Consider the following 144,179-nt stretch of genomic DNA (forward strand, 5'->3'; position numbering starts at 1 on the left):
ATAGCGTAGTCTTCAAGAGTGCTCCAGATCCTACGCCCCAGGTACGCTAATGGCGTATCTCTCTGACCTTGGCCATTTCTTCATCACGCTAATAGCGTAGGACACGCTAATAGCGTGGGACCTTGAACTTTGACGTTTCTTGCTCCTTGCTTGTATTTTCCTGCACAAAAAGGGTTGAATAAGGCTCAAAAGCATAAATGACATATTTACACAATAATTGGAGTTTTCCATAAAGAATCTTGCAAAACAAGTCACTAAAATGCCTAAACTCCCATATGAAATATATCACTTTTAAACACTTATCAAACTCTCCCCAACTTGGCTTTTTGTTTGTCCTCAAACAAATCAATTAAAAAGGAAACTAACAAGGCTTTGGACAAGGTTTTCAACATGTTGTCAAACAATTCAAAACAAAAATAAACAATGGTGATTCAAATATGATTGCGTGGACAAGCATGAAGTCCTCCGCTACTCTAGGTTCAAACTAAGAATGCAAAAAATGTCCTAAGCACAAACTATACATCATAAACTTCAAAACATAAACATATCTATCTATGAACCACACCTAACACACTTCTTTGAAAGTAAATGCAATATAATGATAACAATGAATGAGGTAATGAACACACATCCAACAATCATGCTAACATCCTATTTAAGTTAGGTGTCCATCCAAATATCGTCTCAAAAAGCATAAAAGCATGGATCAAAAGGTCTTGCAAGGGTTATAACTTGGCCGGGCTACAAAAGAAATGTCATATGTGGGGCAATTGATCAGAAAGCCTATCAAAGAGGAACATTTTTTTGTATCACAACTTGAAATCCATATACTTCCCTACCAAGAATTACAACCTTTGGTGATTAACAATCAAACTTATAACCTTGACAACTTATTCTATTTTTGATTTTTCTTTATCTTTTTCTTCTTTTTCTTTTCTTTTCTTTTCTTTTTTCAAATGTACAACTTTTTCTTTGATTCAATGTTGTCAGGTTATTTTGCAACTTCACCAGAACTTAACATATAATGCCTCCTTTTTCTCCCCAACTTGAATACAACAAAACTCTAATTGAATGTTCCCCTATCCTAAGGCAAGGGACAAAGTACAAAAAGGTTAAGGGTTCAACAAAGTAACATTATCAAAGTCCTATAAGATTCAACCATGAACTGGATTTTTGAAAAATTTCAGGCAAATTCAACAAGCATTGTGCTTATGAATATTGACAGTTCATGTTTGAGGACTTGATTCATTTGGCTCAGATTGGGGTATCAGATACTCACTCTTCTCACAGGTAGGCTTTATGTGGTCAAGTAGGTTACTCTCGATTCAAAAAGTGCCTTGATCCTTTCCATGCTTTCAAACAGTTCAAAATAATTATCAGATTTAACATAACTAAAACAAGTTAGACGGTGATTATCGGTCTCCAGCATATATACAACAGATTGAAGCTACCTCACATTTATGCTAAGTACTAAGTGGTTCAAAGATATTTATGTTTATGAAAAGACTTAAATGATATATATTTTGTGCAAAGTACAAGTTTCAAATTCTTATTAAAAACCTAGAATAACAGGAAACCAATACCTTAGCCTTACGCTTTCTCACAAGTAATATCATTATCACTCACCTGCTTTTGCTCAAACATGGCTCCATGGAGCACTTTAAAATTTATTGTTCATGAGCAATTTTCTTTTGAGAGACACAAGCAAGATGCAAACAAAAATTTCATCCAAAGCATAAGTTATTAAACCAAAAAGCTAAGTTATTAAACCAAATATAAAGTAACAAAGTAACAAATCAACCACTAAAACCACAGTGCTTGAAGAGTACAAAATACAACCAAATAAACAACTGTTCCAACATGAAATAAAAACAAAGAGTTAGAAAGCAAAAAGAAAAACATCACTCAAAAAAACAAAATATCACTGATCATCCTCTCCAGCATCATCCATATCAAGATCCTGGTACACATCATCATCACCCACAACTCCAGCATCATCAGGTGTCACCTCATCATCAACAACATCAGCCACCCCCACATAAGGACTTGGCCTGCCCTCAGGCCAATGAACATAGCTCTGGTACTGGTCAGGTGTCATCACCGGGTAATCAGCATTTCCCGGATACATGTGAGCATTGTAGAGGTCCTGGTGTATGCCCATGTTGCTCCTCCAAATTGCCTCATTCTGATCCATTAAGAAGCTATTCTGGTCCCTCACGTACTGGTTATGCATCTGCTGCTCCAGCATAAAGGTCTGCAAACCTGAAAAGTCAAAAGAACCAGCACCCTCAGATGGGCCACCTTCATCATCCGAGAAATGGTATTGGGCTGCCCTCTGCTCTGATTTCTCCCAGGTGCGAATAGAAGTGTCAGTAATGACCCCTTCAATATCTTCATCAAAGGGTCCAGTAATGGCCACTCCATTGGCCTTAAGCAATCCCATAATCAAACCCGGGTAGAACAATGCCACCTTCTTAGCACCTGTGGCAACTTTTAAAGCCACAGCCTTCATCTCATTGGCTATGATGCGAGCAATATCAACAGGCACTTCTTTCATAATGCACCAGATGAGCGGCAGAACAGCTTTTGGGCCATCGGATGTATGGGCTCTAGGAAGGGCATTGTGGACAAGGAATTGGAAAACTAAGCGGGCAGTGGCGGTCATCTCCTTGGTTAGTGCATGCCTAATCTCTCCCTTGTCATTCTTTACAAAGAGCCTACCCTTGTTCATGATATCACGCTCAATTTGCTGAAATTTCCAATTTCCTTGAGCGTTTCTCTTAGCATAGGTACACAAGGTGGGCATTGTGGGGTCAGGTGATGGCTCAAGGTTTAAGGCATTGTCAAGGAAATCATTGATTGCATCCCTATCAAATGGGATTTGCTTTCCTCGGACATAAGAAGTCCAAGAGAAAGTCTCAGCAAGGGTAGTGGGTGAGGCATCAGGGACAGCATTACAATAGAACTCCTTGATTAGGTCGGTGTTAATCTTAGTTGCGGGCACAAGGAGTTTGGTCCATTTGCGACCAGTAAAAATATGGAGCATATCAGCATGCTCACCACTAGGGTGAATGTCAAAGGTTTTCTCGTGCCAGGTTTTGTACTGTGCCATCTTCTTAAACCTGGCAGAGTGGGCAGGGGTGGGGAAACGGTTTGGGATTGCAGGTGCAGCAGAGGTAGAGGCACCTTTGCCTCTAGGACGTTTAGTCCCGGTAGTTTTTTCAACATTTTTCGGTGCCATCTGCAACAAAACCAGGAAACACCAACATATTGCATAGAAAATATTAGCACAAAGTAGAATTGGTTATTTAAAAACATCAAAAAAATTTAAAATCTGGGCAAGTATGAAGATCTACGCTATTAGCGCCTGCCACGCTAATAGCGAAATTTTTTCGTTCCTGCAATTTTTCAAATTTTCAAAATCTTTGTTCCTGCAATTTCTCAGCACAACCCAGCATATTTCAACCCTAGGTTTCATCCTATGTCTCAAGAACACATTAGAATCATGAAAAGGAATCAAAATCACAACATTGGCATACAAATCATTCAAAACCCTTATTTTTCAAATTTACAAAATGGGTCAAAATCAAAAGATGAATGTTTGTTGCATGTGGGTTATGATTATTGTTCCTTTTCCAACTATTATCAATGAAGAACAATCTCTATTCACAAATCAAAACTCTAACCCTAACCTAACCATCTCTAATCATGTCAAAAACATAGATTTTTTTAAATTCAAGAACAAAGATAGGAAGAGAAGATCAAACCTTGTTAATGAAGAGAGAAGCAACACAAATGCAAGAAGAAATGATGCAAAAATTGATGCTTGAAACCAATTGAAAAGTGGGTTTGTGAATTAGGGTTGTATGTGAGAGAGAAGTTGTTTTGTGTGTGAGAGTAAGAAAAGGGGCAAATGAAACCGTAAAAGGAATAAGGGGAGTGGGTTGTGGGAAGTTAAGGGGAGTTACTCCCCTTGGGCCCACAAAAATTTTTCCCTCACGCCAAACTCACGCTAATAGCGTGGCTCTCTGGAGCTCTCACGCTAATAGCGAAAAATACGCTAATAGCGTGAAGCTTCAGGATCAGTTTTTCAAAGTTTTTCATTTCTGCTTGTAAATGCTTATGTACTACTACTACTATATGCAATAAACATAAAAATACTTACAAAACTGGGTGTGCCTCCCAGCAAGAGCTTGTTTTACGTCCTTAGCTTGACGCATTTTGAAGAAATCATGGCTCGATTAGTGAAATCGTCGTCAAACACCGATCAATTTCACCACCGAAGTAGGGCTTAAGCCTTTGCCCATTAACAGTCCAGTTGGCTTTGGTGACTGGGTCCTCAAGTTCAACAGCTCCGTACGGTTTGACCTCTTTAACCATGAAAGGTCCGGACCACTTAGACTTCAATTTGCCCGGAAACAACCTCAGTCTTGAATTGAAAAGTAATACCATTTGTCCCGGCATGAATTGTCTCAGAATGATCTTCTTGTCATGATACTTCTTGGTCCTTTCTTTGTAGAGCTTTGAAGATTCATAAGCTTGATTTCGTAATTCTTCAAGCTCATGCATTTGAACTTTTCTTCTTTCACCGGCCTTCTCTTGATCAAAGTTTAGGAACTTCAATGCCCAAAATGCTTTATGTTCGAGCTCGACCGGTAAGTGACAAGATTTGCCATAGACCATTTGGAAAGGAGTGAGGCCTATAGGAGACTTGTATGCAGTCCTATATGCCCACAAAGCTTCATCAAGTTTAGCCGACCAATCCTTCCGAGATGTAGAGACCGTCTTCTCAAGTATGCGTTTGACCTCCCGATTAGAAACTTCGGCTTGTCCATTCGTTTGCGGATGATACGGTGATGCTACTTTGTGCTTGACTCCATAATGATCTAAGGCCTTGGCAAGTTGTGTGTTGCAAAAGTGTGACCCCCATCACTAATAAGAACTCTTGGTGTACCAAAGCGGGTGAAAATATTCTTTTTTAGGAACTTCACTACCGTCTTGCTATCGGCTTTAGGCGATGCTACGGCTTCCACCCACTTTGAAACATAATCAACAGCTACCAAGATGTACTCATTTGAATATGATGAAGGAAAAGGGCCAACAAAATCTATCCCCCAACAATCAAACACTTCCACTTCAAGGATGAGTTGTAGAGGCATCTCATTTCTTTTTGACATTGATCCGGTTCTTTGGCATTCATCACAATACTTGCAATGTAAATTGGCATCTTTGAATAAAGTTGGCCAATAGAACCCGGATTGAAGTACCTTTGCGGCTGTTCTCTCCCCGTTGAAGTGACCTCCATAGGGCGAATTATGACATTGCCATGGGATCTTCTTTGCCTCTTCATCATCCACACACCTACGCAAGAGATTGTCCGCTCCAATTTTGAACAAATAAGGCTCATCCCACACAAAGTGGTTAGCATCATGGAGGAACTTCTTGCGTTGTTGCCATTCAAAATCTTCCGGAATGAACCCGGTTGCTTTGTAGTTCACCAAGTCGGCAAACCACGGTCTCACATTAATTGCTAGCAACCGTTCATCTGGAAATTCTTCACGAACCTCCGGTTCATTCTTGGTTACCTCATTGTTTGTCAACCTTGAAAGGTGATCAGCTACAAGATTCTCCGTGCCTTTCTTATCCTTGATCTCTAAGTCAAACTCTTGAAGCAACAACATCCAACGGATGAGCCTTGGCTTTGAGTCGGACTTAGTAAGGAGATACTTGATAGCTGCATGGTCAGTGTAAACAACAATTTTGGAACCAACAAAGTAAGAACGAAATTTCTCCATTGCATAAACTATTGCAAGTAACTCTTTTTCAGTTGTGGCATAATTGATTTGTGCCTCATTTAAAACCTTACTTGCATAGTGAATAGCATGAAAAATTTTATCCTTACGTTGACCCAAGACCGCACCAACAGCAAAATCACTTGCATCACACATTAATTCAAAATTTAAATCCCAATTAGGAGCAATGATTATTGGTGCGGTGGTCAACTTTTCTTTTAAAGATTCAAATGCATCAAGACATTCATTATCAAAAACAAAAGACTTATCTTTGTTGAGCAAGTTGCTCATAGGCTTTGCGATCTTTGAGAAGTCTTTGATGAACCTCCGGTAGAACCCGGCATGACCAAGAAAACTCCGAACACCTTTGACATTCACCGGTGGTGGAAGCTTTCCTATGACATCGACCTTTGCTTGGTCTACCTCAATACCCTTAGCAGAAATCTTATGACCAAGGACAATACCCTCGGTAACCATGAAGTGACATTTCTCCCAATTGAGCACCAAGCTAGTTTCAATACACCGCTTCAGCACGGTATCCAAGCTATTCAAACACAAATCAAATGACGAACCGAAAACTGAGAAATCATCCATGAACACCTCCATGCATTTACCAATAAGTTTGGAGAAGATTGCTTGAACACACCGTTGAAAAGTTGCGGGTGCATTACACAAGCCAAATGGCATTCTTCGATAAGCAAAAATACCAAAGGGGCAAGTGAAAGCCGTCTTCTCGTGATCATCTGGGTTCATGGCGATTTGATTGTAACCGGAGTAACCATCTAGGAAGCAATAAAAGGATTGACCGGAGAGTCTTTCAAGCATTTGATCCATGAAGGGCAAGGGGAAATGATCCTTCCTTGTTGCTTGATTGAGTCTTCTATAATCTATACACATTCTCCATCCGGTGACGGTCCTAGTTGGGATCAACTCATCTTTATCATTAGTGATCACCGTCATTCCTCCTTTCTTGGGAACTACTTGAACCGGGCTTACCCAAGCACTATCCGAGATAGGATAGATCATGCCGGCTTCAAGTAACTTCACTACTTCCTTTCGCACCACCTCTTTCATGTTTGGATTTAAGCGGCGTTGTGGTTGTGCTGCCGGCTTGAAGTTTTCCTCCATCATAATCTTGTGCATACAATAAGATGGACTTATCCCTTTCAAGTCGGATAACTTCCACCCTATCGCTTCCTTGTTGGCCTTGAGAACCTCTACCAACTTTGTTTCTTCATCGATGGACAAGGAGCTACTAATGATCACCGGTTTTGTACCATCTTTCTCAAGAAAAACATATTTCAAATTAGATGGTAAAACATTTAATTCTACCTTGGTGTCATCAACTTTTGCTTCTTCCTTGGATTCTTCTTTCAAATCTTCAAGTATAGCTTGATTAGGAAGAACCTCCTTCAAGGAATCTAGCTCCTTCAAACACTCTTCAATGGCACTTGCTTCGTCTTCATCAATAGCATTGAGTGCGTCCACCAAAGCACTCTCAAGGGATGTTCTATTGTGTAATTGCTTCCGAGTAGTCAAGATGACTTCTTCGGTTGCATCCATTTTGAAACACGCACCCTTGTCTTTCGAGTACTTCAAAGCTTCTCGGATGTTGAAGGTAACCTTTTCATCATTTACCTTGACCTTCATGATATTGTCATCAAGATCAATCATCATCCGAGCCGTTTGCATGAAATTCCTTCCCATTAAGATAGGCACATCCTCATCTTCTTCGACATCCATAACCACAAAGTCAGCCGGAAAAATAAATTTGTCCACTTTTACAAGAACATCTTCGGCCATACCTAGTGGTTTTGCAAAGGATTTGTCGGCCAATTGCAACATCATCCTAGTCCGCTTTATACAAAGGTCACCAACTCTTTTGGCAACGGACAAAGGCATGAGATTGATGCTTGATCCAAGATCAAGTAGTGCTTTACCTACAGGTGTTGTGCCAATAGCTACCGGTAGAGTGACTCTTCCCGGATCTTGCTCTTTCTTAGGCAACGTTCTTTGAATAATAGCACTACAATTGGCATCGATTTGGATCGTCTCTTCATCGTTGATTCTTCTTTTCTTGGAAAGGATATCTTTCATGAACTTCGCATAGACCGGCATTTGCTCCAAGGCTTCTGAGAATGGTATATCAATTTGCAACTTCTTGAAGAGTTCAAGAAACCTTGCGTATTGCCGCTCTTTGTCTTTCTTCGATGGAGCATGTGGGTATGGTAAGCGTTGAGCCACCACTTGCTTCTCAACTACTTGTTTCTTCCTTTTATCTTTCCCCACATCTTTATTCTTCCTCTCCATCTCCTCTTGTACCTCTAGATCTCTTTTTTGATTTTTTTCTTTTTCAACTAATGCTTCTTTATTCTTTATATACACTTCCTCCTCTATCTCTACACTATCCTCCTCGAACTTCTCTTTGTCCTCCTCATTGACAACTTCATCATCCTTCTCTTCAACAACAATATCATCACCTACCCCTTTACCTACTACTCTCCCACTCCTTGTAGCTATAGCTTTTGACTGCTATGCCTTGTGGTGCTCCTTAGGATTTGGTTGAGTGTTTGCGGTGAAAGTTCCCACTTGCGGAGGACCTTGAGCCATTTGTTGTGCTAACTGACCAACTTGCGTCTCAAGGCCTTTGATCGACGCGTCGGTGTTTTTCTGGTTAGCCATGGACATTTGCATGAATTGCTTCAAGACCTCCTCTGTACTTTGGGAATTGTTAGGTTGTTGGGGGTTATTTGGTGGTGGGAATTGGTATTGATTATTGAAGGGTTGTTGGAATTGGGGGAAAGGTTGTTGGTAGAAATTTGATTGAGGATATTGGTAGTTATTGTTGTAAGGTGCTCTCCACGGTCTCTGAAAGTTTTGATTGGCCAGATATCTTCCTTGAGAGTTGGAAGTACCCGGATTTTGGGATTGTTGTGAGGTTCCGGCATGTTGTGGTTGGTTAGGCCTTTGTTGGTTTCCCACATAGTTGACCTCTTCCTCTTCAAAAGAACCGGGTTCGGGACAATAGCCGGTTGGATGATCCCCCGTACAAAGTCCACAAGTATTGACTTGAGCGGTTCCTCCTTCTTGCTTGAGAGATTCAAGAATTTTTTTTGGCATAGCTCTCATCTCCTTTTGCATAGCTTCTATTTGTTGAGTGAGAAGCTTATTTTGAGCTAAGACCGCATCATTTGCTTCTAGTTCAAGGATACCGGTTTTCCTTTGTTGAGGACTCCGGTTGTGAGAAGATTTTCTTGTGTTGATGGCCATTTGGTTAATGATTTTGACAGCATCAGCTGGATTTTTCATAGCAATAGAACCTCCAGCACTTGCATCTAGCATCGTCTTGGACATGTCTTGAAGCCCTTGACGAAAAAGATATAGTTGCATTTGGCTATCAAAACCATGCTTTGGGCAATTCCTTAGCAATGATTTATAGCGCTCCCAAGCTTCACAAAGAGACTCACTTTGGCCTTGAGCAAAAGTTGTAATTGAAGTTTTAGCCTCAAGATGCCTATCCTCCGGAAAGAACCTTTCTTGAAATGCTTTCTCTAGCTCACCCCAATTTTCCATCAAAGAAGTTGGTTGATCAAGATACCACTCCTTAGCCTTCCCGATCAAAGAATGAGGGAACAATTGCACAAACACACCCTCTTCCTCATCTTCCTTTGCACCAAGTGTACCGGCAGTAACATAGAAGTTGGTTAAATGCCTATATGGATCCTCATGATCCATTCCGGTAAACTGGTTATGAGTTATCAAGTTTATCAACCCCGACTTCAGCTCAATTGATTTGGCATTACGATTGCCAAGATTAGCTAGCCTCCTCGGACTAATCCACATAGGTAGAGCATCATTATCATTTTCTTGAGCCATGACTACTTCTGGTTCACTCTTCGGAGATGAATGTGGTGAAGAATGTGAAGAATCACCAAGTGAAATAGTATGCACCGAACCTGACGGAGAAGGAATAAAAAGTAAAGATTCCGGCTGAGCCAGCCTGGCTAATCTCTTAGCTTCCTTTGCTTGAGCTCTAAGTAACCTAGCAGTTTTCTCAATCTCAGGATCAAATTGTAGGTCTTCGCTAGCAACGGTACCTCGCATAAACAAAGTTCACCAAGACTATACCAAGTGGTTAGCACAAAAAAAAAATGAATGATATATGTGTATATGTATATGCATGAAAGAATTTTGTGCAAAATTGACTTAACATGACAAAATTGTTTCCATACTTATAATATAACAATACGCTACTCCCCGGCAACGGCGCCATTTTGATGTAAGATTTTTCCTACATGTCATATAACTATGTACACGTGAGTATATATAGGATCGTTTCCACAGGGAGTTACGTTTATTATAAGCATTTTCGCAATAGTTCACATTAAGGGTTTGAATATAATTTGTTTGTTTGTAACACTATATCCATAGATTACAAAAGTAAAAACGAGAGGGTATCGAACTATTTCGCTTGCGGTATAAGATAACGAGCAAGCATAACAGCAGCAATCTCTCAATCGATTAACAGATTCTAGCTTTATAACCAATATTATTACAATCATTTCTACAATATCCTTCGTGTCCAAAGCGACATCGTTATTTCCAAGTTAGCGTTTAAACATTCGTGTCCAAATTCCTTAAACGATAACAAAGTCGATCGGATAACTTAATCGACCGTGTCCAGCCTGATTAAGTATCCGAAAGCATTAAAAGCTTGATTAAAAGTAATTATCAAAGGTTTTCAAACTTGTCAAGAGTGATATAACGTAAGATAGATTGTTATTCTAGTTCTAGATTCAAGAGTTTGTGTCCAAATCATCTTGAATCTCTTTGAAAGCATTAAAAGCAAGAATAACAACAATATTGAATCATTAAGCTAGAACCTTATATATTAAAAGATCAAAAGATTACATAATAGCTTGATAGTTACCTCAATACTACAAAGAAGGTGATAGTTACACATAGACATGTAAACTAATGCAAGGAATGAAGGAAAGATGAAGATTCCATGCCAAGATCCTTGATGTCTCAATGAATCTAGGGTTGAATCTACTCCTTAATCACTTGCTTTGTGTTTCTCTCTATGAAATAGCTCTAACCTCTCTCTAGAAATGTATAAAATGTTTCAATGGAATAGTGAATACCTAAAAGAGAGGTAAAAATGCTATTTAAATGGCCTGTGTTTTTGCACCTGCGCTAATAGCGCAACTCACGCTAATAGCGTGGTAAGGCGGCCTATAATCTGGCCAATAGGAGTGTGCCACGTGGGCCTTGCCCTGCTGCTACGCTCCAGCCACGCCATTAGCGTAGCTCTCTGGAGTATTTACGCTAATAGCGTAGATTACGCCAATAGCGTAGTTCTTCATGGTCTGCTACGCTCCAGGTACGCATATGGCGTAGCTCTCTGGACAATGTACGCTATTAGCTCAGTATACGCTAATAGCGTAGTCTTCAAGAGTGCTCCAGATCCTACGCCCCAGGTACACTAATGGCGTATCTCTCTGACCTTGGCCATTTCTTCATCACGCTAATAGCGTAGGACACGCTAATAGCGTGGGACCTTGAACTTTGACGTTTCTTGCTCCTTGCTTGTATTTTCCTGCACAAAAAGGGTAGAATAAGGCTCAAAAGCATAAATGACATATTTACACAATAATTGGAGTTTTCCATAAAGAATCTTGCAAAACAAGTCACTAAAATGCCTAAACTCCCATATGAAATATATCACTTTTAAACACTTATCAATACTCTTGAATATTGTTGCAATACATGAAATAAGAGTTGGTCGATGTGTTGGTTTTGGCAACAAGAGAAAACATATGCGTGAGCTTTAAAACTCAATTTATATCATATAGGGTTTCCCTTAATTTTTCTTAAACTAACATCAATCATGTCACCATTTTAATTAATCGTAAAAATGAAGATGATTTTGATTGTGGGCTGCAAGTTCTTAAGAGTAGCATCATTCATCATCGATGTTTTGAATAATTTTCAGTTGTCAGTCAATAAATAGTATCCATCAAGATGGCGTACCGCGGAAATATCATTGATTCTTGGTTCACATGGTGTGCCCTAGTCTCGAACGAGTATTTCAAGATACAAGAACAAATCCGTAACCAAATGACTTCTAGGAAAACAGGCAAATTACCATTGATTCTATTAAGAAATAATTGAATCCAGATAACTTTCATCCACGACATATTTCTATGCTTTGACATGCCTCAATTCTCCACGGTGGACCTTCGCTAAAAGTCGTGCGAAATATAATACAGTTATATATATATATTGTAGGGGTGGGGTTGAAAAAAAATGATCAATTCTTTTTTGGTAGGTTCAAATAAAGGACCAAGGAGAGGTATAAATGTGGAAGGATATGAAGGGATGTGTTTTCGTCCCTTTCATGGCTTTAATCTCGTCATGATACGAAAACAAGGTTAGAAGCTTGCAATCAAACACATAATGTTATAGTTATTACTCATGTCTTCAAAAGCTAAATACTTTTAAAGAGAAGATTTTATGGGGCCCGCTTGAGTCATAATCCCAGTTATATTTGGTGTAGCATTAATCACGCTTTAGAAGTTGTTGTTAGATTGAGATCTAGGTAGAAAGTGGAAGATGGGAAGTTAGTGAGAGTGTAGCCATACCCTTGGTACCCTTATGTCTAATCAATGACAACTATGCATTTTGAGCATATGTTGGTGGAAGATCTCATAGACCACGATAATGAGGTGTGGAAGTATGAAAATGTTCAATGCACTAGTTTATGTCTTTTATTTTGTGATTTTTTTATGAATCAATGTGTGATAAGATTTCATTGATTGTAACCACGCAGAATTAGTATAGTTAGCATTGGATCTATGGTAGAAAATTTTTGATGCGAAGGCTTTATTGCATCATGAAGGATTCTTAACCATTGTATGGTTGACATCGAGTTTGTGGAAGATTGTCACTTAAATTAATGTTTATTTCGATGACAAGCGATTAATTTGGCAATAAAGATTGGTTTAGGTTGTAATGAGTTGATTTATTAATAAGGCTGTGAGTTCAACTTGTGCGGTCAATGTGAATATATATTTAGTGGGTGATCTATAAGTAAATACCACTCTAAACATTGTTTGAGTTTTGAGGTCCGCTCTGACCCTGATGAGCCCCGAGAGCCAACTCACCTAAACTTTACTCTTAAAAAAAAAGATTTGAGTTGTTAAGTGAAAATCCATCTATAGGATTGGTACCTCATCATAGGTCCTTTTGTTGCACCTCTTCCATCCCATTTAATTTGTAAAAAAAAATAAAAAAATCATCTATTTAGTGTCACATTATTAACTCAATTACTGTCAACCTCGTTCCTGACATTTTACGCGCCTTAGACAAAGCGCGGGGAAAGAACTTCCTTACATAATACATCATATTTTTTTAATAAACGATGAATGAGACGTGCAATAGTTATGACAGTTGACATCTCAACTACCTACACCTCAAGTCTCCATAATACGATATATTTTTTTAAACTCGGGCCATAATACGTTGTTTCAAGATCTCAACTATGTTGATACCCAAAATATTGTGTGTCAAATGCACGTTATCCTATATATATATATATATATATATATATATATATATATATTAATAAAAACTAAAATAATAAAAAAAATTGTGTGTATGGGTGGTGTAGGGGGACCAAACCCAACCCAACAAAGCTAAGTAAGATGATAAGTAGCGAAGATTACTCTTAATATCAACTTTTTTTTCCAACTATTTTAATAAGAGACACTTTTTTACTCTCGAAAGAGATATTAATCTCGTTGTTTGAATATTCAACTAGATATTTTGTCATAGGAAAACCCAATATGACCTCTTCATCATGAGGAAAGATATGACCTTAATAATGCTGCATGCTAAAACCTTGAAAAGGTAGTATCCTTAAGTTAACCATTGATGTTTGTGTTAGAAAATCCTATAACCATGAGGTCTCTAGGAAGTAACTCAAAGTTTCAACATTCTATTAGGTGCAAACCTCTATTTCAACCTATTCAAATTCCTTAACCAATCTTTTACCTCTAAGATCTAAAAACCTTTTTTATTACTTTGTCTATTTACCAAACTTTAATTTGATTATTAAAACGTTAAATTATTTATTTTATTTTCACTCAAACAAGTTGTTTGTTTGGATAGAAGTTGAAGTAACAACTCTACAATCCCTATGGATACAAACTCTTTGTACTATAACTTGAGGTATTATATATTTTGCACTTATCTCTGTGTGTATTATATTTCACACTCCGTTACTTTTCTTGATTGTCTAACCCTTCTTGCATTGACATGGTGTTCTAATACCATCAATAAATTTCTTATCATTAAACTTTAGCTCAACTCACCAATTTCTCATTTTCCTCACGATTTCTAGTTCATTACTTAAGAAAGGAAAAACAAATAAAATATAGTGAAATGCAACTAAAAATTAATGAAAATACTAATTTATTAAATAAAATAAGGCCATAAACATATGTAAATTTTAGACCTATCCCCATGATTGAACTATTTGTTGTCCTCAAGCAATTGCTTATGTAGGAAGATTTAGGAAACGAACACCAAAATCAAGGGATCACCAACCTAGACCTCACATGATCACTCATTTGTAAGTTGCGTGATTTGATTCCACATAATTTTTCATCAAAAACTATGTTCTACCATAAGCTTTACCATAAACATTTATCTCCATTACATCTCTTGTGAAAGCAAGCGTGCTTCAAAAGATGGTTTTCAAGGGTTGTAATGTGGAAAAAATTGTAAGATAGGATAAGACAAAAAAATCATAGAATTTTCAAACGGGTTGAAATAAATTTTTTCCTTCTTTTCTTTATTTTTCAACCAAATTGAATAACAATTTAAAATTTGAACCAAGCATCCTTTGCATTTTTTACTTTATGGTGTGTATAACCACTTGAGGTTTTATGTCTATTTTCATCACTTGCATTTTCTTCTAATCATACAATTTTTTTTTTCAATCCCTTTTCTTTTTCTTTAGATTGTTTCATTTTTTTCTTTATTTTCTTTTTGAGCTCAAGAGACATATTTTTCTTCATTTCATGTTTAGTGGCTTTTTCCATATTATAATTAAAGGTATTGAAAATTGATCAAATTTCATGACAAAAATGAGGGACCAATTTATTTTTTATTTTAAAGCTCAATGAAAGAGATTGAACCTGAATACTAACACGATTATTGTAAGTAAGGGTGTTCACACATATGGATGATCGATTTGTTCAACTCGTTGACCCAAATCAATTCAATCCATATTACATATGAAACCGTTCAATTCAGAGCCAATCTAAACCAACCTATTCAATTTTGAAGTTGTTGTTTGGTTCAGACAACGAGTTTATGATTTCAAATTCGTGAATCTGCAAATTCAACCTATTCAAAATGAATATGATTTTTTTATCAAAGTATTTCAATTTAATTCAATTGTAAAAAAACTGTCGAATTTAGTCTGAACGTTGAATTTTTTATGAAAATAATATTATTAATTATGTTTTCTTTGAATTTTTTAAATATTTTCCATTGACTCATGACCCAACTCAAACCATCTTGTTCGTCGTTGGTTGGTTTGAGTTTGACAAAAATAAATGTGGGTTTTTGACTCAACCAAAATGAAAGAAATTCAATTGAGTTGAAAAACAAGTGTGGTCAAATCTTGACTCAATCTCGCATGTAAACATCCATATTGGTATCTACCTAAGAATTTCTCGTGCGTGGTGCATTTTTAACTTGTGCACGTTAAAAGAACATTTGTATTTAACCAAACCTGGTTTTATAGACATTTTTTTTAAATATGGAAATTTTATGTATGTTGTACTTGTCGCAAACTATTTGTAAAAGAATCATTTCTATGGAGAGATATTTTTTTTTGGGGATAAGCATAACTAATTTCTCAATATAATATTAAATTTATTAATTTATTGGATGTAAATTGTTTAATTCAACATTTTGAGTAAACTAACTAGAGTAATATTTTGACAATAGCTGATGTTATGACAGAAGCATCATGCATAACATTGTTCTCAGTAGTAAGTGGTGATTTCCCTGAGAATTGACTCTCACAATCGTCAGCCTCATCAGTAGCATCATTTGCAAGTTCTTCTGCAAGTTTAGGGTTTCCTTTTTGCAAAGCTGAAATGGCATTAGGAACATTATATATTATAATTGTATTGTATTCAATAGCACATGTTTTAAGTGCAAGTTCTTGACGAGGAGTACTCCCTGGAATAAGTTGAAGGATTTTTTTTTAAGGTAGTGTTTGCTTTGGTGTTTATGACATTAACCATGATTAGCGCTAAACCATTGACATCTGCAGTAGGTGCTTTAGGGTTAGCCTTCAAGTATTGAATGCAAAGTGCATAATTTGGAGTCTTCTTGCAAGTTTGTTGTATTAGATCAGCATTGTTTGGTTGGATATTTTTGGACTGAGTTACAATAAGAGTATTGCACAAGATGAGAATTAATATTGTCAATGGTTTCACCATTTTCATGTTTTTTAAACAGGAAAAAATAGGAAATAACACAAGTTTAGAAGATAAAGAGAGGATTGATTGGGAATGGAGCCGAAAATTTCTACTATGAATTGAAATATGGTGTGTCCTTTTATACTAATTGGCTTATTTTTTCATCATTAATGAGGTTGAAATTATGAATTTTAGTCAACTCTTCTCATTGACAAATCCATAGTATTTTAATGACACGTCCATATTATCTGGTCAACACTTCAACTACATTTTTAATATTTGTGTAGAAATGACTGAGTGACATATATTTTGAAATAGATGGTTTATTAACTAGCAAAAATACAGAGATTAATGTATCGGTTTAACCATATCACTTAATTGTATATCTAATTTATCGCATTTTGTTCTATTTTTTTTTCTGCATACCACAAAAAAAAAAAATTACCAATAAGATCTAAATAAGTTGTATTTTATAATGATCGGTTTTGTTTCTATTGTAGTGAGATTGTTACTATTGCAATGAGATTTAACTTATATTTTTGTAATTAAAGAATTAAATAGTATTATAATACTATTATTCTAACCCCACCCCACCCCCCCCCCCCCCCCCCCCCTCCCGCGCTTTTCTAAACCCGTTTTTTTACCATGTATGACATTGTCAGTGGAGTGATGAGTGGTCGTTGTCTCCCTGCACCACCCTACTCTAAGATCTCTAAGGTTAGGTTTTCGTGTCCCGGGCAAATTGTTGGTGAAATATTTGGTTGTTGAATCCCTATAGGGTGGTGGTTAACATGTTAGCCGTTTCATAGATGTCAATTCTTATCGAAAAAAAGAATAATGAATAAAAAATTATAGTTGGATTTCCTAAAAAAAATTATAGTTGGATGTTGACGCATATAGTTAGACCTTTTCTCATGAATTCATATTCGGAATTCTGCAAGTGGTAGGTTATACTGTAGATTTTAATACAAATTCTTGTTGAGGTTGGTTGACTGTGTCATCCATGATCTTTTTTTCATAACTTAAATTCTGAAAAAAATATCATTAACTAAAATTGTGTGTGCAAGAAAATTGTGAAGGGATAAAAATATGCGACCTTTTCTATGAAAGACGAAAAACAAAATTTGATAATAATGTATGAACAAAAAACTTTTTTTAGAGGTATTTAGGGAAAAAAAATTATTTAGCTCTATAGTTTATTTGATTTTAAAAACTTACTAATAGGACAGTATTTAGAAAATTTAAACAAAATGTTAGGGCTCGTTTGAGAGAGAGAGAGATAGAGAGAGAGAGAGAGAGAGAGAGAGAGAGAGAGAGAGAGAGAGAGCAACAAAGCAAAAGCAAAGGTGAAGAGCGGCGATGGTGGATTTGGATCAAGGTTGAATCAAGTTCTGTATAACGATGACAATACCTATAGGTCGAGATTTTTTTTACTTTTATTTTGAATTTTCGAAACTTAAAAAATCATTTAATTCATCTCATGGTGAAAAATTATAATATTTTTTTCATAAAAAATTATTAATTATGCAAAGAAACTTTTTGTGATGTTCTAAACATGCCAATAAAATTATTCAAAAAAATAAATTTAAGGATAATTAAACAACGAAAGGAGTTGAAAGTCTTGGGTTCAAACTAAAACGAAAGAGAAAAATAAATCTAACAACTCATTAACATTTGTCATCAAGAAAGAAGATAATTAAACAATTCTGAAAAATATCATGAACTAAAATTGCATGTGCAAGAAACTTTTGTCAGGATGAAAAATATGTCACCTTTTTTGTGGAAGACGAAAAACAAAAATTTATAATAATGATTTAAGAACAATTTTTTTTTGCAAAAGTTGATAATAAAGATCATGATGGTTTGGGGGTTAGGAGGTTAAATGAGTTTAATTTAGCCTTGCTTGATAATTGGTGTTGGAGGATGTCGGATGATACATGTAGTTTATGGTATAGGGTGTTATGTGCGCGTTATGGGCAGGAAGAGGGACGCTTATGTGTTGAGAGGGGTGATGGGTCGATGTGGTGGCATACTATGAGAAATATTAGAGAGGGAGTAGGACACGTTGATGGAGGGTGACTGAGAGATAATATTAGTCGGAAGGTGGGTAACGAGTATTTTACTTTGTTTTGGTTAGATCTCTGGTTGGATGGTACATCCATGAAGGATAGTTTTAAAAGAATTTATGAGTTACCTGACAGTAAGTTGGTGATTGTGGAGGATATGTTTTCTATGAGGTGGGGTGTGAATGGTGAGGCTTGGAAGTGTCGTAGGAGGTTATTCGCTTGGGAGGAAGAGTTGGTGTGGGAGTGTGTTGGTCGTCCAACTTCAGTGGTTTTGCAGGCTGGATCAGCTGATCATTGGAGTTGACATTTGCATTCATCCCATTGTTATTTTGTTAGTAGTGCTTACAACAAACTGACAGAGGTGGACATCAACCAACACCAAAATCATCATAAATGTGTCCTGAGGTGCAACCCTCTTAAGATATCTATTTTTGTTTGGAGGCTTTTGCGTAGTAAAGTGCCGATAAAGGAAATTTATTGCAAAGGCGCATCGTAGAAGCTACTGAGCAGGGATGCACAACGAATTGTGGTGAGAACGTGGATATTGACCATCTTTTTGTTAAATGTGATTTTTATGGTAGACTTTGGTATTTTATTTCTGGTTGCCTTGCTTTTTCTATTGTTTATAATGGCAGGGTCCTAGTGCATATATACCAGTTTGGTACTTAGAGGGTTTTCGCATGGGGTTCAATGCTTCATAAACGTTATTTGACTTTCTATTGCTTGGACCATTTGGAAGGACCGTAACATACATATTTTTCATCAAAAGGAGAAAAACTTGTAGGCTCTTTGTGAAAGGGTAAAGTTTCAGTCATATTGGTGGTTTAAGTCAAAATATGTTTTATTCGATTTCGACTACCAATTATAGAGGCTAAATCCCATTTTCTGTTCAACTAGAGTTACCTAACTTGTTTTGTTTTTGCTCTCTTCCTAGCATTCACTATGTTGTACTCTATTCTTTGTGACATCTTTCGGTACACCTTGAATTGAGGGAGTTTGATTTAGTTTTTTAATATATTGGTTTCCTTTTGGTCTTTTGAAGAAAAAAAACATTTTACAAAATTTGATAATTATTATTAGGAACACAAATATTTTTTTATAGGTATTTAGGAAGGAAAAAAAAACTTAATTCACTCAGTAATAATTTATTTATTTTCAAAAAATAAAAAGTAGTAAAATTATTTAGAAAATTTCAACAAAATGTTAGGGCTGGTTTGATAGAGCAGTAGGAAGGAAGAATCAATTGAGAGAGAGAGAGAGAGAGAGAAATGAGCAACGAAGCAAAAGCAAAGGTGAAAAGCGGCGAAGGTGGATTTGGATCAAGGTTGAATCAAATTCTATATAGCGGTGAGAAGAAGCATGTTTTCACTGGCTTAGTTCTCATCACTGCCGTTTTTTCTGTACCATGGTTTCTTATGAACAGAGGTTCGTATTTGTTTCAACTTTCAGCTTTTTTATTATTATTATTATTATTATTATTATTATTATTGTCAATTTTTTGAAATTGGTTTCGAAGTTCTTATCTTTGGTTTTACATCAATAATGGGTTGTTTCTTTCTTTCACTTATGTTTGCAACATTTCAGTATATCAGTGATTGTGTTATGTGTAGAATTCATCATTATTAACTAGTAAACCACCAAATTGGTAGTTGTTCTAAAATAAGTCTTTTGAGATTATGAATATTTCAAAAAGGTATGTTACTGAGTCAAATTTTACTCGCGACGAAATTGATAGTAAGTGGTTAAATATAAGGACCAAATTGATAGGAAGTTATTAAACCATTGGGACTTAATAAACTCAGGGGTTGGCCTGGTGGTGAAGGCTTGGAACCTAGGAGTGTGCTCCTCTCTAGGTCTCAAAGTTCAAATCCTCTAGCTGCCTATGATTTACGTGTTGGGTCGGTATATACAGAGCTTTGCTCTGACTTCAATTGTGCCCTCGCTAGTGGACGGTGGGATTGACCCCCAGATTAGTCGATCCTTGAGCTGGATACCGAGTTTCCAAAAAAATAAAGGGACTTAATTGATAGTAAGTGGTTATATATAGGGGTCAACTTAATTAAGTGTTTAGAGGATCATAACTCACAAGCGTTCATCATAGAATTGCTTTGTATATTACTATAACAAAAGATATAAAAAGTTAGAATGTTTTCATCTAAGCTTTAAGTTATTTTCATAAACATTAACTATCCTAGAGAGCTTAGAAAATAAGCTTAAAACAGCTTATGGACATGTCATAAGCTGTTTCTAGAAGTTCTCCCAAACTGTTTCACAAGTGTTTATGCCAGTAGATAAGCTCAAATAAGCCAATTCAATAAGGCTCTTAGTTTTTATCAGGTAATTTCATCAATCTCTTCAAGATAGTGTATAACTAGAAACTTGACTAAGTGTTAATGAAGTTCTTCAGGAAATCCCAGTTTGGCTCTTCCTTTGCTCGATACCTTTCACCAGTTTTCCAGTTGAGGTTTTTGATGGTATTGTATTGCTCAAGTGCTTACCCTCTCGCCTAAAAAATCCTAGCTTGGCAGAAAGCCTCAAAAATCACTTTTAATCCAAGAAAAGCAAATATCTTTGGCTGTTCAAAGTCAAAATTGTTTTTCCTCCAAAAAATGTTGCTGAAAAATTGGGTTGAGCATAACAAATAACAATTGCCAAGCCTTTTTCAATGTGTGTGTTGGTTCAAGGATAAGCACTATTATTGCTAAATCTCTCTTACTGGTTTGACCTATAGTTTTACTTGGTCTCGTTCTGCCTCTAACTACTGAAGCGTCATTCATTATGTCAACCCTCTTTATCAGTGCTTCAACATGTCTTCTTTATGCATGCACTGAGCTGAGGGTTCCATATTAAATTTATTTTAATCTGGATTTTACCATTAACATTTCCAGACACAAATCACTTCAAAATTACTTTTAACCAAAACCAACTTTGCTAAATCTAAATCATATTTAAATTCAAGTTTGTAAACACTCACTCACCCATGCACTAAGACCTGTTGTAAGGAAAAAGAAGATGGGATAAAAAGGAGGACATGCATCCTAGTTTAAAAGATTGTATTTCCTATGATTAGCTCCTCTCTCTATCTCACCTTTTTTCAGTCACAATATTAATTTGTCTGTCGAAAGATGCCACACTCTATGGGGGAAAATTAAAGTTCAATTCCTTGAGAAAGCAATTGTTACGAGGGTCTCCTAAATGCATCAATGCATGAAAACAGAGAAAGGAAAAAAAAACTTGAGGGGAAACCCTGGTCAAAGATCCCAAAAAAGTGGAACACATCGACACTCTATGACATGACTGTAGAACTGTCCTGTCCAATATGAATTTCACCCATACTGTTAGTGTATGTTTCTATCATTTAAAATCTAGACTTCTTAAATATTTCCTCTTTCCTTCATCTGTGTTTGGGCAAGTGTGATCAATGGTTTGGATGAACTTGATTTTGTAAAATTGAATTGGTTAAATCTGAGTTTGAAATGAAGTGATTTGGACAGTATAGGAAACAATAGGAAGGATGACACATTTGGTTAGGAAATAATTAGTAACAGAATTATATATTGGCGATGATTTGGGATTTAATGGCAGTTAGGATTTAATGGAAATAATTAGTAACAAAATTATATATTGGCGATTATTTGGGATTTAATGGCAGTTAGGATTTAATGGAAATCATTAGTAACAGAATTATATATTGGCGATTATTTGGGATTTAATGGCAGTTAGGATTTGAAAAGAGCTTCTACAATTATTATTAGTACTCAATCTGTCTCATATTAAGTGTATTTTAAGGTTACGCAGAATTCTTAAGAAAATCATTCAGTGTACTAATTTCTATGTAAAAATTAGCTCCATTGACTACAATACCTTTATTAATAAAGTAGTTAGTGGAGTGGAGTGGAGTAGACGAACCTAGATACAATAAACGAAGGTGTCAATGGAAAAAGACAATTAATTCCTCGGTAGTATTCTAAAATGACATAATTATGAGACAAACAAATATTTCAAATATGAGACAGATTGAGTTGTATATTTGATAGAGTGAGTTGTATATTTGATAGTAGGGTCAGAAAGTAAGCAGAGAGGTTGTTCCTGTTCTGTACTTTGGACAGAGAATACTCTCTGTACAGCTGCATTGTTGTTCTATCATTATTCGATCCTATTATTTGTCTATTTAAATTGGTGTTCTATAATCCTATTTGGTGTGCTATAAACCGAGATTTGGAGACAATGAATTTTGAATCAAAATATCCAAACATCAAGCAAACTTAACGTAATTTTGAATTTCCAAACGGGTATCCATTTATACATTTCATTTAGTTACTTAATCTGTGGAGCTTATGTTTCCTTGCAGGATCAAAACACCAATCTCATCAAGATTACTTGGAAAAAGCTGATAAAGCAAGGAGCGAAAGACTCTCATCAAGTCCCGCTTCTTCCAAATGATCTCGAAAAGCATTTTATTAAAGAGCACAGTATTCCAGTAACTCTAGATTTAAAAGGCATTAGATATTTTACTGGATGTCCCATTCTTTCGAGTTTTTTCGGTGGGATGGAGGTCCATTTTTCTCAAGTTGTTGTACTTTGCTTCTAAATCAATCTTTTATGAAAAACTAAACGATGTTAGATAGTTTGATATAATAAAATTTGCCTATATGATAAAAATTGTTCCATATGATTTGGCTGTTTAAAGCATAGTAATAGGACAAGGAAACTTCTCACTTTTATGTGTGTGAATGTGCAACTTGTCTATCATATGCAATTATGCATTAGTGATCATTTTCGTGTAATGTATGTAGTAGAACTTACTCTGTTTCTGTCATGGTTGTTGTCTTGTTGAAAATGGTGATATAGTTGGTCTCAAGCTGGATAAGAGAACACTTCATATCAAGCATCAACAGGTAATAATGCTATATAAATTTAATCAAATCTTTATATCATTGAATAATGATATATTGCTGTTTGTAGGGCATACAGAAGATCTATAGTAGTGTTACTTAATTTTAGATGGAGTTCCCTTTGCAACTGTGCATTGTTGATAAAAGTAGAAACATGAACTTGAAGTGCCCTGTTTAGTAGTTAGGCTTTAGAAGTTTAGAGTGGCAGAGACTTAGGGAGGCTCTTTTCAGTGGCAGAACTTGAATGAGACCAGAGTTGCAGATCATGTTAGAAAGTACAAACATGGCCTGAATTTGTTGTTTGGTGACAATTGATTAACCATGGTGAACAGTAACACAACACAAATTCAGCCTTAAAAACCATCACAGGCACTAGTAAGTAATGCATCAATTGAGCTATTTAGCTTTAGAATAGGGATTGACCGGAAAGAAAGAAAAAAAAGCTATTGTATTGGGAAAGAGAGCTGCTACTTGGAGCTCGGCTCTCTTCCACACACCAGCTTACAGACCGTCGTCTCTCCGTCATGGCAGCATCTAAAACTTTCACCGCCCTTACACCCGTGCCTTTAGCACCAAGCTTCGCAATCTCCCTTCCACCCTCCGCTGTAATCCACTACTACATTTAGAATTTAAATCCTTCACCTCGGCCCAACCATACTACTACAGCCTCCAATGATTAACACACAACTCCTACTTGAGTGCCCACCCCTCACTGCCATAGTTTCTCCTCCGGTGGAGCACCCCAACCTTACCCACCACCCCTACATGTTACTCTCATTGTTGCTCCCACACTTCCAGAAACGAGTCTGAATCACTCTTTTCCGAAGCCACTGGCATTTTGTGACTTGGTCTCTCCCCTGCTACATAGTTTGAGTCAATATGTATGTGTTTGACGGTGTTTTGCATACAATACTAATCTTGATGGCTACCAACTTTAACTTCCTCTCCGCTCCACCCTACAAACGACTTTCATGTGTATAGTTAGATTAGTGACACTGAAGACCGTTTATAGTTAACTTATGCCTGCACAAGCCAAAATAATTCATAACCAGATGCTAATGAAGAATGTGGATGTTTTTTTTGTTTCTTTCTTGGCCATTGACAATGATCGTGGACGAAATTGGTTTGGTTGTTTATATTTAGATATTGGCTTGGTAATGCTCTATTAGCTTTGCATTTTCTATGTTGTGCTTCTTTTTTTTTTTAATAAACCAACAAAATGCATTGACATAAAAACTATTTACTGCACAAGATGTGATGCAGATGTCATCAACAACCAAAACAAAAACCAAGCTTGCAAACAATAGAGCCTAACCAAACAAAATAAAAATCAAACTACCAATATTCCTTAACACTCATGAGGATGTTGTGTACTTGGCTTGTTTAGTTATTTGTGTTGGTTTTAAATATATGGAGAATATCCCAACACAAATTCATTCAATTTGGATCAACAGTCTTATTTTAGTTTCTTATATTTGATAATGACCAATCTTAATGCTGATGAAGTTTACCTTAAAAATAAAATAAAATAAAACTTAAAAATAAAACAAAATAAGGGTCAGCGTACTTAAATTAAAGACTAATATTATTATGCTTTATTATGATTAGTCTTTACGATAGCTTATAAAAGAAATAAACAAAAATTTCAAAGGGAATGATATTTGAACAACTATTTGCTAACAACTTTTATGACAACCTCCTTATTCTCTATGAGTAATGATATTTTGACATCTATTTGATGACAACTTTGTTGACAACCTTGTTTTTCTCACTTCTTATTGGTCAAAAACAATGGAGAGAGAAAAAGGAAGAGAGAGGATAACAACATCATGTGAGTATGAGAGAGAAAGTTGTCCAAAAGTTGTCAAAAAGTGGTTGTCAAAATATCATTTCTCATTCTCTATTCTTATTGGTCAAAAACAATAGAGAGGAAAAAAAGAAGAGAAAGAGTAAAAATATAGAGAAATGATATTTGTATAACCACTTTTTGACAACTTTTGAAACAACCATCTCTCTCATACTTACATGTGTTTTTATTCTCTCTCTTCTTCTTTCTCTCTCTATTGTTTTTATCCGATAAGAATAGAGAAAAAGTGGTTGTCACAAAAGTTGTTTAAGATTGATTGTACAAATATCATTTCTCAAAAATATAATGTGAATATGAGAGAGAAAATTGTCTAAAAGTTGTCAAAAAAAAATGTTGTACAAATATCATTTCTCTGATTTTTATTTGCAGGAGACACTTTAATATTAGTGAAGCAAACAAGGGACATAATATAAAATTGATTTTATCACATGATTACATGCGATGACCTTTTTTTTTTTTTGAAGAATACATGCGATGACCTTATAATGATATAAAATTGGTTTTCTACACAACTAATAAAAACCAGCTTTCACATTTTGTCTTCTACCAAATTATCAAATAATGCTATTAAAAAATAATAATCATTTCAAGTAATTTCACTTCATTACTCCACTTTCATAGTTTCCTTTACTTTTTGAAATCAAAGAGTGTACTGTTAAACTAGAGGTCAATTTTCCTATGCTTTCAAAAATTTCAAAGGAAATGATCACTCAATTTCTTCAAGGAAATGATCAATCAATTTTTTAAGGAAATGATCAATATTCCTATGATTTCATTTCATGTATAGTTTATTGAAGCATCAAGGAACATCATCACAATCAATTTAGGTTATTATGACATTACAACCAATGACTTTGATATCAGCCTCTTGTTTATAAGATTCCATTTGGATAAAGATTAGAAAAAACAGTGTACACTGTTTGTGTAAGAAAATTTTATTTGCATTGAACAATAATAAAAAAAAGCCAAATATCCTCAACTTCAATTATGTTGAGGAGATATGACATACATTCATTGGACTATATGTACAAAGAGCACCAACCAAATTTGGATGGGGGACAAGTAGTAGGTAATATACATATGATTGAAAGACTAATTATTATTAATAATTTACAATTCATAAACTTTTTTAAATGTAAGGATTAATATGAGAAGAGTAGTCACGGATTCCTGCTCCTTCCCAACCCATCCATTCTTCCCAATAGCCCCAATCTGGATCATTCATTCCTCTAAATGACTCATCATTGTCTTCATTATATGTGGTCGTCTCATAAGTTTCTTTCACATTTTCTCTCAAATTGGACATCACAACCTACATTCACCAATATAAGCAACACATAAATTTCAATTAGATAATGGTCATATAAAAGATAAAATCAAACAAATCATTAAACTATGGTCCCATAAGAAGATAAAAACAAATTGCTTTTGTTACTTCTCATCTATGGTTTCATTGGTACTTCATTTCATTCATACAATAATGTCACAATTCAATAGTTTGTTTATCAAGTTATAAATCTTGGTGTCAATCACGCCAAAACCATAAACAATAAAAAAAAAAACTGGAATTGGATTCATATAAATGTGTGACACGATTATTGATCTTTGGTTGTTTTATTTTAAATCAATGGTGAAGTTTACTCCAAAATTATTTAGTAAAGATCTTGTGAACCAATTGATCTAAAATCTACAATATCAATCAATATCCTATATTTAAGGATCTAAAAATAGTAATCAACCCAAACAATTATAACAATAAATTAACTATGCAATGAAAATTAAAGGATAGCTTAGAGAAATTTTAGGAAAACTTACATCATAAGCCTCATTGATTAAGTGAAACTGCACCCCACAATCTCTTCCTTTACACACATCTGGATGGTACTGAAACACAAACAAAAACCCAAATATTCAATATTAATACATTAATACATGAAGAAAGAAAGAAAAAAACTAAAACAAATTCAATTAACCAAAATCAAGATTACAAATCCAAAATCATCAATCAAATTAGTGACAAAAACAAAAGAAAGAATCAAACCTGCAAAGCAAGTTGTCTAAAAGCCTTTCTAACATCAGATTCAGAAGCACCAGGTTGAATTCTCAAAGTCTTATAAGGATCCATCACAGAAGAAGATTTAGATTTAGAGCAACAAACCCTAACTTTATTCATCTTATTTTGTTTCTTTTCCTTTCTTCCAATCCATGAAACACAAGATCCATTACCACCAATAACACCAACAGCAGTAGTAGCAGCCATTCTTAAAATCACAAATTCTCAATAGCCCAAAAAACTCTTTGTTATAAAGATCCAAACTTTTTTATATCCAACTCAAAATCTCAATGACCCAGAATTTTTTTTTGTTAAAAAGATCCAAACTTTGAAATATTTAACACAAATTAACAATGACCCAGAAGAGTTTTGTCTTAAAGGACCAAACTTTAAGATAAGAACACAAATTCACAATGACCCAGAATAGGTTTGGTTACAAAGAACCAAACTTTGAGGTGGTTTTATTAAGGAAAGAAGATATTGTTTTTAGAATTGGAACAATGGGCACGGCAAGTTGATTTTGATTTTGATGTGGAATCTGTCCAAACACTAATAAATAATGATTTTGATTTTTTTTAAAAATAGGTTGAAGAACAAAATAGAGTGGATCAAATCAAAGAAACAATGTATGATTGAAGAGATTGAAGAAAGGGATTTGTATTTATAGAAATAGGAAAATAATTTACTAAATAAAAAATTAGTTATTATGTGTGAAATCGGTTCTTATCCATTGATTGATGCAAACGTGACGTGGAATCTCGAGTTAGTGGAAAGAATCGTTATTTGGGTATTTGGGTTTTATCTTATTGCTTTGGTGGCATTTATGGTGGGAGAACTCTTTAATTTTTCCATGATGGGAAAAGCTCTAATCCACCATTGATATATTATTAAAATATTTTATGGCTATGATTGAAGAATGGGTACCTTTAGAACCAAACTTTGTGCTTATTTATACACTTATCCCTACAACTTAGGCAATTTTATTTTGTGCCAAATATACTTGTGATAAAATGCCCAACATATGTACATTACGATTTCAACATTTCTCTCGAAAAGATATATCTTATAAATATGATTGAATTTTTCGACATACCTATTTTATAAAAGAAAATGCCTAATCCATAAAATAAAATAAAAAAAGCCTAAGAATATGATTGCGTTTTTTCAGATGCCCTGCCCTTATCTAGTCTAAACCAATAACAAATGAGTTTTATCGATCTAAATTTAATAATTAGTTTGTAGAAATAAATTTAATAGTGTTAGTAAATAATTAAGTAACCACGAAATTTTAGTAGATTAATAATTCATAATACTGTATCTAAAATTTCAATACGAAGTGATAAATTGATTTCCAATGTCCTCGTGAGCTTAGCTCAGTTGGTATGGGCAATGCATAAAATATGTAAGGTCCGGGGTTCAAACCTCAGTCACCACAAAAAAGGTTCAAACCTCAGTCACCACAAAAAAAAATTGATTTGCAATATTTCCTTTTCATAGTTTTTCACCATGCAATAGTTATATTTGAGGCACATTAGATAATTCTTCAACTTAATATTTAAAAATTGGTTCACTATATTGTTCGAATCTAGTCCATTCATTAGAGTCAATTGTTGTTTTTTTAACAACAAATGTTAATAACTAGTTTGTTAGATTACTTCTTTATCCGGGATTGAGCTCATGACTTCAAGCTCATTTTTAGGTCAAACTAATTGAGATACCCACCTCATACTCAATTTATGTTGATAAACTATTTTGACATTTTAAAAAAATATTCAGTTCACTTTTAAAGTAACATAATATTTAGCCTTAAAAAAAATAACGTAATATTTAGAGAAGGTTTTTTGCTAAAAAGAATATTTAGAGAAGGTTTTGCATATATTTAATTAAATAATGAACTTTTTAAAATGTGTATATGTTTATTTAAAAAGTTTAAGCGCAATTCATATTTAATGCAATAATTGGATAATACATTCATATTTAGTTTTGTGGGGTACAAGTGTAAAAATGAAAAAACTGGCATAACTGGCTATGACAAGTCAATGTGGCTTTCCCACCATGGGAAAATTAACAAGCTTTCCCACCATAACCTGCACCTATTGCTTTTAGTTAGGTTTTACTTGGTCTAAATTTGGAGACTGTACTTTTGGATTTATTTGGATTTAGATTTGGTTTATTTTTAGGGATATGGATTATGTTATGGAATATCCTTTTCTTACTATTTGTGTAGTCAAATGTAGTGAATATCTTGAAATCGTCCGATCATAATCGGACGGATCAGAACTTAAGAAATTTAATTAATTTTTATATTATGATTGTCGAAAAAATTATATAATATCAAATTTTAAAGTTAAAATATGGATCGTGTGATCTTAATTATATGATCTCCAATTTATCGACGGCATGACCACATCAAGATGTGATAGGACACAAACTTGTTCGTTTTCGAATTTTGATTCTTGGTCCTTCAACTTTTCTCATTTTCATCAGAAAGCACCAAATCTCATAATTTGATTGATATGAGCTAAAAACTATCTCACCTCTCTCTACCCAGTTTTTATCCTCTACACCTTCCTCCTCCACCCGCAATCCAATCCCTTTCCTATTTGATGTAGCCTAGACGATGGTGGTGTCATCAGTCCTCACAACGACACTTCCTTCTTTCATCCGGTTATTAATGACTTTGTTTGAGTGTAAAGAAGAAAGTGAAAAAGGAAAAAAAATTCAATTTTTTTTTGTATCTTTAAGGTCTTTTTTAGGTAGCAATTTTTCTAATTCTATTTAAAAATTCTTTATTTAATATTTAGACTACATTCATCATGTCATCGTGAACTTAGCTTAATTGATAGAGAAAAAATTGTATATAAACAAGGTTTATGTTCAAACTTTGATCACCACCAAAAAAGACTATTTTCATCGTCATATTTAAATAGACATGAACTCTCTATTTAATTGTCAAATTAAAATAAAGGTCCAACAAAACCTTTTATTTATTTAACGTGGGGTTGCCTTCCCTTGGCAGTTTGGTGAAGTAGTCAATGTCGCCGGTGAGTAAACAATTCAAACAACGACGGCAGAGGAGGGCTATTGTATAGTTTGGTTGGTGAGGCAAGGAGAAATATACTGTGTGTAGGATCCACCATATGATTGTGAGGACTATATAAATCTATGTATAGCAAATATATTATCCATGGTCAGACGACGAACGAAAGAGACAATACCTTAAATACCTACCTAATTATAGTGGTTTATTACGAAAATGTTGCTACAAGATTAAAAAGCTCTCTCAATTTTATGACATTAGAGAAAACACAAATTATTAGTGGTCCCTATCAAAGTGCTTTTGTGGCCAACAAAATTATTACTCACAGTAACTTTTTGAGGGAAAAATTATTACTCACAGTACTATTATTGCTTTTGGAAATTTTAAATTTATGAAAGAAAGAAAGGAAAAAAGTTTTGTTGGTTTTAATTAGGACATGTCTAAAGCTTATGATAATTTTGAATGACCTTTCATTTGAAAGACAACATAGTAATAGAAATGTAAAAGTTAGCTATATCCTCCAGTTAGATTAATTAAAAGTTAGTTAATCTAACCGTCTATATAAATTTTAATGATAATGTTCCACTTGATGTAACAATTCTTAATAGAACTTACATATAAGAGAAAATTGTGTGTAAAAAAGTGAAATGAAAATAATACTGATTTTGAGAGTTTTGTTGAAGAAAAATGCTAAAAAATGCTTTAAGAGCACTTGATAAAAAGTTTATAAAAAAAATCTACCTAAAACTTATCGTTTGTTTTCTTTTTATTTTTCTTAAGACATTTGTTTTTTTTTTTTTTATGATCTTTGTTAAATTTAAACTAATATAGCCAATTAAATTAACTACTCCTAACTAATGTAACTAATATACAACAACATAACTCCTAATTAATCTAACTAATATATATCTAACTTTACATCTCTAATATATCGTGGAGAGTGATATTGGCTCTTTAGAAGAATTCTATCTTTCGTTATATTCAGTCCATACATAATCGAGGAATTGTTAGGTTTTAAGTCCAATGTTTATTTCTATTAATTTATGTCATACTTTTTTTTGAAAGAATTTATGTCATACTATTAGGACTAATAATCAAATGGCTCGTTGTCTTGCTGAATATGCAATTCTGAATGAGGAAAACATGTTTTGTATCTAATTTAACTCCTTTGGCTTCTTAATCTTTCAATATATTCGTTATTTTATTAATTTATTTAAAAAAAAAACACGTTTTTTTCTATAAAATAAAAATAAAAATTCAAATGATTTCTCACATAAAAACTCTCACCTACACTATTGACTTATATTCTTAAATGCATACACACATGATACACATGTATTTATTTTCTTTCTTTGTCGACAAGATACACATGGAGGTTGTATTTTGGCAGAAAAACTTCTCAAAAAGAAAAAATGAGCCCGAGCCTGTAGAATTTTTTTATGCAAAAACAAAACGATAACATTCATTTGATTTAATTTAGTACATAGAATACAATATATAAACTCACAAGATCCAAATTAATAACATACAAAATCCTTAAAAAAAAAAAGAAGTTAATATCATTATTTGTTTTTTTTTGGAAGAAGTATCATTATTTGTTTTAATCATCTAACTTTCAAGAAAAATGAATATTAGTAATTCAAAATTTGGCCAAAGTATAGTACAATTCAATCCAAAAATTGTTTTAGTTAGAATTTCATCTTGAATTTGGAACAATTGAGTTCCATCACTTCACTCATTTATGCAATAAATCTTAACACATATTATAATTTCCATCACTTTTTTTTGGAAGAAGTATCTTTATTTGAGAATTGAGATGAGGATATGGGAAGTTCTACGTGTTGAGTTTTGATACCACGAAAGTAAAATGAAAGGTTAAAAAATTTCAAATCATGATCTCACACGTGTGATAAAAGTGGTAAACGGTAGCGATAAGAACGTAACAAAAGTGGATAAGGGGGCCTCATGCATCGACACGTGGTTCTCATGCAACCCTAATAACGTCAATAAATAGTAACAAAAAGATCAGAGGGCCCACATTGCTTATGAGCCTACTTGGCTATTTTGTGTCTATTCAGATTTCAGACTGTTCTTATCTGTTTTCTTTTTTACAGAATTATATGATCTATAATAATTCAAAAAGTAATTTGTTTTTAACATTATTGTACTTTTTTTTGTTAAATATGTTTTTTATCCATATAAATATGTTAATTTTTGTTTTAGTCTCTCTAAAAAATTTCTTCAATTTTTAGTTTCTAAAAAAAATTTCAACTTCACTTTTGATCCCTCCTTTAAAGTAAACTCGTATGTATAATTCATATTTTTTTAATTAAATTTTGCCGAAAAATTCATAATATTATAAGAATCTCTCAAAAAAATTAGAATTTTTTAACAAAACATGAATTTGTGTTTGTTCAAAAATTTGAATTTTTTAATACAATATTCTACACATTTATGCATAATTTCATTAAAAAAATACAAAAATCAACTTAATAATAGGGACCAAAAGTAATGATCGAAAAAAATTTATAGGGCTAAAAGTTGAAGAAAAATTTTAGAGGGATTAAAACGAAAAGTTTGTATATTTATAGAGACCTAAAACATATTTGACCCTACTTTTTTTTTTTACGAGAATTATTATTCCTCTAAAGAGCTAAACGAAAAAACTTACGAGAGAAAAGTCACATGTTGGAATCCACATCCGACATATCAAATATAGAGACCAAAAACATATTTGATCCAACTTTTTTTTTTTACGAGAATTATTCTTCCTCTAAAGAGCTAAATGAAAAAACTTATGAGAGAAAAGTCACATGTTGGAATCCACATCCGACATATCAAATATCTTTATAAGATGTTTACAATGTCTTTACAACACGATTATAATTGGACGACAATTTATACTTTAAATTAAGTTATTCATTTTAGAGGAACCATATCTCATTTATATCACCAAATAGATAAGTCAATTTAAAACACTTTTAACTTAAAATTCATTGATCAAGTTTACTTCTAAAAAAGAACTTAAAATTCAATGATCAAGTTCTAAAATTTTACCTTTTTTGTTACAGAAGTCATAAAATTTTACTCAAAGATTACTACAAGGAGTAAAATCATGGATAGCCTTGCGGTAGTTTTGCGATAAAGAATCTCTATGAAGTAGAGATAAGGATGGTGGCCAATAATTTAGAGCATAGATGTTAGACCCCCCATTTTCGAAAGAAATAGAAATATCCATTCCTAAAATTTTTAAAATACAAATGCACACATATTTATAAACAGTGACATACATATCCTATTCCTTTTTCTTTTTTTTTTTTTGAGGGAATACATATCCTATTCCTATTGATGTATCCTAAAAACTCCATCCATTATGGAAATGATCTTTACTCTATAATTTATGGCCTTGACGTGCGTTTGGCATTTTGCCTGGTTTGAATCATATGGGCAACTTGCATGCTTTAATCAATCGGTGTCGGGGCAAAGATATTTGTAGCCCTAATGCAAATGTTAGAGACTATAAATACATTTTAACCTTACAATATACTACTAAATCAGGAAAGGAAAAAAAAAGTTATTAGAAAAAGAAACGAAGCCTGAGAAAGTTTACTATTGAACAATTTATTTACGTCGGTTTCAGATAGCAAACTCATAGTGAAAAAAGCACTAAACTGAGTCAAAGGCTTCTTTAGCGAAGAGTTTCGAATATTGAAACAAGTTTGCAACATAACCATCCTTGGCAAGAAAGAAGGTGCAGTAATAAATTGCCTCTTTGGTTGTTGAGTCTTAAAGCGTGTGTTTACATTCACATTATACGCGATTATATCAAACCAACAAACTGAAGAAAGCACGGTGCAGAAAGACACTGAAAACAACTTCACACAAATTTCGTCGTTCAACTTAATTCAAAACAAAATCACAATTAAATAGACCAAGGAAGTCGATGTCTCAACAATGGTGAGGAACAAATAATGAAGATAACTTAACACAATTTTCTGCGTTTGACTTAATTCAAAATCAAGATTGAGGACAAATGAATCTCTTCTCAGCATGTTTAAAAGATCAAGGAAGTTGACGTGTCAACAATGGTGAGGATCATATAATGAAGATAACTTCACATTAAAACAAAATTTATTAGTTGAAGACCATTGTCATATTTCAGATTCTATGTTTATTAGTTATCAACTTCAATAGAACCGAGCAGTAAATTAACAAGCAAGTATCATCTCCATGAGAGAAAAACTAATAATCACATGAGCATCAACAAACTGGTTGGGGGTCTAGTGTGCAGAAACAAAAGAAATTACCTGTCATTTCCATAACATTGCACCGAATTCTTAAGAAACTTCTAAAAATTGTGGATATAATGAATATGACTCCGGAGACAGGTTCTTACTTTTCTTTCAGTTAACAATCATGTTGTCATTGGTATGATACCAAAAAAGTCTTTTAAACATCCATGTAACTGTGTCTACACCAGTATTGCTTGCTGAACGTTTTTTTCCATTCATATTCAAGTCACCAAGCTTATGTACAAAGCCAAGAACCCCATGAACTAGCAGTTTGTCACAAATTTACAATCCTCTATTGAGGATTAACGACAGGAATCTGAAATCTGGAAATATAGTAGCCATGAACCACCTCCCCTCACTAGTGCTTCAACATGCAGTCAGAAATTGACGACCATCTGCCTGAGTCTGAAATTCTCTCACTTCAATTCTACTTAATCTAACTTTCTGTCAGCTTCAGACTGTTGTGCCGGAGGATTAGGGAGCAGATGACTCAGGCTGGTCTGTGACAGAAGCATCTGAAGTCAGAGGATTTTTGAACTGAATCAAGATCATGGTCATGTTATCACATCCCTCACCACCAGCTGTTGGTGCCAAGCACCTATCGAATACTTTCTCACAAACCACAGAAAGTTTATTCTCCTGCATAATCATGATTTGATGTAAATGTTACAACCAGATTTTATAATTGGAGCCATGTGAATGCTACATTCAAGATATGTCTATCTGTACAGTAAACAAGGTGATAATCGAAAACTTACCGTCTTTAACTGGCCATGTATAAAGTCCACAAGCTGCTGGCTGGACATGCAATCCCTAGACACATAAAGAAGTTATACAGAAGTAAATTAAAGTGAGAACTGAGAATACAGAATAAAAAGGGAACATTTGTCATCTATATGAGTAACATACCATATCCCATCACAAGCTATCACAAGAAACTCATCATCTTCGCAAAGCTCAACCTATCGCACATAAATAAAATAAGTAAATAAATTCAAATTAGAGCGAGGAAAATAGAGAACAAAACTATCAAGGAGCATATGACCTTTAGGGTCCGTTTGGTTCAATGGATGGGAGGGGAGGGGAGGGATTTTAATGGAGGGGAGGGGAAGGGAGGGGAAGGGAGATATTTTAGTTAAATATATGTTTGGTTCAAAAGAGGGAAGGGGAGGGGAAGGGAGAGATTTTAATTAAAAACATGTTTGGTTCACAAGGGGAGGGGAGGGATTTTAAATTTAATTCACCTTTTTGCCCGTAAAAAAGAATAATTTTAAGTTTTAACATAAATTTATGGATAGTTTTGTCAATGTAATAATGGCATTAATTGCACACCTTCCCTCCCCTCCAGAAAACTCCAATTTGGGGGAAGCAATAAATGAGTCTATGAGGGGTTTTGCTCCCCTCCCCTTCTAAAAATTTAAGCAAACATGTCAAATAAAAATTATTATCTCCCCTCCCCTCCCCACCAAAAAACTCAAACCAAACGGACCCTAAACGATGCCCAAATAGTATAAATCAAGTTATAATATTTCCAACAGAAATAATTTTTTATCAATATAGCAAATAAAACAGAGGAAAAACAGCTACAAGTCTTATCTTTTTTGTAGAGCATAATACACAAAGCAATACTTACTGAAGTTACGTCAGGATCAGCAGTCACAACCTGCTTTTCAGCAGGCAAATACTTATTCTGCTTGAATTCCATATCTCCTGTGATAGAAAGAGAACTATATCACAAACACTTGCAACGGGTGAAGGAAATGCAAAATCTCAAGACATCAACTATAAATATTCTAGAACACCAAATGCATACATTTTTCTTTGCTTTAAGAATTATAAAGCCCAGAAAAAATTACCAATTGCTCTAGCCAAATTCAAACTTCCATTGACTCGTCCAACTTGGATGAAACCGCCAGCTTTTAGAATCCTGTCTTTCTCAACCTCAAGATCAGGCTTGTGATCTTTAGACAAATTGTGTGCCTGCAGTATAACTTCATTAAATAGGAGTGCAAACAAATCTTGCTCAAGTATAGCTCTAACATGCAGACAAAGCATCAACTCACAGAAACTAAATTATGAAATTCACGACAGGGTGGGGGTGGGGAGTTTAGACTTTGGGAAAATCTAGATTTCAAAATTATTTTACGATAAATGATACAATCAAGCATAGTTGTCAATATTGGATAGCAGAGCGGCTGACCCCAAAACAGGGATAGCGTGTTGTGGGTTGGCTGCTATTTGAAAAGCCTGAGGTATTAAAGTCCCATCCCATGTATTTTTTAAAGTACCGTGTTTTTTATGTTGCCTTGATGTTTATATTGCTGCAGATTGGGACTTAAAGGCTCAGATAGTCTTTAGATGTAGTCTTGCGCTTTCAAACTGGAGCACCGCCTCTACCTACCAACAAGTTCCTGTTGCACACACAAGCAGATCTAGCTGGAAAACAAAGATATTTGTCGCTGGAAAGTTTAGATATGACCATAAATAATGACAAATCCTTTCTTTCTTCGACTTTTTTGTCCTCAAATTTGGTGCAGGTCTGGCGCACCGTGATCTGCATGAAAAGCTCCGTGACTCAATTCTGAGTCGCACCGCCACGTATGGGTGCGGCGACACCGCCACTCCACCGCAAAATGGTGAATTGACAACATAGGCATATATGGCCACAAGCATGTGCAAGTTTATATATACTGAGTTATAAATACAAGTTTATCTAAACTGAATTATATATATGAGTTCAAAAACTGTAGTATGAAATTGTGCCCTTCAGCATCATGTAACTGCACACTCATTATCAGCTGCACCACGCCTTTAATATAAAGGTCTATACTGCATTCCTTCTAAAATTAGAGAAGATTGCAAAACTGAAAGAGGATGTGGAAGTACCTGGCCTTTCCTTGATAACACACATCTAGAATCACCAGCATTTGCAACAACAAGTTTGTTTCCTCTGATGACAGCCACACACGCCGTGCTTCCACAGTTTGGCCCACTGAAATCAGAATGGGGTCCCTAATTCACAATATAACACTTCCTCAGTTCAAAATAAAACCTTATACAGTAGGGTGTTCAAAGGAAACATGCTCCAGTCCACATCAAACCCTAAAACGTGTACTTGTAATCACTTAATCATAAAGGACTATCAGTCAAATTGTCATAAATCGTAACATTTTCCGAGTTGACTTTTAATTAAGGTTTACATTTATTGATGCATGAGTTTATCATGACAAACAAGTGCCGTGAATGTAGACAATTCAGAAAACACGTGAAATAAGGATGAGATATTAACCTTACAATTTGCACAGCTAAATAAAACAAAAACACAATTGTATAAGTATTGAATGCTTAGAAGTTTATTTCTATTAACAGAAATCAAGAATCATAATTTGACATAAAGAAAATGGATAGAATCATAAAAGTAATAATTTAAAGTGTACACATTATTGTTATTTGACAAACAGCAATAAGGTGAGTAACATATAAAACTGGAAACCCAGTGCCATTATAAACACCAAAAGAAATGACATAGTACACAGCACAATATTAATATTATCATTTACAATGGTGGGGTGGAATCTGCAATCAATAACTCAGCATGCAACAAGAAAATATCCGTGGTGGTCAAACTTATGAGTTAACTAAGTAGAATCATGAGTTTACAATTCTAGGTAAAGAAATTGAGTTAATTTGCTTGTAAAGTCGTTTCTGCATAAATTCAGGCAGATTTGAGTAGACAAGTACAAACTAGGTCAGACTTGCTAGTTTATTTCATCATCAACCATTTGTTCCTACACACCTTGGTCCAGCAATTCTGAACTTGCAATATTCTCATTAGCCCGCAATATTGGGTCTTTGAAACTGGAGGGTGATGGCCCTGGGTACAACACGATTTCCATTCTAAATCAAGGAAGAATACTCCTGGAAATAGGTCTGATATTGGGGGTGGAAAGTAAGCATCTCTGAAACAAATTATTTTAATATTTTTTATTAGATAAACTAACAAGTTTACATTGAGTCTTGAGTTTGACATCCTTGGTTGAACTTCCAACGGACACGAGCAAAGTAACAGCAAAAGGTTTTAGATAGTAGCTACTGAAAAATATTGTTTGGAAATTATGCATATAACCCATTCAACACCAATAGATAACGAGTATGCATCTAGAACAATAAAATAAGTTAGAAAAACAAGCAGAGGTGATACAAGAACAAACTGTGTTCCTTAGTGGTTACCTCCTCAAAAGCCCACTCATCGGCACGTTCATTGGCTTCACTACTCCTGGGAGACCATATAAACCCCTCAAGCATACCAGACAACTTTTCCATTTTATCTCCCAAGACTGCCAATTCTCTCCACCCTCTTTGTCCGCGCATCATCTCATCCATTCTGCCTCAATATGAAGAAAAGTATATACATAAAAAGGGCATAATTTGGACAGAATGTCTATACTCCATATATTAATCTCCATAATAGGTCAGATCTTTAAAGCTCCAAATGTGCAAATGATGTTAACCATGAAGGTAAATAAATATAAGTAAAAAAAATATTCCATACGAAAGACTCAGTTCAGGTGGTACACTTCTAAAGTTGTAACAATCCTAAAACTCCTAAAATGCATAGACATGTGTCATCTTAAATCCCTTATAAGTTGGATCGAAATATGGTTTATGATAGAACTTTATGGCGTTATTTGATCGATGTAGCCGACCCCGCTTAGTGGGATAAGGCTTGGTTGTTGTTGTTGCTGTAGTTAAACCCCTTAAATAATGTTCTTTATTATTATTTCGAAATGTAATATTTGAGTAAAAAAAAAATAGGATACCCGAAAATGAAGACACATAAAAAAGGATAAATTCTAACTCGAGCAATAGGGGATATAGAGAGTAGGAAAAGTGTTTCGAAACTACTTGTTACTGCCTACAACCACTTAGTTTCCGGGTAATTTGTATCCAAGAGACAAGGATGCTAAATATCCCCTGGTGGTAAAATATTTTGTGCAACAGTTTGACATGTAGTACCACAGGTTTGTGGCTAGGCCCAGCTAGTTTCTAGAGACGGACACCAACCCTATTATCTCGTCCCCTGGCTTTTACTGGCACCCAGTAAGATAAATGAAAGTTCAGAAGGACAAGAAACAAAATTACCTTAGGAAAGATTTCTGTAAAGATGTGGCTATATCTCCAGCTAAATAAGCTTCATGCCTAAGCACCTGCTGGTGTAGAAACTTGGCACAGAATTTTGAAACAGCTTTACCTGCAAATCAGTGAAGCCATATTGACAAATATAAAACTAGATGTTAAATATTGGTATATATGTCAGCCCCATCACTATACTTTGAAATGATATAAAATTTATAGACATTTCAAATTCAAAGTCCTCAAGTGAATTATAATCAATGCTTAGTCTTGAATGGGCTAATAGTATATAAATGCAAAATACAGCCAAAGTACACAGACAAAAAAGGAAAGTACTTCCCCCAGTTTCCTTTAACATGGCTACTAGATGAAAATACAGATATTGCAAACAAAAATTCTATGGGATAAAAAAGCATTTTAGATGTGAAGAAGATCCAAAAAGCATTCCTATCCAACTCCAAATGAATCTAAGAAAAAATAGGCCCAGTTTAGATTATTTATAACTTATGAGAGCAATTTAATTAAGATAAGTAGTTGATTCCTGACGTATGGAAACTCTCTTATAAGTTTATTAGGTGGCTAAGAAAAAGTTGGATGAGACCTTTCAAAAAAGTTGGGGTGAAAAAATTGATTTCGACTCATGAGAGAAGTTTGATCCATTTAGCTTCTTGATTCATTTTATTTTCTTCTCTTACATAATGATTGTTGAGATGTTTATCCAAGCTAGTACATACTGTGCTAAAAATGTCAAACCTATAGGAGTTTGTTTTTGTAAATGATGAAAATATATTGGATTCTTGGTGAATTATTGCAACCAAAAATATAATTACAAAGAAATTATCGTTAACAAGAAAAGATGAAATCTGAAGTAGTATTTTACGTTAATGACAACTTTGAAATAATTGTAACTTTGAAAGAAATTGTAATTGTAATTTACGTTCAAAATGAAAGCAACAAGCTAGAGACAATATCAAACTTTTTTTTTTTGCTAAGACAATATCAAACATTTAAATCACCCGGTTTTCTGAGTAATAAATAATTTCCTTATTAACAGTTTACAAGTGCAACTCCAATGATGAGATCCCAGTGCAATATAATTAATTTAAATGTTAGAAAAGAAAATCTCATTCCCTTGCTGTATTTGAAAATGAGCATGGATGGGAAAAAACAACATTATGAAAACATAAAGACAAGATACAAACCTCCATGGCCATCATAAACACCAAAGTAAGACGTAGACTCGTCCAAATACGGATGAGCTGCATGCTGGGAAGTCATATAGAAGAATAGAATAATTAAAACTCATATCTACTAGATTTTATATAATAATGGGCTACTCAAGTACAAGAGAAGGTAGACCAAACATGAAGCATCTGTATCATATACATGCTATCATCATTTCCAAAAAGAATTTCTCAACACTAGAAGAGGACAATTCGCTCTCGAATAAATTGAAATTTTACTATTTACATTTGTGAATTCGCAACAATAGACGACTGAAATAAGTTTTTTATTATACACACATAATGATACCTTTATGCTTCTCGTTGTAGTATATGTTTTTTATTATACACACATAATGATACCTTCATGCTCCTCATTGTAGTATATTAATGATGAAAGCAGTACTCTATAAGTTTCTTTAAACAGAAGATGAAGATACGACTCCATTTACAACATTCTTAATCAATTGTGCTAATAACAAAATCAGTCACTATACGTTGATATACATGTCAATCTATAGGATTTTCCAGCGATGTCAATCGCAGATCACAAAAAATAGCGATTTGTTCAAATTCAGCTACACAACAGTGTTATAGGCCTATAGCAACACTATTTGACCACATTTTGTACTAAACAGTGTATTGTGGAACTTTCAAATTCCGCTTTGCTATAGTACCACTATTTAACAACGCAAAGATTTTTCTCACAAGTCAAATAATACCACTAACAAACCCACTTTACTTTTTCAGAATAACTTCCCACATAAACGGCCAAATAACCGTGATTAACAAGCATCACACGACATGCTGCATCAAGAAACACCAAAATGCGTAGCTGTTGAAAGCAGCGTACAAAACAAGTAAACAAAAATATAAGAACCAAAAGAAAAGAATAGTTACAGCATCTTCCATAGAAGCACGCCAACCCTGCATGGAAGACAAACCATAGCGAAGCATGCCATTCTCACCATCTTCAGAGGCCTTCTCTGTTTTCGGAGTACTCAGATATATCCCCATCTCAAACTGCAATCACAACACACAAAAAACCAACACTGAATCACAAAATCACTACGCATCAATCACATCAAATCAGTGAAGGAAACACACTCTTCAATTTCTAATAAATGCTTATTTGGCAATCCATTAGATACACCTCAAATGTGTGTTTGAGTTCATTCAATACATTGAATCGTGTATGTTTGGTTCCACTTTTGGAGCAAACAAAATTGATTCTAGTGAAGCAGAATTGATTTTGACATATTTGATTGCACTCGAACAGAATTGATTTTACTTCTAGAACATAATTCTATCTCGAAGCTAGAAATTGGAGTTTTTTTTATTCTAGAATTGATTTTTACATTAATGTATCTAAACATAATAACTTACCTTCAGCTCAATTTTAGTCATAATCAATTTAAGTATTTTACTGAATCAATTTTTGTCACAGTAAAACCAAACAAACACCCACATCGAACGAATTTCCAATCACGATATAACTCATTCCATAAAGGAAACAAAAAAAGTCAAATCTAGAGTTTAATGACGATGACTAACGATATAAATTAGTTTTTTTTACTGTCGACATCATCAAATCGCCACATAAGTCGAATTTATAACCGTTGTTTAGAAATAATAACTACCATATATATTCTTCTAGGTCGTCAGTGCAAAAATTACACCGACAGTGGATCATCTCCAATTTTCTCATCAATAAAATATTTAACAAGCTATGCAATGCAATCCAAAATGAAACAGAAAACATAACAGATGGAGAAACGATAACAGATGCATCGAAATCAAATTCAACAAGAGAAGTTAGAATGAAACATGAAATTAATGTGATCTAATCAACTGAAAACAATGAAAATCAACAATTATTAATAATTAAAAATAAATTAGACACAGAACAACGATGAATGAATGAATGAAGAGTAATAAAATAGAGGAAATTAGGGTTCGATGGAAGAAGACTCACTCGTGAGAGAGAGAGAAAGCGATGATTATTGATTGATATGTTTGTGTGTAAAGAAAGAAAGAAAATATCGTTTTGCAGTTACAGTTACCTCTGATGTAGGAAAGGCTTTTATCTGTTAAACTAGATGCTGCCACGCGCCTCTCGTGTTTGTTACTACCCTCTTCTCTTTTTCTCTCTCTCTTTGCTTAAATAAGCAAATGGTCCCTCTAAGTTAGCGCATTTTTGGTTTTAGTCTCTGTAAGTTTTTTTTGTTGCGAGACAAACCCTGTATTTACCAAACGTTTTGGATATAGTCCCTGCCGTTCAATTCCGTGAAAAAAACGATGAGTTGGTTAACGGAGCAATACGTGGCACTTCGTGAGTTGGCACTAGTTGATGATTGGGGTTAGTATATGGACTAAAACCAAAAACGCAATTTAACATAGGGACTAATTTAAAAAAAACGTAATTTTCAATTTTTGAATTTCAAAAACTTAAAATCCCTTCTTCCTCCTCTCTCTCTCTCTCTCTCTCTCCCCCTCTCTCTCTCTCTCTCTCTTCGGTCTTTCTTCCTTCTTCCTCTCACTCACTCTCTGTCTCTCTTCTTTCCTTCTTCTTCCTCTATTTGGACGCGAATCATTCAACAATGTCTTCTCATTCCATTTATCAATCATCATCTAATGAGTTGCCTATTTGTGGTTGCAACAAAACCATCAGGATGTTCATGTCCAATTCAATTGAAAACCCTAAAAGGAGATTTTGGAAATGCCCAACATATAATGTGAGTTTGCCGTTGTAATACTTGGTTTTTTTCTTATTTTCACACATTTTAATTTGCTGCATATGTTTGTTTTCATCTCAGGCTGCTAATAGTTGTAAGTTGTACATATGAGATGATGAGATTGAAGGACATCCTCCAAATGTCCGTCCTGTACCAGTACAAGCAACTGAAGCATCATCATCTGCCTTGAAGAAGCTTCCTTGTGACTGCAACTGTGAAGAAGTAATGAAAGATTTTATCCCGCTGATGAAAGAGATGGGAATCAACAAAAATGAGAAGTTGAAGAAGAAGCTTGAACAATCAAGGAAGAAGAGCAACCTGTTTATGATTTTGTTGATCTTATCTTGGGTATTTTTTGCTTTGTTTGTAATGAATTTAAGCTGAATGGTTAAGTTGTCAAAACTATGTTCAAGTTGTGTATTTTGGTTTGTAATGGTTTGGTTTATTTCCTTTGGAGTTTGATTGTAATTGAAACATGGTTTTAGTGGTTTAATTGAAACATGGGTTTTAGTTGTTTAATTTTGTCTCAGAACAGATTTCATATTCATCAAATGATTCCTTATCCACTCACACATTGTTAGCACAGGTTTGTCCCTAGCTACTAATATTGTGCTATTAAAAGCTTCAAAAATGTTGTTCATTAGCACATCACACTTAGGATAAAAAGAAAATGCATGCTTACACCAAGATTTGGTTGGGAATTTCATAAGCCAGTCCCAGGCACCCTCATTGACAGCTTTTAACTCTTTCATCTTGGCCCCCCACTCTTGAAAATAAGTAGCCTTAGCAGCTCCCATCATAAGGTCTCTAATTAGTGTACCTCCTCTAAATTTCTTCTTGAAATTGGCATATAAATGCCTCAAGCACGGTCTATGTTCCACACTCTCAAACAATTCATCAAATACAGCCATCAAACCATATGATTCATAAATGAAACAAGGAACAAAGTAAGTAAAAATACATGAAATTAAGAATGGAAACAAAATTAATAAAGGAACAAATTAAATCAAAATAAACAATTACCTTCTGTTGGTCAGAGATGAAAACCCATTTCTTGTCTAGACCAATATCATCCAATAATAAGGTTAAAAACCACCTCCAAGACTCTTTTGTTTCAGTTTCACAAACCCCAAAAGCTAGTGGATAATATTGATCATTTGGGTCCCTAGCTACAACAATTAAAAGTGTACCTCCATATTTGGTCTTCAAATGGCATCCATCTACACCTATGAAAGGTCTACAGGCAGTAGTAAACCCTTTTTTGATACCATCAAAATTGAAATAAAAGGATGAGAACCATGGTTGTAGTTGTGGACCAAGTCTTTCCATGTTGATCTTGCATGTGTTTCCTCGATTAACCCTCTGCAATTCAGCTGAGTACTTCCACAGCAGGTTGTACTGTTTTGCAGCATCACCCTCAATTTTCTCCTTTGCAATTGCTTTGGCCCTCCATGCTATGTTCATGGTTATACCCACAGCGTGTGTGGTAGCCATATAAGTTACAATACTTTGCAGAGTCAGATCATTCTTATCACTTGTTGACATCTTCTTGAACACAGCTTTTGATACCCACTTTAAAGTTGCAGATCTATTCAAAGTTACCCTGCAACACGTGTGCTTTCCATGCCACCTTTTCACTCTAAAAGTGTGCTTATCCCCCACTTTACTTACAAGGGCCCAAAAACCACATTTGACCTTGCATTCTACCCTTACTCTCTCTATCATTTTTAATAAATTTTATTTCCCACCCATTTAAAACTGACCACTCAATAATAGCCTCCTTAAATTGAGCCAATGACTTAAACTCCAACTCCACTTTAAACTTATAATTCTTTGATAACTCCTCCATATTAAACTGGTCATATCTTGGTTCCTTTTCATCACCTGATTCATCAGGGTCACTACTATCAAGTTCCTCACTAACATACCCAACATCCAAATCATCTACTACAGATGATGATGAACCAGGAACACAACTCAACACATTCATCCTTCTACTGTTAGCAACCACTGCATTGGTCCTTGTAGGAGGAGGAGGAGGAGGTAGAGGAGGGTCCTCACCATCAACTCCAAACCCATCATCCAAACCCAGTGATCTTTTCTCCTCACTATCATCAAGTCTTGCACCAGCATGTTCATCTTCACTACTCTCAATTTCATCACCAGAGACTTCATCTCCAACATCATCTTTTCCTCTAGAAACTTCATCTCCACCATTAACAAATCCTCCAGAAACATCAACTGCAGCATCATCAACACCTCCAGAAACATTACTAGGACCTCCTCCAACATTGGCTCCTACATTCCCTATCACTGAATGCTCAACATATATGTGAGCCTCGCGCTTGTTTTGGATAACATAGTCAGCAATCCTGTCAGTGTCATTGTCATCAATAATCCTAACATACTTGTCCTCCTCATTGATATACCACCATAACCGATATTTAAAATGATCATCATATCCAAACTGCTTCAAAATACCAGTGGCTTCAAAATAGCTCCACCTATCTTTATCAATATCATTAAACGGATTATCTTTCCCCCCTTTGTAATACAAAAGAAAATCCCTTACAAACACACCCCCATGGTGAAAAACAACGGACACAGACATCCCTGAAAAAGTTCATTAGGACTAAACTAGTTAACAACACAGACATCTGAACAGACAAGAACAATATTTAAACTACAGCAAAACAACAAAAAACAACGGCGATTCATATATATCAGATACTACAAACACTAAACCAAGAAAAAACCAAAAACAGAGTGTGAAAAAGCTTGTTTACCTTCAAAGATCAAAACACAACCGTTTAATCTTCTTCTTCAACTGTCTAATGCCTTTGATCACCGTCGTATTCACAAATGTTAAGGTTTCTCTGTCGTTTTTCGCCTTCGATCACCGCCAAAACCGCTTCTTCTCTCACCAGAACTTACTTGCTGCCTTTCTAACTTCAGAAAATGAAACCCTAAAACACAGGGACGAAAATGAAAATGTAAGGCATTTTTTCAATATAAAGGGGGGAAACCACACACTAATGTCATCTCATCAACTAATACCTAGTCATCAGATGCCATGTATTACTCCGTTAGCCAGCTCATCGTTTTTTTCACGGAATTGAACGGCAAGGACTAGATCCAAAACGTTTGGTAAATACAGGGTTTGTCTCGCAACAAAAAAGCTTACAGGGACTAAAACCAAAAATGCGCCAACTTACAGGGACCTTTTACTTATTTAAGCCTTTTTTTTTCAACTAAAATTAGGGTTAATGTTACTATCGCTACTAATGACATCTTCAAATTAAACTCGAAACCAATCTGTGTTGTGATATTAGTTTCCGCTATATTTGGTTTTTTGAGACTTAAGTTTAAAGCTGAAAGTAGTATCAAACCAACCCAACTCACTCTTAGACTCGGCTTAAAACCAAAAATGAAGGCATTCCTCAACCTTAGGTCACTCTTCTACGTCGTTTCTCACAGCACCAGTGGTAACCCTACGTTCATCATCTTCATCATACCACATCATATTCGTCGGTCTACTTTTTTCTCTTTCATTTTCACCATCTTTTTTTTTCTTAACTCTTGATTTTTGATCTTCATCTTCATTTTTTTTATCCATGTTCTGACTTCTAATGTGATTGTCATTTCTTTTTTCGTGTTAGGGTTGACATCTTCATCTTCGATTTGTTGTTTAAACGGTTAGTTTTTTGTGCTATGGTTATGATTTTCAGTACATATTTGAATTTTATTTTTTGTTATATAGTTTTGACATTTGATATATGAGCTGATGTGGTTTTTTCTCTTCTTTTTTTCCCGAATGAGAAACTTGAATCCTGTAGTATATTTCTTCTTTAAAAATATTCTATCGATATTTTATTACTTTGTATTTAGAGTTTTGGTTTTAAATATAATTTCTAATATTTTTTTCTTTTGTATTATTCTCAACGTGTTATGCAATATTTTGATCTACCCAAATTGGAACCATTGTTTTTGAATGGTTGGTTTATTTATTTTTTATTTTGGGATTTATATTTACTAATTAAATTTTAAGTTTTTGATTATTTATCTATTATTTTTTTGTCAAGTATTTTAGTGATTAAAATTCACTTTTAAGGTTGTCGCGTCATTTTTTTTAGAGATCAAGGCTATTTGTTTAGCATTTGACTCACTTTTTTATTTCACGACTTTGAAAAAATTTATTTAAATTGGGGGGTCCGGGGGTTGGTTATATTTAGGGAAGGTATTAGCACCCTAAATATTCGTAGTACTCTACGAGAACCTTTTGGTTTTATTTAATATTTTGTGCTATAAACTTGCTTGCTATTTTTTTTTTAAAAAAATGAAACTTTGAAATGATTAAAAAAAAAGAAAGACCTAATTATCTACATTTTATTGATTTGGAAGGACGAGTGTCCTCTGCCTACGTACCCGTGAGGGATCAAAACCTCGTAGTTCGGGGTTAAGAAAATGACGTTTGATTTGTTTTGGTGTTTTTTATTAATTTTGAAAAAAGGTTTTAAAATAAAAGCCAAGTGGCAAATAAGAATTGGTTTGTATTTTTTATATTGAAAGAAAAATAGACTCAAAGTATGATTAAAGTTGATTTGATATTTGATTAAGAAAAAAAATAAAAAGGACGATCACTTGATTGAAAATCAAGGTTTATTATGAAAATATTTTTGTGATTTTTTGGTTATTTGCATGTTTTTGTTATTTTTTGAATATTGACTAGAATATAAAATAAACTAACGCAGCAATAAAAATAAAAGCGTGAGAATTTTGTAGTGACTTTTGATCACCACAAAATCTCCTAACCTAATCTAATTTTTTTGTATTTTTCGATATATAAAAGCAGTAAAGAAATAAAAGACACACACACACACACACACTTTTCTTGATTTATATTTTACATTGGACCTAATTACATTCTATAACATATGCAATAAAAATAAATGACGAAAAAAATAAATATGCAAAGAATAACTAATAAAGATGCAGCACTGAAACTAAAAAGGAATAAAATTAAAATGCGAAAAGAAAAGAAATGCAAAAACGAAATTAAAATGCATGAGAAAATAAAAATAAGATGCTAGAAAGAATAACAATGCATGCAAGAAATAAAAACAGGGGGTCCAATCATGAAGGTGGGGATGCAGAATAAAGAGGCAGATAATAAGAGTGTAGGCACGTTGGGGCTTAAGAGATCTAATCTGAGCCATTTGATCAAAATCGGGCAGCTTAGATCAGATCACAGATCAGGGCATCCGGGGCCCTTGGATCAAAATCAATGGAATCAAAGGGCGCATGTGCATGATAGCACATGTACCGTCCCACACTGGATTAGGCACAATTATAAGTGGGTTTACACAGCCGCCCCACTCATTTTCTTTCCCCTTTTCTCTTTCTTCTTTCTCTCGTTCGTATCTTCTCTTCTCTCCATCTTCTTCATTTTTTTTTATATTTTTTGCTACACAGAGAAAAAAAAAAAAGGAACTACATATATATATAAAAGAAAAAAGTGACGAGAGGGGGGTATACCCCTTAATTTTGATCCGGATCCACCTTTGTTCTGGACGTGTGTAACTAAGAAGGTTTGTTTTATGGGTTATGGATTTGAGGCTTGGATTTGGTGGTGATGTATGGGTTTTGATGGTTGTTGTGATAGTTGATGTTGTTGAGATCGGATTGATGTTGGTATTGTCACTGGACGTGTTTGAGAATTCGCTTCTATTGCAGGTTTGGGATCGAAAAAATTGGGTTAGAGTTGTGATGGATTTTGGCTGTGAAAAATTGTTGTTGTACGATGAACTTGTTGTGATTGATTGCAGGTTTTGATGAAAATTGTATGTGTAGGTTCTGTCGAAGATTGCAGGCTGTTTGGGTGTAAATTTTGTGTGACACTGCAGGTTTCGATTGAGAATTGGCTCCCTTGGGTGAATTGTTCGTGTCCGTGTTTGAAAATTGGTTCCTCTTTTTAAGGCCAAAGCTGATTATTGAAAAAGGAAGCTTGATTGAATGCAATTAAACAGACTTGAATGGAAATGAAGGAAGAGACGCGTTTCGCTTGAGAAAGGAAACAAAGTTCTGACCTTGAAACTGTCTCTGCCACTGATTGTGGCGCAGCTTGGAGACAAAGTAACGGACCTCGGACAACTTTTTTTTGACTCGTTGAAAATAATTTAAGACTAAATAAGAATAAAACAAACTTAATAAAATAAAAATTAAAGACAAATTAAAAAACGAAAAAAACTAAAATAGGATTAGAATTAAAAGAAATTTTTTTTTTAATAAAAGATGGAAATTTGAAAAAAATAAAAGTAGGATAAAATAAAAATAATAATAATAATAACAGAGAGACGAGGGCCCGACTCGAACCAAAAAAATGAGGTATTTTAAAATACCTCCCTGCCGAAATTTTCTTGAAAGGTCAGAGAGTATTTCGGGTCAGAGACTGTATGAATGTAAGGCCTTAGGTCAAAAATTGGGGTATGACAAAGGTGAATAAATGGGGTGTCCGAAGTTCGAACCTCGACTTCTGCAATAAACAACCTCAGTTAAAGGGCATGTTAACCTAGTTAAGCCGCTAACCCATCAAACACTCAATCCGAACCCAAATTTGGTTGAAATTGGGCATATTTTATCACCCACAATTCGGGCTGGATTGAGGTTTTGGGGCCAAACCTGCCCGCTTGTCCAGCCCTAACTTTAGTAAGAATTTTCTGATATAAAATCTCATCTGAACCATGACCACACCTCATGTTTTCTAAGACATCCGCATAATCATTAGTTTCATGAAACGAATGACAAATTCCAAATCCAATTACATTAATCAAAAATGTGTTGCACCAAAATTGATTCATCTGAAGCCACGCTATCAGGACCGCGAATATGACCCTCAACCATTTTTGCATCAAGATGAAGTTCAGTCATTCTTGTATCCTTTACTATGAGCAAACTTCAAACCTTTAAGTTCAATCATTCTTGTATCCTATTTGTCATTGACCATTTGCTCCTCGAACCAATTCGCCACAACCCACCCATTTCTTCCTTACTAGAACCATTTGTGCTAAGTTGCACCCAACCAATGGGAGGAAGCCCATCTTGCACCTCCCTAACCTACATATGCAATACTTGATTAAGAGTTCTCGCATGTAAGTTGTTTCCATCTAGCGCTTTACCTCCAGCCATAAATGCCTTGGTGTAATAGTGCTACATTTATGAGCATCTTTTTTTCTCCATTTCATAATGTATGACAACCTATTGCCAAGAACTTAGACCAAGGATGATTCATTCCCAAATGATTATCTAAATTGAAATTGATCCCTTATTGTATATTCACAAAAACAAAATTGCTACTAATGTTCTATATGAGCCACATTAGTCCACACAACTCAAATGTGCATCGTAGTCTCGAAAACATGGCCATGGTGTATGCAATATGGATACCCTAACCTCATTATATTCCCCCTCTCATTGGTCATCAACCTATCATGCAAAATTAACCAAGTGAGATAAGATGCTTCATGCACTTTTGAACCATTAGTTTCAAAGTCTAATTCCACCAATCTACAACATATGTCATATTAAAATTACACACCAACATGTAAGAGGATGCCACGTAATACTATTCAAATGTTCCACTAGGCCACATACACTTGTCAACACCTTCTATAGAATTCGAATTATGAAGAGTCATAATTCACATAATTATTTCATAAGGCAACCAATCCTCCAACAAATCCAATTTCAACATTATTCAAATTCACCGGATCTGTCACTTTATAGTTTTTATTGCCTTATGGACAACCATATCCATCTCAACAATTTGCAAACCATGCTCATGAAAGTATCAAAAACATGAGAACTAGGATTTGAATGTTGTTGACCATTTTACTAATATTTTTTTTTGAAAGAATTTACTAATAATTTATTTTAAGTTAAAAATGTGTTCATTATCAAAGCTTTCCACTTCAGTATACTTCATTGTCATCAAAATATCAATGTAAATGAATCGTCAATAAAAACCAATTTACTTCTTACAACTCAACCTAACATTAATCTAATGCATGCACATTCAGCTCATTACCTATAAGTATAACCCACATATCACGTGAACTAATTTTCCAAAGTTTGTCAAATTATTCCATAAACTCGAATCAGATACTTTATTAACAATAAAAAGAAAATCATATTTATCTCATCCTCACCATACTTGTCTATCATCACATCATACCATAGATATCAATAACCCGTTTCATATTCATAATATATCTACTCACCATGATGATTTTTGAATAAACAACCAAAGCCAATATTAGCTGGATTTTGAAGGAAACTTTTATCAACATTAGTTTTAATCAGTCCAAGCTCAAGGAACCCTAAATCAATAACATGAGTGATGAAACATTAATAATCGTGTAAAATAAATCAAGGACAAAATTTATATGCATTTTCTTGGATGTTTTTCGTGTTGCTCTTAATTTAAAGGGGGTTGCTAATTTACACTTGCATAAAAATATCAGAGTAAATTAGCAAGCTACACCAACTTTATTTTGACAAAAAAAAGTTCACTATTTTAAGTCACTTGAAATTAAATAGAGCATGTATGACACTCCTTGTTTTCTTCTTAACTTCCACTTCTAATGAGAAGTAGGGCCAAAGCCAAACACAATTTTAATAAAGCTCTTTCTAAAAGAAGTACCTTATTTGGAGAAGAAAACTTTCAAAATAAGGTGTTGAAATAAATTTCAAATCAACTTACAAGGGCACTTTGCAGAATTGGTTCACCATTCAATTCCACATTGAACGTTTTTAAATTTGTTTTATTATTGAGTTTTGCTAATTTGTGCCCTAAGGGAAATATCAAGTATTTTGGTTTTAACCTCTTTAAAAATATTTTTTGTTTTGTTTTAGTTCTTGCAAATATCTAATTTTTTTACTTTTAGTCCTTGTTATTTTATTTTAATCATTGTAAAATTGATTCATATTGAATTTTGATCCTTGTAATATGTAGAATATTTGATTTTAATCCCTTAAAATAAGAACTAAAATGAATATTATAAAAACCAATTTTAATATGAATAGATTTTACCAAGACTAAAATAAAACACCATAGATCTCAACAAAAAATTATATATTTACAAGGACTGAAATCATTTTTTTTCAGAGACTAAAATCAAAATGCTTGATATCTGCGGAGACTATTCACTGTTATATATTTAAGTCAAAATAGAAAATATAACTAAGTTTTATCTTAAAATTAAAACCATAAATTGTGTGCAAACTTTAAATTTATTTGATTTTGATCTTACATATAATACAAACTTTGGAGATGACAAACTTTAAAAATATATCTCATTGACAACTTGTGTTGTCTAATTACTCACTTGAGAAATGTGTAAGATTTATAAAGTCTTATTTTTGGAAAAAAAAATTGTGTTTATCTCTTTCTATCTATGATAATGCAAAAGATAAATCAAGTCTTTAGAATATTTATTATATAGCTTCAATTGGATATGGTATTCTTTGTTCATTATTGTTTCAAATCGATAAGAACAAAGTAACCAAAAAAATCGATAAGAACAAATGGAACAAATAATATTGTAAAGCGGAAGTTTATAAATCATATTTTAAATGCTCATTCTTGACCATATTAAACAAGCCCTAAAGGATTGCTCAAATAATGATTTGTATTGATCATTTATGAAATAGTTCACGAAGAACTGCATGATTAATGAAGTAATGCTCTTGAAGATCTGTGTATTGTTATATGGAGGAACACAGTTACAGATTAAGATTGCATTCTTATAAAATTTTATTGAATTTTAAGATATTAATCTAAATGGATATCATATTGAAAGAAAAATGAAGATGTTAAATATCTATATGTTACAAAATATGCGATGAAAAAAAAATTAGTGTAGTGGAAAAGTTTTTTTTTCCTCTGATTTGTACTACACTTATATTAGTGCAATTGAAGCGCGCACATAAGAGTAAACCAGAAGTTTGCATATGATATTAAGTTTTTAGTTGGCAAGGCTGGTTGGGTTATCCCGAATCTAATATGATGCAAAAAATAGCAAACAATTTCTATGGATATTTATTGAAGAACCAAAAGATTCTTCAACAAAAAAAAATATTTGTATATTATTGGTTCTCAAAGAAAGTTGACAATTTGATAGAACCTATATAAGGTGATATTTGTAATCAATATCGATCATGTAAATCACTTAGATATTTTATGCATGAACTAAATGACCACATGTATATTTGTTGTCAACTCATAACTAGAAGTTTGTGAGATTGTTTTCTCAAAGTTGATTGAGAGTTTAATTTATGAACTTTACATACAACGTTTAATAAGTATCAATTATCATTTGAAATTTATATTGAACAACTTGTAGCATATGCTCATAAAAATGGACTTGAAGATCCATTCTTTAGACATCTAAAGTTAATTGTATAATTGATACTTATGAGACCATACCTTATAAACTCTATTTTGGTTATGAGAACATGCCTTATAAACTTTATTTTGGGAATCAAGAATCTTGTATGTTGAGTTATTGGTTTGCATCAAGCCAACACATTAATTTATGTAAGTCCTCCCCTTAATTTATCATTGATTTTAGATTAACAATTTAATATTTCTCATCTAGGTAAATTTTTGGATGTGTTGTGTATACCATAATTCCTCCAATATAATGCACTTAGATAGATCTCGAAAGAATATTGAAAAAATATATGGCTAAAATATGGTTTTGGTCCCTGCAAATATGCCTCATTTTGGTTTAAGTCCCTGTAATTTTTTTTTTGTTGTTTTTGGTCTCTGACCCCACTTTTGTGATGATTTGCACACGTGGCACATGATGACCTAACTCATTTATTAGAAAAATAGTCCCTCTAAAATCTTTTGATTTTTAAAAAGGTCCCTGCAAAATATTTTACTTTTGAAAATAGTCCTGGAGGGACTATTTTCAAAAACAAAATATTTTGCAGGGACCAAAAACAACAAAAAAAAATTACAGGGACTAAAACCAAAACGAAGCATATTTGCAGGGACCAAAACCATATTTTAACCAAAATATATTTGATATGATTATTCATCTATTATAAATTGTATTGAGTCAACTTGTTATAGCCCAGTAGGCTGATTATCAATTGATGAATTAGTTTTTCCAATATTAGGGGAGAGAATAAGCAGCTGAAAATATGAACCTGAAGTTCAACTGAATTATTTAAAAGTATTGTCTCATCCTGATCTTCAAGATATAATTCATTTGCAAAGTTAAACAATTAAAATAGCAGCTGCTAATGCTCCAAAGAAAATAGGTGTCCTTGTCGGATAATCAGATATTGCAAATGAGTCTCAACCGTGTCGGAAGCATGGCAAACCAATCGGTTCCAAATATAAAAAATCCTCAAATAATAAAAGGAGTCAAAATGAAAGATAACCCAAATGAAGATATAAAAACTCTAAAAGAGTCGTATGACATAATTGATCTTTAAGTTCCAGAAGAATTGACCAGTTACCTGAAATTTACGAAAAAGAAAGAGATCTCAATAAACTATGTCACGAATTGAATGAGATGGAACCAAAATCAAAGTCAACGTTGACGATGTTTTTCTATAGCGCTATATGTGATAAGTTATAACGAGGATCATGAATTGAAAATCTATAAAAGATTATAGATAAAGAAAATATCTACAAATGGAAATAGCCAATTCCAGTGAAATCAAACTCACTTTGCAAAGCTAAACTTTTTGGACTTGTGGTCTGCACACTTGAAGATGTGAAGTTAATTAGATATATAAGATTTTTCGCGCAAAAGAGAATTACATTGATAAAATACATACATGTAGAGTTTGATATGTTCACAAGAAGTGAGTTGATATTTGTCTAACGTTTATGTTTATGAGACATATTCATTTGAAGTGAATTCAAGAACTTTTCTTGCTTCGTTAAATTTAGTAGCACATGAAAGACTCAATTGTTATAAAGATGTGTTTCAATATTTTTGTATGACTCAAGTGATAGTGATAAGTATATGAAACTCTCTGAAGGAGTTAATTTTCGTGAGATATTGAAGAAATGACATCATATGTCTATTTTAAAGATTTGAAATGAATTTGTTATAATCATTTTAATGATGATGGTATAAATATTATTGAACTCCTGAAGAGATTTTAACATCTATCGATGATAGAAATATTTGAAATTAAATATGTTGCATGTGCAAAGTTTGTTTGGATTTAGATTTATTATTTAAATGAGATTTTGTGCATCAAAAAACTTATATATCACATGTATTTGATATGGACAAATCTAGTTGATTGTATACTAGAATGATTGTGATGTTACTTGATATTAGTATAAATCATGTCCTCAAGAAAATGATAAACAACTTAAATTGGTCCTGAAGTATCATATCTTAGTTCAAACGAGGACATTAATGTATTTTGTTATATGTATTGTGATATTTTGTTTTTGTCACTATTAGTAAATACAGGCATCGGAACAAAGTCAAGTATGTATTTTGTGTCTTAAAGAAACAACATAATCAAGAAAGTGAAGAATGCTCTTTTATTAAGGATGATGATTTTACAAATACAAGAAAATTGTGGATTTCTTAAAGGGGTTCTTGTAACGAATCAATATGAAGAAACTTCTCAAGTACTGCGAATTTGAAGAAGACTATGAAGATAAATCAGATATTTCATCAAAGCCGCTACAAGTAAAATTTCCGAGCAACTAGAACAAATATTATTTGACTTTCTTCGTCTCATATATGATTGTCTTTATGAGGGAGAGACATAAAAGTGTTCTGCACTCTTTTTCCTTTAACCATGGTTTTATCCCATTGGGTTTTCTTGGTAAAGTTTTTAACGAGGCAGATTATCACACTTAAAAGGGTATTGTACTCTTTTTTCTTCACTAAATTTTTTTCCCACTGGGTTTTATTTTAGTAAGGTTTTAATGAGGCATATCCTCAATGGACATCCAAGGGGGAGTGTTATAAATATTAATAGTGGATGTCCAAATAGCAAATAGGTTAATGGGTCATACCACTAGGTTATTGAGCTTCGTTCATAAGCAGCTTCATTTCTCTACAAATAGAGCTAATTGTAACATTCAGAGATACACCATGAATAAGAATACTTTTCCCTATTATCTCTTCTTCTCCTTCTCTCTATTATTATCTCTATTTACGTATATTCATAACAAATTGTTTATACTTTTCTAATCTTTTAATTAGCTGGAAACTAAATTAAAACCATCAATCATGTCATGTGCAAGTCTAAAATAAGTGTATGCAAGATACACGCAATCATTTTCTAATATTTTAATTTGCTGGAAACTACAAAAACGTGTGGTCCCATCATAATAATATTGTTAATAAAGTCACAAGGACATTATTCAAGGATCTTTTAAAATAAATTTGTCTTTCCCTCAAAAACAAAAAATTGTCTTAAAAATATTAGACTAACATATATAAAAGTAACAAATACACAAAATTTACATAAATATTAGTAAGCATTTATTAGTATTTTTCTTATAATATTACCTTGTGTTTGGAGTGTGTTCCCTCTCCTTAAATACTCACACACACACAAGCCCAAACCACCCCAAAAGAACACACCTCTCAACTCTAAGCTTTTCTCCTGCTCCTCCCCATCATCTTCTCAACCTCAAGGTAACCATGTTTTTTCTGTATTATTTTCATCTTTCCTAATCTCATTGATTTCACTTTCCATTTCAATATTTATAATTTTTTTTAACTATTTATGCAAATAAATAAGCTTTTAAGTATATTCATAAATTTGCAAATGTAGTTTATGAAAAAACAATTTATAAAGATACAATTTTCGTTGATAAGAATTTATAAATTAACATCTCTATTTTTCAAGGTGGAGTGGGTTTGTAACGCACACGATACTTTTCCAATGCCAAAGCAAACCTTACTAGTCAAAGAAAAATTTAAAAGTAGTTAGTGAATGTTTAAGTGACAAGTTGGTGAAACCCATTTGGGTTGGTCTGGTGGTATTGACTTGGGACATGTGATGTTAATTTTGATGGGATAATTTAACTTAAAAAAAAAAAACAGTGACAAGTTGGTGATTGTTTTAACAAAAGAAATAAAATTAAATGAATTTTACACAATCATCCATATTTAAAACTAGTTTAGAATAGTGGAAATTGGTTTCTTTGTCCAAATTATGAAAAATTTACGAAAATTAAAGAAACATGTTTTTGTGAAAAATTTACGAAAATTAAAGAAACATGTTTTTAATATTTTGTTTAAAAACTTGTTCAAAAAAAATTGTTTAAAAAATAAAATAAACTGAGTTTACAAATTGATCATTTGCCTAGAAACATGTTTTTAATATTTTGTTTAAAAACTTGTTCAAAAAAATTGTTTAAAAAATAAAATAAATTGAGTTTACAAATTGATCATTTGCCTAAAACAAATTTTAAATAGATAGATTTAATTTTGTGGTCAAAAGTAAGTGGATATAGTTTCCTAATTTACTCCTTAATATTTTTAGATAAATTTAAATTAACAGTCCCTAAATTTAAAATACAATTTCTTTTCAAAATAAATCTGGAAAGAATTATACATTTATTTAACAACATAAAAGATACATGACTTAAATATGTAAATGATCTGTAAGTATCTAGTATTTTGATTTTAGTCTCTCTATTTTTATTTTTTAGTCCTGGAAAATATTCATTTTTTTTGTACTTTTGGTGCTTGTTATTTTATTTTAGTCTTTGTGAAATTGATTTATATTGGATTTAGTCGTTGTAATATATAGAATTTAGTCCCTCAAATGAGGACTAAAGCGAATATTCTAAACACTAATTTCAATATGAATAAATTTTTCCTGGATTTAAATAAAAACCACGTACCAAAACAAAAAAATTCTATATTCGCAAGGACTAAAACTAATTTTTTTAATTTGTCAAAAAAAAACTAATTTTTTTAAAGAAACTAAAATCAAAATGTTTGATATTTACAAGAACCATTTTATATTTAAATTTAAATCAAAATACATAAAAAAAATATACTTGAGTTTTATCCTAAAATTAAAACCATCAATCATGTGCAAGATATACGCAATTATTTTGTATTTTTTTTTTGTCGAGATCATTTTTTAATCTTTTAATTAGCTGGAAAGTAAATCAAGACCATCAATCGTTTTTTTTTGAAAGACCATCAATCATGTCATGTGCAAAAGATATACGACCTCTAAAATAAGAGTCTACAAGATATACACGATCATTTTCTAATCTTTTTTAATTAGCTGGAAATTACTAATTGTGTCATTGTGGGGTAGCACTTTGGTGCCATTAATGACACCGTGCCATTAAATCTGGGCCACACAAACACATTGTCATTGCATTTGGGCCACACAATACATCTATCTTGGTGCCATTAATGACCCAGATTTAATGGCACGGTGCCATTAATGACACCAAAGTGCTACCCGTCATTGTGTGTCCCCTGTTCCATTATAATATTGATAATGTTAATAAATGTCCTATGATATGACATTGTTCAAGGATCCTTTAAAAATAATTTTTCTCTTAAAATATAAGTAAAAGTAATACAATACAAATTTTTATGTAAAAATTAGTATTGTTTTTAATTGTTCAAACAATATTCTAAGAGCATTTTCTATATAAAAAAAAATATTCTAAGCGCATTTGTTAGTATTTTTTTTTGGGTACAAAGCGCATTTATTAGTATTATCCTTATAAACAATGTTTTAAGAGCATTTGTTATCATTTTCCTTATTATAATGTTACCTTGTGTATAGAGTTTGAGTTGGTGAAAACTAAAAGTTAGTGTGTTCCTTATCCACTCATAATTGTAAAACTAAAAGTTAGTGTGACTATCGATGCAATGTTATGCTATGTTTGTTTCCTCTAGAATGGTGGGGGTGTGTACCCAGCGCTCAAGTCATTATTGAGTTTTAGAATGTGGATTAGGAGAATAGAGATAATCTAACCTTAGAGACTGCTAAGAGTCCCCTTTATATAGTGTGGAGGCACATGAGCCGTTGTAAGGCACACATGAGGCTCGACGGTTACAAATTCATGGGAATCGTAACCATCGAGCGCCTATGGAAATGGGCCTATGACCCTTTCTCGGTCTAGAACATATACTAACATGTTAATGGAGACAAATGCATGAGTATCATAATATAACAAGTATAAAGAAGTTAGTTGTTATGGAAAATTATATATTAACGCATTGAAAAGTGATATTTTTACATTTTTAATAGATTAATTTTTTCAGGGTATTTGTTAGTAATATCCAAACCAAAAACAAAGATGATCGTAAACGTGAGAGATTCGACAATGGTGTATCTACAAGAGGAGGTTGCACGAAGGAAGGTGTGGATCTCCAATGCCGATTTGAAGTCGCCGAGTTTTCACGTGCCAAGCCTTTACTTTTATAGAACTAATGACACTTCCAATTTCTTCGATGCTAAGATTATGAAAGAATCTCTTAGCAAGGTGCTTGTCCCGTTCTATCCAATGGCGGGTCGTCTTCATTGGGATAAAGATGACCGTGTAGAGATTAACTGTGATAATCAAGGGGTTCTCTTTGTCGAAGCCGACACTAATGCCATCATAGATGATTTTGGGGACTTTAAGCCCACACCACAATTTTGCCAGCTTATTCCTACCGTTGATTATTCGTGCGGAATCGGAGCATATCCTCTCCTAGTGTTGCAGGTGTGTTCCCATTTTCTTCAATTATTTATAGTTATATTGTAATCTTTAATTTGATACCCTGAAGAATACATTTTGATACATCAATCTATTGTTGTTTAAAAAAAGATATATCAATCTATTGTATTTAGTAGATAAACTATAAAAAAACAAATAATTTTTTATATACTGTTTTGATTTATATAGTTAATCAATGAACGATCATACCCTCTCTTATTTTTAAGAGTAATTATGCACAAAACTTGCTGAAATGTAAAAAGCTTAGAAATTATTTATTTTATTTTTCTAATTCAATAATTAAATAGGAGGAGCGACAATTTGTAATTTTTTAAATCATTTTGAGTAATTTATCACTCTCTCTTTTTTTAATATATAGGAGAGTGTCTCACAAATTGTAATCATATTTTTTTTTTTAAAATTTAATCTTAGGTTAAAAACAAATTTAAAGGAAAACAAAAACAAAAACAGATAAACAACTATTTTGGTCGTTGAATGAGATATTATTATTATAGTCTTTGAATGTATCAAAATTGCAAATACATCACCACGTGCCTTTTTAATTAGTCATTTTGTTCACCTGATATGACTTTGGTTATATATTATGGTCTTCAAATAAATATTTTTGTTAAACAATTTAGTACATAAAGTTACAAAGAAAAGAGACCCTTAATAATGTATCTGGCGATCTAATACATTCAAGGACAAAAATGTTTGTCCAATAAAAAAGAAAAACCCTGTCAAGTTAGTTGTCAATGTCACTCTAGAAGTCAGGATAAAATGCATTCCACGAGAATTAAATGTTATTGATTTTAAATATTTCTTAATATTTTTTTCTTTGTGTGGATCAAATATCATTTGCATGCAACTGCATGGACTAATATATTGAGTCAAATATAACTGGAATGAGTGACAAAATACTCCCTTAAGAGATTCAATACTGCTGCATTTCCAGAGCTAGTTTTAATTTGTTTATAGACACGGTTGTTTGTATAAAAATATTTTTCTAATACATCCAATCATGTTTTATCATTATATAATAGTTTTTTTTTTGGTCAAGAAATGAGATTAGTTTATAAATATCTTGAGTATATCTATATAGTAAAATGTAATTAAACGTATATGTAATTTGTTTTAATGCCGATAGTATTTGTCATCGAAAGGTAAAAGGTCTTGAGAAACTTGCGAGGGTCTTATATTGTGTATCGATCGGGGGATTTTGAAAGGAAAAAAAGAGAGTAGAAGATTCAAATTCACCGTAAGGGTATATCGTTTACAAAAACACAAGAAATTATATATAAAAAAAATGTATATTCTAACTTTGTCTTTATTTTCATTACCTCTCCCATTGTGATTATAAGAATATTTATCTATTATTGAAATACACACCTTTTCTTTAGCAAATCATATAGTAAAATAAATCTTTTTTTTTTCTTGGAGTAATGTGTGTTTGTTCACACGGCATTAGTTTGGTAGGTAGAGTTTGACTTTATAACTTCAAGTTTCATATAAAAAAGTTGTAAAATGGTCATTTGTGTCACCGTTTCATATAGATGGAGTATACATCAACTTACTAAACTTTAACTATTTGTGCAGGTAACATACTTCAAATGTGGAGGAGTCTCACTTGGTGTTGGGATGCACCATTACGTAGCAGATGGAACTTCTGGCCTTCACTTCATCAATACATGGTCAGATGTAACCCGTGGCCTGGATGTTTCCATCCCACCATTCATTGATAGGACACTACTTCGTGCCCGCAATCCGCCACAACCAATTTTTGATCACATTGAATACAAGCCTCCACCATCCATGCAGACTCTTGAAAAGCCTCCAAAACCTGGCTTTGAGAATGCAGCAGTGTCAATTTTTAAATTGTCTCGCGAACAACTAAACACATTGAAAGCTAAGTCCAAAGAAGCTGACAACACAATCAACTACACCTCATATGAGATATTAGCTGGTCATGTTTGGAGAAATGTGTGCAAAGCAAGATCACTTCCTGATGGCCAAGAAACCAAATTGTCTATTGCAACTGATGGACGGGCAAGATTGCAGCCTCCTCCTCCACCGGGTTACTTCGGCAATGTGTTATTCGCAACAACACCTATAGCTATAGCAGGTGATCTCATGTCAAAACCGACATGGTATGCTGCAAGTAGAATCCACAACGCGTTGTCGCGAATGAACAACGAATATTTGAGATCTGCTCTTGATTATCTAGAGCTAGAACCTAATCTTAAAGCTCTTGATCGCGCTCCACATATTTTCAAGAGTCCAAATCTTAATATTACTAGTTGGGCTAGGCTTCCAATTTACGATGCTGATTTCAGGTGGGGAAGACCTACTTTCATGGGTCCTGGTTGGATTGGTTACGAGGGGAGGTGTTTCATACTTCCAAGCTCAACAAATGATGGGAGTTTATCCGTGGCAATTGCTCTTCAACATGAGCATATGGAAGTGTTTAAGGAGTTGATGTATGATATTTGAAGATACAAAATGATTGCAGAGTCTTGCTTGATATCTTGCTCAATGTCATTTGGAACACCACTATATTAAACTAAGTTTCACTTCATTTCTTATTGTATGATGAGGTTGTTTAATTGTCTACTTCTTTCAGCACATTGATCTTGTTATACTATGGGAAAAAAATTAAATATATAAGAATAATTGTTCAATTCAATTAAGTTTTCAGCATAAGGTAACTAATTTTTCTATCACAACATATAGAAGAGACCAAGCACCATGTATATTTCTTTCATGGGGGAATGTCTTGAATTGTTCTTCCAATTTTTATCAGTTGTTAGATTGTCATGTTACCAACTGTATTTGTTAAATGTGCAACAAAGGTGAGTTTTCCCCCTTTTCGTATTATATACTACCATAATTCAGATTATACTAACCTTGATTCTTATATATGTTATGTTTTTGGTCACTAATTATGATAGTAACTTACTGTCAATACCAATTCTTCCATGATATATGCTGATGAGACCATAATATCATTTAATTGGTTATGATATCACCTTTTGCATAGGAAAACTTGCAGCTAAGAACAGTCAACAACATAGAAAAACTTGTTTGTAAATGAAAAGAGAGAATCATTAGCTTATTACAGTGATTTGATAAACAATCATATATTTTTATAATACAACATATGACACGTCTTGGTGTCATTGTCATCTCCCCAATCGGAAGATAGATGTATCCTCATGCTACCTCTCAGTAAAGGCCGACAACATGTTGTAGTCAATTATGATATAACTTGTACACATAAGAGCCTTTAGTCCACTATTTCTTATGACGTCTCTGAACCACTGCATTTGACTTTACTAGCTTTGAGAACATCTTCTTAGTCCACTATTTCTTATGACATCTCTGAACCACTGCATTCGACATTACTAGCTTTGAGAACATCTTCCTATTGTTGACACACTTTAAATTGGGACGAAATTGTAAAAAAATAAATAATAAAAAATAATAATAAAAGATATAGAAAAATAAAACAAATACAAAAATAATCAATTTAAAGTCTCACATCTCCCTCCTATACACGATTGGCTAAGTGATGGACATGCATGTCGAGGACTAACACGTTCTTTGGACCACCATGATATGAATCTTGAGCGGGCAAGAACGCATCCTGCATCTCAACATCCTTAGTCTGTGGAACCTGAGACGGTCTGGGTCTATCACCTCGGGCCTTACTTGCCCATTCATGTTTAACCGCCCAATCTTACGTATTCAAGGCAGTCATGGTCATCATGCAACCTTTAACATGATTGGGGTGTGCCTCCATACTTGATAGAAATAAAAAATACATAGACAAATCAATAAATAAATTGAAGAAAATTTCAAGACAAATCAAAATTTAGCACACACGACCCTATTCTAATTTATATAATTCAAATTCATAAACGAGACGTTTCAGATAGATTATATAATTCAAATTTGATTGATACTATTGATACTGAGAAATAAGAAATGAGTGTGAGACCACGTATATATTCTGAACCTGTAAAAATTGGAAAAATAAAGCTTCCCAAAGAAATTCTCAAAAGTGAGAGTTTCTCAACTCAAACCTAGAAATTGAAACCCATTAGATTGCTGCATATCAAACAACATCTTTGGAGCTCTTATGATACCATAACATTCATTCACAATCTCCAAAATTCAAGACCCTATCTATGGTAACCAATTGCCATTGTTATGCGATTCAATGTTGAATCAATTTGAAGAAGTTTGAACTGTGAACATTCTTTGAAATTAAGCACAATCCTCCAAACAAACTGAAACTCAGTAAGTAAACCATTCATTCATTCATCATTATTTCATTACCAATGTATCATTTTCTCATTGCTAGATTCACTCATACTCATAGAACCCTTTATTCAACTACTGTTCTTTATCACAGACACAATCCTTTTTCACTTTTCTCTGCTGTTTCCAACACAAATCAACATAAAGGTGACACCTTTACATTGTCAAACCTCATAAACTCATGTGGGTTGTCTCCTGAAAAAGCCCTTAAACTTTCAACAAGGTTGCAACTCATAAACCCTAATGGCCCAAATGCTGTTATTCAGCTTTTCAGAAGCTATGGTTTCTCTGATTCTCAGTTATCAAGCCTTGTTAAGAAACACCCTTTTGTACTTTTATCAAAATCTGATAAGACCCTTTTGCCAAAACTCAAGTTTTTGCAATCCATTGGGGCTTCAACCATTGATTTCCCCAAAATCTTGATTGGTGACAAGTTTTTGACAGCAAGCTTGGAGAAAACGATAATACCTCGTTACAAGATTCTTAAAAGCCTAGTTTGCGATGATAAAAAGGTAGTTCTAGCTTTGAGGCGTGGATCATGGAACTTTTACAATGATTCCATGGTTAATGATTCTGTTCCGAACATTGAGGTTTTGAGGAAGCTTGGTGTGCCTCAAAGTTCTATTTCCAGTTTGGTATCCAATTTTCCTTGTGTAGCATTCACCAAGCATTCTAGATTTGTTGAGGCCGTTAATTCAGTCAAAGAAATGGGGTTCAATCCTTCGAAGTTGTATTTTGTTTTGGCGATTCGAGTAATTGTAAGTATGGACAAAGAAATTTGGGAATCAAAATTTAAGATTTTCGAGAGGTGGGGCTGGTCGAGAGATATTTGTCGTTTCGCTTTCCTAAAGTATCCCGAGTATGTGATGATCTCAGAGAAAAAAATTATGAAAACAATGGACTTCTTGGTGAAGGATGTGGGTCTTACACCAGAAGACATTGCTACATGCCCTGGGATTCTGACCCGCAACTTGGAGAAGACACTTGTACCTAAATGTGCTGTTATCAAGATTTTGAAGTCAAGAGGTTTAATAAAGAGTGGTTTGCGTGTAAGTACCTTTATTATGACAAGTGAGGAAAAGTTTGTGCAGAAATATGTGACCCCATTTCAGAAAGATTTGCCATTGTTATTGGATGCATATAAAGTTCAGAAATCAGATTGATCATTTGAATATGCTCTATACTTTGAAGATATTCATTACCTGATTGCAGAAGCTCACTCGTCATTTTTATGATTTTCATTTATGGCTTATTGGTTTTAGCACTAAATCATTAGTAAGTTACATGTTACACTGTGTTTGTTTTGTTTCATTTGACTTGGCTGAGCACATTAAACTAAGATTCACTTCATTCGTCTTGTATGACAAGATTGTTTAACTGTCTACTTCTTTCTGCACATTGACATTGTTATACCATGGAGAACGTTTAATCATATAAGAATAACTGTTCAGTTCACTTAATTTGTTTTCAGCAGAAGGTAGCTAAATTTTTATTACAGTATATAGAAGAGACCAAGCATCATGTATATCTCCTTCATGGGAGACTGTCTTGAATTGTTTTAGCATTCTCTGATGCAGAATTTTGTGTGTAATGGGCTACAAGATTTCCATATAGTAGCCCCTTCAAGTGTTTCTTCCAATTTTTGTCAGTTGTTAGATTGTCATGTTACTAACTGTATTTGTTAATGCGTGGCAAAGGTGAGTTTTTTTCCCCTTTTCCTATTATATACTACCATAATTGAGATTATTATACTAACCTTGATTCTTATATATGTTTTTGGTCACTATCTCATGTTATCTTAGTGACTTACTTATTGTTAATACCGATTCTTCTATGATATATGCCGATGAGACAACTAAAGTCATTTACGTGGTAATGTTTTTACCCTTTGCCATATTTTAGTCTTAATTATGGTACATAATTAACTTGATCATCATTTGGAGTTCATGTATACCATTAGTACATTAACTATTTTAGATTCCTACATTTATTACGAGAATTTTATGTTTGATGCAATTCGATGATGGATTCACTAGGCTTATAATCCATTGTAATCAACAAGAGGGGTAAAATTTAGGAATACATTTTAATGTTTTTCTAATAGTCACATCTTATAGTTTGGTTCAGTTTCTCAACTGTTTATATTTTATCTGCTACTCTTGTGGAAGTACTCTGTCATTTACTTAATTCAAAAAACATTTACCGTTATTCTTTGTTCCGCGATGCACGGTTATTCAAAATTCAAAAATATAATACAGGGGATGGTTCATCATTGGTAGGGTAGAGAAGCTTCATCACCTCCCCTCTCTGTCTCTACATGCCAAATTTTGAATTGATTCTATACATATGCTGATTTCTATATTATTACCTTCTATCCCTTACCATAGCTGGTGAAGGGGCTTCTCTTTGTGGCCATAAGGATCCTTGATTAACAACAATGAAATTAGAGGCATTTTAAGCTTAATCAGTTTTTACAATATTAAATAATACACCAATAAGTGTGTGGACAAGCATGTGATTTGAAATCCTAGAGATCATTGACTGAACTGAACTAATTAATTGACCATTGGATTCTGGAGATATATGTGGATATGGTCGTCTTCTTTGGTTGGAGTTGGAAAGATAACAATATAGTTTTGTAGTAACTCTTGATTTCTATTTCGATTCAACTTGTAAGGTGTGGATATTTTCTATGGTTTGGTCTTATTTTATTCTACAAATTGAATTATTGATTATGCTCTTCATGTCGTTAAATAATTGAGAAAATTCTTGTCTGATACTTTTTCATGTCCATTGGTGTTTGGATCTTATTTTGTGTATAACATTAGAAGCTAGGACGCATACTCGATGCTTGACTAGTGGAAGTCCCCACTTTATGTCACAGAGCACAGTAAGGTGCAAAACAAAACGATAACTTAAAATAAAATATGACACTATTTTAAAACTAATTGATATCATGCCTTCTAATTTTCCATTTTTTCCAATGTGTGCCTGCTTGTTTGCCCTTTATTGTTCACTGTGTTGATAATTCCATGGAAAATATGCATCTTTCTGCTGTGTCCTATGCATATTATGTTTCTAATTGTTAAATTATGCTTTGTCTGATATTGCTTTTGAAGCTATTGACTACATACTGTTTCTTCTCTGCTTTGAGTTGAGTGTTAAGTGTTAAAGTAATTTAAATGTGGTCAAGAACAAGACAAAATCAAATGATAAAACTTATTAGTAAAGCAGCCCTAAGTAGCATTGATTGCACATGCCTAACTTTTGAATTGATTTTATGTCAAATACCGATTTATATACTATAATACATCAAACAATAAGAAGTTATCTTATGGGTCAAGCAGTATTCGTGGCCAGTGTAGCTGTTAGGCACCATGTCACTACTCCTACTGAAAGTGTTCCAAGGGTTTACTATAGAAAGAAATTTCAAAATAAGAATTAGGATAGGCTTGCGTTAGTTAGTACTTGGTTGGTTGTGTTCGGTTAGTCAGTTAGCATTGTTTGTGTTAGTTGGTTTTTTTTATCTTGTGCTCCTTAAATCAGTTTAGGTATCTTTTTTCATTCTTAGATTGTTAACTGGTTTGAACATTGTGAAGAGATTAGAGTCTCTCGTGTATCTTTCACCATTTTTCAGTCAATAAATTAACAGGGACAAATATACTCCCTTTCTACCATTGTTCTTTGAGTCAAGACTATTTGTTTTGTCCTCAACTAGTTAGGTGTTATATTGATGATACCAGGGGGCATGTTCTAGTTCTATATCTAGTTTTGTTCCTTGGGAAGGCATTCAAATGAATACAAATTTGTCCTAATTTTGCATGCAGTTATTTGGTCTATAAGGGTATGTCTAGATATATATTGGATAATATGGTGAAGTTAATTTTTGAGCTGAATTGGGTCTAATCAAGGTCAATTCACGGTGTCTAGATATTTTTTTCCCTTGCTTGGAGCTCTAAAGCTTTCTGTCCAGTTTTCAGCAGAATTTAGCAGCTGTGATTTGGTGTTCAAGAATCGAAAAGGCATTCATGAGTTGGCTGTAGACCTGAGTTCGGAATTTGGCGGTTGTGAGGGGTGATTGGTTGTTCTCTGTTTCAGTATTTCAGTTACAATGGACGGCTTACAAAACTATGACTCAGGAAGATTTTGGTGTACTGTGTTTTTCTGTTTTGTTTTTATTAATATTTCTTTTTGGTTGTTGCTTGTTGCGATTCTGCTTGTAGATTTTGGTGTACTTGGGATCAATTTGATTCTTATTTACTAGAGTCTCCAATTTATGCTATTTTTGTTGTCATTCACATATGCATTTTGGAGGTTTTTCATAATATGTTTCATATACTAAATTATTGAAATTTATGTCTTCTTTGACCCAAGGGTAGCACATATTCTATCAGTTGTTTCTATTTCAAAATCCATTGCAGGACATTTGCAGGACCAAAGAGAAATATTAAAAATGCGACTTTGGTTTGTTTGATAGCTTCTGCCAAGTTATTCTGTCTGGAACACATTGGATGAGGTGGTGTGGAAACTTGATTTCTTCTTCTACTGGTCGGTTGACCTTGTGAATTGGTTCTCTCAAATTTTGTGAAGCCTTTTTCTTGTTGGCTACAATTTATTTTTCTGTACTTCAATGTTTCAACTTCTTGTACTTTATCTTTACAAACAACTTTTACATTATGTGTAGTAGAATATGCATGTGTATGTCATCCATCATAGAATTTTGTATATGCTACTTGCTTGTAAACATTGAAATGCAAGGAAGGAATTTTTCAAGGTTACAACGGAATGATGATCAAATACTTTCAAGCTTACAATGGAATGATGATCAAATACAGTTATGTGATGTATACAATAAAATGATAGAGAGTTCTGGACCATTATCAATTGTGTTTAACCTAATAAAAAAGACACTGTAGGAAAGTATTTTTTTTTTTTTTTTTTATTTAGTTGACATAGACTTAAGTAATTTCCTAAAATTAGGGTGGTGTGTCAAGAATGGTCGGGATAGCTCAGCCGGTAGAGCAGAGGACTGAAAATCCTCGTGTCACCAGTTCAAAGCATATTTTGTTTGTGTGTATATACATGTTGGTTGAGCAACAATTTGACAAATCATCAGGTAAGCCCACTAAAAACAAGATGAAGTTGTACCAAATATTCTTCATGCAATTTGACAGACAAGGTTCTAATGACAGACATTTCTGCCAATTTTGTTGCTGATCAGGTTAAGGCATTTGTTGCCTTTGGAATCTTTTTGATGAAATATGGATTTTCCTTTTTCTAGACATAGTTATTAAAAATGTACTTTGTGTATCAAATTTAGTCATTGAATTATTGCCAGATACATATAGATATATTCACAATATTGTGTCCTTAATCAAAACTAAATTTTCTACATGCTTTTCAATCACAAACTGGTTCCCCTTTCTCAGCTTGCATTAACCCTGCTGGTATCAATGCTGAAGAAACTTATAATGCCATGAAGTATGCAAACCTTAACTAAAAGATTCATTCATTATTCATTATATATACAAATACTAGACTTTTGACCCGTGCGTCGCACGGGTTTTCTCGACTATAATAGACTATTTAACCCGTAAGATCATTGATATGGTAGAAAATATTTTCTTCAAAAAAAAAGAAAAGAGGATAGGAATGAAATTGGTGTGCAATGCATGTTTTTAGATGGAATTTGTTAGTTAAATAATTGCAAACCTAATAAAGCAAATGAGCGCGGGAAAAAATTAGGTTAAGTTGCTGCAGACGTAACAAAATTAATAAATAAGGATAAGGATGTCAAAAACAAAAGGCATGAAATTAAAAAAAATTCAAAAAAAAAGTGTAAAATTCTTGACAAAAAAAAGTATAAAATAGAAGGATCATACGTGATCATTGATATGGTAGAAAATATTTTCTTCAAAAAAAAAAAAGCAAGAGGATAGGAATGAAATTGGTGTGCAATGCATTTTTTTAGATGGAATTTGTTAGGTTAAATAATTGCAAATCTAATAGAGCAAATGGGCGGGAAAAAATTAGGTTAAGTTGCTGCAGACGTTACAAAATTAATAAATAAGGAATAAAGCAAATGAGCGGGAAAAAATTAGGTTAAGTTGCCGCCGACGTAACAAAATTAATAAATAAGGATTAGTTTAACTACATAAACACAACTTCAGAGAAGTCAATTTTTTTAAACACAAAATCTATTTTTTTAAAAGCTGAAACAATACACCTTAATTCAGAGAAGTCAAAACACTCATGTAGAGATTATTGTATTCCGAATTGTGGAGCTCTCGAGGATCAGTATATGGCCTCCATCCCTACCTGGAACTTTATAGTCAATCGTCTCCGTGAATCTTTTTGCAGCTTGATTGTAAAGGTGGACACTTATTCATAGGGAAGAATGCCACCCCTAACAAGGATCTCTTTACTCATGAAAAAATTTAGTTTAAAAATAGCTTATAATTTTCTTAGTAGTTTAGATGATGATACTACAAACTTGCCCCCTTTATTTGATCAGTAGAGCCCATCGCCAAATTATGAACAATGATATGTATCTCATGTATTAGTCCCATCCAGAAACCAACATATGATTTGGGAGTTTGAGGATGTTCAATATTATTGAAACCAAATTCATCATAAAGATAACTGGTTAATTTTTTTAGCCTCAACTTGCATGCTTAGTTGAAGTCTAAAATTACAATTAAGAACATTGTCATTAACAACATAAATTGGTCTTCTTTATTTGGTGTTTCTTTTTAGGCTCTTTGGAAAGATCAGAATAATTCTGGCTTTAATAGAGAGATCAAACTTGCTTCCAAAAATAGTTAATAATACTCAAGAGGAATACTACCTCCATTCTCTATTATAAAAGACGATTCACTTTTTAAATTTATTAAATAACTAATGTATATGTTCTAATCAGAAGTTATTGAAGTTTCCATGTTTCTTTGTAACTTCAAGTTCTTGTTCCATTCATTGTAACTTTAATAATACATAGACATATGGATTTAAATAAATTTTTATTACTTATGTGAAAATAGATTTTTCACTCTTGAAATTTTTTTAGGTGCATGATTTTATATGGTTGGACACCTGGAGAGGCTTATTTTTTAGGGTTGGACAAATTTATAATGTTGCACAATGCATACTCCGATTATACTATGTTTTTGAATTAAATGAAGGATATATTGTAAATGATATTTTTATTGAGTTTAAGTGTGAGTGGTTAAGTCATACTCCTTACACGTGTGCTCATGTGCAGCTGCTCCTGGCCCCCCTGCTCCCCAGAAAATGATTTTATTTTGTATTTGGTGTTTGATAAAAAAAACCATTCAAGAATCACACCATGTGGGAGGTTCAGATTTTGAGTGGCGAGATAGAGGTTTTAGGGCAAAAAACATAGCTTTTGAGTGGCGAGATAGAGGTTTTAGGGCAAAAAACATAGCTTTTAAATGAAGGAAGTTTATGAGATTTGCTTATATATAAGATGGTTTTGTATTATATAGCCCGAAAACCTTTAAAAGTTGTTTGGATTATATAATCCAAACGGAGATATTTTGAAAATATTGAAGGACGAGCGAGAAGGCAAAAAATTGGGAAAAGAAATTCCCTTATAGGTTAGAGATAGGCTTGATGGTCCAGATCGAATACGCTCCTGTGTGGTGATGATTATAGGTTAATGAACCGTTGTGTGTGTGTGTGTGAGTTTTGCTAGAAGACACCTTTTATGAAGGTGTCTTTTAACAAGTTATTCTATGAGCATTTGCTAAAAGACAGCAACTAATTTTTATGAAGGTGTCTTTTAGCAAAATTATAACTAAAAAATGGAAATCACACCTTGAGGTGTGGATTGCTAAAACACACCTTCATGAGTGGCTTCCAGCAAAACCCTATATGTATATAGTCAATGAAGTGGGATAATGTCCAAAAAAGAATAGTCGGTTCAATTCACATTAAATTATGGTTACTTCCTATAGTTGAAAATATTAATTTTTTTTTGAGAGAATCACATTATTAGTTGTAAATCAAATTACTCGTTATTCATGTGAAGTATCACATCTTTGAAGGTGATTGATTAGGTGTCACACTCATGTGTAGAAAAAAAGTATGCGAATATGTATCATTGTCGTTCTATGCATGTAGGACTTGAGTTTCAAAGTAGGGTCTTCAATTCTACAAAGAGTTTTGGTTTAATTTTGCTCCAAATAAGCTTTTGATATCTGAGAATCGTTCAAAGCCAAGAGATTTTCTTACATTGTGTCAACCAATCTAGAAGGGGATGATAATACAGACAAAAATAAGAAGAATATTCTAATATTAATTTCCGTTGGTGGTTAACATATACGCGTCTTCTAGATTGAAAAGTAGTGTGAAGGCAAATATTGAGCAAATTTGACTGGTGAAAATGTTACAAAAGTTAATAAAGTGTGTGGTAAATTGTACTATTCTGGTTAACCAAAAAAATCAAAATACTAGTATTCTGGATTCAATGGATATGGCAGGGTATTCTGGATTCAATATTTTTTCTAATTACCTAGAATATTGATACATAAAAATATTAACACAAAAATATCCATACATTTCACTCTCAATTTAACAACAATTTTTTAAAATCATAACACCATATATAACATTCATTTTCTTCTTCCTCCTTTTACCAATAACTAGACTTTTGACCCGTGCGTCGCACGGGTTTTCTCGACTATAATAGAGACCAATAAATAATCTTTAACCCGTAAGATCATTGATATGATAGAAAATATTTTCTTCAAAAAAAAAGGCAAGAGGATAGAATTGGTGTGCAATGCATTTTTTAGATGGAATTTGTTAGGTTAAATAATTGCAAACCTAATAAAGCAAATGAACGGGAAAAAATTAGGTTAAGTTGATGCAGACGTAACAAAATTAATAAATAAGGATGATGATGATATATAGTGGAAAAATTCAAACTCACGTCTCATGAGTTTCAATGACGCTTACATAAAGTTGATCCTCCAATACTCACCTCTTCCTTGGTGCAAAATAATTTGATCTCCTATTGTGCAACGTGCTAGGTTAGGATCTACTCATTCGTTCTAAATTATAAGCCGTTTTAAGAATTTTTTTTGTCATAAATTATAAATTGTTTTACAATATATCATATATCACATACATCACTTATTCAATGAACCTAAAATGTAGATTTTTACTTGTGATCGAATAATGTAATAAGGAAACATTAATGTTACTTTTTATATTACACCCTTAACCATTTATTACTCACAATTCTCTCAATTATTTAATTTATCTTTCTCATACCATTTTTTAAGAACAATTTTGTGAAACAACTCATAATATCTCTTTCTCAAACAAAATTAATTAAAATTCTTAATGCACGTGAAATGATCAAAATCAAAACAACTTATAATTTAAGACAAATGAAGTAAGTGTTCTAGAGAATGTTTCATAATGTTATTGAGATGAAATGCATTGTTATAGTATCTTGACATAGTTTGTTGTCAATTTGGAACTCAAATCTCAAACCCATAAATTTAGATGTGCATAGCAAGTATCAATGACAACCATCAATTAAACAGGGGCAATGCTATATCTTACGAAGGAAAGGCCACAAGAATAGAAAGAATGCACTGTGCGCTGTTTTTAAAGAAAATAATAAACTTTAATTCCTTATTTTGTGGAAATAATGGCCTTGTGTGGTGATATTCAATGGATGAGATGATGTCGTGCGTTTCTTGCTTTTGTGTGCTCGTAACAATGAGCATTAAACAGATCAAACAACACCAATCAAAAAAGTATAAAGCAAATTTACAAGAAAAACAAGAACAAAGAAATAAAAAGGGTAGAGGAACAAGAACAAACACACGAAAAAGTTGGTTACCTAGCCTGACCCAACAATGACTTATGTCTGGGCAAGAGAGCTCTCCAATCCATTGTCAACGAGTTTCTTACAAAAAAAAAATACAAAAGATATTATTAGAAATTAACTTCAACAAATTCTTCAAAAACAACCTAATTTCTATTCATTTTCTAATCTTCTCCCATGAACAAGAGATTTAAAGAATTTCACTCACCCAAAATGTTTACAATATTTTTCAACCCATGAATCTCACCCAAAGACCCTCAAATCATAGTCTCTAAGGTTCCTAAAAGTTCTCTCATTTGATTTCATGAGATTACACAAAAAACAAAGTCTTTGCCTTTTATGCACTTCAAAGGCTAAAAAATGAACCCAAGACTACTCTCTACACCTAGCGCATGACTTAGCGGCCCTAGTTCCCGCACGTAGCGCATCAGTTCCTGCGTCTAGCGCATGATACAAATTTCCACCAGTTTTCCAGCTTTGAAGATGAGATTTCAAGACATATCTAAACATAGTTTATATGACCTATGAAACTCCTCATCATCTATTTTTCGGTTGCAATTTTATTTTAAAGCAATGAGATTGGCTTTCTTAAGTTAGTGAATGCTTGAGGATCTTTCTTCTCCCATTTCTTTGTTATCTACTTTTTTTTTTTTTATATAGAAATTGGAGCTTACAAGTGATATCTAAACATTCACTAATTTTAGTTTTTATGGTTTTTCTATGGTTTTTTGTCATAAAATTAGAGAGATTCAACATATCTAAACATAGTTTCTATGGTTTTTTGTCACCCCGCTTATGCTCCAAAGGTCATTAAAGTTAATTGAATTTCTCCTCCTAACATGTGGCCTAACGGTTTATCTGTCTGTGGTAGAATTCTTAGAGACCGTAAAGGTACATTTGTGGGTGAGTTTGCTTGTAATTTAGGCATTTTTACTTTTCTTATTGCTGAGATTATGACTATTGAGATGGCTCATGATATATTTCGAGGTTTATTTAGCTGGATTGTTGGAATGTGATACCATGTGGAGCATCTAAGTTTTTCCTAATCTTTTATTTGTTCTATGAAAATAGATGGGGTAACTTTTTACATACCATTAAAAAATTTCACTTTAGAATATTTCACATATATAAAGAAAACAAATAATTGTACTGATATAAGTTAGCTAACATGTTCCCTCAAAAAAAAAAAAAGTTAGCTAACATGAGTTTTCAATGTAATGGAGTAATTGGTGGGATTCATTGCTAAATTGTACTATGAATGACTTTTTTTTCGTAATATGTTGAATCTCTCTAATTTTAGTTTTTGTTGATTTTCTTTGATGATTTTGATGTTGCCTCCCATCTTTTTGTTTCTTTATTTTTTATAATAATATTTGTTGGATGATGCAAATGAATGTTTGTTTGTTGGTGTGTCAACCAAATTGAAATATTAACCTACCATAACATATTTTTTAATGTTTTGTCTATTATAAACAAGTAAATTAGTATTTCATCATCTACAAGTTTATTTTTCACCAATCATAATTAAATATAATCATATTTCATTTAATTTAATAATAAAATATATTGATTCTTTTTGAATAACAAACGTTAATAATTAATTGTTAAATTAATATTTACTTATTTGTTCGGATTTGAATCTAAGACCTTCAACTTTGTTTTTATTAATTCAAATCAATTAAGCTATCAATCCTCTTAGTTTAACCGACAAAAATGTCGATGAATTCTAATTCAACTGAACAAAAAATTCAAAATTGTAATCATAACTCGAAGCGTGCGAGTTTCAATCTTTATATTAGTTGTGCACGCTCACTCACTTTAATGGCTCCTAAGAGAAGTCTTTGCGGTGACTATGATTCTTTATGCGTCATAAATATCGACCCACTGACGTTTGTTGCACTACCTGGCCCCCACTCCACTGCTCCATGGTTGTCCCACACTTCACTTTCTCCACCAAGCTTTGCCCTTTGACCCACACCACCTCACAAACCCATTTTAATTCAACTTTCAAGTGGATAGATAGGAGTTGGTGAGGGAATACGACACCTCCAATCATACAAAAAAACATGCAAATTGCTTAACATAACTTAAAATGAAAGTTTCTTTTAATATATAGAGTAATGATATTTTGACATCCATTTGATGACAACTTTGTTGACAACCTTGTTTTTCTCACTTCTTATTGGTCAAAAACAATGGAGAGAGAAAAAGGAAGAGAGAGGATAACAATATCATGTGAGTATGAGAGAGAAAGTTGTCCAAAAGTTGTCAAAAAATGGTTGTCAAAATATCTTTTCTCATATATATATATATATATATATATATATATATATATATATATATATATATATATATATATCCTTGTTTTATATCCTTGCTTAACATATTAAATTTTATCATTGACATCACACACAAAAAAAGTAAATTATCACTAACAAAATAAAAGTGATAGCCCAACTGCAAAATTCTTCACAACCTTATTATAATTTAGGCTTAATTAATTAATTGTGTTTTATGAGATATATACAATCATTTTCTAATCTTTTTATTTTTCTAAGTATATTTTTTCATGAAATATTTTCTTTGAAGAAACAAATAAAGCATTAAAAAAACTGTTGAAATTAGTTGAACTAATTAAGAAATGCCAATATGCAAATTTGTTGGGAAAGGAAAGTCCAAAAATAATTAAATTATATTATATTAGTGTTTGTTTCATTAGATATACTAATTTTGATTAAAAATTAAGGATTATGATGAATAAAATGAAAGGACAAAAGTCCCTATCCTACTCCTTCAAAAAAAAGTCCCTATCTTACCAACTTAACCATGAACCCTATGAAAGGTATATGTGCCCTGTCCACTTATGACTCCATTGTGTATGCTTTGGACAATTTCTTACGTGGCAAATTTAGATTGGTTGATAGAGTTGGCGGGAGTTGGTGAGCTTGTACCCAACCCTTTCTTACTCTAATTTTATCAGTTTAAAAGGTAGCCCTAAGAAGCTCAACAAATTAGGACTCTCTTGCAGTTCACACATACCAAATCCCAAACCACCTCAACACAACTCAATACGGCACTTCTCTTCATCAAGGTAACAATGTTTCTTTCTCATTTCCATTTTCTTCTTCTTCTTCTTCTTTCATCATCTCATTGATTCCAATTTCGGTGTGACAAAATTAATGTGACACTGTGATTTCGTAGAAGTTACAATTTTGTACGTTTCAAACAAGCATCAATTCTTTCATAACTATTTATGATTTGTAATTTGTTTGATATTTTTCTCTATATATGATATTTTTTATACTATTAAGATTTTTAAGTAACAGGCATGTACAAAGCAGTTGAGGATTCAAGTACCTTAATGTCTAACTATGTAACGATTGTTTCACATGCATTTACAATTTGTTTCTTTGAGATTTTCTTCATGAAACTGTCATTATTTTCCAATTTTTAGAAATTTATTTAGTATATAAAAAGTGAGTCAAAAAATGCATTTAGTATAATAAAGTGAGTCAAAAAAATTAGTATTTTAAAGTAAGTTTTATTTAAAATCAATTTTTACTTGGTAATTTATCAGGAAAATATATATTGTAAAAGTAGAATACTTACGTTATGTATGTCCTTTGGTGTTTCTTTTTCCCTTTCTTTTGACTCATATATCTTTTGGTGTTGATGTAAAAAAATATTGTCTTTTGGTGAATAAAGGAAATGAATGATGGTGATGTTATATACTAACAATTAATTATTATGATTTATAGGACCAAACCACTCCAAGAAAAAACAAAGATGATCATAAACATTAGAGATTCGACAATGGTGCGGCCGTCCGAGGAGGTTACACAACGGACGGTGTGGAACTCCAACGTCGATTTGGTGGTACCGAATTTCCATACACCAAGTGTTTACTTTTATAGACCTAATGGTGCTTCCAATTTCTTCGATGCCAAGGTTCTTAAGGAAGCTCTTAGCAAGGTGCTTGTCCCATTTTATCCAATGGCTGGTCGTCTTCGTCGTGATGAAGATGGTCGTGTTGAGATTGATTGTGATGGTCAAGGGGTGCTCTTTGTTGAGGCCGACACCGGTGGAGTCGTTGATGATTTTGGAGACTTTGCTCCCACGCTTGAGCTCCGTCAACTTATCCCAGCCGTTGATTATTCGCGCGGAATTGAAACGTATCCCCTTCTTGTATTGCAGGTGCGTTTCAATTTATCTTCAATTATTTATTAGTTTATGAACCCCTCTATTTTGAAAGTAACTTTATCTCCTAATTGATGTACCAACATGATGAATTTTGAATAGTTTAGAAATTATTTATCATACGTTTATAGTTCAACAACTAAATACGTTTATAGTTCAACAACTAAATACGTAGAGAATGACAATTGAGGCCATAGCTGTCACTATTATATTATTATATACGTATTCAAAAGGTTTTCCCTTCTTGGAGAGTCAAGTGGCGGAAGAAGGAATGAAAATATGACTAATAAAGAAAACATGTACACGGTTTCTTTTATTTATTATAGCTCTTTATTTGATAAAATGATTGTTAATTCATAAATAAATTTATGAAGTAAGAGTATCGGTACACCTCAATTTGTAAGGTGTAACGGATATGAGATGTGAAGGAGGTGGTTCTTCGATAATTTATGAGTTTTGTTGCTTTCATGTTAATCATCTATTTTTTAAGAGGAAAAAGCTTATAGCATTGTAATCGTCTATCGGTTTTAATTTGTTTACACCATTAGACTGTATTGAGTTCAATCACATCTTATTTTGTTACTTTTTTTTTATAATAGTTTTAAAAAATCACTCATTGTCCTTGAGAAATCTCGTGTTTCTAATATATTTCATTTTTGTTTGTTCAAAAAAAAATTTTAAAAAATGTCTCCACTTATATTTATGTTGTGGATATGATTGATTACATGTGTAAAATTTTTACATCTTGATAACGTTTAATATTAATTAAACTTATTTCAAATGGTCAAAAGTTTTGCGAAAATTACAAGAGTCTACAGCTTTGTTCGTAATTTTTTTTTTAAAAAAAGAAATATATTCAAAGCAATATTAAAAAAAAATGGTCAAAGCAAATCCAAATTTTCTTTTTTATTTATTTCATTTTTTCTGTATCCTATTCTTTCTTTATTCATATTTTTTACAAAGACGTGAGAGCATGATCCCTATGAAAAATATAATAAAGACTCATAATACATCACCCAATTCCAACAAAGCAATATAATAGTACTTTTTTGTTGGAGGGGTTGCTAATGCCAACCACACTAACTCACAATCATGTAAAGCATATCACACAGTTGAATGCTAATGATTTCTTTCTTTTGACTGCTTTCAAATTTTAAATTGAAATTTCAACTCAGTCTTGTTTTTTTGTCAAAATCTTCACCTACCTTTGATGAAAAAACATCTAAATCATACTATTGCCTTTTCAATTGTCGGTCCAAAATTGTTTATGTAAATCATAGAAACCATAATTTTTTTATGAAATTATTTGTCTTTTTCAGTGATACTTCTTTTTATTTCATAGGACCAATTTTTCACTATGCAATGATAAAGGATATTATTAAAAAAAAGAAGACATAAACAGTAATTTTGAATTTAGGTCCACACGTATCCAAAATTTGTTGTGTCTAGAATCTAAGTAGATCAATGTGGTTGTACCAAAAAAAAAAAAAACACAGGAAGGTTGTTGGCAAATGGCATCTTATTATTTTTATGCAAAAACATAGTTCAAAATGTTTGTGTTGGATATTAAATTTCCTTGGTTATTTTTTTCTTGTTGAACAAAAAATTCTCTTGTTAATTGAATAATATGAAGCCAAAAAAATGCCTTATTTTCTTGTAACTTACTAAAAGAGATTACTTTTATACAGCCGTAGTAAAAAGTTTTACATTGTGATGAAATCACATTCAATCATATGCGTGACTTAAGACGTAATGATTAAAGATAGATGATTATAATTGATCGTGTGAACAATCTTTATATTGATAATACATTAGACTTTATTTGGCCTCATGTATAGATAAAGATTCTTTTTTTCAGATTCATTGAATAATTAAAGTATCTGATATACAATACAAACCAGTTATATTAATTATTCAATGAATGTTTGCCTATATTTGCTTATACATGAGATCGAAGGGAGTATGAATTAACAGTTTGACTTTAATTTTGTGATTAATGTGTACTTAACTATGTTACAGACACCAATTTAATGGACTTTCACAATTTATGCAGGTAACATATTTCAAATGTGGAGGAGTCTCACTTGGTGTTGGTATGCAACATCATGTAGCAGATGGAGCTTCTGGTCTTCATTTCATCAATACATGGTCAGATGTAGCTCGTGGCCTAGATGTTTCCATGCCACCGTTCATTGACCGGACACTACTCCGTGCCCGCGATCCTCCCCGACCTGTTTTCGATCACATCGAATACAAGCCTCCACCATCAATGAAGACTAATCAACAGCCTACAAAACCAGGCTCAGACAGTGCAGCAGTTTCGATTTTCAAATTGACTCGCGAACAACTTAACACATTGAAAGCTAAGTCCAAAGAAGCCGGCAACACAATCCACTACAGCTCTTATGAGATGTTAGCCGGTCATGTTTGGAGAAGTGTCTGCAAAGCAAGATCATTGCCTGATGATCAAGAAACCAAATTGTATATTGCAACCGATGGACGTGCAAGGTTACAACCTCCTCCTCCACCAGGTTACTTCGGCAATGTGATATTCACAACAACACCTATAGCTATAGCAGGTGATCTCATGTCGAAACCAACATGGTATGCTGCAAGTAGAATTCACAACGCGTTGTCGCGAATGGACAACGAGTATTTGAGATCAGCTCTTGATTTTCTTGAGCTACAACCTGATCTTAAGGCTCTTGTTCGCGGTGCACATACTTTCAAGTGTCCGAATCTTGGTATCACTAGTTGGGCTAGGCTTCCGATACACGATGCTGATTTTGGTTGGGGAAGGCCAATTTTCATGGGACCTGGTGGGATTGCTTATGAAGGGCTTTCTTTCATAATTCCAAGCTCAACAAATGATGGAAGTTTATCTGTGGCAATTGCTCTTCAACATGAGCATATGAAAGTGTTCAAGGACTTCTTGTATGATATTTGAAGATACAAAATGTCACTTGGAATTCCACTATGTTTCTAAGGTGGCGTTTTGTTTCCTAGTTTTTTGTTTTTCTTTAGGTACTTTTGGTGAACTATATGCAAATGTTAATGGGACTTGTTTGAGCTTCTATAATCTGTAAACAATTTAATTTGATATGTTGCAGTTAGCACAAGACTTCAAACATTTGGATACCTGTTACTGGGTATTATAGTTATTTATCGATGATTTCACTCTCCGTATTCACTCTCTCCCCTTGCAGACCTAACACGGTTCGAATAGGGCTACTCGGTTGAATTAACTCTTTAGATAATACTATCGATGATTTTCCTTTCTGATTGGATTTGGAAATCTGTGACAAGCTTAACTTGAAGCATTTATTGATGTTAAAAATTTAAATTCAAGTTATGAGAAATTAGGACAACAATGTTTCATGATGTACAAAGATGATCTTCTCTTCTAAAGAATCCCAAGCTTCAAACATAAACATGTGACACGAAGTGTTTGAAAATTCATAGCAACTTAACATGAAAGGAGAAGACTGATATTAAAACAAAGCTTACACACACAGGTGAAATCCAAGATAACTTGGATGTAGAGCTTCGAGAACGACGAGGTTCAGAGTGATTATCATTTGCACCACCTTTAGCTCCTTTTCCTCTAGCTTTCTTAATCGAGTCATAAGCTCGTTCAAACTTTTCCTCCTTGATATGTTTCTTATCTTCTCCGTGCAACTTGCTTCCTTCTTTTATGCTTCCATAGTTTCCTACATCTTAATAGAATAAGCAAAATTTAGTTAGCATCTAGAAGCAGAAATTAAATATAGCATGAGTACAATTTAAGGAAACGCTCCTTCAGAAAGGCGAAGAATGCTTACTACTAGTAGGTTGCATTGTTTCCATGATGCTATTTGACGAGTTTAAAGCTCTATGTTCTGAACTGAAACCTAAAATCGATATAGCTTGAGTGCATAAAACAGCGATGAAACATGTAAGAAATCTTACTCTCATTGTTGTATAAAGGTTCTTTGTACACAGTTTAATAATGGTTTGAAGTCGGTATAAGGAAAAGAGGGTTTATATAAGCTGTAAAAAGAAAGCAATGTCTGTGAATCAAATTCTCTATGGTTGCGTGTAATAGAAGCTAGCAGAGTACTTCATTTGGAGCCTCTACCTTGTGATTGTGCTGCATCAGATGCTTGAAATCTTAACCATGATGAAAACTTGTGAATGTAATTAACTTTCTGTTTTCTAACTAAACCATACAAAAGTAGTTAATTTTTCTTGGAACAACTAGTACAATTTTTTTTGCAGACCAGCAATCTTGTTTTAATAGTTTTAATTAGTTATATGAATTTAATTCATGTACACTCTCGGTATAAAGTGTTTTTACACCGTCAATCAATCATAATCGCCAGATCATACAAACCATTTGACTTTTATCATAACTAATTCTAAAGTCACACATATGACCGGTTGTTATATGCAATCTGTGTAAAGTGGATATGAATTTAATTCATATACACTCTCAGTATAAGTGTTTTTACACCATCAGTCAATCATAACCGGTTGTGATATGCAATCCGTGTAAATTTTTACATTGATGATAGTGCATGAAAATTAATCTTTACCAATATTACCCAATTCCATATTTTGTAGGTGAGTGTATCAAAAAATTTATGTCACATTTTGGAAGGTATCCAAGAAATGATCCAAGTCCTTTAGTGGTTGAAAGAATAAAGTAACATTCCCAAGCATGTTTAAACAGTCTTACAGATCAAGCTAATTGTATGTTGCAAAGCCTTAATCTAAAACGTTTATTATTACAGTGAATTAATATACTTCTTTTTTTGGTCTCAAACCATTGTTCAAATCTTGCAGGGTAAACAGACATAAAGTCATGACTGAGAAGATCCTCTAACTCTTCATTGATTATGAGTTCTTCTGTAATGGTCTGCAATAAATGTCAATTGTTAAAGCAACTTATTCACTTGGCACTGCTTTTGTATTGTCAATTGTTGTAGCAACTAGGTAGGGGACCATTTACTGAAAATGATTTTGTACATCAAGTGCTCTGACAAACATGTGCCAATGTTCAACACAAAATATCTCATCATCCAACTAGTTCAATCATTTCAACACTTATTTGGTAAAGAAAAAATGACTTGTCCTATCTCCATAGCATTAAGGTAAGTGGAGGGAAGTCTCTATGTAGGGCATCTAATGTGGAGGACCCCTAAAAACTGGTACAATGATAAGCTGTTATAATGGATTTTAATTCTTTCAAAGTGCACAATTTTTTAGAAACTAAAGCAAATAATTTCAATCATTGGTAAATAAATCAAATGCTGAAATTGCAAGCACATAGGTCCTTTACGCTTCAAAGGTCATGCTAATAAGTTATAAGTTGTTTTCATAAGTTATTTTAAGTGGTTACAGAAATAAGCTGAAAACACCTTTTGACATGATATGACATGAGCTGTTTCTATAAGCTCTCCAAATAGCCTCCAACAACTTGTGGCAGTAGATAAACTCAAATAAGTGAATTCAAACACACCCTTAACATAGATGAAATAGTTTATCTTTCCATAAGAAAGAAAAAATTAGCCTGTTTCTGCTTCTTTATTGTCAGTAAATAACTAAAATTTCTCTCTAGAACTTCAACCTTACAAGTCACAAGTTTAACTTTTATATATTTGATCTAGTTACCCTCGGCTAAACTATACTTTCTTTGTATGGTAACTACATATTAAATTACAAAGACAATGTTGTATTTCTTTTTCCCCAGCAACATGCAAAGATTCATACATTTCTTAATAAAATTATGGACGAGATTATAGCATCAAGGTGGAGGACACAAACTAATCAACAAGCAAACATGTTCTTAATTGTGGCAAAAGCATACATTTATAGTAGTAGTAGCAGTAGTAAAAAGATGATTAATGTAGGATACTTAACTAATGGAAGCGAAATAAGGTAATTAAAGCCAAAAGATCAAACATAAAATAAATGTTGAGAAACAAAAATAAGGCCCTGCATATAATGATGCTGCAGAATTATGAGAGTGACGCGGCCCGTGATTGATGCTTTCTTCGCCGACAACTCCAGCAGTAGTTCCACCGACGACAACTCCAGCAGCAGCTCCAGCCCCTCTTCCTATACCGAATCCTCCTCCCCGTCCCCCTCCTCCCTTCCCACCTCCTCCTTTTCTTACAGTAACAGATAGTTCGTGTTTGTGCTCATTAATACCTCCTCCTTTGTTTCCATTTCCATCTATGTTCCCTATCATCGATTAACTCAAGTATAAAGACAAAGAAAAAAGTATGCTTACAAATGTCTTAGAATTTAGTTTGAGTCTGACTCAATCCTACAAAATCGGATTATAAAATGAGGGAAGTCTCCTCAGTCCTCACACCCATGATTGGACATCTGGAGTGTGACCTAAGCGATCCGATAGTAGGCGATCAACAGATCTTGTTTTGTTACTATCTTAGAATATGGGATGTGCATAACTCAACCGTGTAAAACCGGCTTGTAACAAAATTTGTGTGACTATTAACAAAATTTGTGAAAAATTAAGTTTGTACTTATTTGAAAAGTTAAAGAAATTGTACCAAGAAGCTCATGTGCTTGTTCATTGCTATGGATAATGCTTTTGCCTTCTGAAGTAAAATTCATATTGAAATCTTCATTTGATATGGCTACAGCACCTGAAATGAACAGTAGAAAAGTTGCAAGAAATACTATCTTCATGTTAGAACTAAGGGGTTGGCAAAGGGAGTGGTGATTCTTTGCAAACTATTAGGATTTAAGTGTGAAGCAAAGGGTGAGAAAACGTGGAGGGTGAGGAAAAGTATGAACGTGGAGACAGAATGAATAGAAAATGACTTGTCCTATGTCCATTGCATTTATGATAAGGGGAGGAAATCTCTATGTGGGACACTAATGTGGACCTCTAAAAACTGGTCCAAACCTGTTAGAAGGATTTATTAAAGTGGACAATTTCAACATTGATAAATAAATCAAATGCTGAAATTGCATGTACATACATAATAAGTTAGGTAAAATTGCAGTTGTATTCTTTCAATTTATTTGTTTCCCATATAAGTCCCTTAAGTTTCAAAATATTTACACCATTGATATTCTTGAGTTTTCATTAAAATCCTATGTGGCTTGTGGAGGCTTTTGACCTGTATAATCTTCAACCAAAATAACTTACAAAATTCTTTCCTCTTAATCAAAAACTTTGTTTTTATTCCTTTCTATTTTTAACTTGAAACTTCATCATGTCCTCATTGTTACAACCTGGTAGTTTGGATGCGAGGACATTTCATGTGGTATTCTGGTCCCAAATCTCCTCACTTTCCCCTCTCCATGTGAGTTGGCCACTAGGCTAATAACAACAACAAAAAAAACTTGAAACTTCATCCAAAAGTTTGTGTTTGGCATGCGTGTACCTTCTTGCACTATCATTTGTTGGCCTGCTGTCATTAATGGAATCTAGTGTAATGGTATCACTTATCAGCAGGGTCCATGTTACTGAACTCGTTTTATTTCGCGATGAATTGTGGTAATTCATTCACAGCATATGTTGCACCCTCAATATTATCCCATTTATGGAAGGTGAAACAGTAGAATCTGAATTCTAGAGATAAATCAGTTCCTCAAAATTGACATTCGTTGAAACAACAAAATCCTTATTATAGATATCAGATAATAGATAACCTTTGTTCTAGCTTTATCATATAAAAATACGTTTCCTTGTACGAATATCAAAATTGGAACAATATGAAACAATAGTAGATAGACAGCATAAACATCCAAAACTTTCAACATTACTTCAATTAGGAAGAGATTTATACAGACATTCATAAGGGGATTGATTAGCTAGTAATGGTCTAGGAATCCTATTAATTATGTGAATAACATGTTCTACTGCAGTCTGCATAGTACCAGAACTATAAGGAAACTTAGACCTAACAGCTAAGGGGACTGAATAGATTTATTGGATGCATGTCCTAAACTAAAAATGCTATAAAGCAGATTGTGGTATAGTACTAACTTTAACACTGTTTACACTAGCATCATTATAATTAGTTACACTAAAATGTGATCCTTTGAGATAGTAGAGGCCATCAACAAGTTAATTGGTGTTCAAATATAATATCCAATATGTTTGTCTAGAATGTGAACTGCACGTTAACAGAATGTTTGCCTATTGATTCCTCTGCTGTAGTAAAACAAACCTGTTCAATGCTCTCGAGCTGTTCTTGAGTGAATGGAGTATCATCAGATCCCAAGGAAGAATTGTTTCTTGCCATTGTTGATAAAGATTATACTCTCAAATTGAGCTCGTGATAATAACATAACATTACAAGATGAAAGAGAGTTATGAATAATACTCTATTGACTGAATGAAGGTTAATTATAAGAAGTGATATCAGGTTCCAAATTTAAACATAGATCAATTGGTAAGGAAAGAAATAACTAACAATAACTAACCCTCAACTAACACATAACATAAAGTAACGGAACTAACTGACATAGTTAAGTAACATATATAACTAATAATGATTAAGAGTTATCCTACTTTTCTAATGTTAACAAAACAACAGATCTATTAGTCGTGACTCGTTTCATATTAGACCCTATTGACTGCTTTGCTTAGTACTTATTTGATTGTCGTCATCTTTCAGGCTCAACTCAGGTTCAAGCCATTGATCAAAACTAGAAGGGTAAATAAATATAAAAGCGCATGACTGAGAATATCCTCTAACTCTCCATTGATCATGAGTTTTGAAGTTGTATTTGTAATTCTCTGCAATAAATGTCAACTGTTGAAGCAACTAGTTCATTTTGGCACTACTTCTCTATTGTCAAGAGTAACCAAAGGATGTCTTTGTTCTCTGACCAACCTCATGACTGTTTCATTGACAGAAAATGAAATAGGAAAATGTAACACAGTTTCATTTTCTGCAAATGACTTTGTTACTTCTAGTGTTCTGCCAAACATGTGCATATGTTTAAAACAAAAGATCTCATCATGAAACTAGTTCAGTCATTGTGATGCTTATTTAAAAAAATAGTAAAAAAAAAAAAAGTCTATTAGATGGCTGTCATTCAAAATAAAAGAATGATAATCAGTTGCATATTGTATTTAAGGCACATTTATGTTGTAAGTTGATCCTCCTAAAACAGACTTGAATCCATTCTATTTGTGCTTCAAATATTGATGGATTGCTAGAGTTTGAAACATTGACTAAAGGATTAGGAAAAAGGCTTAAGAAACTGTTCACCACAAAAAAAATCGAATGAATTTCCAAAGCTTGAACTATCTTTGAGCTTTATGTTTTGATTTTAAGGTCTCTAGCGTGTCCTATGAACCAACACTCCTGCAATTGCAAGTGCAACCTGGCTAAAGAGAGAAGCAACCAGGGGAGCAAGATTGACAAAATAAGCAAAGAAAAATGCACCAGTTCCTAAGACGAGGAAATAGCAGTTGTTCTTTTTTGGGGGGATGGTGGAGTCCCTAGGCCTATGGTGTGGAAAGTTCCGAGGAGGCCAACCTGTTTTCATTAGTTTGTATTCTCATTTCTCATTTTGAATTTTTATAATCCAGCTTGTTGAATCCTTAGTAAAAAGATTCAACATAGATGAAACAGTCTATCATACCAAAAGAAAGTAAACTAGCCTGCTTCTTTACTGTCAGTAAATAACCAAATGTTCTCTCTAGAATTTCAACCTCAAAAGTCACACATTCAAACTTCATATATATATTTGCAGAGATTTATACATATAATCACACTACATTTCTAAATGATACCATCGATGACATTATAAATTGATGGCATTCCGGCAGACGACATAAACTATAATCAACAAGCAAACAAGTTTTTAATTGTGACCGACATATACATTAAGCATAGTATTAATGTAGGCCTATACAAAAGCTACATAACATATACTATACTAGTGGAAGTAAAACAATGTGATTAAAGCCAAAAGCTCAAACATAAAATAAATGTTGAGACATAAACATAAGGTCCTGCAGATAATGATGGTGCAGAACTATTGGAGCGATGACTCCCGTGATAGGCGGTTGACCCGCCAATAACTCCAGCACCGATAATTCCAGCACCCGCTCCGGCCCCAACTCCTCTGCCTATTCCTCTTCCCCTTCCACTTCCTCCCCTTCCTCCTCCCCCCCTTCCACCTCCTCCCCCTCCTCCCTTCCCACCTCCTCCTTTTCTTATGGTAACAGATAGTTCATGTTTGTGTTCATTACTTTCCATCATTGCAACTCTGTGGTTCAACCTAGTAGAGACTTCTATGTTTCCATTTCCATCTAAGTTCCCTATCATTGAATAGCACAAGTATAAAGAAAAAAGTAAAAAAGTAAAAAAAAGAAAGCATGCTTACAAATGTCTTAGAACATGGGTGTGAGTCTGACTCAACCCTACAAATGACCTGGTTAACCCGATAGCATGTGGTTCAACATATCTTAGATAGACTCCGATGCAATATTACATTTGGATTGAGACTAACTCAAGCCCTGTTTGGGGGTAAAAAAACTTTTTTTGCCTTATAACAAAAGCGCTTATTATATAAGCGCTTATGAATAAACTATTTTTATAATACGGTATAAAATAAAGTCATTATTTTTTGTATAATCTATAAGCTGTATTCATAAGCTAATACAGAAATAAGCTGAAAACAACATATGAACATGTCATAAGATGTTTTCATAAGTTTTCTTAAACAGTGTCACAAGTATTTATACAGGTAGATAAACTCAAATAAACTAATCCAAATACGCTCGCAATCGTACAAAACTGACTTGTAAGATGAGAATTGATATTTTTGCTTGAAAATGAGTTTATTAATGGGAGTCTTCAAATTAAGTTAGAAAAGGTAAAAAAATTGTACCATTAAGTTGATGTGGTTGTTTCATATTGAAATCTTGTTCATTTGATATGTTGGCTAGAGCTCTTGAAATGAACAGAAGGAAAGTTGTTGCAAGAAGTATGACCTTCATGTTAGGGTTTGAACGAACAATTTCCAGATTCAAGAGCCTGGTAAAAGATTTTCCAGATTGTTTGGAAAGAGTTTAATAGAATAGTTATGTTTGATGAGAAGATGAAGGGTGTGGAAAAAGTAATATACGGAGAGAAAATAAGAAGGTAAAATGGGATTGTATGTCCATGCAATTTCAGAGAAAGAAAGGGGAAGAAATCTATACTCTTTCCTCTTTGGTTGAAAAAGTCTACGCTCAATATAGTAAAGTGGTGGTATCCTATGTGCACTTTGACCAAAAGCTCCAACAAACGGTTGACAGCCCCGTTGATAAGGATATTGTATAACATATATAAAGATTAGAGTAAGAACCCTCGAAACTTTACTTATCCACGTTTAAAAATAGGAAAATGCTAGATATCAAGAATGGATTTTCTTGATGAATTTAAGAATGACATGGCAGAATAATCACCTTTAGATTTTAATCTTATTTATTAAAGTTTCATAAAAAATATATATATAACACCCACCACCCCATGATTTCCGGCCAGACTGAGATTTTATTGGTTAACATTAATTTCGGGACAATTTCTTGATAAAATCTTTCTTGATAAATAGCATTTCTCAATATAATTTAGCTCTAGCTACTAACTTACTTGACTAAAAAAGGGAGCGTCCACACGTATTGATTTAATTGATATTTTTTTTTTTTGCGTTTATGTTTGATTTTTGATTTGGCTTAATTGTATGTTTGATCCCTTATGTTTATTTTAGTTTTCAAGTTGTTCCCTTATGTTTTAAAAGTTTCAAGTTGGTCCAAAACGTTGCTCACGTTGGAAACGTTGCTCACGTTGGTCCACTTCGAATTTTAAAATCCGAAAACATTCCCTTTGCACAGAACTACAACATCATTGCATGTCTTTGTGGATTCAACAATTTTTTACAATAAACACCATTTATATTTTTTTGATTTTAAAATCCTATGTGGCTTGTGGAGGCTTTTGACCTGTATAATTTCAACCAAGAAAACCTGGAAAATTCTTTCCTCCTAATAAAAAACTTTCTTTTTATTCCTTTCTAATTAATTTTAACTTGAAACTTCATGTTGTTAGAACCTGGTAGTTTAGATGTGAGGACATTTCATGTGGTATCCCGCGTTCGATCCCAAATCTCCTCACTTTCCCCTCCCCAAGTGAGTTGGCGACTAATAACAACAAAAAAACTTTAAATTTCATCCAAAAAGTTTGTGTTTCACATGAGTGTACCTTCTTGGACTATCATTTGTTGGCCTGCTGTTATTAATGGGAATCTAGTGTAATGGTATCGGCAGGGTCCATGTTACTGAACTGTTTTATTTTGTGATGAATTGTGGTAAATTGTGGTAATTCATTCACAGCATATGTAATATGTTGCACCCTCAATATTATCCCATTTATGGAAGGTGAAACATTAGAATCTGAATTATTATAGAGATAATTCAGTTCCTAAAAATTGACATTCGTTGGAACAATGAAATCCTTATTATGGATATCATATAATAGATAACCTTTTGTTCCAGCTTTGTATCATATAAAGAGACATTTCCTTGCATGAATATCAAAATTAGAACAATGTGAAATAAGAGTAGATACATAACCTAAACATCCAAAAGTTTTAACCTTACTTAAATTAGGTAGAGATTTATACAGACATTCAAAATGGGATTTGTTAGACTATGTACAATGATTTACATATTCAACACCCTCCTTTCCCATTGGAGTAGAAGAATAATAAGGGGGTGGTTGAGATGAATAAGACATCATTGATCCATAATATGGACGATAATTTAGATTAGATGATGACATGATGAAATTTGGAGGAAATCCATAATTTGGGTATAGTATATTTTGGGGACGTTGTTGGTTGGAAGATTCATTTTGAAATCTATAGTTGTTGGGATTTGGGTAGTTGAAAGTGTAATTAGTAGAATTTTGGGTGTTAAAAGGGTTATTGTTGGGATCCATTTCACTAAAAAAGATGTTTAGAACTACAAACAAGAGTTTATTGGAGACTAAATAGAAAAATTAGAGGGAAAAAAGTCGATTTTTTTCTGTGTCCAAATCAAATGAACCAAGTCTCTATTCATAAAAAAAATGATGAATTTTGGTGAAAAATAAAATAAAATAATTTACTATGAAATAATTGACCCCAAATAAATATGATGATATAAAAATATGAAAAATCACATCAATCAATAAGATTTTGTCAAGTGTTTTACACGGCTCCCACTCCCTTCTAATTCAATGTGTTGAATTTTTTCAACCACAAACAATTCACCTCACTTTTAACACTCCATTGCAACCATTCAACTACTTCATAATTTTTTCAACTACCCATTGTAACTAGTCTTGGCTAATAATGGTGTAGAAATCCTATTAATTATGTGAATAACATGTTATAGCACAAGAAATATAAGGAAACTTAGAGCTAACAGCTAAGGGACTGAATACATATATTGGATGCATGTCCTAAATTAAAAATGCCAGAAATCAGACTGTGATATAGTACTAGATTTAACATTGTTACACTAGCATCATTATAATTAGTTACACTAAAATGTGGTCCTTTGAGATAGTAGAGCACATCAACAAGATCAGTTATACCAATCTTCTCCATGGTCCTCAAATCTTGTATAGTTGTGCAATGCATGGAACTACAGAATTTAGTTAGATACTGAAATCAAATTAAAGAAAGGAAAATTAAGGCAAGAACAAAACATTTTTAAGTTTCGGTTTTCCTGAAATAATAACGGTTCCTGCATAATTTGCAACTGCTGTATTTCCATTTGGCAGCTTAAACTTGATAGGTTTAATTCTAGTAAACAGAATGTTTGCCTATTGATTTCTCTGCTGTAATAAAACAAACCTGTTCAATGCTCTTGTGCTGTTCTTGAGCGAATGCAGTAACATCAGATCCTAGAGAAGAATTGTTTCTTTCGTGTTGATAAAGATGATACTCTCAAATCGAGCTCATGGTAATACCATAACATTACAAGATGAAAGAGATTTATGAATAATAGTACTCTATTGATTGAATGAAGATTAATTACAAGAAGTGATATCAGGTTCCAAATTTAAACATAGATCAACTGGGAAGGAAAGAAATAACTAACAATAACAATAAATAACCCTCAACTAACACCTATAACAGAAAGTAACATATATGTTACTACTAAATAGTGGAAGTGAAACAATGTGATTAAAGCCAAAAGCTCAAACATAAAATAAATGTTGAGACACAAACATAAGGCGCTGCAGATAATGATGATGCAGAACTATTGGAGTGATGACTCCTGTCATAGGCGGATGACCCGCCGATAACTCCAGCACCGATAATTCCAGCACCCGCTCCTCTGCCTATTCCTCCTCCTTTTCTTATGGTAACAGATAGTTCATGTTTGTGTTCATTACTTTCCATCATCGCAACTCTGTGGTTCAACTTAGTAGAGACTTCCATGTTTCCATTTCCATTAAGTTCATGTGCTTGTTTCGTATTGAAATCTTGTTCATTTGATATGTTGGCTAGAGCTCTTGAAATGATGAGAAGGAAAGTTGCAAGAAGCATAAGCTTCATGTTAAGGTTGTAAATAATTGGGATTTGAGATTTTGAACTTGGTTTGAACAATTTTCCAGATTGTTTGGAAAGAGCTTAATAGTTATGTTTGATGAATTAAAGGGTGTGGGAAAAGCAATATATATAAGGAGAGAAAATAAGAAGAAAAATTTCAGAGAAAGAAAGGGGAAGATACGGGATGACAAAATGAGCCGCCGCGTCTAAAATAGTATGTCGATAGTCTTGTAAATATGTTTACTTTGAATTTTGATTTATGTTGATTTTTTAATACGTCATGGTAAAAAATAAAATGATGATTGATAGGATTGCGTCTATGTGACCGTTTCTGATTGTGTAATTTTGTCCACATGACGTTGATGTGGCAAATCCTTATTTGAAAAACAATTTAAAAATCATAATTTTTTTTTTGAAAATTTAAATTTAAATTGATATTAATTTTAGAAACTTATTTTCAGATTGTTTAAATTGGTCACTTCGTCCCCTAACTAATTTCTTGTTTTTATTTTGGTCTAATAACTCCTAAAACGTTTGTTTGGTCACTCAAGTTCACCTTTGTTTGTCAAAAAATATATGTTTGTTTACTTTAACTTCAAATGTCTATGGTGAACCAATGTTATAGATAATCGACAATAGAACTTATTAATTTTCCAATTTTAACCCTTTGATATTTTTTAAACAAAGAGGATCGTTGGATCATGCAAGTCTATTGTATCTTCCAGTGAACGATCACCACTTAATTTTTGTTTTTTCATTTCTCCATCTTCTTCCTTCCTCTTCTTCATCATCTTTAACATCACATTCATCAATATTCATACAAAACCCAGAAAAAATTCAAAAACAATTTCAGAAAAGAAGATGAAAATGACGAGATCTGCTTTCAGATTATATAATTTATGAATATTTAAATTTTATTTTAGTTTTTGAAAATTTGTTTTTAGATTTTAATTCTAAAAACTTTATATTAAGAATTTTTTTTTTTGAAAATTTCCAGATTATATATAATTTTCAAAAATTTTAATTTTATTGTATTTTTTATTTTCAAAAATTATAATTTATTTGTTTTTAATTTATTACAATTTTAATTAAGAGAATTTACAAGTCAACACAATGTGGCAAAAGTTAAAAGAATGTTTACCTGTTGATTTCTCTGCTGTAGCAAAACAAACCTGTTCAATGCTCTCGAGTAGTTCTTGAGTGAACGGAGTATCATCAGATCCCAAGGAAGAATCGTTTCTTGCCATTGTAGTGATAATACCATAACAGGACAAGACGAAAGAGATTTATGAATAATACTCTATTGATTGAAGGGTAAGTTATGTTTTTGGTCCCTACAAAATTGCGACCTTGTAAGTTTAGTCTTTACTTAATTTTAATAGCATTTTTAATCCCTACAAAAAATTTCTGCACTCAATATTAGTCCTTACTCAATCCAAATTTGTTTAATTTATGATTAAACTCTTAAGTTTTTCAACAATTTTTTACAGGCATGTTAAGAACGTTATTAAAAGGTCCTCCGAAAAAAATATCGCAAAAATTTGATTTCTACGTCCATATTTTTGTTACTTATATCTTAAACTTTTGTCGTTTTAAAAAATTCATATTTAATTTATTTCATGTTAAAAAATTATAGATTTTAGTAAATGAACCTTTCATAGTGTTCTAAACTTGTATAAAAAGAATCGTTAAAAAATTTAAGAGTTTAAGGATAATTAAACAAAATTTATTTTAGCAGGGACTAAAATTATAAGTAAATTTTGTTTTGTAGGGATTAAAAAAGCTATTAAAATTAAGTAAGGACTAAACTTAGAAGGTCGCCATTTTATAGGGACCAAAAACATAATTAACCCTTGATTGAATGAAGATTAATTACAATAAGTGATATCAGGTTCCAAATTTAAACATAGATCAATTGGGAAGGAAAGAAATAACAACAATATATAATAACAATAACAAACCCTCAACGAACACTTATAACAGAAAGCAACAGAACTAACTGACATAAAGTTAACTAACATATATGACTAATAATTATTAAGAATTATATCCTACTTTTTTGATATTTTACAAAAGGGTGTTGCTATAACACACCCAACCATTTTTATGAAGGTGTGCATTAGCATGCAACACCTTTTTAATTGGACACTAAAAACCCTTTTCTCTCTCATCAATTGTGATCTATTGAATGCCTCTTAAAGTAATTTTCATACCCAACCTCAATTTCTCTCTCTTGCTCTCAGCCAACGGATTTTTTTGCTTCAGAGAAGGAAGAAAATCTAGTTCATGTAGTTCTTTGGCATTTAAATGATCACTTTTTTTCCTAACTTGCTATTTAACGGTTCAAATAATAACTGGCTTGTGTTGAGTTTATTTTTTCTTTTGGTACAAAGCTGAGTTTTTTTTTAATGGTACAATATATGTGTTAATAACACAGCGAACGTCAAAAAAAAAATAATAACGTTGCTATTGCTGGGTTTTTTTTCTTATTCTTTTGACAACATGCAAATTTATTAAAATGCCAAAGAGGAACGAACAGTACCAGGCTACCAGCTTTTCTTTGTTAAAAAAAATAAATGTACCAGCTTTTCTTCTATCTACAAAAATGATTGGCCGAAAAAAATGAGAGCAAGAGAGAGAAATTGAGGTTTGGATATGAAAATTACTTTAAGAGGCATTCAATAGATCACAATTGAAAAGAGAGAAAAGGGTTTTTAGTGTCCAATTAAAAAGGTGTTGCATGCTAATGCACACCTTCATAAAAATGGTTGGGTGTGTTATAGCAACACCCTTTACAAAAACAGCAGATCTTATTAGTCGTTTCATATTAGACCCTATTGAGTATTGACCGCTTTGTTTGGTACTGATTTGAGCGTGTCATCGTTTTTCAGACACAAGTCAGGTTCAAACCTTTGTGCAAACCTAGAAGGGTAAATACATATAACAAGACGGAGAACATCCTCCAACTCTTCATTGATCACGAGTTCTGAAGCTGTATTTGCAATTCTTCCCAATAAATGTCAACTGTTGTTGAAGCAACTAGTTCATTTTGGCACTACTTCTCTATCCTCAAGAGTAACCAAAGGATGTCTTTGTTCTCTAACCAATCTCGCTCATGACTGTTTCATTGACAGAAAGTGAAATAGGAAAATGTAACACAGTTTCATTTTCTGCAAACGACTTTGTTACGTCCAGTGTTCTGCCAAACATGTGCATCAAAAGTCACACGTTCAAACTTTACAGATATTTATACATCTAATCACACTAAATTTCGACATCATATATACTATGGATGACATTATAAATTGATAGCACTCAGACAAAGGACACAAACTAATCAACAAGCAAACTCGTTTTTAATTGTGACCGACGTATACGTTAAACGATAGTATTTGTGTAGGCCTATACAAAAGCTACATAACATGATACTAAACTAGAGGAAGTGAAACAATCTGATTAAAACCCAAAGCTCAAACATAAAATAAATGTTGAGACACAAACATAAGGCCCTGCAGATAATGATGATGCAGAACTATTGGAGTGATGACTCCTGTCATAGGCGGACCCGCCTATAACTCCAGCACCGATAATTCCAGCACCCGCTCCTCTGCCTATTCCTCCTCCTTTTCTTATGGTAACAGATAGTTCATGTTTGTGTTCATTACTTTCCATCATCGCAACTCTGTGGTTCAACTTAGTAGAGACTTCCATGTTTCCATTTCCATTAAGTTCATGTGCTTGTTTCGTATTGAAATCTTGTTCATTTGATATGTTGGCTAGAGCTCTTGAAATGATCAGAAGGAAAGTTGTTGCAAGAAGCATAAGCTTCATGTTACGGTTTGTAAAGAGTTTAATAGTTATGTTTGATGAGAAGATGAAGGGTGTGGGAAAAGTAATATATATATAATTGAATGAATGTGTCCATGCAATTTCAGATAAAGATCAAAGAGGAAGAAATCTCTATACTCTTTCCATTTTGGTTGAAAAAGTCTCGCTGGATATGATATCCTATGTCGACCAAAGGTATGACAAAATGAGCCGCCGCCTCTGGTTATAAATTCTCTCTAAAATAGAGTGGACTGTGTCTATAAGTCAATCTTAAAAGAATTTGATAAGGATTGCGTGTACGTGACCGTTTTTGACTGTGTGACTTTGTCCACACATGATGTTGATGTAGCAAATCTATTAATTTGAAAAACTACTTAAAAGATTAGAAAATAATTTTTTGAAAATTTAAATTTAAATTGATATTAATTTTAGAAACTTATTTTCAAATTGCCTAAATTGGTCACTTGGTCTTCTAACTAATTTATTGTTTTCATTTTGGTCTCATAACTCGTAAAACGTCTGTTCGATCCCTCAAGTTCACTTTTGTTTGTCAAAAAAAATCTATGTATGTTAGTTTTAAATCCAAATGTATATGGTGGACCAACGTTATAGATAGTCGACCATATACCTTATTAATTTTCCAATTTTAACCCTTTGATCGTTTTTAAAGAAAGATGATTGTTAGATCATGCAAGTCTATTGTATCTTCAAGTGAACCATCAACATTAATTTTTGTTTTTCCATTTCTCCATCTTCTTCCTTCCTCTTCTTCATCATCTTTAACATTATATTCATCAATATTCATACAAAACCCAGAAAAAATTCAAAAACAATTTCAAAAAAGAAGATGATCAAAATGACGAGATCTGCTTTCAGATTATATAATATTCGAATATTTAAACTTTATTTTTAGTTTTTGAAAACTTACTTTTAGATTTTAATTCTAAAAAAATTATATTAAGATTTTTTTTAGAAAATTTCCAAATTATATAATTTTCGAAAATAAAATTTTATTGTATTTTTTTATTTTTGAAAATTATAATTTATTATTTTTTATTTATTAAACTTTTAATTAAGAGACTTTACAAGTCAACAGAACGTGGTAAAAGCTGCACAGTTAGCAATTGTCACGTAAGCGACAATGTGCCAAATTAGCTATTAAATGGGTGTAGTCTAACTGCACTTAAAATTTTGAAAATTTTTAGATTGTGAAAAAAGAAGAGGTCAAGCGGGGCAGTCTAAGACTGTGATAGTTACAAAGCCCAGGTCTAGATGGTATAAATTTTGGGTTCGTAAAGGAATATTGGGAGGACCTAATATTTGACTTTATGTGTTTCCTTAATGAATTCCATTCTAATAGTAAATTGGTTTGTAGTTCTAAATGCAATTTCATAGCCTTAATTCTTAAGGTTGACGGTCCTCAGAAGCTGTCAAAGTTTCGCCCAATCTCCCTTATCGGTTATACGTATAAAGTTTTGGCAAAATTTTTGGCAAACAGACTCCGGTTAGTCATTGACAGTGTCATTTATGAAGCTCAATAGACCTTTATAAAGGGTAGACAAATTTTAGACGGTATTGTTTGTAACACCCTTGAACCCCACTATTACTATTTAATATAAATACAACAATTAATTCATATTAATTATGTTCAAGGTGCTAAGTCATTAAAACTCAAAAACATGCATAATATATTTTTCATCAAAGTTTCGCAACAGAAACAACAACAATCTCCAAAAAAATCATCTCAAGGTCTCAACATCATAATCCAACTATTTTTGCTCAAAAAAAATCATAATCCAACTATTTAGAGAATAAAGTAAGTAATTTACATAGTTGATAAATAAATCAATTGTTCCTTAAAAGAAGATCAATTGTTAATATTATGTATACCTGCATAAAATATTAGGTAGATCGTATGTGTCGTCGTTTATGTTGTTTTTATCCCACATAGGTCGTTTGTTCCTTAAAAAAAATCAATTGTTAATATTACATATACCTGCATAAAAAATTAGGTAGATTTTTATGTGTCATCATTTAAGTTGTTTTTCTCCCACATAGGTTGTTTAAGTTTCAAAAACAATTATACTGTTGATAGTTTTTTGAGTTTTTGTTAAAAAAGAGTTTGTTACTACTTATGGGATTATCATCTTCAATTCAACCATGTTTGACCTTTTATTAACCTATTTTGCAAATTATTTAGGTACATCAAGTGCGCGCCAATGTTTAACACAAAAGACATCTCCATTAGGGGGTGTTTAGGGGCCTAATTTAATCCATTTAACTCAACGAATCAAACTAATTCAACTTGTATTTTAGTCGAAGATGCATAAGTTTAAGTTCAACCCAAATAAAATTCGGAGTAGTTTGGTATGGATAACAAATTTATGATTTCAAACTTAAGAACTCATGAATTTGATCAATTCAAAAATATTGTGAACTTTTTATTTTTAATAATGTAGTTTGAGACTTTTGAGCGTTGATCTAAATTTCTTTTAATTTAGTTTAAGTCTTGAAATTTTATATTAGAATTAAAATTTATCCTAATTGTTGATTTTTAATAAAATTAAATGACATTCATTTTTTTTTTTTAATTTTTTTTTCAAAAAGTAGTGTTCCATGATCTAATCAGAACTAATTCGCTCATCAATAGGTTGCAATTAAAAATGATAATTAAAGTATTGTCAATAAAATAAATAAAAAAATATGATAATTAATTTGTGGAAGTGAAAGAATGTGATTAAAGCCAAAAGCTCATGCATAAAAGAAATGTTGAGACACCAAAATGGGTCCTTGCAGAAAATGTTGTTGTAGAAGCAGAGTTAGCAGTGTGATTGTGGTGATAATAATGAGTGTTTCCAGTTGACCTTCCTTTGCCTCTTCCTCCTCTCTTTCTACCTCTTCCTTTTCTTATAGTAAGAGATAATTCATCTTTGTGGTCATTTTGACTTTCCAAGGCACAACTTTGTGGTTAAACCTTGTAGAGACCTCAAGGCTTCCATTACCTTGCACGTTTCCTATCATTTGAATAACACAATCTTAAAAGAAAAATTGAAATAAAAAAGTATGATTACAAACATTTCCGAATCTAGAAATTAATTGGACTAGCTAGGGTTTCAATTTTTTTTAATAATAAATAGTATATAAAGCTAAACCACAATATTTCTTTTTGACAAAACATAAACTAAAATAGTTGTTTATATTTTTTCAAAAAATTCTGTTTTAAAAATTGCGTCAATTTATTTCTAAAAAAATTTAAAACTAATTTTTATCAATTAATACTTTCTATTAGTAAAATCCTTAACATGTGACCAAATGACACATGTAAGCCGGACCCACAAGAAAATAATATAGTTTTTCTCAAAAATAAAATAAAATAGTATGTGTGTATAATATAGTTGTATGTATAAAGTTTTATTAAATATTTATACCAAAAAAAAAAGTTTAAATTAATGTTGATTTTTTTTTTTTTAAGAATAAATTGATGTTGAATTGAAACCTTGAAGTGTGTACTTCTCAAGGTCTCATGTTCCATTCTCCCTTATGCCTAGGTGGGCTAGTCCATTGCTTTGACTTTAAATTTGACCCCCCTCAAATGAGCTGTGAGATTGAACCCCTCAAATTAGTCGGTTTTTTTTATCGGATACCGAATTTTTTTAAAAAAATACCAAAATTATATACTATTGTTTTTGTAAGGGAAAGCAAAAAGGGATTACGCTACTTGCTTGGGATAGCTGAAATTATGTAATAAATAGTATGTATATATGTTTGGGTCTATCTACCATATAACAAAATATTTAAAGTCCGCATAAATTGGAGACACAACCCTTGGAGCTGCATGTTCATGTTAAGTGGGGTTGAAAACAATGATAAAATTTGTGCATGTTAAAAAGGTAGAGAAATCGTACCATTAAGCTCATGTGCTTGTAGTTCATTGTTGTGGATTAGGCTTCTTCTTTCCTTTGAAGTGAAATTTGTAACAGCCCGATTTTTAGTTAGATTTATTTTATTATTTATTTATGTGTGTTATATGTGCTCATATGAGATTAATTGCCTCTGCGTGTATTTTTGGTTGGGAATTGTAGAATTCGGTGTTAGAAGGGTATTTTAGTCATTTTGGACTCAAGGGTATTTTGGTCATTTTGCGAGCAAGGGTAATTTTGTGAATTTGTTGAGAATTATTTTTAGTGCTTAGTGAGAGTTGTTATTTTACTGAGTTACTAGAGAGAGTGTAGTAATTATTTAATTACCGATAGTTGACCGTTGTTATTACATTTTACCGTTAAGTGAGTAGTAACATTCTGTGTTAGATTAGTAATGGGTTAGGCCCATTAAAACATTGTGAGTTGAGCCCAACTAGTTGAACCTATATAAACTCTAGTTGGTAGAGAAAATAGGGTTTTTACCAACATTTTCACAATTGGGAAGAGATAGAGATAGAGAGAAGATAAGGGTTTGAAGAGGAAGATCTAGAGAGGGCTAGAGGAGGCTAGAGATTCAAGCTTTGGGAGCCAAAGTGAAGCCTTAGTGTTGATTTTGAAGAATTGAGGTAAGGGGGTTAGGCTTTAATCATAATCTAGTAGTTTAACTTCTACCCTAATTCTTTGCATAATTGTGGTTAAGTGGTTAATTTGATTTTAGATGTAGAAATTCGTGCTTGTGCTTTGATGTAATGTTTGGGTATGTGAATTTGTTGATAATCAAGTTGTTGTTGATGAAATTACATCCTCAATATATGTTTATATGTATACTTTGTTGATTTTGCTCAAAATGGTATAAATTAGTGTTGTTGTGGTTGATTTGTGATGGATTCATGTTTGAATGAAGTTGTTGTTGAATTAGATATGTTGTTGTTGTTGATTTATACCATGGGTATTCCATTTTATGAAGTTGTTGTTTGAATTGGTGAAGTTGTGCTAAGATGTTCATGTGAAGGACCAAAATGAACTTTTGAAATATGAAGTTGTTGACTGAGTTTTTGATGTTGTTGGATGAATTGGACTTGGCAAAATTTCTGTTTTCATGTTGTGATTGTGTTAGTCGAGTCGTTTGGGAGAAAACGAGTTTTTCGTGTGAGATGTCGGTGTTTAAACGCTTTTGCAAATAAGTGATTATGTGAAGTTTTGGAAAATGATTTTGAGATGGTTGAAACTTGAATTTTTCTGTAGATTATGATAGAGCTAAGTGTTAGGAGCGTATAGGCGAAAACGGCATCGAAATCCGATTAACGGTTTGAATTTTATGCGCGAAATGGTGAAAACGGAAAAACAAAGAAAAGCTGTGCTCGAGCACGGCCGTGCGTGTGCACGGCATGGGCCGTGCGAACTTTCTGCCCCTTTTGGCACGCACGGGCCGTGCGTGCTGACAGAACTTCGGTTTCTGCGGTTTTTGTGCTTTTTCACCCATTTCTGCTTTGAATTGGCTTTCGGTGTAAACATGAAAGTTGTAGATAATTTCGTTAGCTTTCCAGTGGCTTTGGTTTGACTTGAAAATGATTTGTGGTTTTTGAGTTATGAGGAAAATACTGCTAAGAGGTCTTAGTGAAATTTTACGAAAAATCCGCATAACTATTTCTAAGTCAACCCAAACCCCACGGATTGTTTCTTAACTTCAAACTTATGTTCTATGAGTTCAATTAAGGTGTTTTAGAGTATTCAACTTATGGTGTGAAGGTTCTATCTTGGTTTTGTTTTATGAATGTATGGGTTTATAGAATGATACCAAGAGACGAATTTGGTGAATCTCATGATTTCATCGTGTTTAGCCGGTGAAACGTAATTGTATGCTCTACTGCACTTGTATGTAGCATAGAGGCATACTTAGTTGAGACATTGTATCTTGTTTACTTGGTTTTGATTCAAAAGCTTCAATTATTTTAAAATGGTGAAATTAGAGACGAACTTTGATGAAAATGGTTTTAAGAGCCGATTGCCTTATAAATCCTTTATGGATAGTTGATATGATTGTAAGAAGATGTATGAATGATTGCTAAGTGATGAGTATGATGTTTGTTATCATATGTTGTATTGAATGAAGATGTTGAACTTTATGATAAAGTTAAATGTTGATATAGTCGTTGCTTATAATCGTAGCCGTTGTTTATAGCCGTTGAATATAGCCGTTGAATTGTTGTGAACATATGCATAGTGGATTGAGTCATATGTTCATGCATCATATGTCGTGTCGGATGTTATATCCATATTGCCGTTGATCGGATACTTGTATCCATTTAGCCGTTGATTATAGCCGTTGATAATGATGTTCTGTTGGCATCATGAGGTGACGACCTTGGAGGAGTTTGGTACCACATGCATGTATGTGTCGAGTCTAGGTGCATTTCATGTCATCATGAATCTTGCTTATTGCCGTTGTATGAAGTATGTTGGTGATGAATGTATGATGAATACTTATATTTGTGATATTTGAAATTGTTGTGTGATTGAGTATGTGGAGGTTAATTGTTCATGTTGATTAATGGGAATTGAATTGATTTATATCATGCCTAGTTGTTTATATTGATTATGATTAATGTAATGCTAACCTTCAGTGGTTTTGACCGCCTACCTGTCTGTATGGATGGGTAGACGCTGTGCAGGAGTAGTCGCTTGGTGAGTTTCTTGTGGATGTTTGGATAGCGGGAGCTATATCCGCTATCATTTTGGCGTCATAGTCTAGGGCTCTGATTAGGTTGAGTCGGTGTCCTAGTTTTGTTGGATTATTTTATTTTGAGATGTACTCATTGTTGAGATTTGGAGGATTTTTATGTTGATGTTATTTGACCATGACATATGTATTGATGGAGATATATGTTTGTATCCACTGCTACTGTTGAGATATTAGTATATATGCATGCCGATTGTTGTTTAGATGAGACGTAGCGTCTATTTCTTGAATATTTGTTATATTCACGTGTTTTATCGCTTTAATAGAAATAGGGCGTTACAAAATTCATGTTGAAATCGTCATCTTTGTTTGCTATGATATCGTAATTTAAATATAAATCTAAATATAAATCATATCTTAATTTAAATATAAATCTAGAATATACATATATCTTTTTTTTGTGGTGGCCGGGGTTTGAACCCCGGACATTGCATATTTTTATGCAAGGTCCATACCAACTGAGCTAAGCTCACGAGGACGAATATACATATATCTAAAATGTTAAAAAGAAGGTTAAACATGTTTTTTAATTTCTATAAATAGACTAACTTTTTTGTTTTATTTCTCCTAAAAAAATCTTTGACTTTTTTTTTTTTACAAAAAAAGAGGTGCAATATATGTATATATGTATATTCATTAATATGAAGACTACACATGCATTGACTTAAAATCAGGACCAAAAGTTGTGATTAAAAACAAAAAAAATTAATTGTTGATATATTAACGTGCATATTGATAAAAATTACATGCAATGCGATTGCCACAGAAAATAAAGCATTTCTATTGGCGTTTATCTCATGGTTACCTCCCCACAAGATTCAATCTTCAACTAGTAGCATCCCTTGTCAATTGAGTTGTGTTCGGTGTAATGTTGTTGAGGAAGATGGTACACACACGTTCATGGTGTGAACCCATTTTGTTGATTGTTGGAATTAAGGAATTAAAATAGAGAACCACGTTGAATCTCCATCTCTATTGTTATCTTCTCTATTTTTACAACCACTCTTTGGAGCATATAATGTAGCCGTAATACTCAATTATGGGAACAAAAGCAATTTGATGTTGCTTTTACTTGCTTTCTTGTGAAGGATACTATTCGTTACAATAGTTGGTTCACCCAAGTGTCTACGGTCCTCCAAATATACCATAGTTTCTGGCGTGGAAGAAGCTCAATCACTGTTGGCTGAAATGTAATGTTGATGGTGCTCTTTTTTCATCAAAAAGAAGTTTTGGCATTGGTATTTGCTTTAGAGATAGTCTTGGCCAATTTATTCATGCACACTCAAGATGTTTTTCCATTGCGGTTGAAAGTGAAGCTACCGCCCTCCACGTTGTTCTTCATCGGACCTACATTTGCTGCGGTCGACAGGTACACACATTCATACAGTCATTCATTAGAATATGTTTGATCAAAATTGGACGCTCCAAAATCCAATTCGATGTTTTATAATAATAGAGTAAATATTAAAATATGCATTTTCTAGGTTGTTAGATCTAGATCGGACAGTCACCAATGTTTTGACTGCATGAATGCATGAAAACAATGACAACAGAGAATCTATTTCTGATTTGATTGAGTTGTTTTTGAAAGTGACCGTCAATGCAACACTTACTCGTTGTAATTGCGCAAATGCACTTTTATCCAGGTTTACCCCCCTTTTTTTCAAATGGATTCAAACCTTGTAATTTAAAGATTTTTTTGTTTTTAAGCCTTTGCGACATTGACTAAACAAAAATTCACTCAAATAGCTAGGGGCAAAAGTACCTTTATTCCCAAAATTTGATGTCATGAAGGTCTAAAAGAAAAGAATCTTGAAAATTACAAGCTTGAAATCACAACAAAATGAAGAGCTATATGGGGTAAACCAAAATTCACTCAAATGGAAGGATGTAAAAGTTCATTTAACCCTTTAAAGCATATTGCTAACTTGACGAAAGACAAATATTCTCTCTAATATAAGCAAAAGTTGATATATACAAGTGATGGCAAGAAATCATATAGGGTTTTAAGTCCATTTTTAGAGTCATTTTAGAGTAAAAGTAGCAAGTTTATTTGTATTTTAGTAGAATTTTTTAAAGGGTTAGTTCAAAATTCATGAAACATATATGTTAGAATGACCTTTTAGATAGATTTCCTAGGTTAGGTCATGTGGAGGAAGTTCTATGCAAGTGCTTGACGATGTAACTTTTAATGATATTTTAAAAACAATTATTGCTCTGGTTTTATTCAATTATATTTGTTTATAATGCTTTTTGTGCGTTTACGAATATCGATAAAATGATTCAATCCCAACGACTACTAGCCCTAGCTTTGATAGTTGAACTGGTATAATTGTTCAATCTTTAATAGCTTTAAACATATTCTATTAATGCTTTGCGACAATAATTTGGCGTTCCTTAAACCTCCAATGTTTATGGACTCACCTAAGATATTATGGTGTCGTAACTAGAGGAGAGGGTTAAAGACCAAGACATTGACATAACTATTTTGTTGAAATGTCGTAAAACCAAGCTATCCAGACAATTGTATTCATAGTATTTAGTTACCAAATAATGCAGAGAAGGGAATCCGTCGACACGACTGAATCGTTGTTTTATTTGTTTATTTTTTTTTATCAAACCAAACTTATTCCATTGAGCATCCCTCCAATTTACATAACCTATTAACAATCGATATTGTTGAGTAGAAATTTCAAAATCCTTGTGAAGACGAACTTTTATCAATATTACTACTTGTCGGGTCATTAGTACACTGGCTGGTATTTTGTCTTCAAATTTTTGGTGCCACATGGGAGAAGAGCAATTTTTGGTGTCTTCAAACTTTTATCAATACATGTTTCGGCTTTTTTGGGAGGATGGCAGAGTTCCTATGAAATAGTTTATCTTTTCAAAAGAAAGTAATATTAGCTTGTTTCTGCTTCATTATAAATAACCAAAGGTTCTCTCTATAATTTAAACCTCACAAATCACAAGTTCAACATTTACATATTTGCATCAAGTTAGCCATGGTTAGAGTACAATTTTTCAAAGACAGCGTTCTAGTTTTTTTTCCTTTCTCAGCAACATGCAAAGATTCATACATCTATATATTCATAACATACTACATTTCCAAATGATATTATGGATGCGATTTGCAAAAGACACAAACCAATCAACACAAGAAAACATGATATTAATTGTGGCCAAAATATATATTTAGTAGCAATAAAGACTAAGAGAGGATTAATGTAAATAGAAGCAACTAAAAATGAAACTAAACTAAGTGGAAGTGAATTAATGTGTCTAAAGCCAGAAGCTCATACATAAAATCAATGTTGAGACACAAAAATGAGGCACTGCAGATAATGTTGTTGCAGAATTATGAGTGCCATTGTACCCACCATTGTGACCGCGATTGGCAACTGCGCCGCCTACAATTCCACCGCCGACAATTCCACCGGCCGCTCCACCTGCCACTCCTCCTCCAAATCCCTTCCCACCCCCTCCCATTCCACCTCCTCCCTTTCCTCCACCTCCTCCAGATCCACCTCCTCCCTTTCCTCCACCTCCAAATCCACCTCCTCCCATTCCACCTCCTCCGCTTGCACCTCCACTAAATCCACCTCCTCCCCTTCCACCTCCTCCCGTCGAAAACCTCATGGCAACAGACAATTCATGTTTATCTTCATTTTTACTTGCCACAATCACATTTTTGTTGTTCAACCTTGTGGAGACTTCTATGTTACCATTTCCATATAAATTTCCTATTATCGTTGAATAACACAATTATAAAACCAAGATTAAAATAAAGGCTTAATTGCACTTTTGACCCCCTATCTTTGCAAAAGTTGCGGTTACAGCCCCCTAACTAATTTAAATACAAAACAGCCCCCTAAGTATTGATTCTTTGGCAGTTTTGGCCCCCCAAGGCCAAAAAAAAACTGCCAAAAATGACACGTGTCACCTTACTTAGGGTGCCACGTCAGCCTTGGGGGCCAAAACTGCCAAAGATTCAATACTTAGGGGGCTGTTTTGTATTTAAATTAGTTAAGGGGCTGTAACCGCAACTTTTGGAAAGATAGGGGGCTGTAAGTGCAATTAAGCCTAAAATAAAAACACGTATGCTCACAAATGTGTGAAACGTTAACTAAGTTTTTACTTGTTTGAAAAGGTAAGGAAATTGTACCATTAACCTCATGTGCTTGTTCATTACTCTGGATTATGTTTTTGCCTTCATCTTCATTTGAAATGGCTTGAGCATTTGAGATGATCAATAGGAACAATACAAAAAATATTACCTTCATGTTAGGCCTAAGGATTCTTTGCAAATAATTGAAATCTCTTGTTTGCTTTCAACTATATATGTTCAGACACACCAGAGTCTGCAAAATTATATAAAGGGTTGAGAACTGAAGAGTGGATGAAAAATAGTTTAGGGAAACAAAAGCCTCAAATATGGAATAGTGGGGGCATATAATGTAATATGGACCCCTAAAAACTGGTCCATGGACAACCTACAACAACGATGGATTTTGGCTTATTAAAGTAGACAATGCAATTTGGATACTCTAGCAAAAAATCAAATGGGAAAATGCTAATGAGTGTCTAAAGGGTTTTTTTTTTTTCTTTTTTCTTTTCAAGAGTTTAAAATAATATCAAGTTTTTTATGAAAATAAATGTATTCAATGTATTGAAAATTAAAATGTTTAACTTTTTAAATAAATTCATTGAAATAACTTCTTTATTTAAAATTCTTAAAGAGTGTCTTAAGGACACTCGTTAGCAAAATCCAAAACAATATCCTATCAATTGAGATTGAGGTATAAATATACACTCTTTTCAACGCACCGAAGCGTCTTTTACTAAAAACAAAACCAAGAGGACTTGCACACAATATCGGGAGAACATTGGGGCGCCAATCAGGAGCCCTGACCCACGCTCGAGACCTCACTGACAATTTAGCCCCTTAGCCTCGACGAGGATACTGTTCCGATACACAAAAAAGTTTAACATTGTCTTGAAATCAAGACTAATTTTAGCTTATAAACACTCATCAGTCTTAAATTATGAGATGTGTTTTTAAATTCCATAACTCTAAATTCATCATATTGTTTTAAGAGTGTATCCATTGTAATCAGTATGCCGACTTAATAACCTATCTCGCTCATTTAGCAAGCCATTAATAACCTCTCACATCAAAATCATTTTTAAATAATCTATATATCAATATTCTACTATATACTAAACGAGGCTAAAAATCAACACATGGTCTGTGATACTTATAAAGACATTTTTGTCATTAGAAGAAAATGGAAATAAGTCATTCCAGCTTAGGCACATGCTTGCCTCAGCACAGAAAATGACATTTTTCTTTTTTCTTTGGTATATTATCGTAAAGCAATGAATTCTGATCTGTTCCAAGTTTCAACAATAGCCAATGATGATATTCATGCATCTGAAAATCTCTTGCAAATGATTTTGTACAAAAATATATATCTATTTTTTAATTTAGAACTATAGGGTTATCGGTACAAACTTGATTTCCATATGTTGGAACATTAGTGAAAAATGAGAATTAAAAAATAAATACAATGTCCCATATTGGATAGAACTAATGTTGTGTGAATTAAAAAAGTGTAAGTCTCATATTTAATAGATCACCGGCCACACATTAGTATATAGTGGGGGCTACCTTTAATGGGGTACATAATTATATGTGACGAAGTAAGCGCCAAGGAAAAATATATATTTATATATTTTATTATTTGAAAATGTTAAATTAAATAATTAATTTAATCATTATTAAAAAATATTTTCTTAATCCTCAAGTTTTTCTAAAATATTTTAGAACACTATTAGAAATATTTTGGTATGAAATCTAATAGTATATTTTAATACTCAATCTAAAATATTTTGGTGCTCAATATAATATATTTTTGTACTCAATATCATATATATTTTGGTACTTATAATATATTTGTGTGTACACAATTTGAAATATTTTTGTACTAGATCTAATATGGAAATCCAAATACAACGGTTTGAAAATCCAAAATCAACACCAAAAAAATAAATAAACATGTGTATAGAATGAATCAAACTGTCTCTACCAATGTTGAGGCCTAAAGTGAATTATATGAATGAGGCCTTTATAAAATTAATATTTTTTTAAAATGATTATTGTATTTTTTTGGCTGTCTGAGATACAAAATCGTTTATTAAATTATCATAATTGATTCTGAAATTCTGGCACACAATAAAGATGTTGAACATGATGTCAAGACAAGCGAGATGCCAAGAAAGATGTCAAGACATCGTGACAACACAAATAACAAACAACAACTCTAATAATAAAGGCAGGAAGTAAAAGGCACAAGTTGTTTGTTAACCCAATTCGGTGCAACGTTACCTACGTCTAGGGGCTACCTACGTCTAGGGGCTACCAAGTCAGGAAGAAATTTCACTATAATATTATTTGTTTGAAGCGTACATAAAAACTATGTCCAGTCTACTAGTTTCGCACCTAATCACTACCCGTGTAATTTCTATCTAAGACTCTCTTAGATATGAGATCCCGCTCTCACTTCCTCTCGACCACAATCCCAATGATTGACTCAACAGTTATAACATAAATGGAGACACACTCTTAGGAGTAGAATCTACTCTTGCTTACAAGCTTATGAGTGATCCAGAGTTTACAACTCAACTACCAGTCCAACTCTAATATCAACGTGACACAAGAGTGGCTCACAAATAACAAGGACAGACTAAAATCCTAAAAGACACTTTTGTGAATGACGATTTCAGTGGTGAATTAGGTCTTAAGTCTTCCTTTATATAGCCTAAATGCAGAATGAGTTTGATGCATAAATCGGGTCAGACATCCAGCTGAATCACACGGTCTTCAGAACAATATTCTGAAGGAAATCAAATGTTTTCTTAAATGTTACAACATCACACTTAAGAAACACGACACAGATAAACCGCCTAACATTACTTCTAGAAACCACGCGCTTCTTGGTCAACTCTCCACGTGAATCATAACTTCAGAGAATCTTTAGGGATCTCACGTTTAAAATACAATATCCAAGAAAGCGAAACAAGGCACACTATGATGTCGCACCAACATGTCAAGACATCTTGCTAGAACTTTTGTTTTAACAAAATGCGGTAAACTCAAGTCTATAAACCTAACAAATTCCACTTAACATAACTTCTTTTTCAATGGATAATAAAACCAACTCATTTAATTTTTTATTTTTTTTGTGGTGGCCGGGTTGAACCCCGAACCTTGCATATATTATGCTTTGTCCCTACCAACTGAGTTAAGCTCACAAGGACCAACTCATTTAATCTAATTTGTTGAGAATTTGTTGATATTATATAAGATTTATTAATTTGAATTTTGAAAAACTATGTTTCACATAAGCACTGTTACAAGAATTGACATTATTATGTAAACAATACGTGCATTTGGTTTTTTTTTTTTTGTTTTGTTTACATCTTACATAATTAAGTATGTTGATTGGTGTATCATTTTCTACTTGTATAATTTCTCTTAACATGTTTAGTTCAGTAAATAAATATAATCCATCAATATTCTTCTTTCTTTTTTTTGACAAAATCCATCAATATTCATGTTATGATTTTTTAATGAACGTTATAGAAATTCAAAAATGTTGTTTTATAATTTAAATTGTTCAAACCTATTTTGAAATGAAGTAATTGTTTTATCTACTATGTATAAGAAATGATCAATTTAAAATGATTTTTTATGAAACTTTAGAATTTCATTATCAATAATCTTATTAAATTGTTTCTTTCTATGAATAATTCATTTTCATGGAATTTGGGTTCTATACACATTTCAAAAGCAATTCCTTTAGAAAAATTAGAGCAAATCATTTCCCTATATTTTTCAGAAAAAGTAACTAGACCATCCAATTGTCCTATAGCAACATCGACATGATATCCTTGGATTGAATTTTTTTACTAAGTTTGCTACAAACAAATATCTTAGGTCAAATAGTCATGCCTAATACAAACTCAAAATTTTCAAGCTCATAAGTTGCTAAACATTATTTTAGGTTAGTCGCTAACTTCACTTAATTTCAATAAAGCATCTCTTATTTGTGAAGTTTTAAATCTTAAAGGTATATAATGAGTGAAACATCACTTAAGTTTGTGCTGATTTGAAAATGTAAAGAAATTGTACCATTAATCTCATGAGTTTGTTCGTTGCGTTCGATTAAACTTCTTTCCACTGGAGTGAAATTCATATTGCAATCTTCATTTTCATTTGATTTGGCTTAATCACATGAAATGATCATTACAATACAAAAAATAATACCTTCATCTTCATGTTACACTTAAGGATTGAGGAGAGAACACAACAAATACTGTAGTACAAAAATAAATAAATTCAGCAGAACGAAATTAAAGAAAAAGTTGTAAAAAAAAGAGCTGCAATCTGCAAGCTGTAATAATAATAAAATGCTAAAAAAGAAGTGAAGTAGTAAAAATATAAATCAATAAATTCTGGAAAAAAATTATAATACTCATATATATAGAAAAAGTTGTAATGTTTTTGGCTCAGTTGGTAAGGACAATGCATAATATATGCAAAGTTCGTGGTTAATTTTTTGGATAAAAAAATGTAACAATAAGGAAAGTATAGTACTTACATAGACTTTCCTTACTTTAGTTAACAGGCGTATCAATCACATTTACATACCTAGTTTCAATAGGACTTGATCTTTATAGTACAGAGAATATATCTTTTAGAAAAATCATAGGGCCACTTAATATACCAACCAAAGACAAGTCTGGAAGTTCTTTAGAAAACTCTTCCCTATACCCCCAACTTAGGAACTTACCACTGCTATCCCCAGAAAATGACATTATTATTTTTTGGTTAGGAAAATGACATTTTCTCTTTGATACATATATTATAGATTTATAGTAAAGCAATTACTACTAAGTTTCAACTTTCAACCACCAACAATGATGATACTGATATATGTGCAGTGAACAACTCATACTGGGGAAATGTTGGAGAATTTGTTGCTGTTTTTCCAGCAGAGAAAGAAGAGAATAGAATAATGAAGAGAAGAGAGGAAGCAGAGATGATGAAGAGGGAAAATAAGAAGAGATGGATTTGATGTGTTTGGTTCTTTGTTGTTGTTGCTAAGAAACAATAATATATGGGTTGTGTTCTTTCAAAAAATAATATGGTTTTGTTGTTTTCTAATGAATTTCTAAGAAAAAATTCTGGGTTTGGGATGAATACAATGAACAAATTGATGAACATGACGAATTTTGTATATTGTTGGATCTATGATGATTGATTATAAGAGGACATGAATTTAATCTATGTTTTTTTAATAATTTAAAATTATTTTTCAATAATAGAAAATACAAGTGGAAAAAAATCATATAAAAAAAATAATAAATATGCCAAATAAGCATGCCACGTCATCTTTTTTACACCGCCATAGGTGACTCAACGTGCCACATCACCTTAAATGTACAGTCATACGCTTGAGGGTCTAAAACCAAAGAATCTTTATTTTACAAGACGGAATCTAAATTTTTTTTTTACAAGGGCAAAACCAAAAGTACCCTATATTACAGGGGTTAAAACACTATTAACCCTATAATGTAATATGGACCCCTAAAAACTGGTCCATGGACAACCTACAACAACGATGGATTTTGGCTTATTAAAGTAGAAAATGCAATTTAGATACTCTAGCAAAAAAACAAATGGAAAAATGTTAATGAGTGTCTAAAGTTTTTTCTTTTAAGAGTTTAAAATAGCAAGTTGTTTCCACCAAAAAAAAAATAGCAAGTTTTTTATGAAAATAAATGTATTCAATACATGTTTAACTTTTTAAATAAGGGAAATGACATTTATAGCGAAAACTTGTCACGCGAAACTGTCCTGAGATGTATTCCATTCAGTTTCAATTTTGACTTTCCCTTGTTTTCCACGTGATTTCTGCTTAAACCTCTCTCTTGTCATTGGCTAATTTTTATTTCGCGATGCTTTCTAGACAATTTTGTTCGCTGGATATAGCATAACTCTTTAAATAAATTCATTAAAATAACTTCTTTATTTAAAATACTTAAAGACTGTTTTAAGGACACTCGTTAGCAAAATCCAAAACAATCTCCTATCAATTGAGATTGAGGTTAAACATAATTTATTAATACACACTCTTTTCAACGTACCGAGGCGTCTTTCACTAAAAATAAAACCAAGAGGAGTTGCACACAATATCGGGAGAACATTGGGGCGCCGGCCAGAAGCCTTGACCCACGCTCGAGACATCACTGGCGATTTAATTAGCCCCTTAGCCTCGACGAGGCTACTGTTTCGGTACACAAAAAAGTTTAACATTGTCTTGAAATCAAGACTAATTTTAGCTTATAAACACTCATCAGTCTTATATTATGAGATGTGTTTTTAAATTCCATAACTCTAAATTCCTCATTGTCTAAGAGTGTTTACATTGTATATGACTATGCCGACTTAATAATAACCTGTCTTGCTCATTTAGCAAGCCATTAATAACCTCTCACGTCAAAATCATTTTTAAATAATCTATATATATATATATATATATATATATATCTATATCTATATTCTTTTTTTTTTTTTTTTGGTCTTTATATATCTATATTATATTCTATATACTAAACGAGGCTAAATATCAACACATGGTCTGTGATGCTTATAAAGACATTTTTGTCATTAGAAGAAAATGGAAATAAGTCATTCCGGCTTAGGCACATGCTCACCTCAGCACAGAAAATGACATTTTTCTTTTTTCTTTGGTATATTATCGTAAAGCAATGAATTCTGATCTGTTTAACTACAGCCAATGATGATATTTATGCATGCGAAAATCTCTTGCAAATGATTTTGTACAGAAATATATCTCTATTTGTATTTTAGAACTATAGGGTTATTGGAACCAACTTGACTTCAATATGTTGGAACATGTGTGAAAATTGAGAGTTAAAAACTAAACATAATGTCCCATATTGGGTAACAAGTGTTGTGTGAATTGAAAAAAATGGAAGTCTCGCGTGTGATAGATCACACACATTAATATATAGTGGGGCGTACCTCTAATGACATACATAATTATATGTGACGAAGTAAACACTAGGGAAAAATATAATTTTTGAAGTATATTTTTATAATTTGGAAATGTTAAATTAAATAATTAATTTAATCATTATTAGAAAATGTTTTCTTAATCCCCAAGTTTTACTAAAATATTTTGGAATGCTATTAGAAATATTTGGATGCACAATCTCAAATATTTTGGTAAGAAATCTAATATATTTTGATACTCAGTCTAAAATATTTTGGTGTTCAATATAATATATTTTTGTATCCAATATAATATATAGTTTGGTACTAATGTAATATATTTTTGTACTCAATTTGAGATATTTTTGCTTTAGATCTAATATGTGAATTACTTGTTCCCAAAGTTTCTCACAAATTAGTTGTGAATTTTCTCTATCAATAGAGAGCTCGCATAATTCATTGCACATAAATGACTTCTGAAACTTGAAATCTTTTCCTTCTATTCTCCCTTTTTGACTTGTGTATACGAACCTTTCGTCTCTTCATCCCCTTTTATCTGTCCCTTTGGAATTAAAATGTTCTTATGAGATATAAGGTCCTTTCAGAATTAAGAATGATCATAAGAGTAAAGTCCATTTGATAATTTATGTCCCTTCAGAATAAAGAGTACTTTTAAGATCATAGTCTCTTTTGAAAAATATTAACGTCCCTTCAGAATTAAGATTGATGGGAACACAATATTTGAATGGTCACAATAGTAGAGTGGTCATAATATCATAATTGATTAGTTTCAGTATTAAAATAATAGTGATCTTAGTACCATATTGGAGGTGTAATTCTTAGTATCATAATTGTAAAATGTTCCATCTTTTAGTAGAATAAAGGAAGTAATGTATATATTTGTTCTAGAACGTTAATAAAATTGAGGGTTAATAATGCTTTACCCCCTTGTAATATAGGTTATTTTCGGGTTTACTCCCTATAAAAATAATTTTTTGGTTATCGTCCTTGTAAAAAAAAGGCAAAATTACACAATTAGTCCCTTAACTTAATTTTAGGTAACACTTTCGTCCTTTATCTTTTTTTGGTAACGATTTAGTCCTTTTATGTTATAAAATGACAATATTTTATCATTTTTTATGAGATTTTTTCAATGAAATTTGATTTTCTAGGCTTGTATGATGAAGATTTGTGTTTGTCTATGAGTTTGATGAATTTATTTTGGAGTTTTTGATTATTTTATTCATAAAAAAGGATAACTATGTTGTTATTTTATAACATAAAGGACTAAATCGTTACCAAAAAAAGATAAAGGACGAAAATGTTACCTAAAATTAAGTTAAGGGACTAATTGTGTAATTTTGCCTAAAAAAAATTCCAGAATACCCCCTAATAGGACATTTTCATAAAAAAAAAATTCCATAAATTTTGATTTTTGAATGACTTAGGGGGGTATTTTGAAACAATTTTTTTTGACAAGGACGAAAACAAAAACAAATTTTTTACAAAGGGCAAACTTGAAAATGACCTACATTACAAGGGATAAAACACTATTAACCATAAAATTGATGATATCTCATTACTAATGATATTATATACATATATATTAGTACAAACAATATATTTGGGGCCAAAAGCAAATGTTTAACCGATCTAATCGTTGAGACGGCCTGAAACAAACCATAAATTTATGATATGCTAAAATATTTAGAATTCAATTGAGAGGAAGTCTTACTTAGACACAACCTCAAATAAAATTTATTTGGGCACAATACATAAATGGAAAGGAAAAAAAAAATATCTAGTCACATCATTTAATTTATTTAATTATTTTGAATTGTGAGTGTCCTAATTAAAATTTTGGGAGATCAGTCACTTTAGTCCCTGAATAGGAAAGGAGTCGTCACTTTAATCCCTAAATGCAGATAAATTACAAAATAGTCTCTGAATGTAGACTCAGTTAGTCAATTTAGTCCCTGAAAGTCGACTCCGTTAATCAATTTAGTCCCCGAATGTAGACTCCTTTAGTCACTTTATTCCCTGAAATTGACCAACAAAGTCTACATTCAGGGACTGTTTTGCAATTTCTCTACATTCAGGGACTAAAGTGACTACTCCTTTTCCATTCAGGGACTAAAGTGACTAATTACCCTTAAAATTTTATTTGGGGGTCCAAGTAGGATTTGTCCTTCAATTCAAGAGATATACATACCTCAATTCAACCACAAATAATCTCAAGAGGGAAGGGAACAAACATGAAGAAGAAGAATTCTGAATAAAAACTTGTTACACTTTTGTCCTTTATTTTCACAATAGTCTACTATCAATAAATCCTCCCTTATTTAATTACAAAGGTTTGCTCTAATGGTAAAATGATAGGCCTTAACCGAAAGTCAGGTGTTCAAACTCCTTTAGTATTTTTGAAGAGAGATAAATAAAATTGCCCTCTTCGAACATGAAGATCTTTCCTACCTTGACCCGGCACCGTCCCCTCTTTCTAAATTTATATTAGAAATTTTCTTTTATATATATGTCAAAAAAAATATTCAGTATAATTCAAAACCTGGGAGCTTTTTCTTAACATATATTAACAACATTTTCAAACAGAATAGTTTCTATTCTTTGACCTCGTTTTCTTTTGTGAACAATGCCATTATCCTTTCATTAACTTCTTTTGCAAATTATTGTAGTAGGAGTACATCAAAACTGTGAACTTTTTTTTTTTTTTTTTTTGACAAAAGTGAACTTTTTCTTTTTGTTAATTAATTTTTTTTAGTCTAGTTGTGTGCCAGCCACAAAATCTGCTTTCTTTTGAAGGGGTCAATGAGCAAGTGTTGTAAACATGTAATGAGGAATTTTTTTATGAGCAATGCTATATCTCTAGAAAAAAAACATCAAGAATTCTTCAAGAATAAAAAGCAACCAATCACAATGCACTATTTGCCACAATTCAAGGAGGTGTGACTGAAAAATAGGAAGTGGACAAATAAATCATGCAATTAAAACTTGCCACATGTGTCTTGAAAAATTCTTGATGCTATTTTTCTAGATAAATAGCATTTTCCTTTTTTTATTATGGGAGTTTGTTAGTTATGAGAACTATGTTATATATGTCATTTTGTTTGTTACCTTATGACTTATGAGTAAAATGCATGAAAGATGAAAAACACGAATGTTATTTATGTTCTTCAATCAAGAGCGGAAATTATTTGAATTCTGCTAATGCATTATGTCACAATTAGCTTGATCAATAACACGATGACACTAAATGGAATGCATGTCAATTTTCATATACTATTTAGCTAATAGTTCAACAAGTTAATAATAGTTTGACACTGATGAAAAAGTAGAATTAGCTGGTTTTTTTTTTCCAAGCAACATGCAAAGAGATTCATACATCTATTGATACTGCATTTCTAAATGAAATTATGGTGATACTTGTATGGGTCCTTGCAGATAATGCTGTTGCAGAATTATTATGGTGATTAGAGTGATTATGGTGATTATAACGATTGTGTCTTGCCCTTCCTCCGCTTCTTCCACCTCCTCTTCCAGCTCTTCCCTTCCTTGCAGTACTAGACAGTCCATGTTTGTGTTCATTTTGACTTTCCACAAGCACAACTTTATGGTTCAACCTTGTAGAGGGTTCAACGTTTTCATTTCCATGATCTAAGTTTCCTGTAATTTGAATAACACAATTATAAAACCAAAAGTGAAAAAGGAAACAATATGCTTACAATTTTAAAATGTGTGAAACATAACTTAAGTTTGTGCTGATTTGAAAATGTAAAGAAATTGTACCATTAATCTCATGAGTTTGTGCATTGCTTTCGATTAGACTTCTTTTCTGTGAAGTGAAATTTATATTGTAGTCTTCATCTTCATTTGATTTGGCTTGAGCACATGAAATGATCATTAGGAACAATACAAAAAATAATACCTTCATGTTAATGTTAAGGGATTCTTTTAGACGAGATTTACTATTGAGTGATAAAGTGAGGGGAAGAAATGAAAAGTTATTAGTGAAAATAGTGTTACACTTGGGGATATTGAGGAGAAAATACAAGAAATGATGTAGTACAAAAATAAATAAATAAATTGAGCAAAACTAAATTAAAGAAAAAGCTGTAAAAAAAGAGCTGCAACCTGCAAGCTGTAATAATTAATAATACAATGCTAAAAAAAGAAGTGGAGCAGTAAAAATATAAATCAATAAATTCTAGAAAATAAATTATAATACTCATATATAGAGAAAAAGCTGTAATGTTTCTTTCAGTTACCAAAAAAACAAAAGTGTAATAATTTTTTGGATAAAAAAAAAATGTAACAAAAAGGAAATTATAGTACTTACATAGACTTTCCTTACTTTAATTAAGAGACGTATCAATCACATTACATACCTAGTTTCAATAGGACTTGATCTTTATAGTACACAGAATATCTTTCCCTATACCCCCAACTTACCACTCATATCCCCAGAAAATGACATTATTATTTTTTGGTTAGGAAAATGACATTTTCCCTTTGATAAATACATTATAGTAAAGCAATTACTACTCAGTTTCAACCACCAACAATGATGATACTACTGATATATGTGCAGTGAAGATCTCTTGCTAATGGTTTTGTACAAAAATATATCTCTATTTGTTTGTTAGAACTAGGGTTATTGGAACAAACTTAGTAGCTTTTGGAACTATATATGCTGAATAACAATCAAAAGGTTCCTCAATGTATTCGTTTTTTTTTTTTTACCCCGAATGTAGACTCCTTTAGTCACTTTATTCCCTGAAATTGACCAACAAAGTCTACATTCAGGGACTGTTTTGCAATTTCTCTACATTCAGGGACTAAAGTGACTACTCCTTTTCCATTCAGGGACTAAAGTGACTAATTACCCTTAAAATTTTATTTGGGGGTCCAAGTAGGATTTGTCCTTCAATTCAAGAGATATACATACCTCAATTCAACCACAAATAATCTCAAGAGGGAAGGGAACAAACATGAAGCAGAAGAATTCTGAATAAAAACTTGTTACACTTTTGTCCTTTATTTTCACAATAGTCTACTATCAATAAATCCTCCCTTATTTAATTACAAAGGTTTGCTCTAATGGTAAAATGATAGGCCTTAACCGAAAGTCAGGTGTTCAATCTCCGTTAGTATTTTTGAAGAGAGATAAACAAAATCTACCCGTTTTGAAGGGGTCAATGAGCAAGTGTTGTAAACATGTAATGAGGAGTTTTTTTATTATGGGAGTTTGTTAATTATGAGAACTGTGTTATATATGTCATTTTGTTTGTTACCTTATGACTTATGAGTAAAATGTATCAAAGATGAAAAACACATTCAATGAGCAGAAACTGCTCCTTAAAAGAAGAAATTAATCACTTACATGAGTATTTATAGAGCTAGGTTGCATAAAATTTGATGAAATAAGCTAGTAACTAACTAAAACGGTCATCAACTAGCTGCTTCAGGTGTTACTTATTCAGCAAGTCACCCTTCTTCTTCAATCCTTGTTAAGAATTAAGAATTTTCATTTATTTTTGTTTTTGTCTTAATTGCATATTGTTTAGTTCTCAATGATAGATGCTCCCAATTATGTGAAGTAGCTTGGTATTCTATGCACAATTTTGTAGAGTTATCATTTTAGTGGCAAGGTTATATTAAACAGCAATAAAGAATTTTTTTGATGAATTGTACTCTTTTAAAATTTGCAATATACTTTCATTGAATAGTGTCATTGTTGTGACAACAATTCAACTGATTTTGTTTGAATAACAAATCCGTTTACCACATATGAGGTACCTTGTAGAGTACATCGAACGGCTGATTAAAAACACGAATGTTATTTATGTTCTTCAATCAAGAGCGGAAATTATTTGAATTCTGCTAATGCATCATGTCAGAATTAGCTTGATCGATAACACGATGACACTAAATGGAATGCATGTCAATTTTCATATACTATTTTGCTAATAGTTCAACAAGTTAATAATAGTTTGACAAGCTGGTTCTTTTTTCCAAGCAACATGCAAAGAGATTCATACATCTATTGATACTGCATTTCTAAATGAAATTATGGATAACATTTACTGAAATGACACAAACTAAAGACTAGGAGAGGATTACCATAGGCAGGCCTAAACAAAAGCAACTAAACATGATACTTGAATGAGTCCTTGCAGATAATGCTGTTGCAGAATTATTATGGTGATTATAGTGATTATGGTGATTATAACGATTGTGTCTTGCCCTTCCTCCGCTTCTTCCACCTCCTCTTCCAGCTCTTCCCTTCCTTGCAGTACTAGACAGTCCATGTTTGTGTTCATTTTGACTTTCCACAAGCACAACTTTATGGTTCAACCTTGTAGAGGGTTCAACGTTTTCATTTCCATGATCTAAGTTTCCTGTAATTTGAATAACACAATTATAAAACCAAAAGTGAAAAAGGAAACAATATGCTTACAATTTTAAAATGTGTGAAACATAACTTAAGTTTGTGCTGATTTGAAAATGTAAAGAAATTGTACCATTAATCTCATGAGTTTGTGCATTGCTTTCGATTAGACTTCTTTTCTGTGAAGTGAAATTCATATTGTAGTCTTCATCTTCATTTGATTTGGCTTGAGCACATGAAATGATCATTAGGAACAATACAAAAAATAATACCTTCATGTTAATGTTAATGTTAAGTTTTACTTTTTTGAGTGATAAAGTGAGGGGAAGAAATGAAAAGTTATTAGTGAAAATTGAGTGATAAAGTGAGGGGAAGAAATGAAAAGTTATTAGTGAAAAGAGTGTTACACTTAGGGATATTGAGGAGAAAATACAACAAATGATGTAGTACAAAAATAAATAAATTCAGCAGAACGAAATTAAAGACAAAGCTGTAAAATAAGAGCTGCAACCTGCAAGCTGTAGTAATAATAAAATGCTAAAAAAAGAAGTGAAGCAGTAAAAATATAAATCAATAAATTCTAAAAAAAAAATATAATACTCATATATAGAGAAAAAGCTGTAATGTTTCTTTCAGTTGCCAAAAAAACAAAAGTGTATAATTTTTTCGATAAAAAAAAATGTAACAATAAGGAAATTATAGTACTTACATACCTAGTTTCAATAGGAGTTGATCTTTATAGTACAGAGAATATCTTTCCCTATACCCCCAACTCACCACTCCTATCCCCAGAAAATGACATTATTATTTTTTTGGTTAGGAAAATGACATTTGCTCTTTGATACACACATAGTAAAGCAATTACTACTCAGTTTCAACCACCAACAATGATGATACTGATATATGTGCAGTGAAGATCTCTTGCTAATGGTTTTGTACAAAAATATATCTCTATTTGTTTGTTAGAACTAGGGTTTCTTCCATTCTCATATTATTCTCAATATTTCTCTAAAATTTTATCAACTAGGGTTATTGGAACAAACTTAGTAGCATTTGGAACTATATATTCTGAATAACCCTTTTATTCTCATGAAATCAGCTCTCATGATGGAAAATTTGGAAAATATGATTTCTTTTTAATTGTTTGAAAATATTAGAGAGACTAACTATATATTTTCCATCATAGATGAATTTTTATTTAGTTTTACTTACATATGAAACACGAACGACTACGACATAATGGGAGATTAGACATCTAAATTTACTTGATTCTATGATGAAAGGAGTTAGGAGACAACATTTTAGACAATACTCTAAAATGCAGAATTAACCATTGAAGCAAAACCAACTATTAAGACTGCTAAAATCCAAGTTGTGTTACATGGTATTGAAACACGTCCTTAGAAGAAGATGGAAATAGTGCATTATGACTTAGGCACATGCATATTAATTTAACTTTACTATAAAAGTGAGAAAATTGAACACAGGTACTGACATTTTTTTCTTTTCTTTGATACATACATTATAGTAAAAGCAATGACTACTACTCCATATTTGAAGTTCAACCACTAACAATGTAGATATTTATGCATATGAAGTTGATCTCTTGCAAATGATTTTTGTAGAAAAATACATCGTTGTTTCTTAGTTAGAAACTTAATTACAAGCAAGACATGTCATCTTATTACTGTTCATTATTTATAAATTATGTTCATTATTTATAAATTGTAGGTAATGAATCTGTAATAATAAAAATTTCTGAATATACATAGTATGTTATAGATTATAGAATATTAATTAATAATATAATATGATAATTTTTTTGGTCAACGGTTAAAAAATTTCATTGCATGAACTCTATCTCAGCTAACAACAACAACAAAAGTAAATGAGCCATATTTTCCTCATAAAGGAGTAATATTTTTGTCATTGATGGTTCAATATTTTTGCAAACAAAATGATCAGAATCAGTAGACCATATCTCTCAATTACTCTAGAATACTATATCATTATGTGTATCATTTTTAGTTTGTAAGCTCCTAGCCTTTCCTTGTACCGTACATCTGCCTTGTATATATACTGTATACATGCATCATATGAGAAATGAAAAATTAAGACCTTAACTTAACTTCTTCTTGAGTCCATGGTAGAAAATTTGACATTGATAAAATATTTTCTCTTTCCAAAAGAAGTAATATTAGCTTGTTTAACATTGATGAAATAGTAATATTAGCTTGTTTCTATTCTTATCACATTTCCAAATGATATTACGGATACAAATGACACAAACTAATCAAGAAGAAAACATATATTAATTGTGGCCAAAATATACATTTAGTAGTAGCAAAGTCTAAGAGAGGATTAATATAGGCCTAAAGAGAAGCAACTAAACGTGATACTTCTTTTTGTGAAACATCTAAACATATACTTGATTAGTGGAAGTAAAACGTGATCAAAGCAAAAACATCAAACATAAAATAAATGTTGGGACACAAACATTAAGGTTATTGTGTCCATAATTGTGACCGTGATTGGCGACTGCACCACCAACCACTCCACCAGCAACACCGCCAGCCACTCCACCGCCGATAATTCCTGCAGCTGCTCCACCTGACCTTCCCCTACCAATTCCTCCTCCTCTTCCTCCTCCTCCTCCAATTCCATTTCCATGGCCACCTGAACTTCCATGACCTCCTCCTCCCTTTCTTATAGTAACAGACAGTTCATGTTTGTGTTCATTTTGACTTTCTATGAGCACATCTTTGTGGTTCAACCTTGTAGATGCCTCAATATTTCCATTTCCATCTAAGTTCCCTATAATTTGAATGATACAAGTTATAAGACCAAAAGTGAAAAAAGAAAAAGTAGGCTTAGAAATTTACAAGTGTGTAGAAATTGTACCATTAAAGCCTTGAACTTGTTCATTGCTTTGCATTAAGCTTCTGGCTTCATCTTCATTTGAAATGGCTTGAGCACATGAATTGATCAGTAGGAACAAAAATAAAACCATTGAAATCTTCATCTTGATATGCTTCATTTGAACTGTAGTCATATTGGTAGGGTAAAGGGTTATATAAAGACTTTAATTGAAGGGTGAGAATAAGAACGTTAAGTGTGGGGGAAAGTAATTTAATGTGGTTCCCAAAAATGGTATACTAAAACGAGGCTAAACATAAGACATAGTTTGGGATACTTATAAAGACATTTTTGTCATTAGAAGGAGATGGAAATAAGTCATTCTGACTTACGCACATGCTCACGTGATGGATTTGGATTCTCTCCATTGAAAATTCTCTCAAGTTTTCTCATGTGGAATCTCAACCATCAATCATGAGAGAGAAAGTGAAAATTAAATTATAATGAAAAGTGGTTGTTGTATTTTAATGGTGGAGATTGAAAATGGAGAAAACTTGAGAAAATTTTCAATGGAGAGGATCCAAATCCCTCACGTGATAACCATACTATAAACGTGAGTAATGAAGCTCTCAACATGCACATAAAATGACATATTCTTTGGTACATTATAGTAAAGCAATGACTACCCTGTTTCAAGTTTCAACTACCAACAATGATGATATTTATGTATGTGAAGATTTCTTGCAAATAATTTTGTACAAATATATCTCTATTTGTTTGTTCCAAGTTCTAACTAAGATTATTATTATTGGAACAAACTTAATTGCGATATAAACATGTATAGATCGAACCATAAATCTATGATATATATGCTGAAATATTAATTAAGAATTCAATTCAACGAATATACATACCTCAACCGCAAATAATCTCATAAGGGAAGGGAACAAACTTGAAGGAAATGAATTTTTAATAAAAGGGGGAACACACGAAATTTGTTTATCCACTTCGGTCCAAAACTGGCCTAGTCTGGGGAGAGAGCAGCCCTCTGTTCCACATGAGTAACTTTACAAAAGAGATATCAATGGGTTACAAGAATAAGTCTCCTGCTTAATTCTACCCAAAGTTCCAATCTCTTCCCATGACCAAGAGACTCAATTCTAAACCTAGTCTAAAACAAGGTCTAGTTTTATTGTTGACTTCTAAACCTTCCAAGTTGTATCACACTAAAGATACGTTTTTTTTTTTCTCCGTGAAAGAATTTTTGCATCAAAAATATAATATTCCCTTTCAAAATATATTTGTATCAAATCGTCCTTCATACGGTACAAAAATATATTTGTCCATAAATATATTTTCAGCATAAAATATATTTGAAACAAATCTTTTATATTATTAGCAACTATATTCTCCATCCATCAAATTTTGAGTCATAGTACAACAGACACGGAAATTAACATTCACATATAAATACATATGTTACACTTTTATCATTTATTTACAAAAAAACTTTGTCGTGCCAATCTATGTATATGATAATAAGCAATGAATAAATATGTGCGTGCCTCAAAAAAGAGTTCTGTATAATTCAAAACGGGGTTAACAGCTTAAATTGACCTTGTAATATATACTACGTTTGAAAAATGATCCTGTAAAATAAAAAACAAATATTTTAGTCTTGTAATTTGATATTTTTCTTATTTTTGACCTTATAATATAGACGTAGTCCAAAAAAGTGATCTAAAGGTTGAATTTAAAATATTTGAACAAATTAATTATAATACTCCCTAATTATAAGCACTTATTTAAGGAAAAAAATTCATGTTTCTAAATATAAGTTCTTGTACAAATTACTAGGTACATATTTTTTCCTAAACATACTCCTAATATTAATAGTTCTAATTTGTTTTAAAATATGAAAAGTCAAATTAAATACAAAAATAAACAAATGAAAATTTAGTAATATTCACATATGAAATAGACAAATTAACTACGTTACCAACTTTTTTAATATGTGTGAATTTGGTTAAACAAGCTTATAGTAAGGAACCGAGGGTGTAATTAACAACGTATAACTTTTTTTTTTTTAAAGAAGCAACAACGTATAACTTGGTATGTGTGTAGGTAAAAAAAACACAAATGTACAGTTCAAAATCTTGGAGCTTTTTCTTGACAACACAAACGTATAACTTGTTATATTCCGTTGATGTCTTTTTCGAATGTACTTCGTTCTGCGTTCTTTACCACTCCTGCCACATGTTGAGTGGTATTGTTGCCAAGATTTTGAAAGTTACTATTTGGTGCTTCGATATAACGTTAATCCATGTCGTTCTTTTGCCAAGACATGGAAATCCTATCGTGTAACCAAACATAGGCTTCTTATGCGAACAAGGTAATTGACCTTTCATTAACATCTTTTGCAAATTGTTTTGGTACATAAGTGTTGTTGCAAACATGTGACAATGTTTAAAACAAAAGACATCGATCCATTACGTTCACAAACCAGAGACTCCTAGTAAACTTGTTTAACTCGATGACCTAAACTAATTTAATTCCTATTTTATTTGAATTTGTTTAATTCAAGATTCAACCCGAGCAAACATGAGTTTTTTTGGTTTGGATAATGAATTTATGAGACAAACCTATGAACCCAATCCGGTAAAACAAAATTGATTATGTATTATAAGATTTCTATGTGTTTATCTATAATTGCTTCAATTTACTTCAAATGTTATAATTTTTGGAATTTTTTTTTTCCAAAAATTATGTTCAATATCCCTATTTGAACCACTAGTTCATCAACACGATTGAGTTGGTTCAATTTTGATCGAGAGACATTTTTTTAACCAAAACAAACTCAACCTGGCCGGTGAGCAATCCTACACTCCGTGCAACTAGTTCTATCATTTTCATACTTATTTATTTACTTGTAAAAAACATATAATGGATTCGCTGTCAAATTCAAATTAAGAAACTGATGATAATCAACACATATTTTGGGTTTTTTTTTTTTTTTTTTTTGGGATGGTGGAGTCCATATGAAATAGTTTATCTTTTTAAAAGAAAGTAAAATTAACTTGTTTATGGTCCTTTACTGCGAGTAAATAACCAATGGTTCTCTCTAGAATTTTAAACACGCAAATCGCAAGTTCTTTTTGTATCTAGTTAGCACTAGTTAGAGTACTATATACTCTACGTAAGTGTTCCGATTCTTTTTCTGAGCAACATGCAAAGATTCATACTACATTTCCAAATGATATTATAGATGACATTTGCAAATGACACAAACCAATCAACACAAGAAAACATGATATTAATTGTGGCCAAAATATATAGTATTTAGTAGCAATAAAGACTAAGAGGATTAATGTAGGCCTAAATAGAAGCAACTAAAGATGAAACTTAACTAGTGGAAGTGAAACAATGTGTCTAAAGCCAAAAGCTCATACATAAAATCAATGTTGAGACACAAAAATGAGGCACTGCAGATAATGTTGTTGCAGAATTATCAGTGACATCGTATCCACCATTGTATCCACCGTTGTTCCCACCATTGGCGATTGTGCCGCCTATAACACCACCGATAATTCCACCTGCCACTGCTCCTCCAAATCCTCCTCCTCCCTTTCTTCCTCCTCCTCCCTTTCCTGCTCCTCCAAAACCACCTCCCTTTCCTGCTCCTCCAAAACCTCCTCCCTTCCCTGCTCCTCCAAATCCACCTCCTCCCCTTCCACTTCCTCCAAATCCACCTCCTCCCCTTCCACCTCCTCCAAATCCACCTCCTCCCTTTCTTATAGTATGTGATAGTTCATGTTTGTGATCATTCCGACTTTCCACGAAGCCATCGTTGTGGTTCAAAGCTTGAGCACTTGAGATCATCAGTAGGAACAGTACAGAAAGTATTAGCTTCATGCTAGGCCTAAGGGATTCTTTGCAACTAATTGGAATCACTTGTTTGCTTTAAACAATGTCCAACACAGAACCTGAAAAATAGATTTTGAACTTTAGTCATTGGTAGGATTTAAGATTTAGGGTTTAGGGTTTAGCAAAAGGAGATATATAAAGGGTGAGACGAGAACTGAGAATCTAAAGTGGACCCCTAAAACTGGTCCAATTAATGACAACCTATTACAACAATGGATTAGCAAATCAACTTGATATTAAAATTAATATTAAGAATTGAACATGTTGAAACATCAATCATAAATAAGGCATTCTGACTTAGGCACATTAATGAACAAACAAAGTAACAAACCCTAAATTTGATAGCGATATATAGGATAAACGATGACATGCTGAAATTAATATTAAGAATTCAATATGTATGTATATACCTGAAAAGTGAGAAACTTGAAACAAAGTGAAGAATTGTGAATAACAAGCAAACCGCGATTATTATAGCTCTCAATATCGACTGACTCTTTTGGTTTCCTATGTGTTGCTCTTAAGTAGGGTTGAGGTATTTAAACAACTAAGGCAAGTTTGTTAATAAACAACTTCGTAGCACCATCCATTAAAGAATATCTAGTAAGATATACGCATAGGGCAAGTTTGTTATATTATTTTTTAAATAATAATATAACAAATAAACAACTTCGTAGCACCTTCCATTAAGTATATCTATTAGGAGTTAGATTTTATTTCCCCCTTTTATCTTGTTGTTTATCCTTTAGTTAATAGTCTAGTTTTTTATTTTATTTTTTAAATGTTAACAAGTGCCCTAAGGTAACTTGATAAAAAAAATTAAGGTCAAATGCATCCAAAGGTCCTTTAAGTTTTCCGTTTTTCTTAAGTTGGTTCTTTAAGTTTCAAAAGTCCCAAATAGGTCCTTTTAGTTTCTGAAACCTTTCAAAGTCATACTGTCCGTCAGTCTCCATTTAAAACAAGATAACGTGGCAGTTAATTTGACATCTTTATGGCACAGTTTTACTTTCATCTTTATATTAATTTGCAGCAAATGGGACTGGTACACGGTTTGAGTCATTATGTGATGAAAGTTTCATTATGTGATTAAACACATCAAATTTCGTATGGGAAAACCTTAAAAGCACTGTTATAGTTATTGTGTGTTCTACTCTTTGTACCTAATATTATACTTGCTTTGCAACTAATGTTTAATTTGACATCTTTATAGCAATTCAAACGCTAACTATATGACTTTGAAACGTTTGAGATACTAAAAGGACTTATTTGAGACTTTTGAAACTTAAAGGACCAACTTGGGAAAAACGAAAAACTTAAAGGACCTTTGGATGCATTTGACCAAAATTTAAAGTGGAAGGTTTATCTTGAAAATTGTATATTCAATCCATTAAAATTTAAAACATTAAAAAGTATTTTTTTTCACTATATAATTTATCAATTATTTCCTTTTTTGAATCCTTAACAAGTATCCTTAAGGCACTTGTTTGCAAAAATATTTTTTTTACAAAGTTAATAATCTAGTTGAGTACTAGTGTCTATCTTACTTTCTCCGTTTTTCTACCAGCCTTTTTAGAATTTCATCCCTACATAATTATTGTTAGAATGGCCAGCTATTCTATGCAAACAAATTTAAACCATTATTTTATATTGTATAACTTCAACAAAAGGCGAAGTGGGTCTACCTTGGAGGTGAAAGTTGGAGATCATATCATACCCCAAGTTCCACGGTTTAAATATCTTGGGTCCATAGTACAAAATGACGGAGAAATAGAAGCTGATGTAAATCATCGTATTCAAGCTGGGTGATTGAAATGGAGAAGAGGGTCAGGTGTTTTGTGCGACAAGAAAGTACCACTTAAGCTGAAAGGAAAGTTCTATCGGATAGCAGTCAGACCGGCAGTGTTGTGCGGTTAAGAGCCAACATGAGAGTAAAGTAAGTGTAGTGGAGATGAGGATGAAGGTGAGAAAAACACAAGAAGGGGGGTTGAATTGTGTTTTGAAAAATTCTTCGTTTCTCCTAAAAACTGAACACACTGATCAGAAGCTAGGTGAGACAGCTTCTGAAGTGATAATCAGAATCTAAATGTAGCGGAATAAAACAGAGAGAGAGAAGAAGAACGACACAAAGCAATTATACTGGTTCCTTCCACAATCCGGAAGTAGTCCAGTCCCCCTTGCACTTCCAAGGAGATTTCACTATGAGTAATATCTGATTACAAATGCTCAAGCACACAAGCAAGAGACTTCCAATGCTCAAGCACACAAGCAAGAGACTTCCTTTGCTCAAGAACACAATCAAGAGACTTCCTGCTCAAGCACAACTGCAAGAGACTTCCTAACTAAACAAAATTACACAGAAAATTGTTTAAGGTTGAACACTTGATATACAATCAGAGGTGCTCACAATACAAATCAGATACAGACTCAATGGACTTAAGAATTTCTAAGATAAGACTTTGAGACACAGAAATTCTAAGTGAATGCAGAACAATTTCAGCAGAGGTTTGGTACTTGTGAAAATCTTGTGAGTCTTTCGTTCAGCGTTCTTGCATTACCAATTCTCTAGGTCTTCACTCCTTTATATAGAGGTGTGAAAGAGACGTTGTGAAATTGCCAGCACACCAAAGAGTCGTTATTGAAGCTTGATCTTTCACCAATGATCTTTTGCCTGATTTGGTTGTTGTCCTATGAAGAACCAATTTGAAATCCATTCCTTATCCAAAGGAACATATATGCAGGCGAGACCGTATTCTGGAGCTGTTTTCTTGTCTTGTAGCGGGGACACAAAACAGAGTAGTGGAGAACGTGGTTGTACAATTCGTACAAAGTACAATGTCAACGCTTTCGTCCAAATTGCAAGCACACGCCTTCAAACACCTTTGAAATGACCGTTGCAAAATTCCACTAATCCTTTGTTTGTGTTTTCGAATCCAATAGACAGCTTTTGCATTGATAATTCTTCAATTCTTGAATCTTTTGCAAATCCAGTTGAGATTCAGCTTCTGGTGAAATAGCTTCTGATGAGGCAGCTTCTGATGATGCAGCTTCTGATGATATGACTTCTGCAGCTTCTGATGACGCAGCTTCTGATGATGTGGCTTCTGGACCTCTTGTCTTCAGAAGCACTATTCTTCAGGAGCAGCTTACTTCAGGAGCGCTATTTCTTCAGGAGCAGCTTGACTTCAGGAGCGCTTTGCCTTCAGAATCATCTAAGCTTCATTTTCTTTTGCTCTTTATTTGCTCATTCAGAACCAATGATGATGTAACTTTATAATTATGGTCCTGTACACTTGAACAAATATTAGCTAGTCCAATTTACAATTTTTAATACCTTGTTATCATCAAAACTCTTTAAGGTTCATTGTTAAACACATTTTGTTCCAACAATCTCCCCCTTTTTGATGATGACAAACAATAGTATTTAAAAATTGATCAATTGTTGTTAATCTAATTAACAAGTTGACCTTGGGGTTCTGAGGTTTGTAAGCTCAGAGTCTGAGGTTTGTAAGCTCTAACTCCCCCTGAGTCTGATAGTATTTAAGGTGAGGTTTGTAAGCTCCCCCTAAGTTCTATCCAGGTTAATTAAATTCATTTTTCGCACAATAAAAAATATCAGAGCTTAAAAACAAAATTGAATCATTGAAAGAATTAACTTATAGATAAGAAGAATGGTTCAATTAATTTTACTTGAATTTTGATACTCCTTCGTTCGTTCATAGCTTATACCAATAAGGTAAAGATGATAGAAGTTTTTCAAAAAATTTCAAATGCCATTAATGGGGCTCAGAGCCTTTAAATACTTGTCACATATACTCCCCCTTTTGTCATTATCAAAAAAGATAAAAAATAAGCATAAAAGACAAAAAGATTTGAGAAAAAACTCAAACAAAAGAGAGTATACAAGAAATTAATCAGATCAAAAATATATGAACATGAAGATCTAAAATATCAGAAGCAGCTAAACAGTCAGAATCAGTAAGCATTCAGAAGCAAAGAGAATTAAAACAGAATGGTTTCAGAAGCAATGACTAGGAATTTAAAACAAACAACAAACAAAAAGAAAAACACAAGGGTGTGCAACTAAGGGTTGGTTTGATGTTGTTTCTTCATCTCCTCCATTTCTTCAATCTTCTTCTGCAACAGTTCTTCAAGCTGTTGTTGCCTCTGGAGAAGAGCATGTTCCCTTTCCTTAGCTTCTTGCTGCTGCTGTGCCATCTGTTTCTTCAGAAGCTTACACAACCTGGCTTCTCTGGTCAAGTAATCCGTTTCAAAGAAGAAAGGCTGGTTTGCCAGGAGCAGTGTAGAACTTCTTACTCTAAGACTCTGATTCAGATTTTCCATTAGCCTTCTGACTGATGCTTGCTTGACTCTGATGCATTTAGCCTTGATTAGGCATGGCAATGGGGCGGGGTGGGGACGGGTTTTACCTTCCCCGTCCCCATACCAGATTCTCAAATACTTACCCGTTACCCTACCCATACCCAACGGGGACGAGAAATTGAATCCCATCCCCGTCCCCGACGGGTTCGGGTATCTCCGCCCCATCCCCGTCCCCGCATTGAATAATTTATTTTAATAAAAAATAGAAGTTTTTTTGCATCCCCAAGAGCAATGTTGTAATATATTATCCAACAATACACTCACTTTAACATTGTTTGATGGAATGATTTAGTTGATCCTTTAAATATCAATGATAGTTTTTATTAATATCACAATTATCAAACAAAATAACATGACATATCAACATAAAGTAATTTTTTACATTTGGGACGGGTTTGGGTATGGGTTCGGGGTGGGTACCTATATACCCGTTACCCGTCCCATACCCGTGTTTTGAAATCGGGGAAAACCCATACCCATACCCAAACCCAGTCAAAACGGGGAAAACCCGTCAAATTGGGTTTGGTTCGGGTGGGTAACCGCGGGTCTGGGTTTTGTTGCCATGCCTAGCCTTGATCTCTTCAATAAGCTCCGCTGCCCGGTTCTGAAGAGATGCCCAGGAGTCTTCATATGCACTTGTGAGATCAATTGTCCTTCTTTGATCCACCAGATTATGCATCTGACTCAGGATTGTGAGAAGCTCAGCATTGATATATCCAGATTCCAGGATGTTTGTGGGTGGATGTTCAAGGGTTTCAAGATCAGAATCACAGATTTCCAAGTCTTGAACAGGGTTAGGAACTGGAATGGTAAAGTGTGTTTGTGTGTTTGAAGATGAAGGCTGGTCAGAGGCAATGTGAGTGGTAGAGGTTGAGGCTTGAACATTGACTAGAGAGATGTCAACATCCATGGGAGTTGGTTCTGGGGAGTGTTCAGGTAAAGGTTGAAATTCAGTTTCAGTTGGTGGTTGTTGTGGTGAAGTTGATGTTTGAGTGTTGAGTTGGGGTTCAATGGTAGCTGTTGGTGATTGTGGGGGTGTTGTGGGTTTATGTGGTTCAGGTGTTTGTTGATGGGGGTTTTCTGAAACAACATTTTCAGAAGCAGCTGCTTCTGGAGTTGCTTCAGAGGCCTTTTCTGAGGATTTGTCTTTGGGTAAGTCACCTGAACAGTGTAGAATAAGATTGTCTAAGACAGAAGTGTCTTCTATTGGTTCAGGTGCTGATGGTGAAGAGGGTGAAATGGGGAGAGAGGTGACTGGAATCTGAATTACCTGATCTGCAGGACCAGCTTCAGAAGAGATCTTCTGTGGACTAGCAGCTTGAGGAACTACTTCTGAAGTTCCCTCTTCTGGAGCATTCTCCATAAATATCATCATTTCTTCATCCTCATTGTCTTCAGTAGATTTACCAGCAATGGCTCTTACTTCAGCCAATTTATCTTTGTAGAACTTATCACAGTCTTCCAATCCCAAAGCCTTGAGCTTTTCATCTCTTTGATGAATGTATTGTGCTTTTTGTTCCTTTCTGTCTGATATAAGATCAGAAGCACGTTCATCTGCCATCCTTTTCATTCTTGGAGTCATCTCAACCATAGGACTCACAAGTTGAAGGGGAGCCTTCTTCTTCTTCAGCTTGGGATCAGCCTCTTCTTTCTCCATTTCTTCAAGAGCTTCCTCCAGCTGCTCTTGAGTGATTACCAAGTCTGCCTTACCTTTTCTTCTCTTCTGAGGAATAGAAGCAGCACCAATCTTCTGCATCTTTCCTTTATAAAAGATCTCAGAGAGCAATCTTCCATAGGGCACTTGTTTCCTTCCTTTGACTGTGCTTTCATTAATAGCCCAGCAGAGATGATCCAATACATATCTTGGAAAGTTTATCTTTTCCAGATTGGTCATGAAATAGATTGCTAGCTTCTGTTGGTTGTTGGGTTGATCAGACCCACCTGCTCTTTGAAAGAAGCAATCGTTGCTGAATTTCACCAACATTCTATTGTGAATCTCCATTTCAGAAGGCTTAGCATCTTTGTTACCACCCAGAAGAGTGCTGTAGTAGTTTTGCAGCAGGACATCATCCTTCTTAACAATTTCTTGAAACCTTCCTTCTGCATCCATTCTACAAGCTTTAGCAACTATCTCCTCTGTGATGATTACAGGAATACCCATCACTTCAGACCTTATCTCAAGGCTACTGAAGGAAGTGGGATTCAACTCAATCTCTTTCTTTCCTTTCTTCGACCCAGCTGGTTTATCTGCTGCCTTCACAGGCTTTCTATTGACAATTTCAGCCCTTAACCAGAAATCTTTGACCAAGTTCACATATGTTGGCCCATTTAGCATGTTGAAGTAGCCAGACAGTTTCTGAGTTTCTACGTAGCCTTCCATGTCCACTTCGTACTTCTTGAGTGAAGTGAAGTCCACTGGTGATTCTACTTGGACGATTAAGGATTTCCATGGAATATCCATAGTCTTCTCTTTGTAGATGGACCCAGATTCTGATACGCTTTGCTTGTTTGATGTAGATTCTGAAACTTTTGAGCTTGATGATGCCATTTGATGATTGACGAAGATTTGAAGAAGATGAAGATTTTAGGGTTCTAAGTTTGAGAGAATGCGCTTACTTCGCAAGAGGTTTGAGAGCAAATGTGTTTGTTGTGAGTGAGTAGTGTGTGAATTGTCAAAGTGTTAAAAGTAAAACGATTGCAATTCAAAAGAGACAAACAAACATAACATTAATGACAAAATTGGGGGCACGTGAAAAGTACTTTCAAAGCTATTAAATCATCATTGCCCTTTTAGTTATACACCAACACATACAGGCCACGTAAGAAGTTCACAGAGTAACTACCAAGTTAATGGGCCAGAAGTTACTTTTTAAAAGGTAACTTCCAACGTTTCCACTAATTCAACTATTCAGAAGCAACAAATCCAGCTTCTGGACTTCAGATGCTGACGTCATCATCAGAAGCGAGTTTTCCTCAGAACCTCAATAAAGAGCTTCTGATGGACTACCGCTTCTGAACTAACTTCAGAACCTAAAATCCTATTCAGGAGCAAGCAAGCATTTAATCAGATACAAAGTGCATGTTCAAATTTTTCTTTATAAAATCAAATCTTTCAACAGTTAAAGGCTTAGTAAATATATCAGCCCATTGATTTTCAGTATCAATGAATTGTATATCTAAAATTCCTTTTTGAACATAATCTCTGATAAAATGGTGTTTGATTTCAATGTGCTTAGCTCTTGAATGCAAAATTGGATTTTTAGACAAACAAATAGCAGCAGTATTATCACAATAAATGGGTATACTGTTAGCAGTTATCTGATAATCTTCCAACTGATGTTTCATCCAAAGTAGTTGTGTACAACAACTTGCAGCTGAAATGTATTCTGCTTCTGCTGTAGACATAGCAATAGTTGTTTGTCTTTTGCTAGCCCAGGATATAAGATTATCACCCAGAAATTGACAATTGCAACTGGTTGACTTTCTTTCAATCCTATCACCAGCATAATCAGCATCACAGAATCCAATTAGCTTATAATCTAAGGATTTCCTATAAAGGAGTCCAAGATTAGTCGTTCCTTTCAAATACCTGAAGATTCTCTTGACAGCAGTCATATGAGATTCTCTAGGATCTGATTGGAATCTTGCACACAAGCATACACTGAATAAAATATCTGGCCTAGATGCAGTGAGGTATAACAAAGAACCAATCATACCTCTATACAGCTTCTGATCTACTTTAGCTCCTTCATCTTCTTTGCTTAAGGTGCACGTAGGGTGCATTGGAGTGTTCATCACCTTACAATCTTCAAGTTTGAACTTCTTCAGAAGCTCCTTTGTGTACTTTGATTGATGAACATAGACTCCATCTTTGCATTGATTGATTTGAATGCCCAGGAAGAATTTCAGCTCTCCCATCATGCTCATTTCAAATTCATCCTGCATTAACTCAGAAAATTCCTTGCAAAGAGATGCATTAGTAGAACCAAATATTATATCATCAACATATATTTGCACAACAAGAATATCTTTCTCAAGGGTCCTTCTGAAGAGTGTAGTATCAACCTGTCCTCTTTTAAAATCATTTTTGATTAAGAAATTACTTAGTCTATCATACCAAGCTCTGGGAGCTTGTTTCAAGCCATATAGTGATTTCTTCAGTTTAAAAACATGGTCAGGATATTTAATATCCTCAAATCCAGGAGGTTGCTTGACATACACTTCTTCTTCTATGACACCATTTAGAAATGCACTCTTGACATCCATTTGATATAATATTATGCCATGATTAACTGCATAGGAAAGAAGTAACCTGATTTCTTCCAATCTTGCAACTGGAGCAAACGTTTCAGTGTAATCAATGCCTTCTTGTTGACTATACCCTTGTGCAACAAGCCTGGCTTTGTTTCTTGTTACTTCACCTTGCTCATTCAGCTTGTTTCTGAATACCCATTTTGTTCCAATAATGTTCTTGTGCTGAGGTTTGGGTACCAGATCCCACACATCATTTCTATGAAATTGATTCAACTCTTCTTGCATAGCTAGGATCCATCCATCATCTGAAAGTGCTTCATCAACTGTTGTAGGTTCAATCATTGAGATTAGTCCAATCATTGACTCCTCTTGTCTGAAATGTGATCTTGTTCTTCTTGGACTATCTTTGTTTCCAATGATTAGCTCCTCAGGATGTGAAGACTTGTGTTTGAATGTGTTTCTGGGAGGATCTACTTGATGTGAGCCATCTCGTGCTTCATCAGAAGCAGCTTCATCTTGTGCTTCTGATGTGGGTTCAGCTTCTGGACTATCTTCAGATTCAGCTATCTGATCAGGTTCTGGAGTAGCTTCAGGAACCTGTATCTCTGCAGAACTTTCACCTTGCTTTGAAGTTTTATCTTCAAGCTCCTTGTCATCAAATTTAACGTGCATAGATTCTTCAACACAGAGTGTTTCTGAATTATACACTCTGTATGCCCTTGACCTTTCAGAGTAACCTAAAAAGATTCCTCTTTGGGCCTTGGCATCAAATTTCTTTAGGTAGAGCTTGTTGTTCAGAATGTAACATGTACATCCAAATTGATGAAAGTAAGAGATATTGGGTTTTCTTCCTTTAAAGAGTTCATATGCTGTTTTCTCCAAAATAGGTCTAATATAGATCCTGTTTTGAACATAGCATGCTGTATTCACTGCTTCTGCCCAAAAATGTTTTGGTAAATTGTTTTCATGAATCATGGTTCTGGCCATTTCTTGTAAAGTTCTATTCTTTCTCTCTACAACCCCATTTTGTTGTGGTGTTCTAGGAGAAGAGAACTCATGGAAAATTCCATGTTTTTCACAAAAAGCTTCAAATGGCTCATTTTTAAATTCTCCACCATGATCACTTCTGACTTTCAAAATTTTTGATTCTTTTTCAGATTGAATTTGAGTGCAGAAGCTACTGAATACATCACACGCAACATCTTTACTCTTTATGAATTTCACCCAAGTCCATCTGCTGTAATCATCAACAATGACTAATCCATATCTACTTCCATATAGGGATGCAATACTCATTGGTCCAAATAAATCAATATGGAGTAATTCTAAAGGTCTTGAGGTTGAAACAATGTCTTTGGTTTTAAAAGAAGATTTCACAATTTTCCCTCTCTGACATGCACCACAGAGTGCATCTGAATGATAGTCAATGTCTGGTAGCCCTTTCACAAGTTGTAACTTACTAAGCTTAGAGATTAACCTCCAGTTAGCATGTCCCAACCTTCTGTGCCACATCCATTTCTTATCATTCACTGATAGTAGGCAAACCACCTTCTGATCAGCCAGTTCAGAAAAATTGATTTTATAGACATTGTCAACTCTCTTTCCCTTGAACACAATGGATTTGTCTTCCTTGTTGATTACTGTACAGTTGGGTTTTTCAAAAAGCACATCATAACCATTATCAAAAAATTGACTAATGCTCAAAAGGTTATGTTCAAGACCATCTACCAACCATACATTATTAATTGAGGTAGAGGAATTACCAATAGTTCCTGTACCTATGATCTTGCCCGACTGGTTGCCTCCAAATTTCACATTTCCTCCCTCTTTCATTGTTAGACTGAGGAACATGGACTTGTCTCCTGTCATGTGTCTTGAGCAACTGCTGTCTAGGTACCATGATCTTTGCTTTGGCACTGCTCTTAGACATACCTGCATCATTGACATTTTTTGATTTAGGTACCCATTGTTCTATGGGTCCTGGAAGGTTAGTACTTAAGGCTTTACTCTTCACTTCTTGTACCTTGTGCTGTGAGTTGGGTTGCTTCTGATTAACCATCACCTTAGGTTTTGGTACTTCAGAAGCAGTAACTATCTTCTTCTGAAACTTAGACTTCAGAACCCCAGATTTTGGTTTCACCAGACTCTGAGGAATAGGTTCTGATCTTTTCAGGATCCTGACCTTTGAAGTCTTGGAATCAGATTTGATCATAGCCTTTGACTTAGAGTTCTTTCGCGTTGAAGTAATCTTAGACTTAGGACTAGAAGCTTCAGGTTCTGATTGAACAACAGTTTCCAACTCAGCCCCTTCTGGTACAAAGAATGTTTTCAGACCTTCCTTGATGCATTCACAACAAGATTTTAGATTGGTTTTCTCAAGTTTCACTTCTGGAAAACCAATTCCTCTGCCGTTGTTCTTGTAAATGCTATAAATCATAGAAGCCACTCTGCTTCTGTCAATGCCAGATATAATAAAATCTTCAAGAGCAATTTCATGGTTACTTAAAGGTTTTTCATTACACTTTTCTTGTAGCTTCTGACATAAGAACCTGAGCTGATCTTCATATGTTTTACACATGAAGTCAAAGCCCCTAAGTCCTTGTTCAGAAGCTTTCAGATCCAATAGAGTTGATTTTTGCTGTTGTACCAAATCAGCATATTTTTCTTTTAAATCCTTCAACTCATTGGTTCTTACTTCAAAATGTGTAAGAAGTTCTTTAAGTGACTCAACAAGTTCATCTCTGGGAATTTTGGAATATACCTCGTTTTCATCTTCTGAGTCTGAATCTGATCCAGCTTCTGAAGTTGCTGTTGCTACCAACCCAACAGCTACCTTTGCATCTTCATCAGCTTCCTCTTTATCAGATCCAGATTCACTACCCAAATCATCCCAGGTTGCCATTAAACTCTGCTTAATCTGCTTCTTGAGTTTGCTTGGTTTGATTGTAGACCTCTTTGACTTGTCCTCTGACTTTTCTCTTTGAAGATCAGGGCATTCAGCAATGAAGTGTCCAGGCTTCTTACAGTTGAAGCATCCCTTCTGATCTTCTTTCTTTGAGCTTCTGGAGTTACTCCTTCTGGAGAGAAACTTTCTGTTCTCCTTGGCCAGATATTGAAGTCTGTTTGAGAGCATGGCCATTTCAGCAGCATCTGGTTCAGAATCTGAACTTGATTGTTCTTCCTCTTCAGATTCAACCACTTTGAGAGCTTTTGATGACTTGCCTTTGGATGGAAGAGCTATTGATTTACTCTTCTTAGTAGACTCATGTTCATTAAGACTTAACTCATGAACTTTGAAAGAACTAACAAGATCTTCGACACTTAAAGTGTTTAAATCTTTAGCTTCCTCAATGGCAGTCACTTTTGGTCTCCATCTGGCAGGTAAGCTTCTGAGTATCTTGCTTACATGATCAGAAGCAACATAGCTCTTCTTTAGAATCTGTAGCCCAGAAACTAAGGTTTGAAACCTTGAGTACATCTCTTCAATAGTTTCATCATCCTTCATCTTGAATAACTCATACTGATGTACAAGCAGGAGAGCCTTTGCTTCTTTGACCTTCTTGCTCCCTTCATAATTTGAACAGAGAGAAGCAAACATAGCTTTAGCAGTGGATTTGTCACTCATCTTCATGTATTCTGCTTTGGGTATGGCAGTGACAAGAGCTCCTCTGATAATATGATGCTTCTTGTAAAGTTTCCTCAGTTCTGGAGTATGTTTCTTTCTATCCACAGCAGCTCCTTCTTCATCAAGGACTAAATTACCAACATCATCTTCCAGAATATCCCATAATTCTTCATCTAGGCTCATGATGTAACTGTAAAAGTTGGTCTTCCACCAAGAGAACTCTTCAGCATCTCCATTGAACTTTGGAACTTTTCCAACACTGGTTTTCTTACTATCACTATAATCATGTGAGACATGTTTATAGCTAGTATCACTAGGACCAGTAGGAGGAGGAGTAGACATGTTTTTCTCAGATCTTTGACTGTTGCACGGTTAAGTGATACACAACAGACCAAGGCTCTAGATACCAATTGAAGGTGAGAAAAACACAAGAAGGGGGGTTGAATTGTGTTTTGAAAAATTCTTCGTTTCTCCTAAAAACTGAACACACTGATCAGAAGCTAGGTGAGACAGCTTCTGAAGTGATAATCAGAATCTAAATGCAGCGGAATAAAACAGAGAGAGAGAAGAAGAACGACACAAAGCAATTATACTGGTTCCTTCCACAATCCGGAAGTAGTCCAGTCCCCCTTGCACTTCCAAGGAGATTTCACTATGAGTAATATCTGATTACAAATGCTCAAGCACACAAGCAAGAGACTTCCAATGCTCAAGCGCACAAGCAAGAGACTTCCTTTGCTCAAGAACACAATCAAGAGACTTCCTGCTCAAGCACAACTGCAAGAGACTTCCTAACTAAACAAAATTACACAGAAAATTGTTTAAGGTTGAACACTTGATATACAATCAGAGGTGCTCACAATACAAATCAGATACAGACTCAATGGACTTAAGAATTTCTAAGATAAGACTTTGAGACACAGAAATTCTAAGTGAATGCAGAACAATTTCAGCAGAGGTTTGGTACTTGTGAAAATCTTGTGAGTCTTTCGTTCAGCGTTCTTGCATTACCAATTCTCTAGGTCTTCACTCCTTTATATAGAGGTGTGAAAGAGACGTTGTGAAATTGCCAGCACACCAAAGAGTCGTTATTGAAGCTTGATCTTTCACCAATGATCTTTTGCCTGATTTGGTTGTTGCCCTATGAAGAACCAATTTGAAATCCATTCCTTATCCAAAGGAACATATATGCAGGCGAGACCGTATTCTGGAGCTGTTTTCTTGTCTTGTAGCGGGGACACAAAACAGAGTAGTGGAGAACGTGGTTGTACAATTCGTACAAAGTACAATGTCAACGCTTTCGTCCAAATTGCAAGCACACGCCTTCAAACACCTTTGAAATGACCGTTGCAAAATTCCACTAATCCTTTGTTTGTGTTTTTGAATCCAATAGACAGCTTTTGCATTGATAATTCTTCAATTCTTGAATCTTTTGTAAATCCAGTTGAGATTCAGCTTCTGGTGAAATAGCTTCTGATGAGGCAGCTTCTGATGATGCAGCTTCTGATGATATGACTTTTGCAGCTTCTGATGACACAGCTTCTGATGATGTGGCTTCTGGACCTCTTGTCTTCAGAAGCACTATTCTTCAGGAGCAGCTTACTTCAGGAGCGCTATTTCTTCAGGAGCAGCTTGACTTCAGGAGCGCTTTGCCTTCAGAATCATCTAAGCTTCATTTTCTTTTGCTCTTTATTTGCTCATTCAGAACCAATGATGATGTAACTTTATAATTATGGTCCTGTACACTTGAACAAATATTAGCTAGTCCAATTTACAATTTTTAATACCTTGTTATCATCAAAACTCTTTAAGGTTCATTGTTAAACACATTTTGTTCCAACAGAGGATGTTGCACTGGATGAGTTGTAAGACTAGATAAGATAGGATTAGGAATGACACCATTAGAGAGAGAATGGGAGTAGCACCTATAGTAGAAAAGTTGGTAGAAAATAGGCTTAGATGGTTTGGACATGTGGAGAGAAGACCCGTAGATGTAGTTGTAAGAAGAGTAGATCAAATGGAGGAGAGTCAGGTTAAAAGAGGTAGAGGAAGACCTAAGAAAACCATTAGAGAAACCATTAGAAAAGATTTAGAGGTCAATAAGTTAAATCCAAATATGGTTTTTGATAGAACACTAGAGCGTCATTTGATCCATATAGCCGACCCCACTTAGTGGAATAAGGCTTGGTTGTTGTTGTTGTATTTTATATTGTATAACTAATCTTTCTTTAGTTGACCAGAAAATATATTTACCCATAGATAAATACGCAAATATTTTTTAAAATAAAAACTCAATACAAACACTAATTCATGTTTTTTCACATTTCATGAGCACTTTCGTTTTCTAAATACTAGCCACCATATAACTAACACTCTCTTATTTTATTATAAGTTGTTTTGATATTTTTATAAATATTAAAAAATGTAGTTAATTTTTTATTGGAAAGAGAGATTATAAGTTGTTTTATAAAATTATCTATCATTAATAACATAGATAAGTGATATTAAAAAATGTTTATTTTACTTATTTAATTTTTTTTTTGTATTTCAGTTGCAAATGGAGCATAAGATGACCGACGTCTCGCACGGGAAGAAACTTAAGCTTTCTAGCTTGGCACTTTTGTTACCGTTTGAAGATAATTGTTGGTTCTTGAAACCAATGAATGCTTCCAGTCTTACCCCCTCCTTAAGACTGGTTACGAAAGCATCTCTCACGAGCTAGATTATGCTTTGACTGAGAGATGTCACGAGGATACCATCAGCTTCCATCTGCCCGTTGGGGAGATGACCGTCTCACTAGACGATGTGGCATGTCTTCTAGACATCCCCATCGCTGGAAGGCTCATTGAGGAGGATGACTTAGATCATGACCGGGGCGTAGAGCTGATGGAGAATGAGCTACTGTTTACGGTGGAGGATGCGATGGAGCAGGTGAGTAATAATTCTAGTGCTTATGTCAGTTACACAACCCTGAAAGAGCATTATGAGCAGCTGTTGAATAGGTGTAACCAGTTGGTGGGGGAGGATTTTTCAGAGGAGGAAGAGGGGGAGCATAGACGTGTTAACCCGCCTGTGTTAAGGCATTTTTGTTGTTTTTGCTTGGCTACACCCTTTTTCCAGGCAAGATCAGCAAAACCATTAATCTGTTGTGGCTGCTTGCGATTCATAATTTGGATGAGTTAGGCGAGTGGTCAAGGGGTTTGCTGATATTACACACTTCAAAGGCTTGATGGATTCGATGGAGCATTGTCATGTCATCTGGAGGCCGTACTAGCACCGACGAGACGTCACACCTTTTCAGGACGTATGCTAGTACTCTGGATGGATAATAGCGGGCAAACAAAAAATGGTGTGACACTTGCTGGAGCGGGCTCTGAGGCAGTACGGCTATGTTCAGACCATTCCTCTGCCTCCTACGTCGATTGGGCCTCTTGACCCTGTAGAGGTGGCTACTGCCTTCTTGGAGTTTGATGTTCATGTCCTTAGCCATCAGGAAAGGGGTGAGCCGGTCCTGGCGCACAATGAGTGGATGCATTCAAATGGGTACATTAAATTGTTCTACCGTGTATCTCATCCTCTTATCGTCGACCTTGCTCCTGTTCCTGAGTATATAGTTCCCAGACCTGTCTACCAGGAGGTTATTGTTGAGCAGGAGTGGGCCAGACATCCTCCCGGTCCATTCCAGGTCATCGGCAACATGAGAGCCAGAGTGGAGCATGCAATGGAGATTCTTGAGGTGGTTTCAAATCCACTCTTTTTCAGCATTTTGGAGGGCCTCCGGTCCGATTATACCGTGATTGACAAGGTGTCGGCTCCACGGAGGAGGAGTAGGAGTCAACGGGACCAGCAGTAGGGTTTTTTTTATGACTTTTGTACCTTTGTAGTTACTTTA

At 33.4% G+C, this 144,179-nt stretch overlaps 10 protein-coding genes, 1 long non-coding RNA gene and 3 pseudogenes across 13 annotated transcripts; 4 read left to right on the forward strand and 10 right to left on the reverse strand.

The window, feature by feature from the left end:
• Positions 1–15,722: 15,722 nt before the first annotated feature.
• Positions 15,723–16,372, reverse strand: LOC146925774 (cell wall / vacuolar inhibitor of fructosidase 1-like; annotated as a pseudogene).
• A 3,206-nt stretch (positions 16,373–19,578) lies between these two features.
• On the forward strand, positions 19,579–23,022 carry LOC146925775 (uncharacterized). Its single transcript, XM_085758231.1, has 2 exons — positions 19,579–19,785; positions 22,712–23,022. Exons 1-2 carry the CDS (start codon positions 19,629–19,631, stop codon positions 22,801–22,803), a joined length of 249 nt encoding a protein of 82 aa, XP_085614357.1. The 5' UTR covers positions 19,579–19,628; the 3' UTR covers positions 22,804–23,022.
• Positions 23,023–26,041: 3,019 nt separating this feature from the next.
• Positions 26,042–27,809, reverse strand: LOC146925776 (chaperone protein dnaJ 8, chloroplastic-like). Its single transcript, XM_085758232.1, has 3 exons — positions 27,164–27,809; positions 26,938–27,006; positions 26,042–26,434 (listed from the first exon to the last, which is right to left on the reverse strand). The coding sequence occupies exons 1-3, from the start codon at positions 27,380–27,382 to the stop codon at positions 26,252–26,254; spliced, it is 471 nt and encodes a 156-aa protein (XP_085614358.1). The 5' UTR covers positions 27,383–27,809; the 3' UTR covers positions 26,042–26,251.
• Positions 27,810–34,697: 6,888 nt separating this feature from the next.
• LOC146925777 (putative protein phosphatase 2C 60) lies at positions 34,698–42,998 on the reverse strand (annotated as a pseudogene). Its single transcript, XR_015033937.1, has 11 exons — positions 42,927–42,998; positions 41,764–41,886; positions 40,843–40,906; positions 39,650–39,758; positions 38,738–38,891; positions 37,394–37,519; positions 36,364–36,487; positions 36,141–36,217; positions 35,417–35,469; positions 35,266–35,320; positions 34,698–35,146 (listed from the first exon to the last, which is right to left on the reverse strand). The product of XR_015033937.1 is annotated as a putative protein phosphatase 2C 60 (transcript).
• Positions 42,999–43,675: 677 nt separating this feature from the next.
• LOC146925778 (uncharacterized) lies at positions 43,676–49,696 on the reverse strand (annotated as a pseudogene). The gene is made up of 3 exons (XR_015006191.1): positions 46,656–49,696; positions 44,622–46,564; positions 43,676–43,810 (listed from the first exon to the last, which is right to left on the reverse strand). The product of XR_015006191.1 is annotated as an uncharacterized LOC146925778 (transcript).
• A 7,522-nt stretch (positions 49,697–57,218) lies between these two features.
• LOC146925779 (shikimate O-hydroxycinnamoyltransferase-like) lies at positions 57,219–63,019 on the forward strand. Its single transcript, XM_085758233.1, has 3 exons — positions 57,219–57,289; positions 59,900–60,342; positions 61,933–63,019. Exons 2-3 carry the CDS (start codon positions 59,935–59,937, stop codon positions 62,824–62,826), a joined length of 1,302 nt encoding a protein of 433 aa, XP_085614359.1. The 5' UTR covers positions 57,219–57,289; positions 59,900–59,934; the 3' UTR covers positions 62,827–63,019.
• Positions 63,020–64,277: 1,258 nt separating this feature from the next.
• Positions 64,278–69,442, forward strand: LOC146925780 (transcription termination factor MTERF15, mitochondrial-like). Its single transcript, XM_085758234.1, has one exon. It carries the CDS (start codon positions 64,677–64,679, stop codon positions 65,817–65,819), a length of 1,143 nt encoding a protein of 380 aa, XP_085614360.1. The 5' UTR covers positions 64,278–64,676; the 3' UTR covers positions 65,820–69,442.
• Positions 69,443–74,289: 4,847 nt separating this feature from the next.
• On the reverse strand, positions 74,290–77,396 carry LOC146925781 (uncharacterized). Its single transcript, XR_015033938.1, has 2 exons — positions 75,038–77,396; positions 74,290–74,990 (listed from the first exon to the last, which is right to left on the reverse strand). It is a non-coding gene; the product is annotated as an uncharacterized LOC146925781 (long non-coding RNA).
• A 132-nt stretch (positions 77,397–77,528) lies between these two features.
• On the forward strand, positions 77,529–81,898 carry LOC146925782 (shikimate O-hydroxycinnamoyltransferase-like). Its single transcript, XM_085758235.1, has 3 exons — positions 77,529–77,606; positions 78,274–78,709; positions 80,766–81,898. The coding sequence occupies exons 2-3, from the start codon at positions 78,302–78,304 to the stop codon at positions 81,657–81,659; spliced, it is 1,302 nt and encodes a 433-aa protein (XP_085614361.1). The 5' UTR covers positions 77,529–77,606; positions 78,274–78,301; the 3' UTR covers positions 81,660–81,898.
• Positions 81,899–84,517: 2,619 nt separating this feature from the next.
• On the reverse strand, positions 84,518–86,221 carry LOC146925783 (uncharacterized). The gene is made up of 2 exons (XM_085758237.1): positions 85,270–86,221; positions 84,518–84,937 (listed from the first exon to the last, which is right to left on the reverse strand). Exons 1-2 carry the CDS (start codon positions 85,406–85,408, stop codon positions 84,636–84,638), a joined length of 441 nt encoding a protein of 146 aa, XP_085614363.1. The 5' UTR covers positions 85,409–86,221; the 3' UTR covers positions 84,518–84,635.
• Positions 86,222–88,390: 2,169 nt separating this feature from the next.
• On the reverse strand, positions 88,391–89,968 carry LOC146925784 (uncharacterized). The gene is made up of 2 exons (XM_085758236.1): positions 89,582–89,968; positions 88,391–89,009 (listed from the first exon to the last, which is right to left on the reverse strand). The coding sequence occupies exons 1-2, from the start codon at positions 89,688–89,690 to the stop codon at positions 88,648–88,650; spliced, it is 471 nt and encodes a 156-aa protein (XP_085614362.1). The 5' UTR covers positions 89,691–89,968; the 3' UTR covers positions 88,391–88,647.
• Positions 89,969–106,913: 16,945 nt separating this feature from the next.
• Positions 106,914–108,254, reverse strand: LOC146925785 (uncharacterized). The gene is made up of 2 exons (XM_085758238.1): positions 107,928–108,254; positions 106,914–107,505 (listed from the first exon to the last, which is right to left on the reverse strand). The coding sequence occupies exons 1-2, from the start codon at positions 108,043–108,045 to the stop codon at positions 107,045–107,047; spliced, it is 579 nt and encodes a 192-aa protein (XP_085614364.1). The 5' UTR covers positions 108,046–108,254; the 3' UTR covers positions 106,914–107,044.
• Positions 108,255–123,538: 15,284 nt separating this feature from the next.
• LOC146925786 (uncharacterized) lies at positions 123,539–124,351 on the reverse strand. The gene is made up of 2 exons (XM_085758240.1): positions 124,150–124,351; positions 123,539–124,062 (listed from the first exon to the last, which is right to left on the reverse strand). Exons 1-2 carry the CDS (start codon positions 124,298–124,300, stop codon positions 123,701–123,703), a joined length of 513 nt encoding a protein of 170 aa, XP_085614366.1. The 5' UTR covers positions 124,301–124,351; the 3' UTR covers positions 123,539–123,700.
• A 3,045-nt stretch (positions 124,352–127,396) lies between these two features.
• Positions 127,397–128,072, reverse strand: LOC146925787 (uncharacterized). Its single transcript, XM_085758241.1, has 2 exons — positions 127,854–128,072; positions 127,397–127,757 (listed from the first exon to the last, which is right to left on the reverse strand). The coding sequence occupies exons 1-2, from the start codon at positions 128,014–128,016 to the stop codon at positions 127,534–127,536; spliced, it is 387 nt and encodes a 128-aa protein (XP_085614367.1). The 5' UTR covers positions 128,017–128,072; the 3' UTR covers positions 127,397–127,533.
• Between the last annotated feature and the right edge of the window lie 16,107 nt (positions 128,073–144,179).

Source organism: Medicago sativa, chromosome 4 (assembly GCF_051527215.1).
Source record: "Medicago sativa cultivar Bolivia chromosome 4, Bolivia_mono, whole genome shotgun sequence".
Lineage (NCBI taxonomy): Eukaryota > Viridiplantae > Streptophyta > Magnoliopsida > Fabales > Fabaceae > Medicago > Medicago sativa.

What these genes read in the sequence shown, in the direction of transcription:
- LOC146925784 (XM_085758236.1), bottom strand. Translation starts at nt 89,690, where the DNA reads ATGAAGGTCATACTTCTTGCAACAACTTTCCTTCTGTTCATTTCAAGA. An exon ending in ACAACCACATCAACTTAATG is followed by an intron (nt 89,010 to 89,581) that starts GTACAATTTTTT and finishes ATTCAATGATAG; the next exon opens with GGAACTTAGATGGAAATGGA.
- LOC146925775 (XM_085758231.1), top strand. Translation starts at nt 19,629, where the DNA reads ATGAGCAACGAAGCAAAAGCAAAGGTGAAAAGCGGCGAAGGTGGATTT. An exon ending in ATGGTTTCTTATGAACAGAG is followed by an intron (nt 19,786 to 22,711) that starts GTTCGTATTTGT and finishes GTTTCCTTGCAG; the next exon opens with GATCAAAACACCAATCTCAT.
- LOC146925783 (XM_085758237.1), bottom strand. Translation starts at nt 85,408, where the DNA reads ATGAAGATAGTATTTCTTGCAACTTTTCTACTGTTCATTTCAGGTGCT. An exon ending in ACAAGCACATGAGCTTCTTG is followed by an intron (nt 84,938 to 85,269) that starts GTACAATTTCTT and finishes AATCGATGATAG; the next exon opens with GGAACATAGATGGAAATGGA.
- LOC146925786 (XM_085758240.1), bottom strand. Translation starts at nt 124,300, where the DNA reads ATGACTACAGTTCAAATGAAGCATATCAAGATGAAGATTTCAATGGTT. An exon ending in ACAAGTTCAAGGCTTTAATG is followed by an intron (nt 124,063 to 124,149) that starts GTACAATTTCTA and finishes TTCAAATTATAG; the next exon opens with GGAACTTAGATGGAAATGGA.
- LOC146925785 (XM_085758238.1), bottom strand. Translation starts at nt 108,045, where the DNA reads ATGAAGGTAATATTTTTTGTATTGTTCCTATTGATCATCTCAAATGCT. An exon ending in ACAAGCACATGAGGTTAATG is followed by an intron (nt 107,506 to 107,927) that starts GTACAATTTCCT and finishes CAACGATAATAG; the next exon opens with GAAATTTATATGGAAATGGT.
- LOC146925780 (XM_085758234.1), top strand. Translation starts at nt 64,677, where the DNA reads ATGTATCATTTTCTCATTGCTAGATTCACTCATACTCATAGAACCCTT.
- LOC146925787 (XM_085758241.1), bottom strand. Translation starts at nt 128,016, where the DNA reads ATGAAGCTAATACTTTCTGTACTGTTCCTACTGATGATCTCAAGTGCT. An exon ending in AGGAGGTGGAAGGGGAGGAG is followed by an intron (nt 127,758 to 127,853) that starts GTGGATTTGGAG and finishes GTGGTTTTGGAG; the next exon opens with GAGCAGGAAAGGGAGGAGGA.
- LOC146925779 (XM_085758233.1), top strand. Translation starts at nt 59,935, where the DNA reads ATGATCGTAAACGTGAGAGATTCGACAATGGTGTATCTACAAGAGGAG. An exon ending in ATCCTCTCCTAGTGTTGCAG is followed by an intron (nt 60,343 to 61,932) that starts GTGTGTTCCCAT and finishes CTATTTGTGCAG; the next exon opens with GTAACATACTTCAAATGTGG.
- LOC146925782 (XM_085758235.1), top strand. Translation starts at nt 78,302, where the DNA reads ATGATCATAAACATTAGAGATTCGACAATGGTGCGGCCGTCCGAGGAG. An exon ending in ATCCCCTTCTTGTATTGCAG is followed by an intron (nt 78,710 to 80,765) that starts GTGCGTTTCAAT and finishes CAATTTATGCAG; the next exon opens with GTAACATATTTCAAATGTGG.
- LOC146925776 (XM_085758232.1), bottom strand. Translation starts at nt 27,382, where the DNA reads ATGGCTGCTACTACTGCTGTTGGTGTTATTGGTGGTAATGGATCTTGT. An exon ending in TTAGACAACTTGCTTTGCAG is followed by an intron (nt 27,007 to 27,163) that starts GTTTGATTCTTT and finishes TTTGTGTTTCAG; the next exon opens with TACCATCCAGATGTGTGTAA. An exon ending in TAATCAATGAGGCTTATGAT is followed by an intron (nt 26,435 to 26,937) that starts GTAAGTTTTCCT and finishes TGGTGAATGTAG; the next exon opens with GTTGTGATGTCCAATTTGAG.